This window comes from Melanerpes formicivorus, unplaced genomic scaffold (genome assembly GCF_026170545.1).
Source record: "Melanerpes formicivorus ecotype bairdi unplaced genomic scaffold, bMelFor1.0.p_v2 SCAF_16, whole genome shotgun sequence".
Lineage (NCBI taxonomy): Eukaryota > Metazoa > Chordata > Aves > Piciformes > Picidae > Melanerpes > Melanerpes formicivorus.
This window is the reverse complement of record NW_027142368.1, coordinates 14,753,832-14,875,727: the sequence shown is the minus strand read 5'-3', so window position 1 is coordinate 14,875,727 and position 121,896 is coordinate 14,753,832. Positions and strand designations below refer to the sequence as shown.

The following is a 121,896-nucleotide window of genomic DNA, read 5'->3' as shown; positions in this document are numbered from 1 at the left end:
ACATCCTTTGAGCCTCTGATCCTATGTCCACTGTCAGAGACCAGGAGAAGCTACCACCCTAAACCACCATGCCGTGCCCATGGCAGGGAGGTTGGAACTCCTCTAAGCCTGGAGAGGAGGAGTCTCAGGGGAGACCTTCTTGCTCTCTCCAACTCCCTGAAGGGAGGTGGTAGCCAGGTGGGGGTTGGTCTCTTCTCCCAGGCAACCAGCACCAGAACAAGAGGACACAGTCTCAAGCTGTGCCAGGGGAAGTGTAGGCTGGAGGTGAGGAGAAAGTTCTTCCCAGCAAGAGAGATTGGCCATTGGGATGTGCTGCCCAGGGAGGTGGTGGAGTCCCCATCCCTGGAGGTGTTTAGGAAGAGCCTGGATAAGGCACTTGGTGCCATGGTTTGGTTGGTTAGATGGTGCTGGGTGATAGGTTGGACTTTATGATCTCGAAAGTCTTTTCTAACCTGGTTAATTCTGTATTCTGTATTCTCTGTATTCTGGATGAGCCTTGAGGTCCCTTCCAACCCTGACAACCCTGCGATATTCGCAAGCGGCGGAGGCGAATCGGGGCCAGCAGCTTGGCTGCTCTCCGCCTGTCCGCGCCGCGCTCCTCCGCTCCAGCAGAGGGCGACAGCTGCTGCCACCCCGCGGCCGCGCGCCGCTCTGGCGCCGCTTCCGGGCCGGAGCCATGGCGGGGCGCGCGGGGAGAGTCGTGTGAGCGGGCAGGGCCGGGCCGGGGCGTTGGGGTGCCGGGGCGTTGGGGGGCCGGTCGGTCAGTCAGTCATCCAGCGGTGTCGTCTTGCCCACAGGTACCCGCTGTACCAGCTGGGCGGCCCGCAGTTGCGGATCTTCCGGCCCAACTTCTACATGCTGGCGGTGCGGCCCGGCGTGCCGCAGCCCGAGGACACCGTCCAGTTCCGCGTCTCCATGCAGTGAGTGCCTGCCGGCCTGTCTGCCTGCCTGCCTGCCTGCCGGCCTGCCTGCCTGCCTGCCTGTCTGCCTGCCTGCCTGCCTGCCTGCAAGGGGCACGGCCTGTCTGCCTGCCTGCCTGCCTGCCTGTCTGCCTGCCTGCAAGGGGCACGGCCTGTCTGCCTGCCTGCCTGCCTGCCTGCCTGCAAGGGGCACGGCCTGCCTGCCTTCCTGCAAGGGGCACGGCCTGCCTGCCTTCCTGCAAGGGGCACGGCCTGTCTGCCTTCCTGCAAGGGGCACGGCCTGTCTGCCTTCCTGCAAGGGGCACGGCCTGTCTGCCTTCCTGCAAGGGGCACGGCCTGTCGGCCTTCCTGCAAGGGGCACGGCCGGCCTGCCTGCCTGCCTGCAAGGGGCACGGCCTGCCTGCCTGCCTGCCGGCCTGCAAGGGGCACGGCCTGTCTGCCGGCCTGCAAGGGGCATGGCCTGCCCTACAGCCCCCTCTTGCCCACACAACCCCCGAAGCGGGATCTGCCCAGGCTCTGGGCCTTTTCTGCCCTGGGAGGGCCCCCCGCCGCTTCTAGAGCACATAGACCCCCCCTTAGCTTATTAGGGTTAGGGCTTCCAGGGCCTTGGAGTTAGAGCTGGGGGTTATTGGGGTTAGAGCTGGGGGTTAAGGTTTCCAGGGCCTTAGGGTTACAGCTGGGGTTTGGGATTGGGTTTATTAGGGTTAGGGTTTCCAGGGCCTTAGGGTTACAGCTGAGGTTTAGGATTGGGTTTATTAGGGTTGGGGTTTCCAGGGCCTTGGGCTCAGGGCCTGGGGTTCTTAGGGTTTCCAGGGCCTTAGGGTTATGTCTGGGAGTTAGGATTGGGTTTATTATGGTTAGGATTGGGTTTATTAGGGTTGGGGTTTCCAGGGCCTTATGGTTACAGCTGGAGTTTAGGACTGGGTTTATTAGGGTTAGGGTTTCCAGTGCTTTGGGCTTAGGGTTCTTAGGGTTTCCAGGGCCTTAGGGTTACATCTGGGGGTTAGGATTGGGTTTATTAGGGTTGGGGTTTCCAGGGCCTTGGGCTGAGGGCTTGGGGCTCTTAGTGTTTCCAGGGCCTTGGCGTTAGGGTTTGGTTATACTCTTGCCCACAGTTCCCTGCATACTTACTGACTCTTGTGGCAGTTTGTCTTCATAGCTGAGGGGTGGGATGGTGAAGTGTCAAGACAGTGCCTTTGGGGCTGGGGAAAGGAGCTTCTGCATCAGGGAGAGCTTTGAGAAGGCTGCAAGGACATTAATTTAAGTAGGAGCTTTGCTTTGAGTGTTAGTGAGGCTCAGCCTTCCCAGGAATAGGCTGAGGAGGAAGGAAGTGCTTGTGAAGGTGAGCCAGAGACAACAAGCTGATGTCCAGGTGTTTGCCAGCACTCTTTTCAGCCTGACCAGCCTGGTTGAAGACATTAAAGCCTGGGGAGGGTCTTGGAAAGATCAGAAACTGCAATTGATGCTATTAGAAAGGATGTTCAGCTTGGAGAGTGAGGAAACCAACCCATCCTGCTTGGATACAGAATATATCTGGGGCTTGCAGAGGATAAAATCTTTGCCATTGTTAACAGTTTATGGATAATGAATTGCTGCAGCAGTGTGGGATCTGTGTTGAGTTTATAGCTCTGTGTGGTAGAGTTACCTTGGTGAAAAGGAGAAGACATCTTTATTCCAGACTTTAACTGCTCAGGCTCTGCTTTGTTGGGTTGCAATGTTGATGCTTCTCTTTCTCTCTTTCCCCAAAACGTTCTTGTGCTGCCCAGAATGACAAAATTGGATGTCAAGAATTACCTTGAAAGAATATACAATGTGCCAGTAGCTGCTGTGAGGACCAGGATACAGTATGGTAAGTGGAGCTGCACAGGCCAAAGAGGTGGCTGCAGCACCCCTGCACAGCCAGAAGAGGCTTTTCCTATCAAAAGGTCCATTGGATTTCCCCAGACTGCCATTCCAGATGCTTAGTTGGTGACATCTGTCAGCTTAGCTGTTGGCTTGTCCCTTCAAATGAATATGCACCACTTACTGTTGAAATGCTTTGATCAGGGTATGATGTAAGTTCAGCTTTGAAAGGACAGGCCTGGACTTTGAAAAGCCTTACTGTCCTGACAGTTAACCCAGATTGTGCTCTGTCCTTTTGTAGTTGTTACTCTTTCTCCTTGAAGACCAGCACTTCAGAAGGAGCTGCTTGTACTGTGTCCAGTTCTGGGCCCCTCAATTCAAGAAGGACATTGAGAGAGTTGGATGTGCCCAGAGAAGGGCAACAAAGCTGGGGAGGGGTCTGGAGCACAGCCCTGTGAGGAGAGGCTGAGGGAGCTGGGGTTGCTTAGCCTGCAGAAGAGGAGGCTCAGGGGAGACCTTCTTGCTCTCTCCAACTCCCTGAAGGGAGGTTGTAGCCAGGTGGGGGTTGGTCTCTTGTCCCAGGCAACCAGCACCAGAACAGGAGGACACAGTCTCAAGCTGTGCCAGGGGAGGTTTAGTCTGGATGTTAGGAAGAAATTATTCATAGAGAGAGAGATTGGCCATTGGGATGTGCTGCCCAGGGAGGTGGTGGAGTCACCATCCCTGGAGGTGTTTAGGAGGAGACTGGATGGGGTGCTTGGTGCCATGGTTTAGTTGATCAGATGGTGCTGGGTAATAGGTTGGACTTGATGATCTCAAAGGTCTCTTCCAATCTGGTTCTGTTCTGTTCTATTCTACTCTACTCTATTCTACTCTACTCCATTCCATTCCAATTATATTCCTACTCTATTCCATTCTATTCCTATTCCTGTTCTATTCCTATTCCTATTCTATTCCTATTCCTATTCCTATTCTTACTCTACTCCTATTCCATCCCTACTCCTATTCCATTCCATCCCTACTCCTATTCCATCCTATTCCATCCTATTCCATCCTATTCCATCCTATTCCATCCTATTCTATTCGATTCTATTCGATTCTATTCGATTCTGTTCTGTTCTTCATGTATTCTAACAAAATGAATCATTAACCCAAAGCCAAAGCCCTTTAAAAACCCATATGTGAGTTGGGGTGGCCTGGCATGCACACTGAGGAGGTGTTGCCCTCTAACAGAAGGCAAAGCTTGCAGAGGAAAGCAAACTACTCTGTTAGATTGTCAGTTAAACACCTTGGCAGACTCTCAGGTTTCCTTCACCTGTCATTATCCCATCTCTGCTACAGCCTTCTGTGCTCCCATTGGTGGTGGTTGCCCCCTCTGCAACCCTGTAAAAACAAACAGCAACCCAAGATTAAAAAGTATGCCACAGAATCCCAGCATGGTGGTGGCTGGAAGGGACCTCTGGACATTCAGGGGCTGAAGCAGGGGCACCCACAGCAGGCTGCCCAGGCTCACAATGGCCAGGTGAGTTTGGAAGCTCTCCAGAGGAGGAGACTCCACAGCCTCTCTGGGCAGCCTGCTCCAGGGCTGCAGCACCCTTACAGCAAAGAAGTTTTCCCTCATGTTGTAGTTCTGTTCCTTACTTCAAGTAATGCAGGACTCTGACTCGGGGACCCATCTCAAACTGAAATAAGCCAAATGTATCTCCTGTCCCCTTTGCATTCATCAAGTGAAGAGTGACTTGCTAGCTGGGACACCTTTTGGTGCTGAGTTTTTCTTCCTCCATGCAGTGACTGTGGCAAAGGCATTGGTTGATGTGCCTGCAGCAGTTAAGGGTAGGGATCAGTTTTCAGAAGGGGTAGGAAGAATGAGCTGTGACAGGGACAAATGGAGAATGAAAGAAGCAGCTTCAAAAGGAGAACAGAGAGATCAGCTTTAATTTGCTTCTATGAGAACCAGACTTCATGAAGTCCTGAATGCCAAACACATGCAGCTCCAAACAGCCCTGCAAAACATGCATGCTTGTCCTGCAAATCATTTTGTGCCTCACTGCTAATGGCAGTGATGATGGTGTACACATTCAGGGATGAAAGGGGACAGGGGCTTACAAGGCCTAATTTGAGGGCTGTAATGCCTGCCTGACATGCAGGGAATAAAGTGAACTTCCCACTCAGCTGTGGCCAACATAGCTGCAGAAAGGCAAAGGGGTTTTGGGGGTGGGGAGGTGTAGTTTGCTGGTGTATAAACTAGATCCTCCAGCTCATCAGCTGTGAGGCAGAAGTGGACAAGCTTGAAACTATTTAGTGGCCACTTCCTTCTAGCTGTTGGGAGGACAGTTTATCACTCCTGGTCCCCTACTCAGGAGACTTCCCTCCTTGCTGCTTTGCACACTTTGTGTGGCTGTCAGCAGCCTGGTGCCTCATATCCCAGAATCCCACAATCAGCCAGGTTGGAAAAGACCTCAGAGATCATCAAGTCCAACCTGTTACCTAATACCTAACACTTCCTGACAACTAAACCATGGCTCCAATCCTTTTTTGAGCACCTCCAGGGATGGTGACTCCACCACTTCCCTGGGCAGCACATTCCAATGGCCAGTTACTCCTCCTGGGAAGAACTTTCCCCTCACCTCCAGCCTAAACCTCCTCTGGTGCAGCTTGAGACTGTGTCCTCTTGTTCTGGTGCTGGTTGCCTGGGAGAAGAGACCAAGCCCCACCTGGCTACAACCTCCTTTCAGGTAGTTGTAGAGAGCAAGGTGGTCTCCCCTGAGCCTCCTCTTCTCTGTGATCACACCTTTCCCTCTGAAGTGTTAGGTGGGACTTGTGTGAAGTCCTCTTCCTGCACAGCTGCTTGAGATCACATCCTGCTGGGTCTCTGTATCACAGAATCACTAAGGTTGGAAGAGACCTCAAAGATCATCGAGTCCAACCTGTCACCACAGACCTCATGACGAGACCTGTGCTGTGCTGTGCTAGTAGTAAAGTGAGTGTTAGCAAATCAGAGCTAGTGAAGCTCCCCCCTTGGTTTGGTGTTGCTTCAGGGAACTTGGGAGTCCTGGGCAGTAAAAGATGGGGCTCTCTTTTGTTTCTGCAGGTGCAAACAACAAGAGGAACCACAAGAATCAGAGAGTGAAGAAGCCAGACTACAAGGTCGCCTACGTCCAGCTGGTGAGTTACCGTGGGTGCTGCTGGGGAAGGAGGAAGGGTCCCACCGAGCTGGAAGTTGAGAGAATTGGCTGAATATTTCTCCCAGTCCTTTCATGGCAGTTTCATTTAATACATTCCAGAGTGCCTGAAGTGATTCAAATGACTTGGTCTGCAAACCCAGAGTCAACCAGCTGGGGTGTTTCCAAGTCCCGTGTTTGTCGGGGGCCTGCGAGTCAGGCTCTGATGTCACCCAGTGCTGCTGCTCTGCCAGTGGAGCTTCATGCAGACCCTGTACTCTCTGTGCTGGAATATGCACTGCTTGTGTGGCTGATTAATGAGATGTCCAGTAAGTGAAAGAATACATTGTGAGGGTAGAGAACTTCTTACTAAAGCTCTTTGGATTTCAGAGAAGACTTAAGGCATATTCCTTGGAGAGCTTTTAGTCATGACCAACAGGCGTGCTTTGTGGCCAGCCTGCCTTCCAAACTGTGTGTTGGTTGCCCAGTGGAAAAGGAGCTTCATGTTCCTATGGATCTCTTTCATAACAGGAGCATATTGTAACCTTCTCCTGGGCTTACCTGTCTCTGTGTTAAACAGAGCTGCTACCAGTGACAGAAAACCCCTTCACATACCAAAGTGACATGAAAGGAATGCTATTTCTGGTTGCAAAACCATAAGCTCAAAATTGCTGTTGGCAGCATGACCTTGGTGTTCCTCCATCCTGGCACAAGGGTTCAGTGTGGGGGGAACACTCTGTGATCTCAGAGACCACGTAAGGAGGCTTCCTGTGGCCTTGGGGTCGAACTGAAGAGGCACAGACAATGGGAAGTCTGATGGGGGTTTAATTTCTCCACCTTTAGAGAGGCTTGGAAGGTTTTCTCTAAGCCACTTCTGGGAAGAGGGGTGGAAAGAAAAGTGAGGAGTGTGTTTCTAGACAGCCCTTGCCTTGAAAAGAGCAGTGTGAAGTGCAAAGTTGATAGAAAGCAGCAGAGCTGGATTTTTGTGAGGGCTAACTTTGATTTGCTGTCCTGAAGTTAGAGACCACCTCACCTCTGTGAGGGTTTTGCATGATGGCTAAACCCCACTTTCCTTTTCCAGGGCAGAGTCTCTGCTTTGGTGGGCAGATCCTCCCTCCTGGAATGTCTGTGCTAGGTGTTTGTCTGAGATCTGGTGTGAAAGATGCCTGAAGAGCCCAGCTGAGGGACTGAATGGCAGGGGTGAGGTGTTTCTCCCGAGGCTGTGTTCCCCAGGTGGTGTTCCTTGGCCACTTTGCCATTGCCACAACCTCTTGCTGGTGTCTCCTTGGCTTTTAGAAGCTCCCTTCCTGGGATGGAGGCTGATGTGCATCTTCAGTGAGCTGTGACCACTTCTCCAGCTTCATTTTGCTGTGTTTAATGCAGTCTTGTTCTGCTGAGTTGAGGAGGAGGTGGTCTGCAATCCATAGATACTTGGGAGTAAGGAGTGGGAAGCAAAAAGCTGCTGCTCTGTGGAGCAAGCCACTCCTTCTAGGCAGTGCCTTTGGGCATTTCTGTCACATCAAGCCTCTGAACATGCTGTTATCTTAAGGGTAGTGGTGGAGTGAAGGATTGCTCAGGCTGGCTTGGTCCTGGAGACAGCCACACAGCAGCCCCTGGTCATCCCTCCAGCTGGGCAGCTCACAGAGCCTGAGGGTACTGTGGCTGAGGGCTGCTCTTGGTACATGAGACAGCAGATGTCCCTTTCTGCATCACCCTAATAGTGGCAGCCCAAGGCTTTGAAGAGTGCCAGGTTTTCTCTTTGTCCCATGAGGAGGACCAGGGACCACCTTCTGGTGCTGTTTCATCTCAAGTGAGGGAATCCTGCCCATTTCCTGAACTCAGTGACACTTGGGCTATGCATTTCCTCTCACCTCTTCCCTGCTCTCTATTTTTTCTCTTGTCATTAGAGTCTGTTAATGCCTTTAACATTTAGGTTTGTCTGTCCGTTCTTCCCCCCACATGTACCCTATCTCCTCCTCTCTTTCCTCTCTCCTCCTCTCCTTCCTCTCTCCTCCTCTCTTTCCTCTCTCCTCCTCTCCTTCCTCTCTCCTCCTCTCCTTCCTCTCTCCTCCTCTCCTTCCTCTCTCCTCCTCTCCTTCCTCTCTCCTCCTCTCCTTCATCTCTTTCCTCCCTCCTCTCTTTCCTCCCTCCTCTCTTTCCTCCCTCTTCTCTTTCCTCCCTCCTCTCTTTCCTCCCTCCTCTCTTTCCTCCCTCCTCTCTTTCCTCCCTCCTCTCTTTCCTCCCTCCTCTCTTTCCTCCCTCCTCTCTTTCCTCCCTCCTCTCTTTCCTCCCTCCTCTCTTTCCTCCCTCCTCTCTTTCCTCCCTCCTCTCTTTCCTCCCTCCTCTCTTTCCTCCCTCCTCTCTTTCCTCCCTCCTCTCTTTCCTCCCTCCTCTCTTTCCTCCCTCCTCTCTTTCCTCTCTCCTCTCTTTCCTCTCTCCTCTCTTTCCTCTCTTTCCTCTCTCCTTTCTCTCCTCTCTCTCCTCTCTCCTCTCTCCTCTCTTTCCTCTCTCCTCTCTTTCTTTTGTTCTTTGCTTTTCATCACCAGCTCTGATGCCTCAGACAATGAGCTCCACGTTGTGTGTTCACACCAGCTTTCAACAGTGGGTGAGGCCAGAAACCCGAAGTCATTTCTGAAGCTGAAGGGCTTTGCCTTGCTTCTCATTCGTGGTGTGGCTCAGGCCGTGAGGGGCCCCGTGCAGGCCATTGTTAGTAGCTGCCTAATTTAGGAAACTCTTTGGTCACCGCTGTAAAATGCTTATTTGCAGGAGAATTAGGCTGCATCTGCCGTGAGTCAGAGGAGCTGGGCTTTCCCACCAGTTCTACCAGCTGTGTTGTCTCTCATTAATCCACTTTCAAGTTAAAACTGCTTGTGACTGGAAACCCGAGGATGTGTTTTTGGAAGCTCCTGGCTCTGTCTTTCCCTTCCCCACTAGGTGGAAGTGTTGCTCTTCCCAGCGTGGCCTGGTGAGGCAGTGCTGCGGTTTACCTGAATGGAGTGGAGTGTATTCTCAGGGCCAGCCAGGCTTCCCTGCTTCCTGAGCCATCACCTTGTGTGTCCCGGCACGACACACGGCTCCATTAACTTCCCTGTGAGCGTCTCCGAGCTGGAAGGTGCATGAAGTCATCGTCAACATAGCCTTAGGTGTCAGACTAGTGCCCCAGCTGTTCCACATGTCAGACTTGTTGTCCTTTCTTTCCCAACTACTATTTCTTGGAGATTCAGAGCTGTTTACTTTATTCCCAGGCTGTAACTGGACAAATACATGATCTGTCCAAGCATAATATTTTCACACTAAAAAAATACCTCGAATCATAGAAGGCTGTGGATCAACAATATCTTCCCATTCCACAGCCTCCTTGCTTCCCCCCCCCCCCCACCTTGGAATGTGGTGAGAAAGGTTTGTGTTAGAGACTGGGTATCAGATGCTACTTTTTATTTCCCCCTGCACTGTTTTCTGTTTTCACCCCACAGCTCTCTATCTTTGCAGAGTAAATTAGAGGGATGCCATAAAGCAACCTCTTTCCTTACTCTGCTGTAGCTGCAATTATCCTGGTGGGATTTAAAATGAGGAGGAAGCCAATGGGAAACTTTGCAGTTGCATCAACACCAGGGAAATGAAAAGGCAACAACAACAACATCCCCTCCTCCTCCTCCTCCTGCTGCAGTGCTCTCACTGCTGTAGCTCGACAGGTGCTAGCCCCTGTGGGAGCACAACTGCAGGCAAGCCTCTGGAATCCAGACCTACTTTTTAATTAAACCTGGTTTTGAGACATGGAGTGGGGATGGCAGTAAAAAGGAGCCTGACCTTGTCAGCATTAGGACTAACAGCTCTTTAGCTGCCTGAGTGATGGCACTGGTGGGAGCATTTCTGCAGATGCTTTCCCCCCCTCCCCTCCCCGCCCCGCTGGCTCCGGAGCCCTTCACCCATTCGCACATCAGCCCTGGCAGCAGCTTCCTTTTGACACCTGGTGGCTGGCTGATGCTGCTTTCTCTGCTGTTCTGCCCTCAGATTGTTGCCCCTGCAGCAGGAGGAGATGTGTTCCAATGGCACTGGCTTGTTCAGCTGAGCTGCCTTTGCTGCTGCTGGCCCAAATCCCTGGCCGTTGGGAGTCCAACATTTTTTCAGTTAACGATACTATAAACATCACTTTTTGTTGCCCCCCCCCCCCCGCCCCGATTCTGGAGGACAGTAGTAAGTGCTTCAGTTACCTAAACAATCAGAAGAGCTCGCAGTTGTTTACAGGGTCAGCGTTTGCTGCGTCATTCCTGCACAATCACATCTGGGCTGACCTTCCAGGCCTAAACTTTTCAAGGGACAGAAAGGTCAGAGGAGTCCGAGGGAGTCTGTGCTGGGTAATCCTTCCAGCGATTTTCTGCCCTGAGGCTCAGCGGTGGGAAGGGGAACACTCGACTTCATAGACCTAATTACAGTCACTTAACCTCTCATTAAAATGAAAGGAGGCAATTTGTAGCACTCCTTGTGCTAACTCCTTCTGCAGGCTGAGGACAAGGTGTGGTTTCACCGTCTCTGACGACAGAGGCTTGAAATCTAAGGGGAAAAGGTTTGATGCTTAGGTCACTTTTTATTTTGGAAGGACTGGAGGGGTGATTGTCCTCTTGTAGTGCAGTGGTGAGGCCACACCACCGATACTGCCTTCAGGTTTGGGCCCCTCGCTGCAAGTGGTGAGGCCACACCTCGAGTCCTGTGTCCAGTTCTGGGCCCCTCAGTTTAGGAAGGAGGTTGACTTGCTGGAACGAGGACAACGAAGTTGGTGAGGGGTTTGGAACACAAACCCTATGAGGAGAGACTGAGGGAGCTGGGGCTGCTCAGCCTGGAGAGGAGGAGACTCAGGGGTGACCTTATCACTCTCTACAACTCCCTGAAGGGAGGTTGTAGCCAGGTGGGGGTTGGTCTCTTCTCCTAGGCAGCCAGCACCAGAACAAGAGGACACAGTCTCAGGCTGTGCCAGGGGAGGTTCAGGTTGGATGTTAGGAAGAAGTTCTATACAGAGAGAGTGATTGCCCATTGGAATGGGCTGCCCAAGGAGGTGGTGGAGTCACCATCACTGGAGGTGTTCAGGAGGAGACTTGCTGGGGTGCTTGGTGCCATGGGTTAGTTGTTTAGGTGGTGTTGGATTGGTTGATGGGTTGGCTGCGATGATCTTGAAGGTCTCTTCCAACCTGGTCTGGTTTATTCTAAATAAAGGTTTATTCTAAATAAAGAAGGACATTGAGGGGCTGGAGCAGGTCCAGAGAAGTGCAGTGAAGCTGGTGAAAGTTGGTCTCTTCTCCCAGGCAAGCAGCACCAGAACAAGAGGACACAGTCTCAAGCTGCGCCAGGGGAGGTTCAGACTCGAGGTGAGGAGAAAGTTCTTTACAGAGAAAGTTGTTAGCCATTGGAATGTGCTGCCCAGGGAGGTGGTGGAGTCCCCATCCCTGGAGGTGTTCAAGAGGAGATTGGATGTGGCACTTGGTGCCATGGTCTAGTCATGGGTCTGTGGTGACAGGTTGGACTCGATGATCCTTGAGGTCTCTTCCAACCTTAGTGATACTGTGAGACTGTGAGACTGTGATACTGTGAGCAGCTGAGGGAGCTGGGATTGTTCAGGCTGGAGAAAAGAAGGCTGAAGGGAGATCTTCTTGCTCTCTACAACCCACTGAGAGGAAGCCAGGCTGGGGATGGGCTCTTCCCCCAAGCAGAAAGTGACAAGACAAAAGGAAACAGCCTCAGGTTGTGCCAGGGGAGGTTTAGGTTGGACATGAGCAACAATTTCTTCCCCCAAAGGGTTGCCAAGGCCTGGAAGAGGCTGCCCAGGGCAGTGGTAGAGTCTCTGTCCCTGGAGGGATTGAAAAGTGGTGCCATTAGACTTCTGCTCCTGCACAGCTCTAATCCTTGCTTCAACACTGCTCCCATGTAGAACTGATTTATAGACATGGTCTTGTGATGATTGATGTGTTACATCATAGAACCATTAATGCTGGGAGAGGCCTTTAAAATCATCAAGTTCAACCAACAAGCCAGCACTGCCAAGTCACCACTAAGCCATCTCCCTCAGCACCACATCTCCATGGCTTTTAGATCTCTCCAGGGATGGGGCACTCCACTGCTTCTCTGGGCAGCCTGTTCTAGGGCTTGACAACCCTTTCAGGGAAGAAATTCTTCCTCACATCCAACCTAAACCTCTCCTGGTGCAACTTGAGGCCATTTCCTCTCACTCTGAGTTTTGTTCTTTGGGACACCAGCACCCACCTGGCTTCAGCCTCTTTTCAGGGAGTTGTAGAGAGCAAAATGATTATTATGGGTTGGTTTTTTTTTTTTGCCAGTGTCTCTTTCTTGCAGGGTTTTCTTTCAGCCCAGCTGTGCCAGGAAGGAGGATGCTCTCATTTTTCTCTCCCTTTCTCTGGGCTGTGTGCTAAGGTAGTGGTGCTGGCAGAACCTTCAAGGGAGGACCAAACCCTGACCTTTCTTAGAGCTGATTTCAGCTCCTGTGAGTTTTACTAGTTGTGCAGTTGGAAGGATGGCTGCTGAATGGCTTGCAAGAGCTAAACCAGTGAAGGAAAAATGCAAGTGAGTAAGACAAAGCCTAGCCTTTTGAGTAGGCCAACAGTTGGTGTCCTTAGCAGGCTGAAGGCAAGACAAAAGCCTGATGAGTGCGGTGGAAATTGAGTCGTTTGCTTTCTTTGTTAGGGATGTCATTCTGAGGGTGAAACCAGATCCTGGGTGCTGTGCAGAGGGGAGAACTTCCACAAAGGGGTTGAAGGGAAAGGGGCTGCCTAAAGGAGTGCCAAATCCTTTCCTTCCTCTGGTAGCCTCTTTCCTGAGAAGGTGGCATCTGAGCTGGACCCTCGGTAGCCTCTGGCTTGGGGTAGGAGGTGCTCTGAACGTATCACAGTCTCACAGTCTCACAGTATAACTAAGGTTGGAAAGGACCTCGAGGATCATCGAGTCCAACCTATCAACACAGACCCCATGACTAGACCATGGCACCAAGTGCCACGTCCAATCCCCTCTTGAACACCTCCAGGGATGGGGACTCCACCACCTCCCTGGGCAGCACATTCCAATGGTGAACTTCCTCCTCACCTCGAGTCTAAACCTCCCCTGGCACAGCTTGAGACTGTGTCCCCTTGTTCTGGTGCTGGTTGCCTGGGAGAAGAGACCAACCCCCGCCTGGCTACAACCACCTTTCAGGGAGTTGTAGAGGGCAATCAGGTCTCCCCTGAGCCTCCTCTTCTCCAGGCTAAGCAACCCCGGCTCCCTCAGCCTCTCCTCACAGGGCTGTGCTCAAGGCCTCTCCCCAGCCTTGTTGCCCTTCTCTGGACACCTTCAAGTGTTTCGATGTCCTTCTTAAACTGAGGGGCCCAGAACTGGACACAGGACTCAAGGTGCGGCCTAACCAAAGCAGAGTACAGGGGCACTATGACCTCCCTGCTCCTGCTGGCCACACTATTCCTAATGCAGGCCAGGATGCTATTGGCCCTCTTGGCCACCTGGGCACACTGCTGGCTCATATTCAGGCGGCTGTGGATCAGCACCCCCAGGTCCCTCTCTGTCTGGGAGCTCTCAGCCACTCTGCTCCCAGCCTGTAGCTCTGCATGGGATTGCCGTAGCCAAAGTGCAGCACTCGGCACTTGGACTTGTTAAATGCCATCCCACTGGATTCTGCTCTTTCCTTCACTAATGAGTTGAAGGGAAAGCAGCTGCCTAAAGGAGTGCCAATCCCTTCATTCCTCTGGTAGCCTCTTTTCTGAGAAGGTGGCATCTGAGCTGGCCCCTCAGTAGCCCTTGGCATGGGGTAGGAGATGCTCTGGCCAGCCCCGGAGCCCTTTCTGTAAGTCGATGCCTTTGGTATTTGTGGAGTTTTGAAATACCCAAGATGCAGGCTCCTTCTGAAAAGCAGCTACTGAGCATGCACAACAGCTATTTTTCATGCAGCTTTCATCACTCCAGAGGCTTGCAGCGTGGTATTACTGCACAGCATTGTTACTTCAGATTTATCAACCTTGGGTTCTCAGGGTGTCATGGCTTGGCTCTTGCCAATCGTGCCTGGCTGCTGGCCAGCAGCAGAATTGCTTCACAAAACAAGAGCTGGAAAGAGCCAACTTGTCTGTGCTGATTTTGATTTATGAGAAGACTCTAGATAGAGAGTGACATTTGCAGCTCAATATTTGACTTTCACCAGCCTGGAGCTGGGAGCTGGGAGCACTTTGATAAAGAGCTGAGAGAGGTTTGTCTGGTTTCGCCCCGGCCCCTGTGCGTATCTTCTTCTGAGGGGAGGGAGGGGGTTCTCTCTCCCCTCTTTTGACAATCAGAACTGTTTTGCAATGCTTGGTGAATTACCAGGGATGTTGTCAGTGTGCTTTAGGGACAGCTTTCCTTCATGCTTCAAGGAGGGAAGTGCTCTGCTCCTGGAAGCAGCCCAGAATGGAAGTGCTGCCTAACGAGAGCAGTCCTCTACTAGGCTGTTACCAGCAGAAATAGTTCTGGAGTTCTCAGTGTAGGTGGTGTGCCTGCATGTTAGCCTGCCTTGGTTTCTGACTTCTCCCACTAAAATGGCTTCCTCTCCAGGGCAGATGAGTCCTTTGAGTCATCTCTGTCTGTTCTGTAGGTACCACAGGGCTGAGTGACCTGCCCCCAGTGCAGTCAACACCAGTGGGGTTTTTGGTAATGCAAAGCCAGAAGCTTCCATGTGCTGAACTCATGGGCAGTGCTTGGCCTTGGGGGTGCTTCCTGCTGATGCTGCTGCAGGAGGATTTTCACAGAATGCCAGCTTGTAAGGGGCCTCTGGAGATCATCCAGTCCAGGGTACCCACAGCAGCTTGCCCAGGAGCACAATGCCCAGGTGGGGTTGGAATCTCTCCAGAGAGAGAGACTTCACAACCTCTCTGGGCAGCCTGCTCCAGGCCTCCAGCACCCTCACACCTAAGAATGTTCTCCTCATGTTCAGGTGGAACTTCCTGGGTTCCAGTTTGTGCCCATTGCCTCTTGTCCTGTCCCTGGGCACCACTGAAAAGAGTCTGGCCCCAGCCTCCTGCCCCTCACCCTTTAACTAGCTGAGCACTGCTCAGATCCCCTCTGGGGCTGCTCTTCTCTAGGCCCCAGGGCTCTCAGCCTTTCCTCTTCACAGTGATGCCTCAGGCCCCTCAGCATCTTTGTAGCCTCTGATGGACGCTCTCCCATAGTTCCATGTCTCTTTTCAAGTGGGGAGCCCAGAACTAGGCTACAGCTCAGGTATTGCTCAAGGACATCAACAGAGAGCCACTTTTTGTGCCTGAGAATGGAACTGTGCTCTGATTGTCACAGGACAGCTGCTCTAAGCATGTCTGTTGGTAATTTAAAGGCACAAAAGAGGTGGAAACCCCAGAGTGCACAGACTGGAAAGGAAAACCTTGATTTGTTCCAGTTGATCTTATCCAGGCTAGAATCAAGGCAAAGGCAATGTACACAGCAGCTCTCTTGTTGTTTTTGTAGTATGGTCAGGCTTTTAGGAAACCCCCAAGAAGTATGTGCTACAAAAACAACCAGAGCAGTGCTGGGCCTGAGTTGATGTTTCCTAGATTCTAGTCTGGATAAGCTCAACTGGGAGAAGTCTCCTCTTTTGCCTTTCCAGAGTGTGTATCCCTGAGGCTGAGATTCCTTCACACCTGTACATTACCAGGTGGAGTGTGTATGGCTAAAGGAAGCACTGCAGACATTCAGCTGGGTGAGGGGCAGGATGCTGGCTTTCCAGGCTTTCATTCTGGGCCCATTTCTGAGCACCCCCCCCAAATGTTGTGTGGTTAGCTGTGCTGTGGAAGGCTCTTTGGATCTCCTTTGTGGAAGTATTTCATAGCTGGGCCTCTTGTTTGGTTGTATTTGTGGGGCAAATGTGAGGAATGGCTGATCTGAGCAAGCTCAGCTCATTGTTTTCCTCTGAAGCAATTAAAGCATAGAATCATGGAATTGTTTAGGCTGGAAATGACCTTTGAGATCATTGAGTCCAACCATTAACTCAATACTACCAAGCCCACCACTAAATGATGGCTCTCAGCACCACAGCTACAGGGCTTTGAAACCCTTCCAGGAATGAGGACTCCCCCACTGCACTGGGCAGCCTGTTCCAGGCCTTGACAATATTTGGGGGGAAGAATTTGTTCCTCATGTCCAGTCTAAACCTCCCCTGGCACAATTTGAGGCTGTTTGCTTTTGTCTTGGGAGAAGAGACCAACCCCCACCTCGCTCCAGCCTCTTCTCAGGGGGCTGTGGAGAGTGACAAGGTCTCCCCTCAGCCTCCTTTTTGCCAGGCTGAACAAAATCAGTCCCCTCAAGCTGCTCCTCACCAGACAAGCTCTCCAGACCCTTCACCAGCTTTGTTGCCCTTCTCCAGCACCTCAGTGTCCTTGCAGTGAGGGCCCCCAAGGCACCACTGGTGACTGGCTGCCAACTGGATTCAACTCCGTTCCCCTCTGCTCTTCGGGCCCAGCCATCCAGCTAGGTTTTATTCAGCAGTGTGTCCACCCAAGCAAGCCAGGAGCAGCCAGTTTCTCTGGGAGGATGCTGTGGGAGCTTGTTTTTACTGTGGGAGGATGCTTTTGTTGTGATGTCTGCGTGCAATACTCTGCCAAAGAAGTTAACATATGGTAACGTTTGGGAGCGTCTTGGAGAGGACTTTCAGAGCTAGGAGCTATCAGTTGTGAGTTTCATTATGCAGAGTCCCACACAGCATGGAAGGGTGGATGCTGGGGAGTGTAATGAAGTTGTGCTCAGTGCAAGCCACTCAAAAGCAAGGAGGTGATGTGAATGGGATAGAAGGTTTCCCCAGCATAATGGTTTCCTGCTGCTGGATGGAAAGCAGAGCCCAAGCAAATGTTTCTTTTCCAAGTGGGAGACGTAGCTGTGCTGCTGATGCTGCTCTGCACTCAGCTGTCTGGTAGAGTGACTGATGCAGATGTAATCACTTTAATCTCATTAGTGATGGATTAGACAGATTGTTCCCACTGTAATTGTTTTATGCTATAGTCTTTATTCCTGCTGATAAGAGGCCTCTGATAGCTGTGGCTCTGGATTCCCACATTACACCCTCCAGGAACAGCTGCGAGCACTGCTGCCTCTTATCCTTCACTGAGATCTAAACAACTTCAACCACTGCTCATGGCCCCAGTGTTAACATCATGAATGCCTGCTCCATGGCTTTCCCCAGTGGTGTTGCTTTAATAAAATCCCTCCTTTTGCTCATCTGCCTTTTGCTGTGTGACTCAGCCAGCATCTCTGAGCTGCTTCAGAGTCGTTGAAGAAATGTCCATCCCTCTCCTGACCATTCGTAGAATCACTAAGGTTGGAAAAGACCTCAGAGATCATCAAGTCCAACCTGTCACCCAGCACCTCATGACTGCTGAACCATGGCTCCAAGTGCCACATCCAATCCCCTCTTGAACACCTCCAGGGATGGGGACTCCACCACCTCCCTGGGCAGCACTTTCCAATGGCTAACAACTCTCTCTGGGAAGAACTTTCTCCTCACCTTGAGCCTAAACTTCCCCTGGCACAGCTTGAGACTGTGTCCTCTTGTTCTGGTGCTGATTGCCTGGGAGAAGAGACCAAGCCCTTCCTGGCTACAAGCTCCCTTCAGCTAGTTGCAGAGAGCAGTAAGGTCTCCCCTGAGCCTCCTCTTCTCCAGGCTAAACAACCCCATTAACAAACTAGAAAGATGCCAGTGTCTGAATTAACACACTGAAAGGGGAAGCTGAAAGTCAGCCTCCTGGAGGGGGAGGGTTAGCTGTGTGCCTTGGGGAGAGGGGTGGAGAGAGATCTTGGGAGGTTGAGAGGTGCTGTTTTGCACTAGCTGGAAACCTGAGGGTGCTCTTCCCTCCTGAGCCTGTGCATCATGGCTGCTGCAGGGAGGCTGGAATGGCTCTCTGACCATTTGTTTTCTCTGTAGGGGCAAGGACAAACCTTTCAGTTCCCCAACCTCTTCCCAGAGAAAGAACAAGAGGAGACTCACTCTGTTGAGGACTACAAGAAATACCTGGAGAGAGAGAAGCAGAGGGAGAAAGGTGACCCCAGACGCGGCGGAGTCCCCGACTGGTTTGGACTCTGATGTCACGAGCCAGCTGCCTCCCTGCAGCCTCTGAGGGATTGTGATCAGCAGAGCTTGCACTCTGCCCTCCTTGTCCTGAGTGTTTATTGTTGAGCAGCCCTTGCTTGGGCCTGCTGGCTGGTTGGTTTTGGTTTGGTTCCTGCCTCTTTGTGCTGCAACAAGCTGGCCCTAAAGAAATAAAAAAGACAGGTAAAAAAAAATCAGGCTGCACCAGGCCTTTCCTGTGAGCTTATTGACTGCCTGAGAGGTGGAAGAGCTTCTTGTTCTCTCTGACTGGGAGACTGTCCTGTGCCTGCTTTCTTCCTGCTTCTGTGGGCTCTGAGTAGAAGCAGGAGGCAGTTTCCCAGGGTAAGTGTAGCTGGTATGGAATAAAAGGTCAAGATCAGTCAGGCAGAGGTGGGCATGAAGGTGTAGAGAGCTGTTGGGGGTGGACAAGAAGGTGGGGATAACTGGAGTGTAGGCTCAGGACCCAGGGTTTCCTTGTTGTCAGGTATTGTATCCTGTTACTCCATTGCAAAGTGACCTTTCCTTTCTTGGAGGTGTGTGTGCATGATCTGCTTGCACTCCTTGAAGGCTGGTGTGGCACTCAGAGACAGGGTTTACAGGCTGTGTGTTAACCCCCCCAGGAGCAGGAAGGAGCAGACAGAGGGTGTTCACAGTCCCTGCTTGCAGGGGGGCAGTGCAGGTAGTTCCTTCTGCAGCCAGCCTGCCCTAGGAACGCTCACTGGCAGGGCTGTGCTGGTATTGCTGCCCCTCTCCACAGCTACCTTGCAGTGCTGGCAAGAGTCCTGTGTGGCCACAGTTGTATTGGCCCAGAAATGCTCCTGCCAGTCTAGGCTGGTTTGTGCTCAAGACTAATAAATGGACTCTTTTTACTTTTCCTGGTGCTCCTCCCTCTGCTGACAGGTTGGTGATGGCAGGGCAGTGGTAGAACCTCTCTGGGCTTTCAGTGTTGCCACGTTCAGGCTTTTCATGTCCTGGCTCTGTGTCTGTTTCTCCTTGCTCTGAGGATGTATTTCCTCCTCGTGTTCTGCTGTTGTGGCAGAAGCTGCCAGGGAAGAAGGAGGAGGGCTAGGAAGGACTTCACCTCGGGCAGAGAAGGATGTTTCTGCAGGCCACTGGCTGTAGCTCCAGCACAGGCTGGGTTAAACGTGTGGCTGATGTCTCCCCGGCTTTTAACTGCTGCCACTTGGAGCAATTGGCAGGGTAGTGAATGAGCTCCTGCCTTGAATGCTTCTACCCGGGTGCTCTCCTTTATTGTTCTGTCTCTGAACTTCTTGTTTGGACAGCTAGCAAGATGTTTACAAGGAAACAGCTGCTCCCCAGAGAGGCAATCCAAGGAGGGTTTCAGGCACCCCCTCCTGTTCATTAGTCACCTCTTCCCCCTGCTACTTCCCTTCTGCACGACAGTCCCAATTCCTCTGCTGATTTGTGGCTTGCAAACCCAGGGCCTCTCCCACCCAACCCCCCTTTTTGTCCCCTTTCCAAGGGGGATCCTGCATGATTATCTGAATTAGCTGGTGCTTAGGGAGGGAGATGCTCTCAGAGAGGAGGAAGATAAGGGAGGATTTGCTTCTCCCAGCCTGCCAGCAGAGTTACCACAGGAGATGTGGAAAACTACTGACTTGACTGAAGGGAGTTCATGTGTTTGGCATCTCTGCAAAGCCAGCACTTGCAGGGCTTTGTAGTGACATCTGAAACTCCAGGTTAAGTCAGGAGCTGGCCTGCAGTTTGAAAGCAGGATGACTGGATTGGTCTGGACACAAGGGGCTCTCCTCTGCTGCTCATCCCTCCTTCTCCCCTTTCATAGGTGTTTTGTAAGGGGGCTGTTTCTCAGACTCTCTGTGGAGCTGATCCATGCTGGGGCTTTGTTCCTATCATTTCATGTTACAGAGTTTGCTCTTTTTCCAGAGAATCACAGGATGCTTTGTGTTGGGAGGGTCCTTTAAAGGTCATCTAGTTCAACCCTCCTGCAGTGAGCAGGGACATCTTCAACTAGATCAGGTTCCTCTTCACTTTGCCTTTGAGCTCACCTCTAGTACAGAATCATAGAATGTCTTAGGTTGGAAGGGACCTGAGAGATCATCTCCTCCAACCTCCCTGCCCCGGGCCTCTCATCTAGGCTTGGCTGCTCAAGGTCTCATCCAGCCTGGCCCAGGATGGAGGCATCTGCAACCTCTCTGGCCAACCTATGGCAGAGTCTCACCACCCTCCTGCTGCAGAACTTCTTCCTAAGCTCCAGTCTAACCCTGCTCTCTCTCAGCTCCAAAACATTCCTCCTTGTCCTGTCTGTAGACACCCTGATGAAAAGTCCCTCTGCAGCCTTCCTGTAGGATCATAGAATCATACAATCAGTCAGGGTTGGAAGGGACCACAAGGATCATCAAGTTCCAACCCCCCTGCCATGGGCAGGGACACCCCACACTAGATCAGGCTGGCCCGAGCCTCATCCAGCCTGGTCTTAAACACCTCCAGGGATGGGGCCCCAACCACCTCCCTGGACAACCCATTCCAGGGCTTCACCACTCTCATGGGGAAGATCCCCTTAGGTATTGGAAGGCAGCTCTAAGGTCCCCTCAGAGTACTCTCTTCTCTAGGCTGGGCAATCCCCTCTCCCTCAGCCTGTCCTCACAGCAGAGGTGCTCCAACCCTTGGATCATCTTTGAGGCCCTCCTCTGGGTTCACTCCAACAGCTCTGTGTCCTTCTTATAGTGGGGACACCAGACCTGGACACAGTATTTGAGGTGGGGTCTCACAAGAGCAGAGTGGAGGGGCAGAATCCCCTCTCTTGCCATGCTGGCCACACTCTTGATGCAGCCTAGGATAGGATTTACCCTAGAATCATAGAATGGTCTGGGTTGGAAGGAGACTCCAAAGGTCATCTAGTGCCAAGTTCTGGGCAATGCAGGCAAGTCCATCTTCTTCATCACAGTGAAGGTAACATGAAAATAACTCTAGTGCTGCCATGGATCTTTCTACCTGGTTGGTCAGCCTTGAGCAAGCAAAGAGTCAGGACTGGGGCAGGTCTGGAGGCCATACTCCATGTGTTAGGTGTAACAGGAAGAGGTACATTAACCATCAGCCTCTCTGCTTTCACTGTTACATCCTCAGGAGAGGTTGGAGTCACCACCTTCGCTGCTGGCATTGAGGACCCAAGCTGAGAGGAGTTTGATTTGCAGTCTCAGATAGGCTCTAGGTTGAGTGAGTATCAAAAGCCCCTGGGTAGCTCTAACCATGCTTTGCTGCTCTGTGGTTTCTTTTTCTGTGGGTGATTAATTTCTAGCTCATTTTCAAGACAGGTTTCTCTCTGGAGTGGCATAAAAAGGGAAGAAGTAGAGTGAGGACTGTGCCTGTATCTGTGTGAAGCTGCTGCAAGCAAGCTCTGGCAGATACACAAGCTGCTTAAGGGAGCAGTGCTACCAGCCAGCTGCCTCTAAAATTGTCCTCCTGTGAAATGAAGGTAAGATGAAAGATAGAAACTTCAAAGCCTAGAAAGGTTGGACCAGGTGACCCTTGGCCTCCCCTTCCACCCTGGCATTTTGTGCCAGCCCCTGACCCACCCTTGTTCTGTTGGAGAGCTCCTGATTGCCATGGGAGTGGCATCAAAAAGAGCTTGAGTTTTCCCAGCCCCTTCTTGGCCAGTGTTTCCAAGGAAGTGCCTGTGCTTCGTGTCTGGTGCTTCACTGCTTCCCAAATCCCACCCCCCAAAGTGCACAGGGCAGCTAGAGGATAAAGGAGGTCATAACTTGACTGTGAAGGCAGAGGCTGTATCCTCACAGAGTCACTGTGGTTGGAAGAGACCTTCAAGATGGCCCAGCCATAGATTCACAGAGTGGTTTGGGTTGGAAGGGATCTTCAAGATCATCTGGTTCCAACCCCCTGCCACGGGCAGGGACACCTCCTGCTAAAACAGGTTGCTCAAGGCCCTGTGGAACCTGGCAAGTCCAACCATTACCTAACTCTCCCATGGCAACTACTGTACCAGAGAGGAGGAGTACAGCAAGTGAGTGGTGAAACTGGGACAAAGACTCAGAGTTAGGTGAGTTTGTGCACTAAATTCTGCTCTTTTCAGCACATCCTGCTGTTTGCTTTGGGTGTTGCAGAGGCTCAGTGGATCTGGTGAGGTCAGAGGTGTCTCTCTACAACTCCCTGAAAGGAAGCTGGAGCCAGGTGGGGGTTGGTCTCTTCTCCCAAGTAACAAGCAATAACACAATGGGAAATGGCTTCAAGTTGTATCAGATGGGGTTTAGGTTGTTTAGGTTGGATATTAGAAGATACTCTCCCCCTCAGAGGGTTCTCAGAAACCCTGGAACAGGCTCCCCAGAGAGGTGGTCAAATCTTCATCCCAGAAAGTGTTTAAAAGAGGCAGAGATGTGGTGCTGAGGGATGTGGTTGAGCAGCAGACTTGACAGAATTAGCTAATGGTTGGACTTGATGATCTCAAAGTTCTCTTGCAACCAAAACCTTTCCATGATGCTGTGATTCTCTGGACTGGGACAAAGACTCAGAGTTTGGTGAGTTGTTTTGCTGAGCTGTGCTCTGTTCATAGAATCAGAGAACTGTCAGGGTTGGAAGGACCTCAAAGAGCAGCCAGTTCCAACCCCCCTGCCATGGCCAGGGACACCTCACACTACAGCAGGTTGCTCACAGCCACATCCAGCCTGGCCTTAAAGACCTCCAGGGATGAGGCTTCCACCACCTCCTTGGGCAACCTGTGCCAGTCTCTCACCACCCTCATGGGGAACAACTTCTTCCTCACAGCCAATCTCAATCCATTTCTATTTTTTCCCCATTCCCCCCCCCCAGTCCTATCACTCCCTGACACCCTCAAAAGTCCCTCCCCAGCTTTCTTGTAGGCCACTTTCAAACACTGGAAAGCCACAATGAGGTCTCCTGGGAGCCTTCTCTTCTCCAGACTGAACAGCCCCAACTCCCTCAGTCTGTCCTCAGAGCAGAGCAGCTCCAGCCCTCTGCTCATCCTTGTGGCTCTTCTCTGGACACCTTCCAGCACCTCCAGATCCTTCCTGTAACGGGCTCCAGCAAATCCTGCTGTGTGCTTTGGGTGTTGCAGAGGCTCAGTGGGTGTGGTGAGGTCAGCTGCAGCCCTGCTGTCCGAGGTGTGGAGCTGTCCTTGGCTGTGGAGCAGCCGCACCTGAGCGCCAGGGCTGTGCGCAGGCCTCGGAGCTGCCTTCCGCGCGGAGCGCAGCAGCGACTCGCGTGAGAGCCTGCCGCTCGGCGTGGAGCAGGGGAAGCCAGGTCCTGTGCTTGGCCTGCAGAGCCGTGCAGCTGCTGGCCCCTCTGACGCGCTCAGGAGAGCCTGGACGCAGATTCCCTTCCCCTCTCAACGTGTGTGACCCCCCCCGGCCCGCAGCGAGGCGCTGGACGCGGCCAGGGGTGCGCAAGCGATTGCGTCGGCCGCGCCGGCGGAGAACGGCGTCCAGCCCCGCCGAGCCCTGTCCCGGCAGCACCGGCACACTCCAGGGGCAGCACGCATTTGCTGCTGCCTTTGTTTGTTTGTTTGGTTTGCCTGTGTTTATGCATTCTTCAAACAAAGCCAGGATGGATTGCAGAGGCAGCAGAGAGGCTCTGGAAGCCTGGAAGTGAGTTTTGTGTTGCAGGTCGTGCTCGGCCTGCTGCGAGGGGCAGGCTGCTTGGTGACTCAGAGAGCTGTCAGGGTTGGAAGGGACCTCAAGGAGCAGCCAGTTCCAACCCCCCTGCCATGGCCAGGGACACCTCACACTACAGCAGGTTGCTCACAGCCATATCCAGCCTGGCCTTAAAGACCTCCATGGGTGAGGCTTCCACCACCTCCCTGGGCAACCTGTGCCAGGCTCTCACCACCCTCATGGGGAACAACTTCTTCCTATCTGTGGGGTGACTGCAGGGGGCACAGCTCCTGTGGCTTGTGACCATTTGTCACCTGAGCCTTGTTAGGTGACCTCAGAGTGTGCAAATGTTAGTCTTCACAGCTCCCTTGAAGTGGGAAGGCAAAAGTGCAGCTGAGCTGGTGAGTGGTTAGAAGCAAAGCTGTGGTAGCTGCTCCCACTGTGCTCAGCCTTGGTGAGGTCACACCTCAAATACTGAATTCAGTTTTGGGCCCCTCACTATGAGAATCACAGAATTAACCAGAGACCTCAGAGATCATCAAGTCCAACCTATTACCTAACACCTCCTGGCAACTAAACCATGCCTCCAAATGCCACATCCAAGCCTTTTTGAACACCTCCAGGGATGGGGACTCCACCACCTCCCTGGGCAGCACATTCCAATGGCCAATTACTCTTTCTAGGAAGAACTTTCTGCTCACCTCCAGCCTGAACCTCCCCTGGTGCAGCTTGAGACTGTGTCCTCTTGTTCTGGTGCTGGGTGCCTGGGAGAAGAGACCAACCCCCACCTGGCTACAACCTCCCTTCAGGGAGTTGTAGAGAGCAAGAAGGTCTCCGCTCAGCCTTCTCCAGGCTAAGCAACCCCAGCTCCCTCAGCCTCTCCTCCCAGGGCTGTGCTCCAGACCCCTCCCCAGCTTTGTTGCCCTTCTCTGGACACCTTCCAGCAAGTCAACATCTTTCCTAAACTTGAGAAGCCCAGAACTGGACACAGGACTCAAGGTGTGGCCTAACCAGTGCTGAGTACAGGGCAGGATGACCTCCCTGCTCCTGCTGGCCACACTGTTCCTGCTGCAAGCTGGTCCAACCTTTCCAGGTCACAGTAGTTGGGATGAGCTGGCTCAGCACCCTGTCCAGCTGAGTCTTCAAACTCTCCAGTGTAGGGGAATCCACTGCTTCCCCTGGGAGATGATTCCAATCTCCAGCCCTTCTCATGGGGGAAACGTTTCCTTCTGCAGCCCAGTGGCAATCTCCCCAGCAGTAACTTGTCCCTACCACCCCTGGGCTTTTCCATTCAACAGTTTGTTCCAGTTGTTAGCACTTCTGAAGGGCTGAAGTGGCAGGAGTAGGAAAATTTTGCTTCCTTTACTGTGGAAAAATGCCTTCATGGCCTGAGAATTCCCACTCTGTTCAGGTGATCCCAGTCACCCTGCAGTTGGGCTGGGGGCGTGGGGATTGGTTTTCAGGAAGCTTCTTTTGGTCTTCTGACTTCTCAGGCTGTGGGACAGACCCTGGCTTCTTCAAGCTCTGCTGTGTTTGTGGAACAGCTGCAGAGAGCAGTGAGGGCTGGAGAGGGGAGGTCTGGGGAGTGCAGGGGCTGGGGGTGAGGTGCACAAAGCCAGCTCTATTTTTGCTGGGAGGACTGGAAGCTGTAAAGCTGTTATCTTGACAATGCTGCTTTCTCCTCAAGGGCTGCTCAGGGTCCAATTTCAAACAGTTGTCTGAGAATGGCTTTCCAGGGTGGCTTCCATGCCAGGCCTGGTAGGTACCCCCAGCTAAAAAGGAACATTGTGATAATCCTTTCCTGACCTCCTGAGGAACAGGCACCATAAAATTCCAGGCCATTAGTTTCTGTGCCTAAGCCAGAAGCTTGTGGTTCAGCCTTACCTGGAATGGATTTCAAGGCTTGAACTTGACAAGCATGGCAGGGCACAGAGAATCACAGAATCAACCAGCCTGGGAAAGACCTCAGAGATCATCAAGTCCAACCTCTTGCCTAACACCTCCTGACAACTAAACCATGGCTCCAAGTGCCACATCCAATCCCCTCTTGAACACCTCCAGGGATGGTGACTGCACCACCTCCCTGGGCAGCACATTCCAATGGCAAATTACTCTCTCTGGCAAGAAATTTCTCCTCACCTTGAGCCTGAACCTCCTCTGGTACAGCTTGAGACTGTGTCCTCTTGTTCTGGTGCTGGTTGCCTGGGAGAAGAGACCAACCCCCACCTGGCTCCAACCTCCCTTCAGGGAGTTGCAATAAGGTCTCCCCTGAGCCTCCTCTTCTCCAGGCTAAGCAACCCCAGCTCCCTCAGCCTCTCCTCACAGGGCTGTGCTCCAGACCCCTCCCCAGCTTTGTTGCCCTTCTCTGGACACCTTCCAGCATCTCAACTTCTTTCCTAAACTGAGGAGCCCAGAACTGGACACAGGACTCAAGGTGTGGCCTAAGCAGTGCTGAGCACAGGGCACAATGACCTCCCTGCTCCTGCTGGCCACGCTGTTCCTGATCCAGGCCAGGATGCCCTTGGCCTTCTTGGCCACCTGGGCACACTGCTGGCTCATATTCAGCTGCTGTCAGTAGTCCCAGGTCCCTTTCTGCCTGGCTGCTCTGCAGCCACTCTGACCCCAGCCTGTAGCTCTGCATGGGGCTGTTGTGGCCAAAGTGCAGCACCTGGCACTTGGACTTGTTCAGTGCCAGCTTGTGGGACTCTGCCCTTCTGTCCAGCCTGGCAAGGTGCCTCTGCAGAGCTCTCCTACTCTCTAACAGGTTGACTCCTGCCCCGAGCTTGGTGTCATCCACAAATGATGGACTCAATCCCCTTGACCAGATCATCAATAAAGATACTGACTAGGACTGGGCCCAACACTGATCCCTGGGGGACACCACTTGTGCCTGGCTGCCAGCTGGATGTGGCACCATTCACCACCACTCTCTGGGCTCAGCCTCCAGCCAGAGGAAAGGTTCCTTGAGAAGGAAGCTGGGCCCAGCCAGAGTGCAGGGAAGTCAGCACCACCTTGTCATCTGCCCTGGGAATTTCTTGCAGTGGGTGTAATGGGGAAGAGGGAGCCTTGCTGTTTAGGAATGGTGTGTTTGGAGAGAGGTAATGCTTATAAATATTATTTTCTTCAAATGCAAAAGGTTTCAGGCTGCCTAGGATGACCTCCTGGCCGAGCCCTTTCTCTCTCACCCTGATGTATGGCTGTTTAGACAGGATTTGGCTCTCTGTGTACAGCAGGGCTTATCAGAGTGTGTGCTGCCGTGGTGCACACGCCTGGCTTGCAGAGTCACAGAGTAGCTTTGCCTGGGAGAGACCTTCAGGCTCATCTAGGCCAACCTTTGACCCAGCACTGCAGGGTCAACATTAAGCCACGTCCCAAAGGTCTCTCCAGAGCCTTCTCTTCTCCAGACTGAACAACCCCAGCTCTTTCAGCCTGTTCCCATAGGACAGGTCCTCCAGCTCTCTGGTCATCTCCAGTTCTTCAAATGGGAAGAGGAGGCTCAGGGGAGACCTTCTTGCTGTCTACAAATACCTGAAGGGAGGTTGTAGCTAGGTGGGGGTTGGTCTCTTCTCCCAGGCAGCCAGCAGCAGAACAAGAGGACACAGTCTCAAGCTGCACCAGGGGAGGTTTAGGCTGGGTGTTAGGAAGAAATTCTTCCCAGCAAGAGAGATTGGCCCTTGGGATGTGCTGCCCAGGGAGGTGGTGGAGTCACCATCCCTGGAGGTGTTCAGAATGAGACTGGCTGAGGATAGTTTAGCTGATTAGATGGTGCTGGATCATAGGCTGGACTCGATGATCTCGAAGGTCGTTTCCAGCCTGGTGAATTCTGTGATTCTGTGAACAGGAAAGGGAGTGGGCAGGTGATCCCCATGTAAGTGGGAGGAGGGAGAGAGGCCAAGGAGTTGCTCTGGATCATGTAGTGCGTTTCCTTTGGTTAGACGCTGCTGGGTGATAGGTTGGACTCGATGATCTCAAAGGTCTTTTCCAACCTGGTCTATTCTAGTTCTGTTCTATTCTATTCTATTCTAGTTCTATTCTATTCTATTCTATTCTATTCTATTCTATTCTATTCTATTCTATTCTATTCCTATTCCTATTCTGCTCTGCTCTATTTCAATTCAGTTATGTTCTATTCTACTCTACTCTACTTCTATTCTATTCTATTCTATTCTATTCTATTCTATTCTATTCTATTCTATTCTATTCTATTCTATTCTATTCTATTCTGCTCTATTTAAATTCAATTCAGTTCTGTTCTGTTCTACTCTATTCTACTCTAATTCTATTCTATTCTGTTCTGCTCTTCTCTGCTCTATTTCAATTCAATTCTGTTCTGTTCTACTCTATTCTATTTTACTCTACTCTTATTCCTATTCTATTCTATTCTATTCTATTCTATTCTATTCTATTCTATTCTATTCTATTCTATTCTATTCTATTCTATTCTATTCTATTCCTGTGAGCCTGTGTTGAAAACCTGGAGCTGGTGGAGGCCTCTTAGGTCACTCAGTCCACCTCCTCCCAGGGGGAGAGCCTGCTGCAGAGCGAGCTGTGCTGTGCCAGCGCTCGCACACATGGCGAGCCCCAGCGTGTGATGTGTCACAACAGCTGTCAAAGACTGGTCATCATACCCAGAGTCTTTAAACATCCTGTTTATCCTTGCAAGGAGGAACACTTGATTGAAAGATAAATACCAAAAAGAAAACCTCCCCCCCTCCCCCACCAAAAACCAAACCCCAAACAAAACCCCAAACCCAACCAAGCCAAACCCAAAGCCCGACCCAAACAACAACAACAACAACAGAGCCCAGCAGCAGCCAGCGCTGCAGGAGCAGCCTTGGCCCTGGGGCTAGCAGGCCCGAAGACAAAAGAAAAACAAACAAGAGGCTGGAGGCAAACACGTTGCCAGGCAGAGGGCAGATTTTTCAGAGGGAGTTAGGAGCTCAGCTTGTTTTGGCATGCTTGGAGGAGAGCAAACCAGCCGGGTGCCAGGAGGCTCGGGGCTGCCGCCTGCGCTCACGGGATGAGGGTGGGGAAGGAGGAGAGAGCTGTGGAGGGCTGAGGGGGGAATGGAGGACACTGGAGCCACCAGAAAGCTTTGTGCAGGGTCACCCTTAGGGCATAGTTTGCACATTGTTTTCCCTTTTTTTTTGCTGAGAAATTAAACATGCTAAGAAAAAGGGAGGGGGGGGAAGCCCTCTCCAAGTTGGCAGCAAAGTTTTGAGAGGCTTTATGTTTTTGGGGGATGTTCCCCCCCCCTTCCACCCCCCTCTTTCTGTTTGTTGTTCATTTGTTGCTGCAAGGGAGGTCTGTTTACTTTGCTCAAGAGAATGAGGGACCCAAGAGACAGTGCTCTGCATGCAAAGCTTTTGTGGAAGGGGCTAGGGGAAGAGGAGGGGAAGAGCTTCCAAGCCTTTTGAAAGAGCAGAGCTGAAAGAGTTTGGAGGCTGTTGCTGTAGCTGCTTTGCCCAATGCTTGGTGGGGCTGCTGCTGGTGTACACAGACATAGCTGGGCCATGGACTTCAAAGATGGGTCCTGCTGCTAAGGGCTGGGCAGGCAAATGTCTGCAGGGTGAGTGGGAGGGGGCCTGAGAAGCTCTAAGACTTGACTGGGTGCTGGGTATGAGCCAGCCTGTGTCTAGGTGGCCAAGAAGGCTACCAGCATCCTGGCCTGAATCAGAGCCAGTGTGTCCAGCAGGACTAGGAGAGGGATCAATCTCCTCCAGCTGGCACTGGTGAGGCCATGTCCTGAGTACTGGGTTCAGTTTTGGGCCCCTCACTACAAGAAGGGCATTGAGGTGCTGGAGCATGTCCAGAGGTGGGCAACAAAGCTGGTGAGGAGCAGTTGAGTGAACTAGAGTTGTTCAGCCTGAAGAAAAGGAGGCTGAGGGGAGCCCTTCTGACTCTACAACTCCCTGAAAGAAGGTTGGGGCCAGATGGGATTCAGTCTCTTCTGAATAGCAAGTGATGGAACAAGAGGAAACAGCCTTGGGTTGGGTGGGGAGGGGCTAGGTTGGATATTACAAAACCCTTTGTCCCCAAAGGGATGTCAAGCCCTGGAACGGGCTGCCCAGGGCAGAGCTGGAGTCCCCACCCCTGGAGGGATGTCCCTGTGGTGCTGAGGGACATGATGTAGTGATGGCCTGGCAGTGCTGGCTTAATGGTTGACCCTGATGATCTTGGAGGTGGTCTCCAACCTTAGTGATTCTGTGAGTCTCTGTCGAAGCTGTGAGTAGCTGACTCTCACCACAGTGGCCCCAACTCTGCCCACAGGCCCTCTGCTGGCCACTTGTTTTCAAACCAGAGGTGGTCCCACTCTCTCCTACCACCTCCCTGTTAACCTTCTCAATGAACTGGCCCTGAAGTTTGGGGTGAATTCACCCATTGCAGCTCTTCATTCCAGGGAGTCAGTGTTTTCCAGAGCTGTGTGCAGCCTGCTGCTGCTGGTGCTGCTCTTTGTTGGGTGAGATGACCCAAGAGTCAGCTTCTGAACGCTTCCATTTCTCCAGCTGAGCTTCATAGTGGTTGGGACCTGACTGGAGATCCAGCAGAAGGAAGGGGACTGGAGATCTGCATTACTTCTGCTTCCTGGCATCTCAGAGGATGAGGCCAGATCCTCCTCACGTCTGGAACAGCTGAGAAAGGGCAGTGGGAAGAAGACTAAGGATGCAAGGAGGGTCTTTAGGTTAAGAGATGGGCACAGGGTCAGCTTCTTCTTCTATCTCCATCAGGAAAGCTGCTCAGCCATCCCAGGACAGCTTCCTGTGCTGTAAAGGATCTCTTAAATCCTGGGACACACCATGTTGTTTTGACCACTCATCTCCAAGAGAAGGAGAGGAACTTCAGGAGCTGGCTCTGGCTGTGCAGGAAGCAGTTTGGCCACAGTGGTGTTAGGGCCAATGGTTGGACTCTGTGGTCTTAGAGATCTTTTCCACCTCCATCAAAGAGACCCAGACCCAACAAAACCCTCCTGTGAAAAGAGACTGCAAATATTCATCCTGGAGGAGGAAAAGGCAGCATGATCAGAGATGAGCTACCCAGAAGTACCTCTCCTGCTGCTGAATGTGAGTGGAGACTGTCAGTGGGACCCAGAAGAGGGCAAGACAGAATCTGACAGGGAAGTGTTTTCACTCTGCGTTGAGTTGGATTAGTGTTGTGCAATTCTTTGCCACAAAGTCTCAGGGCCAAGAGCTTTGTTGGACACAGACACACTCTGGCTGTGTCTGTGGATAACCAAGATATCAAAGATGTGAAAAGAACAAGAGGTTTTGGGAAGCTGTCAGATCCACATGCGTCAAGGCCCAGGCTGACTGCAGCAGATGGGGGTGGGGATAGGAAGAGACTGATTTCCTTAGGAAGCAGAAGTGCCTGCGAGCTGGCTCCTGCAGGGTTGCTTTTTCCTGACCTCTGGATCAGCCTCTCTCATGTTGCAGAATCCCAGCTGAGGTGGAGCTGAGGGAAGAGGGCAAGCCTGGCAGCTGTCTTGGCCGTGGCACTTCCAGCTGTGTGGCAGAGCACCTTCTGCGCAGAATGCAGCCTGGGGTTGGAAGGGACCTTGGAAGCTCATCCAGTCCAACTCCCCTGCAGTCAGCAAGGGACATCTGCCACTAGAGCAGGTTGCTCAGAGACCCAAACCTAACCTGGAATAGTTCCAGGAATGGGACATCTCTCAGCTCTCTGGGCAACCTGGGCCAGGGTCTCACCACCCTCATTGTCAAAAACATTTCATCTTTCTCTCCCTCTTTCAGTTCAAGCCCTCCCCCCTTTGTAATACACAGGTTGATGAATACACAGGAAGGGAAGGGAAGGGAAGGGAAGGGAAGGGAAGGGAAGGGAAGGGAAGGGAAGGGAAGGGAAGGGAAGGGAAGGGAAGGGAAGGGAAGGGAAGGGAAGGGAAGGGAAGGGAAGGGAAGGGAAGGGAAGGGAGGAGGGGAGGGGAGGGGAGGGGAGGGGAGGGGAGGGGAGAGGGGAGGGGAGGGGAGGGGAGAGGAGAGGAGAGGAGAGGAGAGAAGAGAAGAGAAGAGAAGAGAAGAGAAGAGAAGAGAAGAGAAGAGAAGAGAGAAGAGAATAAGAGTGGAATAGAATAGAGTAGGAGTAGAGTAGAATAGAATAGGAGTAGAATAGAATAGAATAGAATAGAATAGAATAGAATAGAATAGAATAGAATAGAATAGAATAGAATAGAATAGAATAGAATAGAATTAGAATAGAATAGGTCACAAGAGGCCCTGCTCCCAAGTCTGTCCCCAGCTTTCTGATCAGCTCCTTTAATCACTGCAAGGCCACCAGGTGGTCTCCCCAGAACCTTCTCTTCTCTAGGCTGAGCAATTCTCTCAGTGTCTCAGTTGTGAATGTCTGGATTCCCCCTCTGATAGAATGGTCAGTTCTGGAAGTCAGGAGAGCAAACTTTCACTTCCAGGCTGTGTTCAGCTGAACTTGGGTCAATCCCTTACACTTCTCTTTGTTTAGTGTCACTGAAATTATCTAGGGGTGATCAGTCTGCCCCCACTTGCCTTTGTGTCTCACATTTAGGGCTCCTTAGTGAGAAGTGCCCCCCTCCATTCCCTCTAGTGCTGAGTGAGACACAAAATATTGACACACTGAGACTGAAGGATGATTTCATCATTTGCTTTTTGTTTGGTTTTGGGGTGTTGGGGTTTTGTTTATTAACCACCCCTTTAACTGTCTGGAGAAAGTATTTTGGGAGCTTTGAGCACCTTAGAGCCATTTCTGTTCAACAACAACTCCTTAGCAATGAGAAAGAAAGAAGGAAAGAAAGAAACAAAAAAGCTGTTGATTTTCATTGTATTTTCTTTTCACTGCTTTTAATAGCTATAAACAACCTCTCTGTGGAGCCTGTCTTGAACCTTGTGACCAGCTGGGTGAGGGGGCCTTGGTATCAATTTCAAGCCTGTGGAGAGGAGAACATAACAGGTCCCTGACTGCTCCAGCCACTTCCTGCCTTGCCAAGGAATGCTGGAAACAGAGGTCATTATTGCACAAGTAATTAAAGGTTCATCAGCCCTACCTCTCTGATTGCTTAAGGCCATTGTAGTAAGGGACAAATACTCCTGCTTGCCCACTGTTATTTGTTTTCTGCTTGCTCTGTTTTTCTTGGCTTGAGGAGAGGAATTATGAAGACTCTTGAGTAGGATCTGGGAGTGCTGCAGGCTAATGCATTTGGCTGTGGCCCTCAGTGTGTTGTGGAGCACTCTAGTACTGAGGAGTGGAGTGTCTTCAGGACCCCTTCTCTCCCCCCCAAATCCAGACACCAGAGAGATGGAGCTCAAAACAGCAGGTCCAAGCTGCCCACACCCTGGTGCAGGGCTTGGAGATGTCTGGAAGGCTGGGCTGGAGTGGCTTTAGGAGACACAGACTAGTACTGAGGAGTGGAGTGTCTTCAGGCCCCCTTCTCTTCCTGCCTCTCTCCCCCAAATCCAGACACCAGAGAGATGGAGCTCAAAACAGCAGGTCCAAGCTGCCCACACCCTGGTGCAGGGCTTGGGGGTGTCTGGAAGGCTGGGCTGGAGTGCCTCCTGCTCTGGCTTTGGGAGACACAGGGGTTTTCCTACAGCTGAGCTGGGCTCCAAAGCCATGAGACTGGTTTCTAATGGGAGGGTTTCCCATGGGTTTTCTCAAAGGGCTTCTTTCCTCTTTCTGTGGCTTGGACTCTGAAGTTCACATTCTGGGCATGTTTCTTCTCCATCAGAGTATGCAAGAAGTGACTTTCTTTGTCTTTTGAACAGACACCGAGGCCCACATGTGGGCAGAGGCCTCTTAATGGGGGGAGGGGGGGGAGGGAAAGGCAAGTACCAAATATTGTGAGTCTGGCAGACTCAGAGGAGCAGGGCAGACTGAGCCACCCACCCTTTAACCATCTGTCCCTTGAGATCTGCAGAGTCTTTCATCTCTGGGGAGTACACCCACAGACATGGGAAGTCGTGTTGCTGTCCTCCAGCTTTCCTCTCTGTGGATGTTGATCATCACCACCGCCAGAGAGCCCAGGCCCCCTTGCACTGCCTCTCCTTGTGCTTCAGGAGCAGTGGAAGGAACACCTGACAAGGAAGGGAGGGTTGGCTTTCAGAGAATCCCCTAGGCTGGAGAAAACCTTGCCATCATCAAATCCAACTGCTGACCCAGCACTGCCAGGTCACCACTGAACCACAGCCCTCAGCACCACATCCACACAGCTTTGAAATGCCTCCAGGGATGGAGACTCCACCACTGCCCTGGGCAGCCTGACCCAGGACTTGATAATCTTTCAGGGGAAGAAATTGTTCCTAATGTCCAACCTAAACCTCCCCTGGCACAACTAGAGGCCAGTTCCTCCTGTACTGTCACTTCTGGGGAGAAGAGACCAAACCCTGCCCTGTCTCCAGCCTCCTTTCAGGGAGTTGTAGAGAGCCAGAAGGTCTTCCCTCAGCCTCCTTTTCTTCAGGTTGAACCATCCCAGTTCCCTCAGCTGCTCCTCACCAGCCCTGCTCTCCACACCCTTCAGCAGCTTTGTTGCCTTTCTCTGGACCTGCTCTAGCACCTCAGTGTCCTTCTTGGAGTGAGAGGCCCATCTGCCCAGTGACACCAGGGGTGAACCTCACAGTATGGCTGGTACAGGGTGAGCATCTCCCTCCCCTCCCCGGCAAGGTACCAGGGGACTGCCCTTGGGCCGTGCTTGCTGTCTGCACCCTGACAGCCACCTTGTTGCTGAAGATGGCTTGCCCCAGAGAGCCTGGCTGCTGGGGCTTGGCTGGAGCAGCTCAGGAACAGCTTGAAGGACACATGTTGAGTAGGCAGATGGAGCAAGTGATGGAGATGATCTGAAGAAGGAGAAGTGTGGGGTGAGGAGAGCAGGGAAAGGGCAGCTGTGTGGGTGACCCTGTGGGAGTGGGGAAGGGCAGTGACTGACCTCCAGAGGAGTGAGGAGCCAGCACTAGAGCGGCCTGAAATCAGCTGAGGCAGAGGAGGGCTGGTGGGCTGGTGAGGGCTGGCAGAGCTGAGGTTATGCTCTGTGTGTCTGGGGGGGAGGCCAATCACTCTGTGGTCAGGCTGCAGAGCCTCTCTAATCCACGGCCTCGGTGCCGGCCGCCGCCCGGGATGCTCCAGCGGAACTCCACCGCTGAGAGGGGTCCCAGGGCACTGCATCCTGACACGTGAGCACAGCCCCCAGGCCTGACAGCAGACACTGCCTGGTGGCCTGCTTTGGATTTGTGCTTCCCATATGGGATCACTTTTGCCCTGTGCTTTATTTTTTCTTAATAGCGTTTTTCCTAGTCATAATAATCAACATTTCCCTGCCCTCCCCCTCCGCTCCTCCCTTCATCTCTCACAGCTGGCTTTCATTGGGTTCAGCCCTGCAGATGCTCCTGCAGCCCAAGAAGCAGGGGGCAAAGGTTCTCTTCCTTTTCAGAGCCAGCAGACAGCCTCGCTGGAGGGCCGGGGGGGAGGCCGGCGTGCTCCCAGACCGGCCAGCTCTGCCCTGTGGCCTCCACCAGCCTCTTGTGCATCTGGTGAGGTTTGCCAAGCTGCCAGGTAATGTCTCTGCTGAAGGCCTTGTGGAGGAGCTCACAAGGTGGTGGTGGTGAGCGTGCCCCTTCTCGTGCGCTGCTCAAAGCCAACCCTTCTGCTTGCAGGCTGCGGGCAGGCAGGGCCAGGGCGCTTCTGGGATCTGCAGAGAGCTCTCCAAAGCTGCCTCATGTCTGTGTCTGTGCCATCAGGCTTGCTGCAGCCACAGCCACCTGTGTCTGACTGTGCAAGGTATGTGGTCCTCTGATACAGGACATGAGGAGCCCACACAACCCAAAGGAGCTGGCAAAAGCGCAAGCGGGATGGATTGGTGTGAGAGAAAAAGGACTGAGAGAAGAATGTGGACAGGCACCTGACAAAAATCATCCAAGGAGCTCTCCCACGAGGCCAGGCTGAGAGACTTGGACTCTTTCAGCCTGGAGAAGAGAAGGCTCTGGGGAGACCCCCTGGTAGCCTTTCAGTGCTCGAAGGAGCTGATCAGAAAGCTGGGGACAGACTTTGGAGCAGGCCTCTTGTGACAAGATAAGGGGTGAGGGTTTGAACTAAAAGAGGGAGAGAAGGAAGAAATGTTTGACATTGAGGGTGGTGAGACCCTGGCCCAGGTTGCCCAGAGAGCTGATAGATGTCCCATCCCTGGAAGCATTGCAGGCCAGGTTGTCTGGGGCTCTGAGCAACCTGCTGTAGTTGCATATGTCCCTTGCTGACTGCAGGGGGATTGGACTGGATGAGCTTCAAAGGTCCCTTCCGAGCCAAACCATTCTGTGAGTCTGTGATTTTTTAGGGCATGAGTCAAGCACAGATCACGTGGCAGAATGGAGAAGGGTCCCCTCAGAAACAACCTAATCCTCAGCTGCCTGATGTGGGGTTTCTAGCAGCTTCCTTCAGAGCAGCTTGTGCTGGTCAGCGGCGGAGCCGGGCGGCGGCAGTGGCCGTGCCGCTGCGTTACGGCTGTGCCTGCATTCCAGGCACCATCCAAGGGAATGAGCCACACAGCGTTGCACAAGAGCAAAGGAAAGTAAATGTTTACAGGCAGGACGCACATTTCAGCTTGTTACATGTTCCTGAGCAGTGAAAGAAATGAAACAATAATTAAAACAGGTCCCAAGTCTCAGTGTGGATCTTGGCTTGCGGCGCAGCCCTCTTGGAGCGCTGCCTCCCTCTGATCCCAGCCCGAGCACTACCACTGGGCCTGCTCATCCAGGTCAAGGTCTTTCCAGTTACACCAAGTACTTCATCTTTCTGAGAACTGCAGAAGCTTTTTGGTGAGGCTTTGTGGCTTCTGATGGGTTTGAGGGCTGGGACTTTCCCCCCATGCATGGCAGCAGTCCTGCAGGGATCTCCCCAGTTGACAAAGAGATCCTAGAATCACAGAATAGTCAGGGTTGGAAGGGACCTCAAGGATCAGCCAGCTCCAACCCCCTGCCATAGCCAGGGACACCTCACACTACAGCAGGTTGCTCACAGCCACATCCAGCCTGGCTGCAAACACCTCCAGGGATGAGGCTTCCACCACCTCCCTGGGCAACCTGTGCCAGGCTCTCACCACCCTCATGGGGAACAACTTCTTCCTCACATCCAATCTCAATCTACCCATTTCTAGTTTTGCTCCTTTCCCCCCAGTCCTATCACTCCCTGACACCCTCAAAATTCCCTCCCCAGCTTTCTTGGAGCCCCCTTCAGATACTGGAAGGCCACAGTTAGGTCTCCTGGGAACCTTCTCTTCTCCAGACTGAGCAGCCCCAGCTCCCTCAGTCTGTCCTCATAGGAGAGGAGATGCTTGCCTTGGGTCTCCAAAGTGTGACTGTGGGAGAAATTATAGATGGATTTATTCCCAAGAGGGGAGGGTAGAGAAAGTAGAAAAGCAGGAGAGAAGTGGACACTGAAATGCTTTCTTCCTTCAATTGTCCCCTTTTAAAGGTCTGGCTTGCCTTGGTGTGCATTCAGGGGAGCAGTCAGGGTGCAGTGAAGGAGATGTAGTGAAGGGCTCTGCTGGAACACCTGCCAGCTGTGCCAGGAAGCCAGCCTGAGGAGGCACCTCTGCATTCTGCTCTGACCACACCTGGAAGGCTGGGATGTCTCCCTGTGGTGAGCCAGGTGGGTGGAAGGGAGGAGAGGACTGCTGCTCTGGAGGGAAGTGGAGGGATGAGACGGAGGGGGAGTTGTTCTGTGTGAAAGGGGTGAAGCAGTGGAGCCTTTTTCCTTAAGGCAATGGGGAGAGAGTGGAGAGGTGACCGAAACGCCCTCCCTCGGAGGTGCTCTGTGGGTGACGACACCTCCTTCCAAGCTGTGGAGCATTGTCTGGGCCTTCACACCAAGAGCAGCACTTATGTCACCTGCAGGCTTGTCCTTGGCAAAGGAGAAAGGCCTCTTGAGTAATGCTCAGCCCACTCTGCACATGGCAGAGGCAGACAGAGCTCCCCGCACGCGTTGCGCCGCTCTCGGGCGCAAACTGCGCATCCACTGATGAGCCACAGGCCGGGCTGCTGACTCACTCCCATCACTTTCCTTGGTTGTCTCACTTAGAGCAGTGAGCTGGCCAGATATTATTCATTTGGACTTGAAATAATAGCTGGGATGGCTACAGGAGGTGTAAGTGGAACAGAGTGAAATCTAGAAGGCGTAAGGTGAACCCGAGCAGCGGGCTGGCTGAGAGCACACCTGCAGCACACTGCCCACACCTCGAGCAAGACAAAGGTCCTCAGCCACTGCTGAGTCTGCAGATAGGTTGGATTTGTTGTTCAGGTTGTAATATCATAGGATCAGGGGATGTTAGGGGTTGGAAGAGACCTTTGAAGATCATCAAGTCCAACCCCCCTGCCAGAGCAGGAGCATAGAATCCAGCACAGGTCACACAGGAACACATCCAGATGGGGCTGGAAAGGCTCCAGAGAAGGAGACTCCACAACCTCTCTGGGCAGCCTGTTCCAGGGCTCTATGACCCTCACAGTGAAGAAGTTTCTCCTCCTGTTGTGGTGGAACCTCCTGTGCTGGAGTTTCTATTCATTGTCCCTTGTCCTGTCCCAGGGAGCAAGTGAGCAGAGCCTGTCCCTGTCCCCTGCCTCCTGCCCCCCAGCCCTCAGAGATCTATGAACATTTATTCAATCCCCTCTCAGCCTTCTCCTCTCCAGACTAAGCAGCCCCAGGGCTCTCAGCCTCTCCTCACAGGGCACATGCTGCAGGCCCTCAGTCATCCTGGTGTTGGCTGCTGCTGTCCAGGGGAAAAAATTCACTCTTGGAGAACTTTTGTTTTGTTCAAACTTGTTGTTCTGAGCTGCCAAGCACAGATTTTCCTGCCAAGCCAAATGGTGCTGGTGGAAATGTTTCATAGTGGTAGCCACCAGTGTGCTTTGCTTGATGAGGCATTGGGGGGGTTGTTCTTTCTGCATGGAGGCAAAGCCAACCAGGAGCTGCAGTTGTGCATTAGGGAAGATTTATGGCAAAGAGAGTTATTCTCCAATCCTCTCCTTCCCCCCAGAGCTGCCCCTTTGCCTCCCCTCCCACCCCATTTCCCCCCTTTTGCCCTCAAACCCACAGCACCTGGGCTCTGCTGGAGTCTCCTCCCACCCCAGCTGTGGCCACTTGGCCCTCCCCACCCACTCCCCTATTTAATCCCCGCCAGGAAGGGCAGCAGCCCCCAGCTGAGCCCCTCGGGGCTGGAGGATCCTCCTCTGATCTCAGGTGAGTGCCCCTGGAGCACCCTGGGTGATGGTGGTGGTGACAACAAAGGCCGGGGGGCCTGGTGGCCCCCCGGTTGTTAGGACCAGCATTGCTGACTGCTCCAATCTCCCCCACGGGTGCTGGCTGGGGCTGAGCTCCTCTGGGTTGTGTCTTGGCCCTGGCTCTGGGATGGGTGCAGAAAAGGTGGTAGGGGAGCAGGAGCTGTTTAGGCAGGGTGGAGGATGGAGTAGAGGGAGCAGGAGCTGCTTTGGGAAGATGAAGGGGAGTGGTGGGGGGGGACAAGGACCTGGTGGCCCCTCAGTTAGGTAGAAGAGCTTAGTGACTGGGGAAAAGAAACATGGAGAGGCCACCTGCACTTAAAATGACTTTATCCAGCCAGAGGGCAAGTAGACCAAAAGCCAAGGATTTCACAACCTTGAGAGAGCTCACTAACAGTTTCTGAATTGAAACTTTTCCTGGGGGATGGAGATATCTTTATCTAGATAGAGATACTTCAGTCATTCTAATTAGATTATTGAAGTATCTTCCCTTCATGAGTCCAATAGGAAAATGTGAGGGGGGGGTGTGTGGAAAAAAGCCTACAAAACACTACAGGAGAAATGCAAACCACTTTTTGTACCTAGGGACTCTTAGAGTGATTTAATTTGGGGTTGTTGTGGAGTTAGTGCCTGTCTCCTACCAAAGAAAATGTCAAACAAACCTTGGGGGTGTTACACAAGGAGTACATTGAAGGGGTGGCAGCTCCATGGCCTCTTGGCAGCTTCATAGGATGATTTAGGTTGGGCCTTAGAGGTCATCTAGTCACAGCCAGGGGGCTTAAAGATTATGTAGGTCCAAACCCCCGGCCATGGGCAGGGGCACCTTCCACTAGCCCAGGTTGCTCAAGGCCTCATCCAGCCTGGCCTTGGACACCTCCAGGAAGGGGACATCCCCAGCCTGCCTGGGCAGCCTGTTCCAGTGCCTCACCACCCTCTCTGTGAAGAATTTCTTCCCAATCTCCAGCCTAAATCAGCCCTGGTGTGACAAAGCCACCTGAAGGCCTTGCTGTTAGGTTGGACTTGAAGGTCTCAAAGGCCTTTTCCAACCTGGTTTATTCTATTCTAGGGAGAAACACTGACTTTTCTAGCTGGCAAGTTGCTTCTGTGCAATGTTCTGTTAGATGTTTTCTCTGTCCTTGGGGCAAGCCAGGTCAGGGCTGAGAACTGCTGGACTGTTCTGAAAGCAAATGAGAAAAGCTTGAGTTAAGTCAAGGGGGGACAAAAACTGCCCCCTGGTTCTTGTCAGTCCCTAAGTTAGGAAGCTCCTGCTTACTGCAATGATGATGACCTTTGGGGGTCCCTTCCAGCCTGCACCAATCTATGGGTCTGTGACTGAAGAATTGTGTAGTTGTATTCTTCCTGCTCAGAAGCAGCTGAGCACCAGCTCTTCCAAGTCTCTGTGTGGCTACATCTCCATAATACCAGTGGCTTTTCGCAGCATCTTATTAAGCAGCTGGCCAAGAAGGCCAACAGCATCCTGGCTTAGGTCCAAAGCTGTGTAACAAGCAGGTCTGGGACAGGAATCATTCCCCAGTACTTGGCACTGGTGATGGCACACTGGTTTCAGGTTTGGGTCCCTCAGTGCAAGGACACTGAGGTGCTGGAGTGGGTTCAGAGAAGGGCAACCAAGCTGGGGAAGGGCCTGGAGAGTAGGGCTGGTGAAGAGCAGCTGAGGGATCTGGGGCTGTTCAGCCTGGAGTAAAGGAGGCTCTCAGTAACTCCCTGAAAGGAGGCTGGAGCCAGGTGTGTGTGTGTGTGGTCTCTTCTCCCAAGGAGTGAGTGGCAGGATGAGAGGAAGTGGCCTCAAGTTGTGCTAGGGGAGGTTTGAAAACTTTTTTCACAGGAGGAGTGGTAAGGCCCTGGAGCAGGCTGCCCAGGGGAGTGGTGGAGTCACCATTCCTGAAAGTGGTGTAAGAAGTGTGGATGCGGTGCTGAGAGCCATGGCTTAGTGGTGGGCTTGGCTGTGCTGGGCTAACAGTTGGATCTGCTCTTGGAGGTCATGTCCAGGCTTTATCATTCTTGGAGATCTCTTCCAACCTCTGTGACTCTACTGGTGAGGAAAACACACCAAGAGAAAACTTGATCACTACTATAAACACTTCTTGTTCTGGAGCATGTAGGGAGTTCAGCCTGGGCTTTAAGGTCCTAACCCTAGCCCTGTGGCTGCTGAGGTGAAGTTGTTGGGCTTTTTCCCTTCTCTCTTTCCCGTTGAAGTTTGTGTGGCTAGTAAAAGAGATGGGCCTGCTAACACCTGGAGAAGAGGAGGCTCAGGGGAGACCTCATTGCTCTCTACAACACCCTGAAGGGAGGTTGTAGCCAGGTGGGGGTTGGTCTCTTCTCCCAGGCAAGCAGCACCAGAACAAGAGGACACAGTCTCAAGCTGAAACTATCACACTGCTCCAGGGCAGGCTTAGGCTGGATGTTAGGAAGGAGCTCTTCCCAGCAAGAGAGATTGGCCATTGGGATGTGCTGCCCAGGGAGGTGGTGGAGTCACCATCACTGGAGGTGTTTAAGGAGAGCCTGGCTGAGGCACTCGGTGCCATGGTTTAGTTGATCAGATGGTGCTGGGTGATTGATTGGACTCCAGGATCTCGAAGGTCTTTTCCAACCTGGTTAGTTTTGCAGTCTGTACTCTATTCTCTATCTCTCTGCCTACCAAACCCTCCCTGTCCAGGTTGGTTGGTCTCGGTGGGGCAGTGCAGTTGGCCGCTGGCAGGGCGGCAGCGGCAGCTTGGCTGGGTCGGGTGGGTTGGGTTTGCTGCTTTGTTGACCAGAGTGCTCGACACAAAAGCTATCGTTCTGGGGAGGGGAGGGGGGTTGAGTTCCCTTGTGAAGTCCTTTCAGATGCTTGGACCTCATTTTCAGTGACAATAGGAACATTCCTTGCACAATGCTGATGTAATGAAGTACGTGCTGCTGGAGGTGAAGAGAGTTATTCAGCGACCCCTCCTTGTCGGCGTTCGGCGACGTGTCTTCAGCGGGGTTTGGGGGGGATTTTTTCCCCCTCCCGGTCCCTCCAACTGCCAGCTCCATCACATCGCACCACACAGGCTTGCCACATTAGTCACATTTTTGACAGTGGCTCACGCAAGAGGCAGCTCTCACAGGCAGCAATCGTAAAAAGCCTTCAAGGAGTTGCCGTGAGTCGCGAGCGAGCCCCCGAGCCTCGGCGGAGCAGATGGAGCCTGCCGAGCAGTGACTTAGGAGGTCTGCAGCACAGCTGTGTTGACACGGATTAGAGACAATCAAAACTGTATATAAAGTGCATGCCATCGCTGCAGTTTGAAGCATATTGCTAACATTTAATGAAGTATGTAACCTTATATGGTTCCTGGAGCCGGGCGCCGGAGCTGCGCGGAGGCCTCGGCTGAACCTTCCCCGCAGACCCCGCTGGGGTTTGCAGCGCAGGCACAGGGGGCGAGAGTGCCAGGAAAGCCTTTGCTTTGAGTCTTGATGAATGTAAATATGCTAAGCCTGTAGGTGCCATTGCCCAGCCTAAGGAGCTTCTTGCAGCTTTCAGCCGTGTCCACATCAGAGTTGGAGCTTCTTTGCTTCAGATAATTTCCAAAGACCCTACTGGAGAATGTTTGGCCTGGCTTGTGAAGGCTCAGGGTTAGAGACATTTCCTGAAGGCCCTGCCTGGCTTGTTTGCAACACCATCCCCATAAAATTTAAGCCCTCAGACACAAGCTTAGGAAAGGGAAGAAGCAAACAGCTTTCTGATATGTTTCACAACCTTACGCTCTGATCCCTGGAGAAAAATTGGGTAAGAAGTGCTGGGATCTTTCCTACATGTCTGTGTCTCCTCAAGCTTTCCAGTTAGCTCTCTTGTACCAGTCAGGTCTCCTGGGTGAGGTGGACAAGTTGCTCAAGTGTTTAAGTGTGTTGCTTTAACTAGTTGGTTCCTCATCTGAGCAAGCAGAGAGGGGATGTAGGAGCGCAGCGTGGAGCCGAGCAGCAAAGGGGATGTGTTTGGGGAGCAGGAGGGCATCACACAGGGGGATGTGTTTGGGGAGCAGGAGGGCATCACACAGGGGATTGTTTGGGGAGCAGGAGGGCATCACACAGGGGATTGTGTTTGGGGAGCAGGAGGGCATCACACAGGGGATTGTGTTTGGGGAGCAGGAGGGCATCACACAGGGGATGTGTGGCAGGGGGTTCCAGATGGGTGGGATGGACCAAAGTCTCCTCCTGACTAGCACCTGGCCAACAGAAAAGGCCCTGGGGGTGCTGGTGGACAGCTGTGTGAACGTGATCCAGCAGTGTGCTCAGCCAACAGCATCCTGGCCTGGATCAGTGATTGTGTGGCCAGCAGGAGCAGGGCAGTGATCCTGCCCCTGTAACTCAACACTTGTGAGGCTGCACCTCAAATACTGGGTTCAGTTTTGGGGCACTCACTAGAACAAGGACATTGAAGGGCTGAAGAGTGTCCAGAGAAGGGGCAATGAAGCTGATGAAGAGTCTGGAGAGCAGGCCTGGTGGGGAGTGGGTGAGACAAGTGGGGTTGTTCAGCCTGGAGAAGAGGAGGCTGGGGGGGGAGACCTCATTGCTCCCTACAACTCCCTGAAAGGAGCTTGCAGTGAGGGAGGTTTATTCTCATCTCTAGTATCAGGTAATAGAACAAGAGGAAATGGCCTGAAGCTGTGCCAGGGGAGATTTAATTTGGATATTAAGGGGGGGGGGGGGGGGGAAGTCTTTAGAGAAACAGAGGCCAGGCAGTGGAATAGGTTGGGATTGGTTGCCAAGGAGTCAGCATCCCTGAAGGTGTTCAAGAGACATTTGGACTTGGCACCTGGGGACATGGTTTACTGGCCATGGTGTTCCATCTGCCTTGTGTTCTCTGTGTCATTCCTTTCTTGCTTTCCATGGCTCTCTGTTCTCACTTTCCCCCCTCCCTGCCCCCTCTTCTGCAGCTATTCTTGCAAGAAAAAGTGCCCAGCTGTCAGGTGCTGCTGTAGGACTCCCTGTGCCTACCTCCCCAGCTCATGGCAAGTCTGATTGTTCTCTCCTCCTGCCTTGGCCAACTGCAAACTCTTTCATCAAAGAAGAAATCTTAAGTGCTAAAGAGGGATGCTGCCAGCCTTGAAAACATGCAGTGCCTTGATTTGTGGTTCCCATAAAATCCCTTGTCCTCAGCCAGAGTTAAGAGTTGAATGATTGCCTTCAGTGGCAGGAGGAGTGAGAGCTGGTGGAGCCTTGTCTCCCTCCAACGCGTGTGGTGGAGCTCACCGCCGATGTCAGACCTGGGGCCCTGGTCCTGTGGCCCCAGCTCTCTTATTTTTAGCAGAAATGCTGTTTCCTAATCTCACTGAAAGAATCAAAGAGTTGCTAGGGTTGGAAAGGGACCTCAAGGATCCCTGCCATGGGCAGGGACACCTCACACTGCAGCAGGTTGCTCACAGCCACGTCCGGCCTGGCTGCAAACACCTCCAGGGATGAGGCTTCCACCACCTCCCTGGGCAACCTGTGCCAGTGTCTCTGCATCCTCATGGGGAACAACTTCTTCCTAACATCCAATCTGAATCTACCCATTTCTAGTTTTGCTCCATCCCCCCCAGTCCTATCCCTCCCTGACACCCTCAAAAGTCCCTCCCCAGCTTTCTTGGAGCCCCCTTCAGCTACTGGAAGGCCACAATTAGGTCTCCTGGGAGCCTTCTCTTCTCCAGGCTGAATAGCCCCAACTCCCTCAGTCTGTCCTCCCAGCAGAGCAGCTCCAGCCCTCTGCTCACCCTTGTGGCTCCTCTCTGGACACCTTCCTGTCAGTGCATTGTGGTCTAATTGCTGTATCCTTCCCTTGGCTGCATTGCTGGGGGGGTGGTGTAGGAGGACCACCTTGGTTGTTCTGTACTCACTTGGTTGCACTCTGAGGGTTGCTCTGCTGCATCACCATGGAGAGCCAGCCTGTTGTGATGCCTGTGGAGGATGAGGGCTGCATATTTGTGTGCTGATGCTAATGAACCATCAGCCTTTGACTGTTGCTGACACTGCTCTGCTGCAGTTGGAAAGGTATCATAGTATCACAGGATTGTTTTGGTTGGGAGAGATCTTAAAGGTCATTGAGTCCAACCACTAACTCAGCACTGCCAGGTCACCACTAAACCATGACCCTCAGCACCACATCCACACAGCTTTTAAATCCCTTCAGGGATGGGGGCTCCACCATTGCCCTGGGCAGCCTGACCCAGGGCTTGACAACCCTTTGGGGGAACAGATTGCTCCTCATGTCCAACTTAAACCTCCTCTGAGGCAATTTGAGGCCATTTCCTCTTATGCTGTCACTCTGGGAGAAGAGACCAACCCTGGCTCCAGCCTCCTTTCAGGGAGTCAGAGAGCAATAAGCTCTCTCCTCAGCCTTCCTTTCCCCACTTCCCTTAGCTGCTCCTCACCACACCTGTCCTCCAGACCCTTCCCCAGCTTGTTTGCCCTTCTCTGGACCCACTCCAGCACCTTAATGTCCTTTTGGGGCCAAAACTGAAGCCAGTATTTGAGGTGTGGCCTCATCAGTCCTGGGTACAGGGGGACAATCACTTCCCTGCTCCTGCTGGTCACGCTCTTGCTGATCCTGGCCAGGATGCTCTTGGCCTTCTTGGTCACACTGCTGGCTCACCTTCAAACCAACTATCAACCCAACCCCCTCAGGTCTGCTCCTGCTTGGTCTAGCAGCCACCAGAGTCTGCTTAGCATGCCCCAGCTCCTCCCAGAGGTGTTCTCCATGGCACAGTGCAGGCCACACACAGTGCTGCTGTAGCCTTCCTGTGCAGCAGCAGCGTTGCAGCCTGTGCTCAGGGTCCTCAGGGAGCAGCCACCTCTGGAGCAGGTAGATGAGAAAGGCAGCACCCAGCTCAGCAGAGTGCTGGTGAACTGAATCCTCCTGCCTGTGATCTGCTCTCTGCCTGTTCTGCCCTGTTCAGCAGAACTGGAGAAGCTGAGCTGCTCTCCTCTGTGGCCTGTAAAATCAAAATAAGAGCTCCAGTGACGCCTCCCTAATTAAAGTTGAATTGAAGGTTTTTTTGCTTCCAGCATGACTTAAACATTTCTAATTGCTGAAAGATTAAACCCTCTCCTCCCCAGCATTCTTGCAGCACCAAATGATAGTTCTGTGAGGTGCTTCTTATGGGCTTTTTTTTTTCCTCCTGATGCTGCTTTTGCAAGGAGGAATGGGAAGGGGACCTTGCTCTGCCAGCCGTCCACACACTTGAATGGTTTGCCTGAAGCTTCTAAGAAACAGCACAGCAGGGTGAGGGTGGGGAGGGACCTCTGGGGATTATCAACCCCTCTGCTGAAAGCAGGGGCACCCTCAGCAGGGTACCCACAATCACAATGGCCAGAGGAGGAGACTCCACAACCTCTCTGGGCAGCTGCTCTGGGACTCCGCCACCCTCACATCAAAGAGTCTTCTCCTCCTGTTCAGATGGAACCTCCTGGGTTCCAGTTTGTGCTCACTGCCCCTTGCCCTGTTAGTGGGCACTGCTGAAAAGAGTCTGGCCCCAGCCTCTTGCCCTCCACCCTTTAACTCTTGCTGAGCATTGCTCAGATCCCTTCTGGGGCTGCTGTTCTGCAGGCTCAACAGCCCCAGGGCTCTCAGCCTTCCTTCCTCACATTGCTGCTCCAGGCCCCTCAGTGTCTTTGTGGCCTTCACTGGACTCTCTCCTGTAGTTCCTTGTCCCTCTTGAACTGGGGAGCACAGAGCTGGACCCAGTACTGCAGGTGTGTCCTCACAAAGTCTACAACCCCCTGCTGTCTACAGCTCCCTGAAGGGAGGTTGGAACCAGGAGGGGGTTGGTCTCTTCTGCCAGGCAGCCAGCACCAGAACAAGAGGACACAGTCTCAAGCTATGCCAGGGGAGGTTTAGGCTGGAGGTGAGGAGAAAGTTCTTTACAGAGAGAGTTGTTAGCCACTGGACTGTGCTGCCCAGGGAGGTGGTGGAGTCACCATCCCAGGAGGTGTTGAAGAGGGGATTGGATGTGGCACTTGGTGCCATGGTTTAGTTGTCAGGAGGTGTTGGGTGACAGGTTGGACTTGATGCTCTCTGAGGTCTCTTCCAACCTTATTGATTCTAAGTCACAGCAGAGGGGGAGAACATCCTTTGACCTGCTGGTGAGGTGGACCTGGATGCAGAGGCTTATTGAAATCATAGAGTCATAGAGTGGTCTGAGTTGGAAGGGACCTCTGAAGGTCATCTGCAGTCAGCAGGGACACCCTCAGGTCGGGCAGCCATGAATGGAGCATGGCTGAGGAAATGCAGGGTTAATTTCCAACCCTGAAGGGTGATTTCCTTCTGCTCTTCATCCTCACTCTGCTCTCCTTGCCTCTGCTGTCTGCTTTTCAGAGAATCCTGTGAATTCTTCTAGTGATCTGGGGAAATAGCTGCTTCTTGTGTGTGTGGTGTTGTTTTTCTTTCAAGAAAATGCTCTGTGGAGTAATCTCCTCTCCTAACAAACACAGTAAGAAAATTCCAGGGAAGGGAAAGCAAGGGGGGGGGGGGGGGGGGAGCATACTTGGCTCAGGCCCCTCTTGGCATTATCTGATACAGGGTATTATGTGATCCTTAGATGGTCTGTTGGTGTCTTCCTTGTCCTGAGCACATGCCAGAAACCATGTGTGTGCAAGCTGCTTAAGCTCTCTCATGATTACAAAGTCAACTTTAAAACAGCTCCATGGCAAAGGACCTTGGAGCCCTGGTGGGCAGTCAGCTGGGCAAGAGTGCCAAGGGGGTCCTTGGCTGCATGAGGAGGAGTGTGGCCAGCACATCATGGGTGGTTCTCCCCCTCTGCACTGCCCTAGGGAGGCCACAGCTGCAGTGCTGAGTCCAGCTCTGGGCTGCCCAGCTCCAGAGAGACAGGGGTCTGTGGTGACAGGTTGGACTTGATGGTCTTTGAGGTCTCTTCCAACCTTGGTGGTTCTGTGAGTGCAGCTGAGGGCTGTGAGGATAATGGAGGGAATAGCCATCTCTGTGAGGAGGGAAGGCTGAGAGTCCTGGGGCTGTTGAGCCTGGGGAAGAGCAGCCCCAGAGGGGATCTGCTCAGTATGTACCTGAGGGGTGTGTGTCAGGAAGATGGGCTCAATCTCTTGTTCTTGGTGTCCAGTGATAGGACAAAGGGCAATGGAGATGCACTGGAAGCCAGGAGGTTCCACCTGAACAGGAGGGAAAAACTTCTTTGCTGTGAAGGTGCCCTGGAGCATGCTGCCCAGAGAGGCCCTGTGTGATCTGGTGTAGGTGAGCCTGCTCTGGCAGGGGGGTTGGACTTAGATAATCTTCTGAGGTCCCTTCCAGGCCCTGAAATTCTGTGATGCTGTCATGGAATCTTCTCTGGGGACTTTCAAAACCTCTGTGGCCTGCCCCAGGTGATCCTGCTCTGGTAGGGGGGGTTTGACTTGATGATCTCCAGGGGTTCCTTCCAGCCCCCCCCAGGATTCTGTGATGTGGTCAGCAGGCTTGAGCCTGGGCACAGTGCCTGTGGCTGACCAGCTGTGTAACCAGCTCTGTGTAAACTTCTGCATCAAGAGACATTTCAACTGACAGCTCCACCACAACATGTGTGACCAAGTCTGAACCTGCCTGGAAAAGCAGTGGAGATAACCAAGTCCTGCAGGAAGGTTTTGAACCCGGTTGGGTTTGCGCTGTGGTCGTGCTGGGGCTCCAGAGTGGTTGGCTTGGCTGTGGAGGGAGGGAAGCTAAGCCACCTCCCTGTCTGCTGTGTGTGTGCTGGGGCTGTGAAGTTTAGTGCTCCCCAGGGATGGAGGCTGCCAAGAGCAGAGCTGCCCAGCTCAGTGAGGACAGAGGGGATCTGGGCAGGGGAGGTGGCCGCTCGTGGCACGCTGGGAATGTGAGGGAAGAGCCCTCTGTGGCACAGCTCCATCTGCTTCCACTTATTTCTCCCTTTCATGTTCCACAAGGTTTTGGTTGCTGCTTCTTGTTCTCCTGGCTGGACCTTTAGGCTTTCTAAGCACTGGAGACCCTCCCTTGGTGTTCCCTCCCCCGAGCTGGGAGCCTGGCCTGCTCCATTCGCTGCCCTGAGGATGGGAACCACCACCACCAGCATTCCATCCTTTGCCCAGGGAAGCAGCCACCTGGCCTCCACATTGAGGTGTGCCTGGGAAGGGGAGATCACTCCCATACCCTCAGAGCAAAGCAGCTTGGTCATGCTCTGCCTTCTGCACGATTCTGGTCCAGCACAAAGCCCTTCCCCTCGTGGGTCAGAGCTTTCTCCTTACTCTCCAATCTGACCAGTCACTTGTGGAAGCTGTGGGTTCCTCACCTTTCATCATCACTTTGGGGTCCTGTTCAGGTCCCACTGAAACCAGTGGAGCACTCCCCATCAGTGGAAGCCTTCTCCATGAGTCAGGCATGGGAGCAGCAGTGCCAGAGCCAGCGGAGGGAGAGCCGATGGGTGCTTCTGAAGAGTAAGATTGTCTGCATGCTTTGGTGAAGTGAGGAGGGAGCAAGGAGAGGGTGGGAACATTTTTGTAATGAGTACTAAAGGTCTTCCCCAGACACCAGCTCCCTCATCTGGGATGAGGAGACCATGTAGGAATGAGGAAGTTGTCAGACCCCGCCAGCAGCAGGGCTGCAGAGTGAGCAGCAGCCTGTTTCCAATCACAGGCTCACACGCACTCTGGCCTGGCTGCTCTTCCAACATGCAGAAACTGCTGCCTCCTCCTTTTGGGTGGGCTGTCAGAGGCAAAGGGGGTCAGGAGCTCCTGCTCTTTGTGAGCAGTGCCCCCAAATCCTGGTTTCCACCATGGTCTCCACAGGACCACCCTCAGCCACGCTTTCCTCCGGCGCCTGCTGCTTCCCTGCTGTGTGTTTCCTAGGTGGAAGGGGCCTGGTGCCCAGGCAGGTGAAAATCCCAGGAGTCTGAAGCCTCTTGCTGTGTCCTGCCTGCTGACAACTTCCCCTTTTATGATGGACAGCCCCCAGTTTGCTCACAGCTCTGCTTGTGGGTGAGGCTTGCTTAGGCCTTTGATGGTTCCCCTTGCTTTCCTCCAGACTCTTCCCAGCCGGCGCACATCTTTTCTGAAGCTTGCTGTCCAGGGACTAGCTGGGACAGCCAGGCTAAGGCCTTGCTGTGTTGACCAGAGCAGAAGGGTCACTCCACATGGCCTACAGGCTGGGGTCCTGTTTGTACAACCCAGGACAACATATGCCCTTTGTTTGTAGCCGTGGGACGTAGCTGACTCATGTTCGCTCAGCTGCAGTCCGCCTCGGCTCCCTCTCTCCTTTTCTGAGGAACTCTGCAGTTCCCCCCAATCCTTATCTCTGCTGAATGGCATCCAACTTCTTTTCAGATGTTTCCCCTGCTGCCAAGATCAGGATTCCAGGCTGTCTTCAGGCAGCCCTTCCCAGCTACATAGCAGCTGTGTAATTTACAAGCCCAGGTTGTTGGAGAAAGCTTTTGAAGCAGGCTGGCCTCACAACAAACACCACACAACTCTGCTGGGTTAATCCCTCCCTTTTGACAGTGACCCACTGATAGTTAGCATCCAAGGATCCTATTTCCAGGCTCTTGCTTTACTTGAGAGCATTTATTGGATGTCTTGGGAGGATGCTTTGTGTCTGAAGCTGTGCAAGTCAGGACATGGAACATCCGTGGCCTCCCTGCTCTCCATGCAGCCTGCCACAGAGGGAAGTTAGCTTGGTTGGCTGCAATTTCCTTCTGATTAAATCCATATTAGCCTAAGACTTTGTTATCTTCTGTGCTTGCAAAGGGTTTGTGGCATTTATTCACCCTTTCTTTAGGTTTCAGACTTGTTTTCTGGGAATCAGGGCTAACCTGACTCTTCCTGGAGCCCACAAACGTCTTCAGTTCAGGGCTTGACATTTGCTTTGTCCTCTCTGCTGTACACTTCAGCCATGCTGGGCAAGAGGGACCTAGGTGATTGCTAACTGTTTCAGCCAGCTCTTTAAATCCTATGACTTAAAGTTCATCAAGATGTGCTCCTGCCCCAGTTTAGCTTGAGGTTCTACCCCTCTGCCACTGCTGTTAGCCATGTATCACAGAATTGGCAGGGTTGGAAGGGACCTCAAGGCTCAGCCAGTTCCAACCCCCTGCTATGGGCAGGGACACAGAATCACCAAGGCTGGAAGAGACCTCGGAGATCATGTCCAACCTGTCACCCAGCACCTCATGACTTAAACCATGGCACCAAGTGCCACATCCAATCCCTTCTTGAACACCTCCAGGGATGGGGACTCCACCACCTCCCTGGGCAGCTCATCCCAATGGCTAACAACTCTCTCTGGGAAGAACTTTCTCCTCCAGCCTAAACTTCTCTTAGCACAGCTTGAGACTCTGTCCTCTTGTTCTGGTGCTGATTGTTTAAGAGAAGAGACCAACCCCCACCTGGCTCCAACCTCCCTTCAGGGAGTTGTAGAGAGCAAGAAGGTCTCCCCTGAGCCTCCTCTTCTCCAGGCTAAGCAACCCCAGCTCCCTCAGCCTCTCCTCACAGGGCTGTGCTCAAGACCTCTCCCAAGCTTTGTTGCCCTTCTCTGCACACATTCAAGAGTCTCAATGCCCTTCTTAAACTGAGGGACCCAGAGTTGGACACAGGACTCATCACCCTAGATCAGGTGGTTCAGAGCCACATCCAGCCTGGCCTTCAAAACCTCTAGGGATGAGGCTTCCACCACCTCCCTGGGCAACCTGTGCCAGGCTCTCACCACCCTCATGGGGAAGAACTTCCTAACATCCAACCTGAATCTGGTCAGTGATAACTGCTGCTGGAAGCCCACTCATCTTTCAGTGCCTCAGAGATGCAGCATGGGGAGCAAGTTGCATGAAGATGCAGCAGGGAGATGGTGCAGTGCAGCTCCTTGGCCCCATGTGGAAGTCTGGCAACCTGACCAGACTGAAAAGCCTCTCTTGGAGCAGAGTGTATGTAAACAGGGAGCAGCAGCCTCTTCTGCCAGGCTGGAACGCAGTCAGCAAACAACAGCAGAAGGTTGAAGGCAGAACCTGTCGTGGCTGAAGGCACTTACATGTGGCAATGACCTGGGAGGCACTGTAGGGCTCTTACTCCAGCCCAGAGAGGGAAGTTGGGGCCTGAGAGTCCAGACTGGGTGATGGACAAACAGAGGTGAGCTCAGCCTCTCTCGGGGTAAAGTGGTTCTGGTTTTGCTGAAGCTTTCCCTAGGGGAAAGGTTAGCTCCAGCTCTGCTCTGCATGGGCAGCTCTCTCCCTGCTGCAGTGGTTGGAGGGCCTGTCTAGGCTGAAGCTTTCCCTAGGGGAAAGGTTAGCTCCAGCTCTGCTCTGCATGGGCAGCTCTCTCCCTGCTGCAGTGGTTGGAGGGCCTGTCTAGGCTGAAGCTTTCCCTAAGGCAAGGGTTAGCTCCAGCTCTGCTCTGCATGGGCAGCTCTCTCCCTGCTGCAGTGGTTGGAGGGCCTGTCTAGGCTGAAGCTTTCCCTAAGGGAAGGGTTAGCTCCAGCTCTGCTCTGCATGGGCAGCTCTCTCCCTGCTGCAGTGACTGGAGGGCCTGTCTAGGCTGAAGCTTTCCCTAAGGGAAGGGTTAGCTCCAGCTCTGCTCTGCATGGGCAGCTCTCTCCCTGCTGCAGTGACTGGAGGGCCTGTCTAGGCTGAAGCTTTCCCTAAGGCAAGGGTTAGCTCCAGCTCTGCTCTGCATGGGCAGCTCTCTCCCTGCTGCAGTGGTTGGAGGGCCTGTCTAGGCTGAAGCTTTCCCTAAGGCAAGGGTTAGCTCCAGCTCTGCATGGGCAACTCTCTCCCTGCTGCAGTGGTTGGAGGGCCTGTCTAGGCTGAAGCTTTCCCTAAGGGAAAGGTTAGCTCCAGCTCTGCTCTGCATGGGCAGCTCTCTCCCTGCTGCAGTGACTGGAGGGCCTGTCTAGGCTGAAGCTTTCCCTAAGGGAAGGGTTAGCTCCAGCTCTGCGCTGCATGGGCAGCTCTCTCCCTGCTGCAGTGGTTGGAGGGCCTGTCTAGGCTGGAGGTCTCAGCTGGAGCCCGTAGCTGGAAGGAGTTGTTAACCCCTGGGGCAGAAAGCTCACCTTCAATCTTGCTGTCTGAATTGATCTGCAGCTCCCCACCTCCTTTGTTAGCCAGGTCATGGCAGCTGGAGCCAGATCTCTTATTCAACAGGGGAGATCTGCAAGGCCAAAAACCTGCTCTGGAGGAGATGAAAAGACATCCACAAGAGCCTCCAGCCCAAAAGGATGTCTGGGGGTTTGCACCACACCCACTTTTTGTAGGAGCTGGACTAATACATAGCCTGGCAGGCTGTAAATCTCAGCCCTGCAGAGGGACAGTCCTGCCATGTGCTCTCTGTAGCTGCAAGGGCTTTTGGCTTCTTTCTTACCTCCTTGCACTTCTCCTTCTCTTCCGTGCAGTTGGAGATTTATAGCTCTGCTCTTTTCCTCCTCTGCCACATTCCAAACCCATCACTGCCTTTGCTGTGGCCAAGCAGAGAGTGGTTCCAGCAGTGAGGTGTGGAGTGGCCTTTCTGGCTGAAGTCTCCTAAACCTTTCTTGTGAGCTTGAGACCCATCCCCAGGCCCAATTTCAGGTCTTTTGGCCCAGCTTCAAAGCCCATGGGGAGGAGCCAGCAGTGTAGCTGTTACAGAGCTCTGGGCCAGATAGGCCAAAGAGAGAGAACCATTTAGGGGGAAAAAATAAATAGAAAACAACCCAATCCCTTGATTAATTTTGCTCTGGGAATCCCCATAGTCTTAGGTTTCTAGGCCTGGCCTTGTTTCCACTTCATCCTCCCTCTCTGAAGAGCCTTTTTGTCCTTGATTGCAACTATAAATAAATCATTGTAGCCAGAAGTAGTAGTTTGTTTTTTTCAAGTCTACAACTCCAGTGTCCAAACCCTTCAGTTTCCAGGAATTCACTTCATCTTACCCAGAACTTGGGAGAAAGAAGTGAAAAGCACAGCAGCTCAGCCTGGAGAGGGCTGGCTCTGGGCTGCAGGAATTCTCATCCATGGGTTTCAACCTGACCTGCAAAAAAGGATGGAGGCAGAGGTGTCAGCACCCACCCAGCTGGCTCCCTAGCCCAGCAGCTCCCCAGCCTCTCCCACACAGCACTCTGAGTGTGTTCAGGTCTCTCTGGCCCTCAGTTTAAGGAGGACATTGAGACACTTGAATGTGTCCAGAGAAGGGCAATGAGGCTGGGGAGGGGTCTGGAGCACAGCCCTGTGAGGAGAGGCTGAGGGAGCTGAGGTTGAATAGAATCACAGAATCAATAAGGTTGGAAAAGACCTCAGAGATCATAAAGTTAGCCTGGAGAAGAGGGGGCTCAGGGGAGACCTTCTTGCTCTCTCCAACTCCCTGAAGGGAGGTTGTAGCCAGGTGGTGGTTGGTCTCTTCTCCCAGGCACCCAGCACCAGAACATGTGGACACAGTCTCAAGCTGTGCCAGGGGAGGTTTAGGCTGGAGGTGAGGAGAAAGTTCTTCCCAGAAAGAGTTGTTAGCCATTGGGATGTGCTGCCCAGGGAGGTGGTGGAGTCACCATCCCTGGAGGTGTTCAAGAAGGGATTAGATGTGGCACTTCCTCACATCCATCCTAAACTTCCCCTGGCACAGCTTGAGACAGTGTCCTCTTGTTCTGGTGCTGGTTGCTGGGAGAAGAGACCAACCTCCACCTGGCTACAACCTCCCTTCAGGGAGTTGTAGAGAGCAAGAAGGTCTCCCCCGAGCCTCCTCTTCTCCAGGCTAAGCAAGCCCAGCTCCCTCAGCCTCTCCTCACAGACCCCTCCCCAGCTTTGTTGCCCCTCTCTGGACATGCTGAAACATTTCAACATCATTCCTGAACTGAGGGGCCCTGCACTGACACCGCTCAGAAGTTTCCTGTGTGCTGCTTTCCTTTCTGCTGGGGAAATACTTCAGCTGGCTGTGTTCCTGTGGGAGCTGCCCTAGGTGATCCTGCTTTGGCAAGGAGGTTGGACTCCCTGATCTCTGGAGGTCCCTTCCAACCCCTAACTTTCTGTCCTCCTGTGATTCCCTGAGACATGAAGTTTGCCTGCTTGTGCAAGACTTCAAGTTGGGGGGGGGGAGAGCAAGCCGGGAGTGAAAAGTGCCTTGGAAGGCTGGTGTCTTTGTCTGAGCCTCCTTCCCTCATTGTCACAGGACCGTGTGTGATGGTGGTAGTCATCCGTGTGGATTGCCCTCTTGCTCTTCAGAGATGGTTAAGCACAATGACAGGAAGAGAGAGCTTTGTTTCTGAGCAGCACTCAGCTTTTATGTAAGTGTTCCACACTTTTCTCCCAAATGCTTTCCCAATTGTAGCTCTTTTCAACTGCTTGGTTGGCATGAACCTAGCCCAGCCCTGTTCTGCCTACCCATTCCCAGTTGTTTTCCTGGGAAGCCAGTGGCTGGGTCCTTGAGTCACCTTTCAATCACGTTCTCTCCACGCAGCTTCTGAGCTGCTTAGTCTCTCGGGGTGAAAATCCTCCCATCTTGGATAGGGATGGGAAATTCCTAGGGGCCTCTCTGAGGGCTGAATTTCTCCTCTCTAAATGGAGAGAGGCTCTGTATTAATGAAACCCATCTTCTTTCCCCAGCTCTGCTGCTGCTCCCCAAGCTGATCGTGGACAAGCAGTCGCTCCTCTGCAGACCTCAGCTGGTCCATGGGTGAAGAGGATTTGGGCCAGCCTGCCAAGGGGCTTCCAGAGCCTGTGTTCTGGGAAGGACAGGGCTTGGTGGCACAGGAAAAGGAAGAAAATGAAGGAGTTTCAGAGCCAGAGGCACACCTGGACTGGTCAGGTTGTGGATGAGCAGAGTCAGCACCAGCTGAAGGCTACCCCAGAGCACCTCAGCTACGAGGACAGGCTGAGGGAGCTGGCGTGGTTCAGCCTGGAGAAGAGGAGGATCCAGGAAGATCTAATAGCAGCCTTCCAGTACCTGAAGTGCACTACAAGAAGGATGGAGAGAGACTGTTTACAAAGGCCTGCAGTGACAGGACAAGAGGCAATGGCTTCACACTGGAGAAGAGCAGATTGAGACAGGATGTTAGGAACAAGCTCTGCACCATGAGGGCGGTGGAACACTGCAACAGGTTGCCCAGGAGGGTGGTTGAGGTCCCATCACTGGAGATACTCAAGGTGAGGCTCAACAGGACTTAGGGCAACCTGACCCACTTGAGGATGCCCCTGCTGCCTGCAGAGGAGGTTGGACTGGATGACCTCTGGAGGTGCCTTCCAGCCCAGGCCATTCTGTGACTTGGCCCTGCGGCTTACCGACGTCAAGGACCTGCTGCCTGAGTTTGTTTGTAAAGCCCCTTTTGCACCAAGGGCTTTTCAGTGCTGGAAGGGTGGTCCAACAACAGCCTCTGTGGCCTTTCAAAGCTAGCACAGCCCTGTGAAAAAATAATAGTGCAAAGGTATGAAAAAGCTGGTAAGGCCCAGAGAGAGCAGGCAGAGCTGGTTGGAAAGTATTTCCCATGATGGATTATAGATGAAAAGAAACCTGTTCCTGTGCTTTGAAATTTCTGCTGCCTTCTGGGTTTGTTTTTTTTCTTGGCCTTTCCCCCCCCCACTTCTCTTCAGAAATGCTAAAACCAAAGCAAAAAAGAGAAATGAAGTTTAAAAAGCAATAAATAAGCTCTAAAGCACCTTCTGCCTGCAGGAAATGAGCTCTTCCCTCTCCCTGTTCTATGGAAAGGTGGAGGTAGAAAATAAAACTGTTTTTCTGTTTGAAAATCAAACAAACTATCAAATATAAAAGGGCTTGAGCAGCTCTGGGGAAGTCTGCTTGCCTGTGCTGAAGGCACCGCTGTTTGGACCCGCAGCCCTGGGTTTAATTTCCACCCCTGCTACAAACTTTCTTCCTGCGTGACCTTGGGCTAATCCTTTAATCTCCCTTCGCCTCTGTTCCTCATCTGTCAGATGAGGCTATGACTTCCCCCACCTCGCAGGGGTGTTATGAGAGTAAACACCTCCTCGGTGCCCTGTGCCTCACCTTCCAGCCTGGGGCACGGGGAGGGGAGGGGCATGGTCCCTGCTTTGGGAGCCGCCGAGGTCGTTCCCTCCCTGGTGGCCATCGGATGGACTCCTGAAGACAAGGCTGAGCAGCACCCCCCAAAGGTCCGAAGTGTCTGGGGGAAGTGAGGAAGAAGGGAAGGGAAACACTGAGCACACACAGACAACAAATCCCTCCTTCCCGTGGTCCTTCTGTCTTGTCTTGGTGTTTTTCCTTCTGCTGCTTTACTTCTCCATCCCTCAGCCCAGCGCTCCCGAAGCAGCATCCCCAGCTCGCAAGCGGCGCAAGAAGTGGCCCCGGGGCGGGCTGGCTGCTTCCTGAACGACTCTCCATTTGCAGCAATTACCTTCTTTCCTTTCTGAGCAAATGTTTCTGCGAGCCTGAGCCCCAGCTCCACAATCTCTATTATTCCTCCCCCTCTGGTGGGTCAGCTCTGGTTGCTCCGGGCGCCCCTCCCTTCCATGGGGGAAATATAGAGATGCCATTCAGGCCCCCTCTAATCCTGCCTTCGCTGCTGCCCTCGTTAAAACATTCCTTTATTTGTTTTAATTTGATTCTCTCCTCCCCACCACCTTCTCTAAACAACCCCTTGTATTATGCTTGCTAATTGCCTTTAGATTTCCCTTGTGCCGCTGCTCCGCCGGCGTCCCAGCGCGGCCAGCCTGGCGCAGCCTCGCTGCGCTCCCTCTTGCCTCAGTGGCCTGCAGGGAGCCAGGCAAAAGAGCCTTGGGGATCACTGGGGACAAAAGGGTGGGAGGAGAGAGAGAGAACCGTAATGATGAGAGGGGGGGAAAGCCAGCGCTCTGCTGAGTGTCTGTGGAGCATCTTCCCTTTGGAGAACAGCTGGGAGCTGGGAAGCCAGGCTGCCCTGCTGGGGGGGAAGCAGAGATGTCTGCATCGTGGCTCTGTGAGCACCAGCCATAATATGGCCTTAGACAGGGATGACTTCATCTGTTTCCATAAGATTGCTTTCTCCCTCTCCCTTTCTTTGGCTGGTAATTGAGAAACACATGAGCTCACCTCCTAGGAGCGGGAAATGAGAACCGCAGGAGGAAACGAGCTGGAAAGTATACATAGGGCCGGGAAAACATATAGAGTAGGGGGGTGGGGGGGAAGCAGAGAGGGTAGGGAGAAGCAGAGGGATTCCTCTTGGCTGGGGCCACCACCATGCAGGGCTCCCAGCACCTTCCCCTGTGCTGCAAGCAAGGGCCGGGCTAGGGCAGCCCCCGCTGACGTTTGTGTCACCGTGCTTGAAGGCATCCCCCGGGCTCAAAGGGCCCAGAGCTGGGGTGGAAGGATGGTGTAACAGGGTGGTGGTGGTGGTGGCATCTCCCCTGCAGCTTCTCGCTGAAAACACAACCTGGCTCTTCTTAGGGGTGCTGCTTATCAGAGAATCAGAGACTGCTTAAGGTTGGAAGGGACCTTTAACGGTCATCCAGGCCACCACTCTGCGGTCAGCAGGGACACCTGCAGCTGGAGCAGGTTGCTCAGAGCCCCAAATCAGCCTCACCTGGAAAGGTTCCAGGGCTGGGACATCTACCACCTCTCTGGGTGACCTGGCTCAGTGTTTCCACCTTCAGTGTAAAAACTTTTCTTCCTTATATCTGGTCTAAATCTTGCCTCTTCTAGTTCAAGCCATCCCCCCTTGTCCTGTCACAACAGCCCCTGCTGAAGTCTGTCCCCAGCTTGCTTCTAGGCCCCCTTTAACTACTGAAGGGCTGCAAGAAGGTCTTAGGGGACCTGCTGGTGAGGGGTGGTGTAGCCCAGGTGCAAATGGGAACAAAAGATGAGCCTGCCCAGGTGGGGAGACTTTAGCAGATTAACTCCCCCCAAGCCCCTCTGAGGGAGGTCTCTCCTGGGCTGCTGGCTCTTGGGAGAGGCTTGCAGAGTGCCGGTGGCAGGAGGACTGCTCGGCTGGGCTCTCTGCTCTTGGACCCTCCTCACAGGCAGGTAAGCAGAGTCCATTGCTAGCCCTCCATTTCCTTGGGTTTTTTTTGTGTGTTCTGGTTCTACCTAAAGCAAATTTGAGGGTGAGGAGCAGGCCAGTGCCTCTGGAGGCCTCGGTCTGGCTTCCACCTGCTCTCTTGGCTTGTGTAATGGAGCTGTGTGGCAGGAGGTGGTTTAATAGAGATTGGTGAGGAGAGCCTTGCACCCACAGTGCCTGAAGGTTCTTCCCTGTGCCTGCTTTTCTCTTTGCCTTGTGTCCTCTACTTGTTTTCACTCCCTGCCTTAAGGGTATCTCCCCTCTCTTCTTTGCTGCTGCTTTTGAGGTGCAGCTGGGAGGAGTGCATCTGTCCCCTCAGCTGGGCTGAGCTTTTCACCCTGCAGGCCTTGTCCTTTAGCTGCTGACCGCTGCCACGATGTCAGCTCTCTGAAGAAGGCACCCCCTGGTTGGTTGGTTGTCACCCAAGGGAAATTCCTGCCACCCAGATGCAACAAGTGTCAAAGGAGGAGAAAGCTGGGCTGGTGGGAGTCCTGTGCACAGCCAGGTACAGCTGAGGGATGGAGAAAGCTGCTGAACCAGCTGCAGGATCCACGGAGCCTTTGCAGCATGCCCTGCTGATCCCCAGGCCTCAGTAGCTCCCCACTCTTGGTCTGCAGGACCTTGTCTTCAAAGCCCAGGTGAAGATGGAGCAGGGAGGTCATTCTGCCCCTGTACTCAGCACTGGTTAGGCCACACCTTGAGTCCTGTGTCCAGTTCTGGGCCCTTCAGTTTAGGAAAGATGTTGAGTTGCTGGAACATGTCCAGAGAAGGGTAACAAAGCTGGGGCACAGCCCTGTGAGCAGAGGCTGAGGGAGCTGGGGTTGCTTAGCCTGGAGAAGAGGAGGCTCAGTGCAGACCTTCTTGCTCTCTACAACTCCCTGAAGGAAGGTTGGAGCCAGGTGGGGGTTGGGCTCTTCTCCCAGGCAACCAGCACCAGAACAAGAGGACACAGTCTCAAGCTGTGCCAGGGGAGGTTTAGGCTGGAGGTGAGGAGAAAGTTCTTCCCAGAGAGAGTTGTTAGCCATTGGGATGTGCTGCCCAGGGAGGTGGTGGAGTCACCATCCCTGGAGGTGTTTAGGAGGAGACTTGATGGGGTGCTTGGTGCCATGGTTTAGTTGATCAGATAGTGCTGGGTGATAGGTTGGACTTGATGATCTTTGAGGTCTCTTCCAACCTGGTTAATTCCATTCTACTAAAGATGGAGAGCAAAGTAGCTCTCCACTCTTGATCTGCAGGACCTTGTCTCCGAAGCCCAGGTGAAGCTGGGTCAGAGATTAGGTCCTTAGCAGTGTGTGTCCATCTCTTTTGACCCCTTCCACCTCTATACAGCAATTCAGGAGGGCTCTTTACTCTCTCCTCTCATTTATTGAGGAGTATTTTAATGCTGAAGGGAAGCCTGTGCAATGTGTTAGGGCTTAGGAGGTCTCTGCTGGCACAAGTGGGTGCCCCATATACGTTATAAGCTATTTATGTTTCCACTGGATTCTTTCCCCCCCACACTTCTCTTCACCTTTCATTTTTTTTCCCCTCCTCTTTTTCTTCTTTTCACAGTTTTTCCTAAGTGAAACACTGATGCAGTAATGTTCAAACCCACAATGTTTGAATGGCCTCTAAATTAGGCAAAAACAAGCTTGCCCAACCCTAGCTGAACAGACTGGGCTCACTTTCTGCCTCATACACCCTCTGTTCATTTTGCCCTAATAAATACATTTCTGTCCTCAACTAGGAGCTCTTGGGGGGGGGACCTTGGAAAGTCTGATGTTAGCAGAAGAGAGGCAGGTGAGCAGGGCAGAAGAGGAGAGACTGGATTGATATCCATGATGCCACCTAGAGAGCAAAGGCCACAGATCCCAACTGTGTGCTGCATCTGGGGAAGCCCACGGTGGAGGTTCAGGAAGAAGCAAGTTCCTTAGGTGTCACTCTTGGGTTTTAAGGGCTTGTCCTTCACTGGAGTAACTCAGAAGGTACTGAAACTGCTGCTAATGAGCAACAGAGCTGTCTGCTGGGGCTTCTGAGAGCTCATCTTCAGTCACTGGAGCAGGCTCCCCAGGGAGGTGGGGTTGAATCCCCAATCCCTGAAGGTGTTGAGAAGAGGCAGAGATGTGGTGCTGAGGGCCATGGTTTAGCACCAGCCTTGGAAGAGGTAGAGAATGTTTGGGCTTGATCTTTAAAGGTCTAATCCAACCAAAATGATTGTGTGATCTACAGGTTCTGAGCATTGCTCAGATCCTCTCTGGGGCTGCTCTTCGCCAGGCTCAACAGCCCCAGGGCTCTCAGCCTTTCCTCCTCACAGAGCTGCCCCTCAGCATCATGGCAGTCTCTGTTGCACTCTGTCCAGCAGTTCCCTGTCCCTCTGCTGAAGCAAAGGGCTCAGTCTGCCTTGCCTTGGGAAGCCAGCACAGGTCAGTTCTTGCTGTACAGCTTTTGACCTGCTGGTAGCTCGCTTGCCAGGCTCTTTCTGGAGGCAGTAGGTTTGAGGTGTCCTCAATGCCACTCAAGGAAAGCCCTTTCTCTGGTGCCCTCCTGAGGAAGCAAACGCAGCTTTAGAGAGGGTTAGAGGTCTGTGGTGCTGTCACTGCTCGGTGTCCCCGGGTCTAGAGGGGGGATGAAGCTGTTTGCCACGGTCTGGGCTGCCGGTGGACACCCAGCCTTCCCCTCAAGCTCACCAAATGATAGCACGGCCCCAGGTAAATATTTGTTTCTGCCCTGGTGGCTGGTGCACCCTGCCTTTCTCCCCTCAGGCCCTGGGCTATGAATCAGAACCTGTTTGCCTGGCATTTGAAGTCTTTGCTTTTCTGACCAAGGTCTCAATGCCTTTGCTTTCTGCCCTGCTTTCTTCCCAGCCCAGCACGTCTCCTCCTCTCTGTTTTGTGTGTGTGTGCGTCAGGCCCTCTGCCTGGAAAAAGCGGGCTGTGCCTTCTCCCTTACACACCTGCCCTCATCTGCTTTGGCCACTCTGCTCTTTTAATTGCTGCTTCATTGGCCCACTGCAGGCCTGTTGATCAGCTTTGCGAGCTGAGGTCAAGGAATTTCCATGTCGTGCCGGGCGGGGAGAGGGTTTCCCCTTCGCAGCCTCCCGCCTGCCTCCAGCGCCGGCCCCTGCTCCGCCAGGCAGGAGCTTGGCTGCTGCTGCACACGGGCCTGGGTGCAATAATATTGTCTTTTTGAGGTCAGGGGGGGAAAAAAACCTCTCTCCCTTTTCATACAGTCATGCATACACTCTCAAAGAGAATTCCACAAAGCTTGGTCTGTTTCCCCCCTTCCCCTCTCCTCCCTCCCTCCCTACCTTTTTCCTAAAACAGTGGAGGATTCAGGCGGGGAGGCTGACGGCAGCGAGCATACAGCATGTACTGTGCCTCCTGAAGGGCTGGCTGCACATCAAAGCCCTGCTCAGCACTCCACTCTCTGCCTTTATGATGTTGTGTGCGTGCTGTGGAGCTGGGGGGGGGGGGGGGTTGGGGTTCCCCCGCTGGTGGACCTGGGGGCGCAGGGAAGAAGGGCAGGTGTGAGGAAGAAGAGCAACCTGGGCAAAACCAGCATCGCAGGGTGGTGGAGGCTGGAAGGGGACCTCTGAGGATCAGCTGGAGCAACCCTTCTGCTAAAGCAGGGGCACCCACAGCAGGGTGCCCACAGTCACAATGGCCAGGTGGGTCTGGAATCTCTCCAGACAAGGAGACTCCACAGCCTCTCTGGGCAGCCTGCTCTGGGATTCCAGCACTCTCACACCACAGAGTCTTCTCCTCCTGGTTTCCACTTTGTGCCCACTGCCCCTTGTCCTGTTAGTGGGCACCACTGGGAAGAATCTGGCCCCAGCTTCTTGCCCACCACCCTTTAGCTCTTGGTGAGCATTGATGAGAACCCCTCTGGGGCTGCTCTTCTGCACACTAAACACCCCCAGAGCTCTCAGCCTTTCCTCCTCACAGAGATGCTCCAGGTCCCCTCAGCATCTCTGTAGCCTCCACTGGTCACTCTGCAGTAGTCCTCTGTCTCTCTTGAACTGTGGAGCCAAGAACTGGACACAGTAGTGCAGATGTGGCCCCACTAGGGCAGAGTAGAGTGGGAGGAGAACCTCCCTTGGCCTGCTCTTCATGCACCTCAGGAGACCTTCTTGGCCATGAGGGTACTTTGGCTCATGGTGAACTTACCCACCAGAACTTCCAGATCCTTCTGCATGGAACTGCTTTCCAGTAGGTCAACCCCTCACCTGTACAGGTGCAGGAGGGATTCCTCCCCAGGGGCAGGACCCTACACTTGCCCTGATAGAGCTTCATGAGGGTCACCTGTGCCTAATGAGTGATACAGGACATGTGTTGCTGTCCTGGGCCATCTGCTTCCCGGGCTGCAGCAGGCAGCTTGAAGCTGGAGGTTGTGTGAGTAGCTGCAGAGTTGTCTGGGGGCTCTTGCAATGCTTCTGTTGGTTCTTCTGGTTGTGATGCTCTGTGCTTCCTTGGAGAAAGGGAGGTGAACGTGTTGGGGGGCAGGGGGGAACAAAGTCCTGCTGTCCCAGGACCACAGGGCAAGTTGTTACCCATCTGCTGTTTCCAAGGGGAAAGACTGACAAGAGCCACACCTTTGGGGCTGGATGATGTCATTCAAAGGCCAGGCAGGCTGCTCAGTGTGCAGGTGCTTGTAAATCCACTGCCACACATCTGTGTGCTGCCTGCCTGCTGTCACGCTCCCCGTCCAGGCCCGCGGTGCTGCACCTGGGTGGGCATCCGCGCCTCCCTGCACGGGGGAGCCCCAGATCCCACGGCCAGGCCTGTGTGAGCCCTGCTGGGGACATCCCCTGGGCACCCTGATGGACAGGCAGCTCTGTGCTGTGGGAGAGGTGTGGGCAGGGTGGCTGGAGCTGGGTGGTGTCGTGCTTTAATGCTTCCCGTGCGCTCGCAGTGTCGCCTCCACCGCGCTCGGTGCTGCAGCTGGGGAGGACCTGGGGAAATCCCTGAGTGTGAAGGGGAAAATTGTTCTCTTCTGGTGGCCTTACCAGGGCTGCTGCTGCCCTTGGTCGTTCTTGGAAAGGAAATCAGAGCCATGGGGGGGGGCTTGGGCTGACCCACGGGGCAAACACAGAGCCCTGACTGCTAGGATGGTGCAGGGAGCTGTGCAAGCTTTGCCCCGAGGGAGGTTATCTCTGGAGCTCCAGGCACCTGATGTTGCTGCCTGGTGGAGGGAAACCCCATCTGGACCTACCAAATAAACTGTTGGATGGTGGAGCTGGAGGATCTGTGAGTAACCCTCCCCTCCCCCCCAAAAAAAACCCACAAGTGTTGGGTTTTTGTTGCCACAAGCTGCTCAGAAGATGTGCTCCTGCTGCTGGCCAAGCCTCCTTTTCCTGGCCAAGGGCTGAGGCTGGTGTCTCTGTGTCAGCCTAAATCCAGCCATAGGCTAAAAATACTCAGGGCTGCCTGAAGTTTCCCCATCTGCAGGATATTCAGGTGCTGCCTGTTTATTTTGGAGGTCTGACTGGTGAAGTGGGATGTGGTGCCAGGGGATGGATGGGGCTGCTGGTGGTGTTTGGAGCGTGGCAGGGCAGCCTGGAGTGGGGCAGCCCCGTCATGGCTTGGCTGCTGCGTCCGCAGCCCAGCCAGCTGCGGTTGTAAACATCCACCTGTGGCCAGCTTCTGCTGCCTCTCCTTTTATCCAGAGGGCTGAGGCACATGCTCTGACACAGCCTAGCTGCATCTTCACTTCCCCCCTCTGACAGGAAACCCCACAAAGCACCTCCTTTATCTTTCCAGTTTGATGTCAGGTTTGCATCTCCCACTGTCCTCTTCCAGGTGCCCCTTCCTCCCTCAGCCTTGGGTTCCAACCTGGCTCAGTTGATTCATTGCCTTGGGTTCCTCTGTCTCTTGAGCCCCAGGAGTTCAGTGCCTGCCCAGGCACGTACAGATCATTTATATTGGATTTCTTCTTGTCTGGTGCAAGGTGGCAGATCCCTCTCTGGATGTTGGCTTAACTTGTGGCAGCAAGTTCCAACTGGGCAGCCTGCAGAAGATTGTTGAGCCTGATAGTTTTGGAGTGGTTTGGGGTGGCCAACTGTTTCCTCAGCATGAGAAAGGGTCAATGGGAACACCTTCCCTGCCTTGCTCATCATTTTATACACCTCTAGCACGAGCTCTGCTGAGCTATTTGGACTTCAACCTCCCCTCCTGAAGACCTTGGAAACCTTTCTGCGCCTCAAACAAAAATCCTTTTGGCATCCTTATCTGGCCTCTGCTCCTGCTCTCCCTGCTCTGAAACGGGGCAGGCAAACTTCAGCACGGGCCTCAAAGCCTTGAACATGTCACTGATTTATCTGGTGGCATTTAGAATGGTTTTGCTATTGGTCTTTATCCTATTTCTTCCCCCCCTTTCTTTTTTTCCCCTCCATCTCTTTTCCCCTTTCTTTTTTGTTTCCCCCTTCTCTTTTTCCCTTTCTTTTTGGTTTCCCCTTCTCTTTCCCCCCTTTCTCTCTATGGTTTCCCCTTCTCTTTTCCCCCCTTTCTCTCTATGGTTTCCCCTTCTCTTTTCCCCCCTTTCTCTCTATGGTTTCCCCTTCTCTTTTCCCCCCTTTCTCTCTTTTTGGTTTCCCCTTCTCTTTTCCCCCCCTTTCTCTTTTTGGTTTCCCCTTCTCTTTTTCCCCTCGTTTCTCCCCCCCCCCCCTTTTTTGGGTTCTTTTCCCCCCTTTTCCCCCCCCTTTCCTGTGTTTTTCTCATTTCCCCCCCTTCTTGGTGTTCTTCCCCCCTCTCTGTCCCTGCTGCTGTGTGTGCAGGGAGCAGATGTTTTCATTGAGCTGTCCGCAGTGACGCCTCGATCTTTTTCCTGAGTGGTTACAGTTAATTTAAAAGCCATCAGTGTATTACCTCAGCACTCCCTTGATGTCACTGGTTAGAAGATCCCAGCTGGCTGCTGCTCTTCATTCTCCTGCCTGTCTGTTTCCCATTACTTTTTATTGCTCTTGCGTTGCCTTGCAGGCTGCGCCAGCCTTTAAAGTGAGGTGGGCACAGGCACAGGCGCTTGCAAGTGGCTGAGGCAGCCTCTCACATTCTTCACTTCATGCACACAGAAGCAGTGCTTGGGCTTCTCCTGTAGCAGATGCTGCTGAGGAACACCAGTATGAGAAAACAAACACATGTGGAAGATGGAGCTGGGGCTCCTTAGCTTGGAGAAGAGGAGCCTGAGAGGTGACCTCATGCATGTTGATAAAGATGTGCAGGGGGAGCGCCCAGAGGCTGGAGCCAGGCTCTGCTGGGTGCTGCCCAGTGCCAGCACCAGGGGCACTGGTGGAAGCTGAGGCAGAGGAAGTGCCATGGAAACAGGAGGAAGAATTATTTCCCTGTGAGGGTGACAGAACACTGGACCAGGCTGCCCAGGGGGGGTTGTGGAATTTCCTCTCTGGAGATATTCAAAACCCACTTGGTTGTGTTCCTGTGTGACCTGCTCTAGGTGATCCTGCTCTGGCAGGGGGGGGTGGGCTGGATGAGCTCTGGAGGTCCCTTCCATCCCCTAACAATCTGTGATGTTTGCACATGCTGTCTTTGAAAACTCAGCTTCCTTGCTGCAGAGAAATGGGGATCCATGTGTGAGTCCTGCTTTGGGCTCCTCAGCTCAAGAGAGACAAGGAGCTAATGGAGAGAGTCCAGGTAGAAGGCTACAAAGATGCTAAAGGGCCTGGAGAAGCTCTGTGAGGAGGAAAGGCTGAGAGCCCTGGGGCTGTTGAGCCTGGAGATGAGCAGCCTCAGAGGGGATCTGGGCAATGCTCAGCAAGAGCTAAAGGAGCTGTGGGGGACAAGAGCATGGGGCTAGGCTCTTGTCAGTAGTGCCCAGAGACAGACACAAACTGGAACACAGGAATTTCCATCTAAACATGAGGAAATTCTGCTGTGAGGGCTCTGGAGCCCTGGAGCATGCTGCCCAGAGAAGTTTTGGTGTCTCCTTCTCTGGAGAGATTCCAAACCTGCCTGGACTGTGTGATCCTGTGCAGCCTCCTCTGGCTGCCCCTGCTTTAGCAGGGTCTTTTTTGACTAGCTGATCTCCAGAGCTCCCTTCCAACCCCCCCATGCTGGGATTCTGTGATGCAAGAGCAGGTTGTGCAGCGTGCCAACAACCAACCTGCTCTGGGCAGCCCGCAGCATTTGGCACTGGGCTCTCGGGTGTGGAATTGAAGGACTCAGTCACTGAATGGTTTGGGTTGGAAGGAATCTTTCCAGGTCACCTAACCCAGGGGGCAGGGACAACTTCACTAAAGCAGGTAGAGAAAGGGAGGGAGTCCTGGGTGCAAGGAGCAGGTTGAAAGCCATTGGCAGAGGCTTGGGCCACATCAACGCTGCCCTTTGAGCTCTCCACCTCGGGGTGGTTTGGTTGTTTATCTGCTGCCTGGTTTTGAAGGCCTTTCAAACCCTGCAGGCTGCTTTCTGATGTGTGAAAGAACCCAAACAAGAGGCAGCCCTGGGCTGCACCAGGGGGGTGCTGTGCTTGGCAGTGGTCTGTGCTGGACTCAGGTAGCCTGGGACAGGGCACACAGGGACATTGCACTGGCTTTGCATGAGGAAGCTCCAAGCTCCATCCTGGAAGGCAGTGGAAATTTCACTCTTGACTCCCAGCAGAGCAGTTGTAAACCAGTGTTAATGAGAGATACTGGGAGGGTGCAGGAGGGAGCCAAGTGCTGTAACTCTGCTTAATGACTGGAAACTTGGTGAAGTCCCCCTCTTGCTTTGAACAGCTTTGCAAACAACCTTTGGCAACAGCCATTTTATCTCCTGTTTTGGAAGCCATGTGCTGCTGAGGATGGAGTTGCAGGAAGAGGAGATGGCTTAAAGAGGAAAGCAGAAAGGCAGCTGCAGGATGGCCAATTTCCTACTGTGAGGGAGATGAAACCAGCCTCGTTTTGCTGAACTATGACTCAGTTCAGTCCAAAGATTCCAACACCATGTAGTCAATGTTAGAAGCTCCTTTGAGGGAGGGGAGAAAACAACCCCTCTGATTCAGAGGCACGGGGAGGAAGTGCCCAGCGAGAGAGAGAGATGGAGTTGCCAGGAATGATGGATGAGGAAAGCCCAGTAGGGTGCTGCTGAGCAGGGCCTGGGAGCAGGAGAGATGAATGGCCCTCGGTGAGCAGGCTCTGCTGCAGCCTGTGTGATGTGGGGGAGAACAAAAGGCAGCCCCACTCAGCTCGGTGTCCTGGGGAGGGGCTGGGGACACGCTGCTGCCGCGCTCCACAGAGCCCCCGGCTGGCTGAGGGACGGTGCTCTCCAAGGGCAGCTGATGCTGGGGTTCCTGAAAGCAAAACTCAGCTGCTGAAGGTGTTTTGCCTTCCCTGCAGGGGACAGGCAGCTTGGCTGGCTGCACCAATGCTTGTGAGCAGTGGGCTCTAACCATGGAGCTCGGTGGAGAATTGCTCCTCTTAAAAGTAGAGCAAGAGCAGCACATCTGCTAGGAGAGCCAGGGGGAGTGATGGGCTGGCTGCTCTGCTAGGAGAGCCAGGGGGAGTGATGGGCTGGCTGCTCTGCTAGGAGAGCCAGGGCAAGTGATGGGCTGGCTGCTGTGCTAGGAGAGCCAGGGCAAGTGATGGGCTGGCTGCTCTGCTAGGAGAGCCAGGGCAAGTGATGGGCTGGGTGCTCTGCTAGGAGAGCCAGGGCAAGTGATGGGCTGGCTGCTCTGCTAGGAGAGCCAGGGCAAGGGATGGGCTGGGTGCTCTGCTAGGAGAGCCAGGGCGAGTGATGGGCTGGCTGCTCTGCTAGGAGAGCCAGGGCAAGTGATGGGCTGGCTGCTCTGCTAGGAGAGCCAGGGCAAGTGATGGGCTGGCTGGGCCCATGAAAACCTCATGAGATTCAACAAGACCAAGTGCAAGGTCCTACAGCTGGGTCAGGGCAGTCCCAGGCACTGATAGAGGCTGGGCAGGGGCTGGCTTGAGAGCAGCCCTGAAGAAAAGGACCTGGGGGTGCTAGGGGATGAGAAGCTCAGCAGGAGCCAGCAGTGAGCACTTGCAGCCCAGAGAGCCAATCCCAGCCTGGGCTGCAGCAAGAGAAGCAGAGCCAGCAGGGGCAGGGAGGGGATTCTCCCCCTCTGCTCTGCTCTGGGGAGACCACAGCTGGAGCACTGTGTCCAGTTCTGGAGCCTCTATTACAGGAAGGATCTGGAGGTGCTGGAAGGTGTCCAGAGAAGGGCCATGAGGATGAGCAGAGGGCTGGAGCTTCTCTGCTATGAGGACAGATTGAGGCAGTTGGGGTTGTGCAGTCTGGAGAGGAGAAGGCTCCCAGGAGACCTAACTGTGGCCTTCCAGTATCTGAAGGGGGCTACAAGAAAGCTGAGGAGGGACTTTTGAGGGTGTCAGGGAGGGATAGGACTGGGGGGAATGGAGCAAAGCTAGGAATGGGGAGATTGAGATTGGCTGTGAGGAAGAAGTTGTTCCCCATGAGGGTGGTGAGAGCCTGGCACAGGCTGCCCAGGGAGGTGGTGGAAGCCTCCTGCCTGGAGGTGTTTGCAGCCAGGCTGGATTTGGCTGTGAGCAACCTGCTGCAGTGTGAGGTGTCCCTGGCCATGGCAGGGGGGTTGGAGCTGGCTGCTCCTTGAGGTCCCTTCCATCCCTGACAATTCTCTGTTTCTCTGACTGCTGACTTCCACAGGGCAGCCTGTGGAAGTGAAGAGCTGGCTGGCTGTCTGCTCACAACCCCAAGAGCTGCCATCTCAGAGCTGTGCCTTGAGCTGAGGTTTTGGATGTGATGGGGCTGAGCAGTCTGGGAACAGAATGTGGTTTTTTGCAACCTCTGCAGTCCATGGTGTGCTCCAGCACGTGTCTGGTGGTCATGGCAAGTTGTGCTGATTCATGACTGCAACCCAGAGGAGTGGGAAGTGCTTTCCTAGTGCAGTAACTGCTGGGAAAAGCTGACCAGCAGGCCTGTGGTGGATGCAGTGAGGACAGACAGAAGCCTGGTGCCTGAGCCAGGTCTCAGATGTCATAAAGCTGGAAATGGAAGTGGGGGAATGCTTTCTGCTACAAAGGCTATCAGGTTCCAAGGAGGGGGGAAAGGAGGTTGAGGTGTTCTGAAGCATTACTGGTGAGGCAGGAATGTCACTGAAGAGACAGAGCTTGGAAGACCTTTGCCTTCTGCAGTGAAGGAACAAGAGTGACTGTGTCTGGCAGGTAGAAGAGAATCAAAGAATCACAGCACTGATCCGGTTGGAAAAGCCCTCTAAGATCAGAGAGTCCAACTTAACACCATGGCCATGAAACCACATCCACAGCTGCCACATCTACCCTGTTTGTCAGTGCCTCCAGGGGTGGTGACTCCACCACCTCCCCAGGCAGCCTGTCCCCAAGCCTCCAGGGGTGGTGACTCCACCACCTCCCCAGGCAGCCTGTCCCCAAGCCTGGCAGCACACAGGCAGATGGAAGAGCTCAGGGATGATCAGGAGAAGCTGCTCTTTACAGTCTCCTTCCCCAGCTTTTCACTGCCCAAGGAAAACTGGGCTGAGGCTGCAGTGACCTGAGCCAACCAGGCTGTGCAAGAGGGATGGGGAGGAAGAGATAGGCGATGAGGCCAACCGTGTACGGGAAGATGAAAGGCAGAGCAGAGACTTGCAGGCAGTGCTGGCTTGCAGCTGCCCTGGAGGGAAGGAACTGGCTGCCTCCCTGCAAAAGAGACCCAGAGCAGACCAAGCAAACCTGCACAGGAGAGGTCACCCCAGCCCTGGCAATGATGAGGCTGAAGTAAGTGGACTCCAAAAGCAGCTGAGCCTCTCAGGCAGGCCTGGAGTGTGTGATGGGAAGCCCTCTGCTCACTTCCAGGCTGCAGCCTCTCTCCTGTTACTGGAATACACCAAGGGATCAGCTTCCCTTTTCCACAGCCCTCGCTGGGGCAGTAGTTTTGCAGATCTCACTTGGTTTCCAGCTCCCTCTCTTAGAAGGTGGAGTTGTTTCTGGGTGAATCAGCTTTTGCTGACTTCTTCCTAAGCTCCAGCAGAGCAGAATATTCCTAGCCCAGAGCAGGGCTCCTCACAGACTTTTCTGGTTGATGGCCAAAATCTGTGGCTCCTGCTTTCTGCAGCACCCAGCCTCTCTGCCACCATGGTGCTTACTGCTGTCTCCCTGCCGGGGAGCTGCTTGCTGGTCCATCCTGGGATGGTAGCACCTTGAAAGCTGTGTTCAGCTTCAGGCCCCTCGCTGCAAGCAAGACACCAAAATAGTGGGAGGGGGTCCAGAGAAGGGCAACAAAGCTGGGGAAGGGTTTAGAAAACAGGGGCTGGTGAGAGAACTGAGTTCTAGCCTGGAGAAAAGGAAGCTGAGGGGAGACCTCTTCACAATTCCCTGAAAGGAGGTATTGCAGTGAGGTGGGGATTGTCTCTTCTCCCTAGCATCAGGTGATAGGAGGAGAGGAAATGGCCTGGGATTGAGCCAGGGGAGCTTTAGGTTAGAATAGAATAGAATAAACCAGGTTGGAAGAGACCTTCAAGATCATCGTGTCCAACCTATCATCCAATCCAAGCCACCTAATCAACTAACCCATGGCACCAAGCACCCCATCAAGTCTCCTCCTGAACACCTCCAGTGACGGCTACTCCACCACCTCCTTGGGCAGCCCATTCCAATGGGCAATGACTCTCTCTGTGTAGAACTTCCTCCTGACCTCCAGCCTAAACCTCCCCTGGCACAGCCTGAGACCGTGTCCTCTTGTTCTGGTGCTGGCTGCCTGGGAGAAGAGACCAACCTCTGCCTGCCTACAAGCTCCCTTCAGGTAGTTGTAGAGAGTGATAAGGTCACCCTGAGTCTCCTCTTCTCCAGGCTGAGCAACCCCAGCTCCCTCAGCCTCTCCTCACAGGGCTGTGTTCCTAAACCCCTCACCAACTTCATTGCCCTTCTCTGGACTCGTTCCAGCAAGTCAACCTCCTTCCTAAACTGAGGGGCCCAGAACTGGACACAGGACTTGAGGTGCAGCCTAACCAGTGCAGTGTACAGGTTGGGTACCTGGAAAACTTCTTGGCTGCAAGAGCGGTCAGGGAGTGGCAGAGGCTGCCCAGGGAGTCCCCATCCCTGGAGCTGTTCATGAAACCTGTGGCCATGGCACTTTGGGGCATGGCTTCATGGCCATGGTGGTGGTGGGTTGGTGGTTGGACCTGATGATCTTAGAGGACTTTTCCAGCCTGAACAATGCTGCAGTTCTGTGACTTGCATCTCGCTCCCGAAAGCTAACACCACGCAGGGGTTGCCGCGCTGCTCTTTGGTGCAGTTTTGCTACCTTGGAGCCCAAACCCACAGGAACCTCTCTTCCTTCCACACCTTTGCCTGCCTGCTTGGTAAGAGCCCTCTGTGCCTGGGTGTGCTCAGCAAATGAGGACTTGCAGATGCAGCAGCAGAGGGAATGCTGTGGGCGGGGAAGGCGCTGGAGCCGGGAGGCATCGTAACCTAGAGCCCTGCTGAACAATGTGGAAGAAATGCTGTCAAACCCATGTCTGTGTGAGCTATTCTATCCCCAGCTACCCCCCTCCAAAAGTTTGCTCAGCATGCTGACTTTCCAGGAGCTTTCTTAGTGCTTGGAACAAGTTAGCTATCTCCTGCCAGAATCAAGAGAGGAACACGACTGGCTGACGAATACCATATGTTCCAGGCTGGCCAGAGGAAACCTAATTGTGTTTTGTTTAGCTTGCCTACTTAACTGGGTTTCTGTAACAGGACTGAGTTGGTTGGGTTTGGTTTCTTCCCTTCCCTTCTCTTCAGAGAGCTGGGGCCGAGCCCTTGTCCACAGGCTCCCTCCTGGGACGGCTCAGTGCTTCCCCCTCTTCCCTGGTGGAGGAGATGGAGGGAGAGCAGAGTGCAGGCAGAGGCAGCTGCCAACAGGAGTGATCAGAAACTGCAGTAATCCTCATTCTAGGCAAGGAACATCCAGTTCTGAGAATGCAACAAAAAATGTCTCTGCTGACCAAAAGATTCCCCCTCTCTCCTGCCTGGTAATTAGTGCAGCGGAATGGGGAGAGTCCGTGTGTGTGACCTGGGAGTGGGGGCACAGAGCTGCCTAATAGCCAGCTGTGGGCTTGCCCTGATTAAGGTGGCTTGAAATCAGAGTCTCATCAGGCTGCAGAAGCTAAAGGCTTGTTTCTGGTCCCCTAAAGAGCATGGACTGGAGCTTCCAGAACTCCAGATGGGACTGATGCTGAGCAAGGCTCAATTCCTAGAGCTACTGAGCCCTGGGTGGAGCTGGAAGAGAGCTTGTTCCCTCTTGGCCCCTCTCTTCCACTACAGTACATCATAGAATGCAGCAGGTTGGGAGTGACCCTTGGAGCTCAACTAGTCCAACCCCCCTGCAGTGAGATCTTTAACTAGATGAGGTTGCTCAGGGCCCCAACAAGTCTGACCTTGAGTGTCTCCAGGGATGGGGCCTCCACCACCTCTCTGGGCAACCTGTTCCAGTATTTCACTGCCCTCTTTTTGAAGAACTTAACATCACTTGGGGTTGGTGACTTCTCCCTGCTGTGCTTTCTTGCCTCTGACCAACCTGAATACTTTAGAGAGGAATCACCATCTGGCATCACATCATTGTGCATCACCTAACCTCCCTTTGGAGAGGTGGAGGGGAGATCACTGGAGCCCCTCTCCTATGAGGACAGGCTGAGGGAGTTGGGGCTGTTCGGTCTGGAGAAGAGAAGGCTCCAAGGAGACCTCATTGTGGCCTTCCAGTATCTGAAGGGGGCTCCAAGAAAGCTGGGGAGGGACTTTTGAGGGTGTCAGGGAGTGATAGGACTGGGGGGAATGGAACAAAACTAGAACCTTTGAGACTGAGATTGGATGTGAGGAAGAAGTTGTTCCCCATGAGGGTGGTGAGAGCCTGGCACAGGTTGCCCAGGGAGGTGGTGGAAGCCTCCTGCCTGGAGGTGTTTGCAGCCAGGCTGGAGGTGGCTGTGAGCAACCTGCTGCAGTGTGAGGTGTCCCTGGCCATGGCAGGAGGGTTGGAGCTGGCTGAGCCTTGAGCTCCCTTCCAACCCTAACAATTCTATGATTCCATGATCATCATGCTGCATCTAACAGCTGTGGCTTACCAAAGAGAGGAGCTAGCTGGGAGCCTTGTGGACTCCTCATAGCTGTTGGAGCATGCAGACCTATTCTGCTCATCTCCCTGGCCAGCTTCAGCAGCGGTGGTGTTAACAGGGGCACGCAGCAAGCTTTGCATCAGCTAGGAAAGAGTGGTGAGTGGTGTGTGCTGTCTTGGCAGGCGAGCAGAGAAGGGTGGGGGCCTTCACTTCTAGCTGAGCAGAAAAGGGGAAATGGAGCTAAAAGGCAACTGTCACTTTAAATAAATCTCTTTCCTCCCCATCTCTTATTTATCTCTTGCCTTCCTGTTTACAGTCTCATTTCCCACAGCTCTCATTCTGCTCAGTTAGAGCTCAGGTCAACCCAAGGTCTGCCCCGTTCCTCAGCACCCAATCCAAGTCTCTCTACCTGATGCCCCCCAGGAGGGTAGTGCCCATATCCCCACTCCCATCAGCTGCAGATGCAAAGCAGTGGGATGCCCCAGCTTGCATGGGCATGGCTGGCATGGTTCTTGACTTCCCCAAACAAGTCCTTGGCCTTGCTGTGTCCTTTCACTCCTGCCACGCTTGTTTACCCAGGGGCTGCCTGTGCCCTGTTGTTCTGCCATGTGCTTTGCTGCCCACACACCACACAGGCACACTCAGCTGTCTGCTCAGCGCCCCACCTATGAGACACTCATCCCTGCTGAGTCACCAGCCCTCCTTGTACACTCATAGCCATGCCTGCAGATGGACTCTCAGCCTCGTGAGCCAGCCTCTCCTTCAATCTGCCACTCCTGTGTCCCCCAGACAGGATGTTCTTCCCTCTTGGAGGAGACACAGACCAAGCTTGTAGGGAGTTTGCTCAACCACCTGTTTGCTCTCAGGGCCAGGAGGTGAAAGGGGGGTGGCTCCAGCTGTGTGCATCACAGGATGGTTAGGGGTGGGAAGGGACCTCAGGAGATCATTGAGGACCGTAGACTCCAGCAGAGAGAGGGTGAATGCTGGCACCTCGTTGCTCAAGCCTGCTGGTGTTCTGAGCTCAGCTCTTAGAGGGTGGCAGCGTGCTGAAGTGTGGTGCCTCCTTGGGGAGGGGTGAGGATCCATCTCATCACCACTTCTTGGCTAAGTTTCCAGGGTCCTTCCTTGACCTGCCCTCCCGGCCCGTCACCCTCAGGTCTGTGATGATCGCCCTGGGAGCTCCGCACACGGAGTCCTTGCTGGAAGCTGTGTGCCCCAGGCAGGTGCTTGGGATGGTGCATGGTCTCCCTGGTGCTGTGAGGTGTGTGTGCTGGGTAAGATGTTCCCTGGTCACAACCATCTCCCAAGCAAAGCAGCCCCTGGAGCGGGGGTCCCCTGCGCCTGCCCTGGCTGCCGCGCGGCTCGTTAGCTCCCTCCCCCGCCCCCGCTCCAATTCCTCTGCCCACGTTGGACCATTTAAGAATTAATGAAGGCCAGATGCATGTTCTGCAAAGGCAGGATCTTGGAGTAGACCCTGGCTGGGTGCCTCCTTGTCCTTCAAATCCTCAGTACAGCTAATAACAAGCAGAGGCTGAGGTAGAGCCCACCTCAGCGGTGACGTCCCTGCGACCGCAAAGGATTTCTCCGGGACCTGGAGGGGGACCAGCTTTTGGCTCGGAGCTCCAGGATCTGGTTTCATCTCTCACCAGCTCTGGTGGGATGAACTCGGTGTGACTGAGCTGTCCAACAGGGAGGTGGCAAGCCGAGCCAGCCCTGGGCTTCGGAGGGGAAGGGAAGGAATTCGGCGCCTTTTGGTGCGCGGAAAAATAAGGTCTGGATCGTCCTGGTGGGAGCTGTCCAGGCCTCCAGAGAGCTTCTGCACAGCTCCTGCAGCCTTGGATGCCTGGGGGTGGAGTGGCTGCAGAGCAGCCAGGCAGAAAGGGACCTGGGAGGACTGGCTGACAGCAGCTGAACAGGAGCCAGCAGTGTGCCCAGGTGGCCAAGAAGGCCAATGCCATCCTGGCCTGCAGCAGGAGCAGTGTGGCCAGCAGGAGCAGGGAGGTCATTCTGCCCTGTGCTCAGCACTGGTTAGGCCACACCTTGAGTCCTGTGTCCAGTTCTGGGCTCCTCAATTGAAGAAGGACATTGAGCTGCTGGAAGGTGTCCAGAGAAGGGCAGTGAGGCTGGGGAGGGTTCTGGAGCACAGCCCTGTGAGGAGAGGCTGAGGGAGCTGGGGTTGCTTAGCCTGGAGAAGAGGAGGCTCAGGGGAGACCTTCTTGCTGTCTACAACTCCCTGAAGGGAGGCTGTAGCCAGGTGGGGGTTGGTCTCTTCTCCCAGGCACCCAGCACCAGAACAAGAGGACACAGTCTCAAGCTGTGCCAAGGGAGGTTTAGTCTGGATGTGAGGAAGAAGTTCTTCATAGAAAGAGAGATTGGCCCTTGGGATGTGCTGCCCAGGGAGGTGGTGGAGTCACCATCCCTGGAGGTGTTTAGGAAGAGCCTGGCTGAGGCACTTGGTGCCATGGTTTAGTTGATTGGATGGTGTTGGGTGGTAGGTTGCACTGGATGGTCTCAAAGGTCTTTCCCATCCTGGTTAATGCTGTATTCTGTCTCTTGTGACCTGCAGACCTTCCAGGTGAGGATGGGTCAAGGCAAGATGAAGGGTTGTGTGGCAGGCTCTGCTGTGACCTGCTGAGATGCCAGTGCCACAGCACTCGTGCTGCCTTGCTGGTCACAAGCACAGCTTTTCCTCTTGTGGAGTGTCTCTCAGCCAGTGGATCCAGGAGGTGGTTGCAGGCCTGTTCTGTGGTCAGCTTCATGATGTATGCCCAGGGTTGTCTAGCTCCATGTGGATGTCTGTGCCAGTGTGTGAGGGGGTTAGAAAGAGAGGTGCTGCTGCAGGTTGCATATCTGCTGCTGTTGCTCCTCGGGGTGAGATGGCCTGCAGACCAAGTGTTCAGACCTGTAACTCTTTCTGGTTTGTTTGTGGAATAACCCAAGCTGGGCACTGAAGCTGGTGAATGGTCTAGAGAATGAGTGTTGTGAGGAGCACCTGAGAGAACTGGAGAGGAGGCTGGGGGGAGACCTTCTGGCTCTCTACAGCTCCCTGAAAGGAGGCTGGAGCCAGGTGGAGGTTGGTTTCTTCATAGTAATAAGTGACAAAACAAGAGCAAACAGCCTCAAGTTGCACCAGAGGAGGTTAGGTTGGACATGAGGAGCAATCTGTTCCCCCAAAGGGTTGTCAAGCCCTGGGTCAGGCTGCCCAGGGCAGTGGTGGAGTCCCCATCCCTGGAGGGGTTTAAAAGCTGTGTGGATGTGGTGCTTGGGGGCCATGGTTTAGTGGTGACCTGGCAGTGCTGGGTTAAGTGTTGGACTTGATGACCTCCCAGCTCCCTTCCAACCAAAACAATTCTGTGATTCTCTAAGGTTTTGCACAACTGTTTTAATCCAGAGTGCTGGAAGTTGGTGGACACTAAGATAACCTGCAGAGAGGGGAGGCACTGGGTGACTTGACTCATCCCAGCACTCATGACCATGACCTTGCTGTATGCTAATGACCCCAGCTTGGAGTTTGCAGTGATTTATGGCAGGGCCCCATGGCTGCTTGTGGCAGCTGCTGATGGATGTTTCCATCATAGAATTGTCAGGGTTGGAAGGGACCTCAAGGTTCAGCCAGTTCCAACCCCCCTGCCATGGCCAGGGACACCTCACACTACAGCAGGTTGCTCACAGCCACATCCAGCCTGGCTGCAAACACCTCCAGGCAGGAGGCTTCCACCACCTCCCTGGGCAACCTGTGCCAGGCTCTCACCACCCTCCTGGGGAACAACTTCTTCCTCACATCCAATCTCAATCTCCCCATTTCTGGTTTTGCTCCATCCCCCCCAGTCCTATCCCTCCCTGACACCCTCAAAAGTTCCTCCCCAGCTTTCTTGGAGCCCCCTTCAGATACTGGAAGGTCACAATGAGATCTCCTGGGAGCCTTCTCCTCTCCAGACTGCACAGCCCCAACTCCCTCAGTCTGTCCTCACAGCAGAGCAGCTCCAGCCCTCTGCTCATCCTCATGGCCCTTCTCTGGACACCTTCCAGCACCTCCAGATCCTTCCTGGAACAGGGGCTCCAGAGCTGGCTGCAGGATCCCCTCTCCACCAGTTGCTGTGTTCTGGGACTCGTGCAGCTCCTTGCTCCTGGGTGAGATTTCTGCAGGCGAAAGCAACAACAACAGCAGCAGCAGCAGCAAAAAAAACCCCAACCCCTCCAAACCCTCATCCCCAAACAAGCCCAAACCTCTCAGATATTGAGCACAGAACCTTCTCTCTTTCTCCCTTCTCTCCCCATCCCCTTCAAACATACCTGTGGGCAGAGGTAGTGTTATTGGAGCAGCCGATTTGACTGCTCTAATATTTTCCACTCGGATCCATTGACTTCTATTTCATGTTTTCCTTGGATCAACACCTTCTGAGAGCAGTTCAAGCTGCCTGTATTTGAATAGCTGGAGACAGCCTGACAGTCACCCTGCTATCTTTGCTGGGTTTCACCTCTAGAAGGCAGCCACGAGATGTCTATCGGCAGGCACCCAACCGGAATGTGTGGCGTTGTGTCCCTCTCCGTGGAGATCCTTAACCTCTGAGCCACCAAGTGTGCCCTGCAGCAATGAATTTGGTGTGGGTTTAGGGTCTAAGAGAGGTTGGAACCAGCATTTTTTCCCCTAAGGCCATTTCTCAGAGAGATGAATGTTGGCTGCTCTGCTGCCAGAAGCAAGGGGTAGTGTTTGCTCTAGGTGTGGGTTATTGGTGAGCTGGGTTTACCCTCCTAACCCAGGATAATCTGGGGAGGGGGATATAGGGCTTAAAACATCTTCTGTGCAGGGCTGACAACCCCTGCTAAACCTACTGTCTTGTTTTGAGCCCTCCAAGGTGGTAGCAAGCCTGAAGTTCCTCCATCCCAGGGTCTCTTCACTTCCTAGGGAACTGCTTTCCTGTCCCCTGTCCCTGCACCCACCAGCCCCTGGTTTAGATGTGAGCATCCTGGGGGCACACCAGAGCTGACTGAGCAGCACTGAACTAACAGAAGGAAGCAAGTCCAGGGAAAGACCATGGCAATGCTGGCAGGGCTGGAAGCCCTCTGCTGAGAGGCCAGGCAGAGAGGGTTGGGATTGTTCAGCCTGGAGCAGGGAAGGCTCCAGGGAGACCTTCTGGTGGCCTTTCAGGACTTACAGGAGCTGATTAGAGAGCTGGGGACAGGCTTTTGAGCACAACTTTTTGCTGTGACAGGACAAGGGGTGCTGGTTTGAACTAAAAGAGGGAGGTTCAGACTGGAGAGGGGGAAGAAATGTTTGACACTGGGGGTGGTGAGAGCCTGGCCCAGGTTGCCCAGAGAGGTGGGAGATGTCCCATGCCTGGAGCCATTGCTGTCCAGGTTGTTTGGGTCTCTGGGCAAGCTGCCCTAGCTGCAGATGTCCCTGCTGAGTGCAGGGGGATTGGACTGGATGACCACTGAAGGTCCCTTGCAAGCCAAAGCGGTCCATGATTCTATATTGAATCCAGGAACCTTCCTAGTGACTTCCCTGGTCCCATGATGCTGGGGAGGAGATGGCAAAGCTCTTTGTCTCTCCTATGGCCTTGCTGGCTTGAGTTGTGCTAGTGGCTAGGGGGCAGGGAAGAGGTGTGCAACCAAACTGCAAGTGCAGAGGAAATGCTGGGAGCTGAGTGTGGAGGAGAAGGTAGCAGAGGGAGCAGCTGGGCACAAGCCATTGCAGCTCAGGTTGTTTGGGTCTCTGAGCAACTTGCTCTAGATGCAGATGTCCTTGCTGCCTGCTGGAGGGTTGGATTAGATGACCTTAAAAGGTCCCTTCCAACCCAAACCAGGCTGTGGTACTATGAAATCACAGAATCAGTAAGGTTGGAAAACACCTCAGAGATCATCAAGTCCAACCTATCACCCAGCACCTCATGGCTACTAAACCATGGCACCAAGTGCCACGTCCAATCCCCTCTTGAACACCTCCAGGATGGTGACTCCACCACCTCCCTGGGCAGCACATTTCAGTGGCTAACAACTCTCTCTGGGAAGAACTTTCTCCTCACCTCCAGCCTAAACCTCCCCTGGCACAGCTTGAGACTGTGTCCTCTTGTTCTGGTGCTGGGTGCCTGGGAGAAGAGACCAACCCCCACCTGGCTCCAACCTCCCTTCAGGTAGTTGGAGAGAGCAAGAAGGTCTCCCCTGAGCCTCCTCTCCTCCAGGCTCAGCAACCCCAGCTCCCTCAGCCTCTCCTCACAGGGCTGTGCTGGTGTAGGATCCTCGATGCAGCTTTTCTCACTCAGACCCTTTCTCGATTTGCTTCTGTTTATTTTTCTTTCCTCCTTGATGCTCAACCCACTGATTCTCATGAAACCAGCACTGAAGGGTTTGAAAAGCACTTGACAGAGAGCTGAGATTGCACCCTGGGCTGTGAGGGAAGCAACTGCTTTGTTTGCCCAGGATTAGAGTCCCCATAGGAAGAGAAAAACAACCCCAGAGCCTGAGGTGAGAAGAAAGAAAACAGCAGCAGCTCCGGGGAGGGAGGTGGGAATTGCCATCCCCTGCTTCGGAAGGCTGGCAGCTCCTGCTGCATATCCCTGTGCAGCCCTCTGAGGTGTGTGGGTTTTGCTTGAGACTTGTGGGCTCGGTTCGAGCTCCTGGAATCAAGAGGCTGAATGAGATTCTCAGCTTTCTGTTTATTTGTAGGCGATTTCTTTTCATGTTATTTATTTTTGTGTTTTATTTCTTTTTCTTCCTTTATTTCCTTTTCCTTCCTTTTTTTTTTTTCTGCTTTTTTTCCTTCCTTTTTTTCTCTTTTCTTCCTTTTTTTCTTTTTATTCCTTTTTCTTCCTCTCTTTCCCTTTTTCTTCCTTTTTCTTTCTTCCTTTTTCTTTCTTCCTTTTTCTTTCTTCCTTTTTCTTTCTTCCTTTTTCTTTCTTCCTTTTTCTTTCTTCCTTTTTCTTTCTTCCTTTTTCTTTCTTCCTTTTTCTTTCTTCCTTTTTCTTTCTTCCTTTTTCTTTCTTCCTTTTTCTTTCTTCCTTTTTCTTCCTCTTTCTTCCTCTTTCTTCCTCTTTCTTCCTCTTTCTTCCTCTTTCTTCCTCTTTCTTCCTCTTTCTTCCTCTTTCTTCCTCTTTCTTCCTCTTTCTTCCTCTTTCTTCCTCTTTCTTCCTCTTTCTTCCTCTTTCTTCCTCTTTCTTCCTCTTTCTTCCTCTTTCTTCCTCTTTCTTCCTCTTTCTTCCTCTTTCTTCCTCTTTCTTCCTCTTTCTTCCTCTTTCTTCCTCTTTCTTCCTCTTTCTTCCTCTTTCTTCCTCTTTCTTCCTCTTTCTTCCTCTTTCTTCCTCTTTCTTCCTCTTTCTTCCTCTTTCTTCCTCTTTCTTCCTCTTTCTTCCTCTTTCTTCCTCTTTCTTCCTCTTTCTTCCTCTTTCTTCCTCTTTCTTCCTTTCTTCCTTTTTTCTTCCTTTTTTCTCTTTTTCTTCCTTTTTTCTCTTCCTGTTTTCTCTTTTTCTTCCTGTTTTTTCTTCCTGTTTTTTCTTTTTTCTTCCTTTTTTACTTTATTCCTCCTTTTTTCTTTTTTCTTCCTGTTTTCTTCTTTTTTCTTCCTGTTTTCGTCTTTTTTCTTCCTTTTTTCTTCTTTTTTCCTTTTTCTTTTTTCTTTTTTCTTCCTTTTTTCTTTTTTCTTCCTTTTTTCTCTTTTTCCTTCCTTTCTTTTCTTTTTACTTCCTTTTTTCTTTTTCTTCCTGTTTTTTCTTTATTCTTCCTTTTTTTTTTCTTTCTTCCTTCCCCCCCCTTTTTCTTCCTTTTTTTTTCTTCCTTTTTTTTTCTTTTTTCTTCCTTTTTTTTTCTTTTTTTCTACATTTTTTCTTTTTTCTTCCTCTTTCCCCCCTTTTTCTTCCTTTTTTTTCTTTTCTTTCCTTTTGTTATTATTTTCCAAGCCAGCATTTCCAGCTCTCTTGATCCTGGAAGAAAACAACTTCAGTTGAAAACATGAAGCCTCCAGGGTCCAAATGGGAAAACAGATGAAAAAAAAAAAAGAGAAAATACTCCAAATACTTTGGGGTTGGTTCAGTCCTCTTCTTTTGAAGCCTATCTAGCTCTGTTCCTAGGGCCACACACAACCTTTTCTGAAAGCTGGCAAGGCTCCTGCTTGCTACCCAAAGGTTCTTACAAAGTGTGTGAGTGTTGGGGGCTGTGGGGGTGATGCTGAGCTGTGCCTCACTGTCCTGTGGGCTTCTGGAAGCCCTCTGCTGTGAGGCCAGGCTGAGAGGGTTGGGATCATTCAGCCTGGAGCAGGGAAGGCTCCAGGGAGACCTTCTGGTGGCCTTTCAGGACTTGCAGGAGCTGATTAGAGAGCTGGGCACAGGCTTTTGAGCACAACTTTTTGCTGTGACAGGACAAGGGGTGCTGGTTTGAACTAAAAGAGGGAGGTTCAGACTGGAGAGGAGGAAGGAATGTTTGACCCTGGGGGTGGTGAGAGCCTGGCCCAGGTTGCCCAGAGAGGTGGGAGATGTCCCATGCCTGGAGCCATTGCTGTCCAGGTTGTTTGGGTCTCTGGGCAAGCTGCCCTAGCTGCAGATGTCCCTGCTGAGTGCAGGGGGATTGGACTGGATGACCACTGAAGGTCCCTTGCAAGCCAAAGCAGTCCATGATTCTATATTGAATCCAGGACTTCCCTGGTCCCATGATGCTGGGGAGGAGATGGCAAAGCTCTTTGTCTCTCCTATGGTCTTGCTGGCTTGAGTTGTGCCTAGTGCCTAGGAGGCCACCAGGCTAAGCAACCCCAGCTCCCTCAAGCCTCTCCTTGTAGGGCCTGCGTGGATCCAGTCTGCCACCATTCCATGCCCCACTGCCAGTTGTGGGCAGAGTGAGGAGACACTCCACAGCAGGGCAGTGGCTTCATCACACCCTGGGATGGGACCTGAGGACAGCTGTTGTGCAGGGCAGAGCCAGGGGGAGAGCAGCTCCTGCAAACAGGATGCCAGGGGCAGCGCAGCGCCAGTCGCAGCCTCCGCTCCTCGGCACCGTGCTTGCTGCTGTTGTTGTTTCTGCCTTTCAAACAATATGCAAGGGACCATCCAATATCCTCAGGCTTTTGTTTATCTGGATTTTTATGAGAGGGGAGAAAAAAAAAAGGAAGAAAAAGGGGGGTGGGGGTGGGGGGAAGGCAAATGGAGAGGGGAAACACAAGCATTCCTTCCAACCAGCAAGTCATGAGTTTTGATTCAGTCTAATTACACAAGTGATATTTTTATAACCTCTGTGAGGCCTCCTTGCTTGCTTGCTTGGTGTGTCTCCATTGTTTATGTGAGGCTGGCCAGGTAGCCAAGGCAAAGAAAGGTTGCAAGAAAAATTCCCCTGGCCTGGGAATAGGCTGCACTCTCTCTTTTGGCTTCACAAACAAGGCTGTTTGCCTGCTTTCAGAACCTCTCTTAGGTTCTTTTTGTTGCCTCTTCCTCTAAGCCAGAGTTACTCATGTTCTGCCCAGCCCTGGGCTGTGCTGGCAGCTCAGAGCATCCCTGAAATATGCACCAAGCAGCACAGAATGTGGCCAGATTGCCACAGAGTGAGATCCCTGCTGCTCTGCCCCTGGTCCCCTTCTGTTTGTGATGATGAAACACAGGCCAGGGGGGGTCCCTCTGCTGCTGGGAAGGGAAGCCCCTGCCCAGCCATGGTTTATCCCAGCTTGGGTGGCTATTTGAGAGGCTGCAGGGTGTGTGGGGGGGGAAGGTGTGAGGTGGGTGAAAGCCAAATGCTGTGTTCTGTGGTGGCATTGGCTGTCTGAGCAGCCAGGCTGTGTGAGTCCAGCTTCTCCTCTACCCACCCTAGGTGTGGATTGCTCACTCAGCTGAGCAAGCCTCAGAGATTGCTGCTGTGCTAGCAAACAGCCCAGCTGCACACCACTGCTGCTTCTGGAGGTCTGCTTTGGAGTCTTTGAAGGTTGAGGTTGCCCAAGGCAGTTGCCTGTGCTCGGAGTTAGTGTTGGGCATCTTCTTGAGGCTGATCAACAGCTAGAGCATGGGGGTCAGGAGGATGGGGGTCAGGCTCTTTTCAGTGGTGCCCAGGGACAGGCCAAGGGGCAGCAGGTACAAACTGGAACCCAGGGTGTTCCATCTGAACAGCAGAAACTTTGCTGTGAGGGTGGCAGAGCCCTGGAGCAGGCTGCCCAGAGAGGTTGTGGAGTCTCCTGCTCTGGAGAGATCCCAACCCCCGCTGGGCACTGTGATCCTGGGTAAGCTGCTGTGGGTGCCCTGCTCTAGCAGAGGGTTTGGTATTCAGTTAACATAACAGCACTAAACTGCAGATGCTGTTGTCTCAAGCTTGTTGCTTTTGAGATACTGCTTGTTGCATGGTTAGAAAGGACCTGGCTCAGAGATCCATCAGCCCTTGTTGAGTCTCTTCCTCAAGTATTTGAGCACCATGATCATTTTATGCTGCCTGGACCTCCCTGTGGCTGTAACTGGCATGCTGATGAGAAACTTAGAGAGCCCAGAGGTCACATGGACTGTTTCTGTGCATGGCTCTGCATGGCAACCAGCAGCAGAACAAGAGGGCACAGTTTCAAGTGGCGCAGGGGAAAGTTTAGGCTTGATCATAGAATCATAGAATTGTCAGGGATGGAAGGGACCTCAAGGCTCAGCCAGTTCCAACCCCCTGCCATGGGCAGGGACACCTCACACTGCAGCAGGTTGCTCACAGCCACATCCAGCCTGGCTGCAAAAGCCTCCAGGCAGGAGGCTTCCACCATCTCCCTGGGCAACCTGTGCCAGGCTCTCACCACCCTCATGGGGAACAACTTCTTCCTCACAGCCAATCTCAAAGGTTCTAGTTTTGTTCCATTCCCCCCAGTCCTATCCCTCCCTGACACCCTCAGAAGTCCCTCCCCAGCTTTCTTGGAGCCCCCTTCAGACACTGGAAGGCCACAATGAGGTCTCCTTGGAGCCTTCTCTCCAGACTGAACAACCCCAACTCCCTCAGTCTGTGCTCACAGCAGAGCAGCTCCAGCCCTCTGCTCATCCTCATGGCCCTTCTCTGGACACCTCCAGATCCTTCCTGTAATAGAGGCTCCAGCACTGGACACAGAGCTCCAGCTGTGGTCTCCCCAGAGCAGAGGGGGAGAATCCCCTCCCTTGAGGTGATTTCCTTCTTAGCAAGAAGTTTTTCCTAGAAGGAGAGGTTGCCCTTTGGAATGTGCTGCCCAGGGAGGTGGTGGGGTCGGTGTTCCTGGAGGTGTTTCAGAGGAGACTGGATGAGGCACTTAGTGCCATGGTCTGGTTGCTTAGATAGGGCTGGGTGATCAGTTGGACTTGAAGATAGGGTAGGGTAGAAATAGAATTAGAATTGGAATGGAATGGAGTGGAATGGAATAGACCAGGTTGGAAAAGACCTTTGAGATCATCAAGTCCAACCTATCACCCAGCACCATCTAATCTCTTCTGATCTGATTGATTCTGTGGTTGCTTTGCCAGCACCCTTTTGTAAGGCCAGGCTGGATGTGGCTGTGAGCAACCTGCTGTAGTGTGAGGTGTCCCTGGCCATGGCAGGGGGTTGGAACTGGCTGAGCCTTGAGCTCTCTTCCAACCCTGACAATTCTATGATTGGTAAAGCTTCAGAGATGGCCTTTGGGGTTCTGTGCTTGATGTGAGGATGTGTGTGAAGGCTGAGACACACTTAGAAAGATGGGAGAAGGAGGCTGCTCACCTGGGAGGGGGATTGCATATCTTGAAGAACCTATTAGTAAGAAGCTTTGAAGCAGGCCATGGTGGGAAGAGAGGGAAAGGTGGTATGAGCCAGGGGTGAGGAGAGCCAGGTTGAGCACTGCTTTTAAGCAGAGGAAACTCCACTGACATCTTACAGCTTCAGGCAAGTACCAGCAAAAACATCTGGGCTGGATCTTGAGCAGCATAAATCAGCTTGGGAGCCACCAGCTTCGGTGGTGCCGCATCCATTCGCGCACAGGGAAGCTTTTGCTCTCTGCTTGCTGTCCCCCCTGCTTTGGGGTCCTGGGAAGCTCTCAGGCTGCATTTTGGGGAGGGGGAAGAGAGAGGTTAGAATAGAATACAGAATTAACCAGGTTGGAAAAGACCTTTGAGATCACCAAGTCCAACCTATCACCCAACTAAACCATGGCACCAAGTGCCTCATCCAGGCTCTTCCTAAACTCCTCCAGTGATGGTGACTCCACCACCTCCCTGGGCAGCACATCCCAATGGCCAATCTCTCTTGCTGGGAAGAATTTCTTCCTAACACCCAGCCTGAACCTCTCCTGGCACAGCTTGAGACTGTGTCCTCTTGTTCTGGTGCTGGTTGCCTGGGAGAAGAGACCTGGCTCCAACCTGGCTCCAACCTCCCTTCAGGTAGTAGTAGAGAGCAAGAAGGTCTCCCCTGAGCCTCCTCTTCCCCAGGCTAAGCAACCCCAGCTCCCTCAGCCTCTCCTCACAGGGCTGTGCTCCAAACCCCTCACCAATTCTGTTGCCCTTCTCTGGACACCTTCCAGCAGCTCAATGTCCTTCTTCAATTGAGGAGCCCAGAACTGGACACAGGACTCAAGGTGTGACCTAACCAGTGCTGAGTACAGGGCAGGATGACCTCCCTGCTCCTGCTGGCCACACTCTTCCTGATCTTCAGCAGCACAAATCAGCTTGGGAGCCTCCAGCTTCGGTGGTGGCAAATCCATTTGCACACACGGAAGGTTTCGCTCTCTGCTTGCTCTCCCCCCTGCTTTGGGGCTCCTGTGAAGCTCTCAGGCTGCATTTTGGGGAAGGGGTGGGTGAGAAGAGAGAGGTTGATTCAGAGGGTTGCCTTGATAAATGAAGGGGGGGGTGGGAAAACCCACCCTTACACTGTCCTTGCATCCCACTTCTTCTGCCTGGGCTTTCTGACCGAGCGAGAGGCACTGACTAATTCCATCTGGCAGGCTGACCGCGCTTCAAAGCCTGAGACTTTTAACTCGCAAACAAAACCGTGCTTTAACAGAGAGGGGGGGAAAGAAAGCAAAAGAAAAGGAGAGAGAGAGAGGGGAGAAAAAAAGGAGGGGGGAATAAAAAAAAGGCAGCTGTCCCCGGGGAGAGCCTCTGTGAAATGCACACCGAGGTCTCCACGCCTGCCCTGGTGCCGCGGCTGCCGCCAGGGGTTTGTTTCCCCTCTGTCCCTTTTAAACCCCAGCTGGAGCGTTCCCGGCTCCGCCGGCCGACACCTCCGGCTCCCTTATTCCCCTCGGTGAGTGGGGCCAGGGAGGGGAGGGGAGGGGAGAAAGGAGGCTGGAAGGGAAAAGGCCGGCGCGGAGAGAGGAGGGAAGAAATGCCTGGTATTGATCCACCGAGGCTGGCCAGACGGCAAGAAATTCCGGGTTGTGAAAAATGCTGCGGTTGGAGAGCATTTGTTTTCCTTCCACACTGGGATGAAACCAAGACTTTCTGGAAGGTGGGGAGAGAGGGGGGAGAAGAAGAAGAAGAAGAAAAATGACCTTTTTTTTTCTTTCTCCCCCCCCTGGTTTTTGTTGCTTTTCCCTGGGTGGTTGTGGTTGTTGCTGAGGAGGAGGAGGATGCCCACACCGCAGGGCTGGGTGGTTGGTCCTCTCCCAACAGCCTCTCTCACTTGCAGCCTGAGCTCCTTTGGTAGGGTTGGGCAGGGATTGGGATGATGTCCCCCATGGGAATTAAGGGAGACCTCCTTCTGTCTCCAGCTCATCACACACTCCTGATGGAACAGAGCTGGGCTGCTGAATAGAATCGTATCCAGTTCTGAGCCCCCCAGCTTGAGAGAGCCAGGGAACCACTGCAGAGCTACAAAGATGCTGATGGGCCTGGAGCATCTCTGTGAGGAGGAAAGGCTGAGAGCCCTGGGGCTGTTGAGCCTGGAGAAGAGCAGCCTGAGAGGGGATCCTCTTCTCAGCACTGATGAATAGCAACAGGACAAGACACTGGTGCCAGACTCTTGCCACTGGTGCCCAGTGACAGGGCCAGGGGAAACAAGGTGCAAACCAGAAGCCATCTGAAGGTTCCATCTGAACAGGAGGAAAAATGTCTTTGCTGTGAGGGTGCCTGAGCCCTGGAGCAGCTGCCCAGAGTTGTCTGCTCTGAAAAGGTTCCAAACCCACCTGGATGTTGTGATCCTGTGCAAGCTGCTGTGGGTGACCCTCCTTTAGCAGTGGGACTGGGCTGGACGATCTCCAGAGGTCCCTTGCAACCCTGCTGGGATTCCATGAACAGATCCAAGGGGTGGACATCAGGACAGAGTCCTGCTCCAGTGACACTCATGATGGAAGCTGGCAGCAAAGCTCAGGGAAGCGTGCTACTCTTGGTGCCAGTCCTGCCCTGGCTCCAGTTTGTTCTCCTCACTGCGAAGTTTCCCCCCAGGTGGGTGTGAGGAGCCAGCTGCACAGCTCCTGGGAGGTGAAGAGGGTCCCCTGCCTCTCAGCAGTGTGAGCCAGAGAGGCCCTGGCAGAGTTCACACAAAGGGGAGGTTTGAGTGATCACCAAAAATAACCTCAAAAGCCCAGAGGCTCAGAGATGCTGCTGTTGCCTTTCCAAGGGAGCCTGTTGACTTTCCCCACTGCCCTCTGCTCCTGGGAGATGGCAATTCCTTGCAGGGAAGTGTAGGAGGAGATGAAAACCAGAGCAGAGCTGCAACTGGAAGGCTTGAAGGTGTCACAGCGCAGCACACAGCCACAGTATGCAGCTCCTGGGCCTTCCAGGCAGCTCCTGCAGCACAGGGAAGGGTCTCCTGTGCTGAACTGGAGGTGAGCAAGCAGGCTCTTTGAGCAAGGTGGTGGTCAGCTGGCCCTTTAGCCTCCCTCCCTCCCTTGCTGGCACCTGGGCCAGCAGAGCTGGGAAGGGGATGGGGCAGCGCTGCCCTGGGAGGGTGCCATGCAAGCTGTGCACTGAGGGCACACCAAGACCCTCTTGCTGTGCCTGCACAGTGTTGCTCAGCTCCCCAGTCCCACCATGTCCCTCACATAGCCTGCAAGAGCTCACCCCAAAGCCTGAGGGATCACTGGGGCATCCTGGTGTCTGATTTCCACCCTCTCCTCGCATCCAGTTGGGTGAGCTGACCTTTGAAGGTCCCTTCCAACCCCAACCACAGGATCTGCATTGCTCTGTGGCCTGCCCTAGGTGATTCTGCTTTAGCAGGAGATTGGACTCCACCTCCAGAGGTCCCTTCCAACCCCTACTATTCTATGATCTTATGAACCCCCCCAACACCTTCCTAGGCTGTATCACTGACTGACAAGGTGGGGATGACAAATCATCCTGTGCTGGGAGCTGGAAGCCCTTGGGAGCTGTCTTGTTGGGTTCCCATGAAGCAGAAGTCCTTTTCTGGATGGCAGCAAGCGAACTGCACAGGGGGAAGGAGAGGGAAGGGGAAAATAAGTGAGTCAGAGGGTTCCTCTGGGGGCTGTGGGCTTGTGGGGAGGTGTTGGAGTGTGGCTGCTATAAGCAGACCTATGTACCACCAAGCCACAGGTATGAGGGCCTGGAGCTCAGAGGCCCAGGAGCACAGTGAGACCTTCATCAGCTCTTTCCAAGGCAGGAGGGCTTGCAATAAAACCTGAAGTGTTTGGTATTTTGATTGTCAAAGGCCACATCTTCCAAGGTGAAGGCTTTGGAACAGCCACTGAGGGTAGGTGAAGGCTGCTGACAGAGCAGGTTTGTTCAGCCAGAAGGGATTTCTTGGGACTGAGTCCATCCAAAGATTCCCTTTGCTAGTTGTGAGTTGGTCTCCTGGATGGCTCCCCCTCTGCTTGCCAACCACTGCTTTCACCCAGCACAGCTCCTGGGACCTTCAGCCACACACCTGCTGCCCTTGCTGTGTTACTGGGAAGCAAAGGTGTCTCAAACCCAGCCATGAGCCAGCACCTGAGGCTTTCCCAGCACCTTCAGCTTCCCCTCTAATGGTGTGGGGAGTTCCTTCTTACAGAAGAAGGATTCCTGCTCGGCAAGACCACCTATGATTGATGCCATTGGGGGTGGCAGCTGAGTCTAGGCTGCCAGAGCAGTGTGTAGGTGACTGCTCTTGCAGGTCAGCGCTGGCTTGGCTTGGTGAGCCATGGGTAAAGCTGTCTGGTGGGGTCTGGGAGCATCCAGAAGTGCCCCAGATATTGCAGGCTTCCCAGGTTGTGTAGAAGTTGTTCTCTTCCATTCCCTGCTGGTAACAGGGAATGAATGATGAATGAGAGATGAATACTCAGGGAAGTCTTGGATGGGGACAGACTTGGAGCCCTCCAAGGTGGTAGCAAGCCTGAAGTTCCTCCATCCCAGGGTCTCTTCACTTCCTAGGGAACTGCTTTCCTGTCCCCTGTCCCTGCACCCATCAGCCCCTGGTTTAGATGTGAGCATCCTGGGGGCACACCAGAGCTGACTGAGCAGCACTGAACTAACAGAAGGAAGCAAGTCCAGGGAAAGACCATGGCAATGCTGGCAGGGCTGGAAGCCCTCTGCTGTGAGGCCAGGCTGAGAGGGTTGGGATCGTTCAGCCTGGAGCAGGGAAGGCTCCAGGGAGACCTTTCAGGACTTGCAGGAGCTGATTAGAGAGCTGAGCACAGACTTCTGAGCACAACTTTTTGCTGTGACAGGACAAGGGGTGCTGGTTTGAACTAAAAGAGGGAGGTTCAGACTGGAGAGGAGGAAGGAAAGTTTGACCCTGAGGGTGGTGAGAACCTGGCCCAGGTTGCCCAGAGAGGTGGGAGATGTCCCATGCCTGGAGCCATTGCTGGCCAGGTTGTTTGGGTCTCTGGGCAAGCTGCCCTAGCTGCAGATGTCCCTGCTGAGTGCAGGGGGATTGGACTGGATGCCTACTGAAGGTCCCTTGCAAGCCAAAGCAGTCCATGATTCTATATTGAATCCAGGAACCTTCCTAGTGACTTCCCTGGTCCCATGATGCTGGGGAGGAGATGGCAAAGCTCTTTGTCTCTCCTATGGCCTTGCTGGCTTGAGTTGTGCTAGTGGCTAGGGGGCAGGGAAGAGGTGTGCAACCAAACTGCAAGTGCAGAGGAAATGCTGGGAGCTGAGTGTGGAGGAGAAGGTAGCAAAGGGAGCAGCTGGGCACAGGAAGCCTGGCATGGGAGTGAGGACTTGCAGAAGGTCTGAGACTTGAAATGGTACTGAAGGCCAGCAGGGAGGAGGAGGCTGATGCCAGGGAAGGAACTGGAATGGTGAGAGGACAAAGTGAGACTGAGAGGTGGGGATGATAGACATGAGAAGGGCGAGCAGCAGGTGGTTGATGGGGCCAGCAGAGGCTCAGAACTCAAGAAACCCCAAGCCCAGGAGGACCAAGAAACTTAGTCGTGGAGGCAGCAGCACAGAAAGAGGCAGAACAAGGACAAGCTGTGGGAGACAGGCAGAAAAATTCAGGCTTGGCTGGGGACCAGGGAGGAATGATCTGGGATGTCCTGTGGAAAAAGCTGGCTGTGTCACAAGGACCATGCTCAGGGGCAGCAGTTACTGCTGCATGAATAACCTGGATCTTGGCACTTAGAGGGCTTCTAGCTCCTGGCATGGAACAGCCTCTGTGGGTCTGGTACTGTGGAGACTGAATGTAGGAGATTCTTTCTCACCAGGATTAATCTCTCTGCTCTATTTCTTGTGCTAACCTTTCCTGGGTGGTTTTTTTTTCTCCTCTCTTCTGCTTTTTTTTCCAGCCTTTCAGGTGCAGACCTTGGGCCCAAGAAGGTTGATGCTGAACTCTCAAAGACAGGCTGCTGGGGTGGTTTGAAATACTGAGTGAAGTGTCTTCATCCCTCACTAGCTGGAGGAAAGATCCATAAGAAAATGATTTCCAGGGGTGCAAAAAGGAAGCCCTGGGAAGCTGAGGAAGAGTCAGTCGGCTCCTTAGTAGCCAGAAGGGAATGACCCCGTCCTGTCAGCCCTGTGCTGGATACCCACATCGTGCCTGGAGCTCCTAAATGAGAGCCCAGCAAATGGTTAACACCAGGGAGGCTTCCTCAGCAGAAGATCAGGGCCAGATCTTCCAGCTCCAGGGCCCCGAGAGCAGCCTGTTACGAGATCTGAGGTACAGCTTGACTTTAACCACCTACTTAAGCCCTTTTGTACTTTTATTGCCTGGGGGTGGGCGGGGGGAAAAAAAAACAACTCGCTGGGATTCCTGGGTGGCAATCAGCAAGTCCAGGCTCTAGCGAGAAGGCTCAGCAGAAACCGACCTCCTGCCTCCGCTGACCTTGGAAGCCTGCAACCTGATGTTGGTCCCTGTCTGGCAGCAGTTTCTGCCAGCCCGGGGCTGGTCTTGCGTGGACACTGTGGCCTTTTTACGCACTTGCTGTTCCGTGACCCTCTGGCAGGATCTCTTGCCCCCATTATTCATCCTGACACGGCTCCTAACGCGCCGGGCTCCGGCAGCCGGCCGGCAGCCTTCCCTGAGGCTGCACAAGGGGGGAGGGTGGAAACCGAGGTGTAGGAGAGCCGAGCACATGTGCAGTCATACCTGTGCAGTCATACCTGTGCACACAGCCCAGGCTTGCCGGGGGGGGGCTTAAGAAAGTGCAGCATCCTCTGGCATGCCCCCAGTGCAGCTTTTGAGTGCTTGGTTTGTGTCCTACTCGATGAGGGGAGGGGGGGGCGGAAACCAGCCAGAATGGGAAGTGTGGGGATGGACAGAATGGAGCTTCCCAGGGTGCTTGAGTTGAAGCTGTGGCTTGCAGTGTGGGGAGAGGGAGGGATGAAGAGAGAGAAAGGGAGGGATGGAGGGAGAGAAAGGGAGGAATGGAGGGAGAGAAAGGGAGGGATGGAGGGAGAGAAAGGGAGGGATGGAGGGAGAGAAAGGGAGGGATGGAGGGAGAGAAAGGGAGGGATGGAGGGAGAGAAAGGGAGGGATGGAGGGAGAGAAAGGGAGGGATGGAGGGAGAGAAAGGGAGGGGAGAGGGAGGGATGAAGGGAGAGGGAAAGGAAGGGATGAAGGGAGAGAGAAAGGAAGGGGAGAGGGAGGGATGAAGAAAGAGAGAAAGGAAGGGATGAAGGGAGAGAGGAAGGGGAGAGGGAGAGATTAAGGGAGAGAAAAAGGGAGGGATGAAAAGAGAGAGAAAGGAAGGGGAGAGGGAGGGAAGAAGGGAGAGAGGAAGGGGAGAGGGAGGGATGAAGGGAGAGAGGAAGGAAGGGGCAAAGGAGGGAGAGGGAGGGATGAAGGGAGGGGAGAGGGAAAGGCACTGGAAGAGAAGAAGGTGCAGAGTGGAGAGAGAAGGGCAGGAGAGGGAGGAAGAAAGGGAAACAAAAAAGGAGGAAAAGAAGGGCAAAGGATAAAAAGGAGATCCCACTGCTGCCAGAGTTTGTATGCCTCACAGTCCAAGAGATCCAGAAGTTCTTGACCTCCATTCCTGGTTTCAGGAGCACAGCACAAGAAGCCCCCATGGTTGGTTTGGAGCATGGCAGCTGGACTGCAGCCTTGTGCTTCGCAGAAGGGTTTGGCACCAGCGCTGTTCCCCTCGGGCTGCCTCCCTCCCTCTGCCTTGTGCCCTGCTCAGCCTCTAAGCCACTCGCTGCTGGAAGGTTGGAGCAGGGCTCTTTGGATGGGGCTGGGCTTGAATTACAACTTGAAAAGGAAGGAGGGGGAAAAAAGAGTCCTCCAATCCTTTCGGGGCAGGATGCTGCTGCTTATAGTGAAGTGGGTTGATGGAGTGAGAGGTTTGACATCTGCCATGCAGCCTGGTGGAGGGCACAGAGGGTCACAGCATGTTAGGGGTTGGAAGAGACAGAGACTACAGAGTCATGCTGAAATAAGAGACTCCAAGGTGTTGGTTCTGTGAGCCCACAACCTCCAGAGGGATCCAGCTCCACCCAAACCCTGCAATGGAAGAGTCACAGGATCAGAGGAGGTTAGGGGTTGGAAGGGACCTCTGAACATCATCAATTCCAACTCCCCCAACCAGAGCAGGAGCATGGAATCTAGCACAGGTGGCACAGGAACACATCCAGATGGGGCTGGAAAGCCTCCAGAGCAGGAGACTGCACAACCTCTCTGGGCAGCCTGCTCCAGTGCTCTGTGACCCTCACAGTGCAGAAGTTCCTCCTCCTGTTGAGGTGGAGCCTCCTGTGCTGGAGTTTCTATCCATTGCCCCTTGTCCTATCAGAGTGCAACTGAGCAGAGCCTGTCCCCTGCCTCCTGCCCCCCAGCCCTCAGCTATTGATAAGCATTTATTAAACCCCCTCTCAGTCTTCTCTCCTCCAGAGCTCTCTCAGCCTCTCCTCACAGGACAGAGCTCCAGTCCCTTCATCAAGCTCACAGCCCTCCATTGGACCCCCTTGAGCAGATCCCTGTCCCTCTTGAGCTGGGACAAGCATCACATGGTGCTGAGACTCCTGCAGAGGGAGGTTGGAATTCTGCTGGAGAGTGTTTGGATGGTTTGGGTTTTTTCTTGGGTTTGCTTTGGGTTCCCCCTTCCCCCCCCCCCCCCCCCCCATTCCTCTCCTTTCCTTTTGCAGGGGCAGAGCCACGTGCTCCACTTGCAAGGTCTGCTGCACTAATGGAATAAACAGGGTTGTGGACATGCTGGCAAAGCCTGCATTTGACTTGGCTTTGCTGGCCTCCAAAGAGTGATTTTTATTGCTTATTTATGAGTATGCAGATGACCTTTGGGCAGGGGGGGGGGGGAAGTGTTTATGAATCTAAAAGGCTTCACAAACCTTAGCACAAAAGCTTGTTCTGTCCAGAAAAAAACACCTCAAAGTGAACTGTAAGTGACTTTATCATCATCTCAAGCAACTGGCTTGGGAGCAGCCCTGAAGAAAAAGACCTGGGGGTGCTGGGGGAGGAGAAGCTCAGCAGGAGCCAGCAGTGAGCACTTGCAGCCCAGAGAGCCAATCCCAGCCTGGGCTGCAGCAAGAGAAGCAGAGCCAGCAGGGGCAGGGAGGGGATTCTCCCCCTCTGCTCTGCTCTGGGGAGACCACAGCTGGAGCTCTGTGTCCAGTTCTGAAGCCTCTATTACAGGAAGGATCTGGAGGTGCTGGAAGGTGTCCAGAGAAGGGCCAGTGGCATACTGGCTAAGTCACCTGTGTGCCCTCTTAGTCTTCTCTCTTGCCTGTCCAGAGAGCAAATCCAGCTCTTGGTGGTGCTGGGTGGCTGGATGCAGCACAGAGCTTTGCTTTGGGCTTCTGTGTGGTGGTTCTTTAGTGCTGGCTCTACAGATGCTGAGGCTTTGGGTACCACCACAACACAGACATCCTCCCTGCCTTTCATCACATGAATGCAGAGATTCTTGACCAGAGATGTCTGAGAGGAGAGGGAGGGCACAGTTGGCCATGGAATCATAGAACTGTTTCAGCTGGAAAAGACCTCTGAGGTGCTTGAGTCCAACCATTCTCTAACTCTACAAGAAGTCAGCATGGATCTCAGACCTCAGTTTGTGCCCTGTGGTGCAGGATCAGTCACAGCCCAGTTAGTTACAATTGGCAGTCTGGAGAAGGGAAGGCTGAGAGGGGATTAATGCAAATATCTGAGGGCTGGGGGGCAGGAGGCAGGGGCCAGGCTCTGCTCACTGGCACCCTGGGATAGGACAAGGGGTAATGGATAGAAACTCCAGCACAGGAGGCTCCACCTCAGCATGAGGAGGAACTGCTGCACTGTGAGGGTCACAGAGCCCTGGAGCAGGCTGCCCAGAGAGGTTGTGGAGTCTCCTGCTCTGGAGCCTTTCCAGCCCCATCTGAATGTATTCTTGTGTGACCTGTGCTGGATTCTATGGTCCTGCTCTAGCAGGGGGTTGGACTCACTGATCTTTGGAGGTCCCTTCCAACCCCTACCATCCTGTGAACCTGTGACAAAAGTTCCTCTTCCTTGTAGTGTAGTTTCACCTCTGTCTGAGCTCTGTCCTGGCTCCTTTCTTCCACCCAGTCTCTCTTTGTGCTGAAGCTATGAGGGGGAGGTGCATGGACTTGGGGTAGCATGGAGCTGGCTGGAGCTGTGCAGCTCTGGAGGAGGCAGGGGAGCATCCTGGGCTGGATGGGGCAAGTCCATGTCTGTTCTTCTCGTTGTAGTCTTCCCTCCATTTCTGCTGCTGGTCCCCATGGAAGCTGAGTGTGGAAGCAGATGGAGCTTTGCTGTGAGCCAGGCATTGTTGCCATCCTGAAACACACCTCACTTGCTTTCCCAGAGCCTTGCCAGCCCTGCTGGTGTCCACACACGTGGTGTCCTCTCTAGCTGGGTGGCTGAGCTGGGCTGACCACCAATGTCTAGTCCAAGGAGACTTTGCAGGCACAACTTCCTTGCCCTGACTTTGCAAGTCCACACTGACCTCCCCAAGGGTGTGAGGAGGTTGTAGCCAGGTGGGGGTTGGTCTCTTCTCCCAGGCAACCTGTGACAGAAGGAGAGGACACAGTCTCAAGCTGTGCCAGGGGAGGTTTAGGCTGGGTGTTAGGAAGAAATTCTTCCCAGCAAGAGAGATTGGCCAATGGAATGTGCTGCCCAGGGAGGTGGTGGAGTCACCATCCCTGGAGGTGTTGAAGAGGGGAATGGATGGGGTGCTTGGTGCCATGGTTTAGTTGATTAGATGGTGTTGGGTGATAGGTTGGACTGGATGATCTCAAAGGTCTCTTCCAACCTGGTTAATTCCATTCCATTCCATTCCATTCCATTCCATTCCATTCCATTCCATTCCATTCCATTCCATTCCATTCCATTCCATTCCATTCCATTCCATTGCATTGCATTGCATTGCATTGCATTGCATTGCATTGCATTCCATTCCATTCCATTCCATTCCATTCCATTCCATGGTTTAGTTGATGAGATGGTGCTGGGAGATAGGTTGGTCTTGATGATCTCAAAGGCGTTTTCCAAGCTGGTTGATTGTGTATCCTGTTTGTGTGGGGCTGCCCAGCTGCCCAGGGAGGTGGTGGAGTCACCATCCCTGGAGGTGTTTAGGAAGAGCCTGGCTGAGGCACTTGGTGCCATGGTTGAGTTGGTTAGATGGTGCTGGGTGAGTGGTTGGACTGACTGATCTCTGAGGTCTTTTCCAACCTGGTTAATGGTGTATCCTGTTCGTGTGGGGCTGCCCAGCTGCCCAGGGACAGCGTGGGAGAGGACCACGTTGGGAAGGCAGTGCCATGACTACAAAGGGTTTGCTGCCCCCCTATGGATCTGACCGGCGCGGCTTGGCCCGGGGCACCGGGGTGGAGAAGGCGATGGCTGGCCGCCGGTGGAGCCAGCTCCACCATCCTGCTCCATCCTCCTGCTCCAGGCCTCTCCCTGTCCTCTTGTGCAACTGAAAGGTTGGAGCCTGGGCTCCCATTCAAGTGATTACATAAACGTAGCAGAACAACAAGGTTTCCCCAAAGCAGCTCCATCTGTGCAGGGCACTTGTTCCTCAGGACTCCCTGGGTCGTGCTGTGCTTCGCCGGCCTTGGTGCCAAGCTCAATACCCACAGTTTAAAAATAACATCTGGGGGTGACAGCTCCATTATTTACCTAGCAGCCAACACTGCCTGAGAGGCAGAGCCAACCAGCTGGAAGTCTGGAGCAAGACATTCTCTCCTTGCCTACCGCTGAGCTGTGTATGACCTCCTGCTGCCTCAGTTTCCCTGCTGGTGAGTCAGGGATCACAGAAATAAAACAGCTCATGAAAACTCCTGCAAGGCTTAGGTACTTTAAGGCTCTCAGCTAGGACTCACTTGAACACGTCCAGAGAAGGGCAAGGAGGCTGGGGAGGGGTCTGGAGCACAGCCCTGTGAGGAGAGGCTGAGGGAGCTGGGGTTGCTTAGCCTGGAGAAGAGGAGGCTCAGGGGAGACCTTCTTGCTGTCTGCTACTCCCTGAAGGGAGGTTGTAGCCAGGTTGGGGTTGGTCTCTTCTCCCAGGCAAGCAGCACCAGAACAAGAGGACACAGTCTCAAGCTGTGCCAGGGGAAGTTTAGGCTGGAGGTGAGGAGAAAGTTCTTCCCAGCAAGAGAGATTGGCCCTTGGGATGTGCTGGCCAGGGAGGTGGTAGAATCCCTGGAGGTGTTCAAGAAAGGCTTGGATGTGGCACTTGGAGCCATGGTTTAGTTTCAGGAGGTGTTGGGTGGCAGGTTGGGCTTGATGATCTCTGAAGTCTTTTCCATCCTGGTTGATTCTATGATGCTTCCAGCATCCATGAGTGGCAGAATGCTAAGGCAGACCCCAACCAGGCTTGGCAGAGTTGGCTGATGGTTGGACTCGGTGACCTTAAAGGTCTTTTCCAACCAAGATGTCCCTGCTGGGTGCAGGGGGCTTGGGCTGGATGAACTTTCAAGGTCCCTTCCAACCCAAACCAGCCTGGGATTCTCTGATTCATGGCTGTGCTGCTGGCTCTCCCTTTATCCCCAGAATAAAATCCCTGCACACTCTGTTCCCCTTCACTTCCACCCTGCTGGCTCTGTCTGTGCTTTTCACTTCAATGCCAGCTCAATGCCAGGCACCTTTTTCTTCCTGACTGTGCACTTGCTGATGTCTTACTCCATGCAAACAACTCCAACCCATGTGGAGAGGTCACCATGTGGAAGGGCAAACCTTAGGGATTTTCTTCAGTGTCTGAAAAATCCTCATTCAGATATTCCTGCCCATCATGGACAAATGTGGGCTGAGGAGGCCTGAAGGTTGTGGCAGCCTCCTCTGGGACAGCAGAAGCTTCAGGAGTCATGAGAAAGGTAGCATCCCAGTGCTTTGACCTCTGACTGGAACTGGAGGCAACACAGTGCAATGGAGCAACCAGGCTGGAGGACATGAGAGCAGCCCTGAAGAAAAGGACCTGGGGGTGCTGGGGGAGGAGAAGCTCAACAGGAGCCAGCAGTGAGCACTTGCAGCCCAGAGAGCCAATCCCAGCCTGGGCTGCAGCAAGAGAAGCAGAGCCAGCAGGGGCAGGGAGGGGATTCTCCCCCTCTGCTCTGCTCTGGTGAGACCACAGCTGGAGCTCTGTGTCCAGTGCTGGAGCCTCTGTTCCAGGCAGGATCTGGAGGGGCTGGAAGGTGTCCAGAGAAGGGCCATGAGGATGAGCAGAGGGCTGGAGCTGCTCTGCTGTGAGGACAGACTGAGGGAGTTGGGGCTGTGCAGTCTGGAGAAGAGAAGGCTCCCAGGAGACCTAACTGTGGCCTTCCAGTATCTGAAGTGGGCTCCAAGAAAGCTGGGGAGGGACTTCTGAGGGTGTCAGGAAGTGATAGGCCTGGGGGGGGATGGAGCAAAACTAGAAATGGGGAGATTGAGATTGGCTGTGAGGAAGAAGTTGTTCCCCATGAGGGTGGTGAGAGCCTGGCACAGGTTGCCCAGGGAGGTGGTGGCAGCCTTCTGCCTGGAGGTGTTTGCAGCCAGGCTGGATGTGGCTGTGAGCAACCTGCTGCAGTGTGAGGTGTCCCTGGCCATGGCAGAGGGGTTGGAACTGGCTGATGCTTGAGGTCCCTTCCAACCCTGACAATTCTATGAATCTATGATTCTCTCATGGCTCCTGGGAGTGTCTTCCCACAGGAAGCTGCAGGCACAAAGCTGTGGCATTGTAACACAAGTCAAGCTTTCTGTCAGCTCTCCATGCAACCCTGGAGTGCCCTGAATTCTTCTGAGGAAGGCTGGATTCTTGGGGGGTGTGAATCCATGTGGTTCCACTGACTGTCTTGCAGCTCAGCTCCATCTCTGCCAGCTGGGAAGCCATCCTAAAGAGCTTAAAGCAGCCTGCCTAGAGTGCACTCCATTCTTGTGATGACAGGTTTCCACTCCCATTTCCACTCTGCACATGGCCAACAACTTCTGGGCCAGACAAAACTGGAATTTCTAGGATGGCTCAGATCAGACCTTCCCTGGGAGCCAAACTCTACAGATGTTTGGGGCTTCAGTTTGGGCCAGCTGGTAACAGATCCACCTACCAACCCACCCTGGGGCAAGCAGCAGTAGTGGAAGGCACCTGAGGGCCATCTGGTAGGTGACAAGGATCACCTTGCCCTCATCTGTTGATTCTGGACATAGACAAAGGATTCTTGATGGAGTTTGGATGTTCTTTCTTTATTCTTCTTCCCTCCACCTCCCATCCTCCTGACCCTTTATTTGTCTTTTTTTTTATCCTGAGGCAGAGAGGAGGAAAAGAAATTCCAGAGTGAGCAGGAGGCTGGGAGTAAAATCAGCCAAGGAGAGCTTGGGGTTTGTTTAGTCTTTGTTTTGAACCTCCACTCTTTGCCCTCAGATCAAGCTCCAAAGAGAAGGGGCAGCCTGGAAGGAGGCTCCAGCTGTCTCTACAGCTCTGCAACACCCTGAGAGAAACCCCAGCAAAAGGCTGAGGCAGTGGGATGGAAGACACCCAACAAGAAGAGTTCTTGTTGAGGAAGCTGAACTTCTGATGGCTTGGGGTTTTTCTTTGCTGTGGTATCCTTGCCTCTGGAGAGTTTAAGGCTCCCTGTGGTGGTGAGAAAAGGGCAGTCACACGAGGAAGGGCCACCTCTCTTCACCTTCCCAGGATCTCCCAGTGATGGTTGTCCCCTTTAGGGCAGTCCACAGGCTTGTGACCTGTCTGTCTGTTGTATGAGAGGGTTCCTCCTTGTCCAGCAGGCATGGCAGAAGCAGAAGACACAGAGGGCAGGAGCTGCCTCTAAAATGCTGCCTGGACTATGTCTAAGCAAGGGACTGATAACTTTTGGCACACTCCTGATCCTTTGGGATCTGGCTGCAGGTATAAAGTTAAGCAGAAGCTGAACTGCTTCATTAGGGCTTTACTAGGGCTGAGTGAGGAATTCTCATCTCCTAAGGCATAAACCAGCTCTGAGAAGACTTGCTGGGGGTCAGGAGGGAAGGGACAGGCTCTGCTCAGCTGCACCCTGGGACAGGACAAGGGGCATTGGATGGAAACTCCAGCACAGGAGGTTCCAGCTCAACATGAGGAGGAACTTCTTGACTGTGAGGCTCACAGAGCCCTGGAGCAGGCTGCCCAGAGAGGTTGTGGAGTCTCCTTCTCTGGAGCCTTTCCAGCCCCATCTGGATGTGTTCCTGTGTGACCTGTGCTGGATTCTATGCTCCTGCTCTGGCAGGGGGGTTGGACTTGATCTTTGGAGGTCCCTTCCAACCCTTAACATCCTGTGAGCCTGTGAAGACCTAGCAATAAGCAGCCTGAGTGGGCAAAATTCCTTACTGACTGCCACAGCAGAGGGGTTTTTTTTGCATCCTTTTTGTTTACAGCCTGGTTAATTTCTGGTCCTGGCGACTGCTGAACCCAGGTTCCTCCTGTAGCTCAGTGCCTGGTTTGAAGCCATGTGGTTGTTCCAATGTTCCCTGTCCTGTAAACATCTCCTAGAACATGGCACACCGCTTCATCTGGCTCTGGTTAAGCAGAGAATGTGCTGATGATTGTGCAGGGGTTTGTCAAAGTGATTTGGTGCCTCCAGACTTCACCGAGGGTCAGGGTGGTTTCACCAAGGTGCTGTCTCCTCCTTGACAGCTGCCCTGGGGAGAGGTAGGGAAGGTTTAAATAAGGAAGGAAAGGAGGGGGAAAGAAAAAAGCTTCAATATACTGTACACAAGCAAAAAGTGCCAAAAAGCAGGCAGAGTGCATGTCAGGGAATTATTTACAGTGGCTGGAGTTTGAAATCTGTTGAGGCTGAAGTTAAAATATCAGCTGGGATCCCAGCCCAAGCTTGGTCACAAACGGAACGCATCAAAAAGTGCTCAGGAAATGAGCAGAGGCCCTGCTGAGCAGAGCCAGCTCTTCTGTGGCTGCTCAGAGCTCCAGCAGAGACAGAAAAGCCCTGCAAAGGGAAGGAGAGCAGCTGAAGGGAACAAGTGTCGCGGCAGCGCCCCTGTCCTCTGGGGAGCCAGGGAGCCGCCGGGCGAGTGCGGCGATGCCCTGGGGAGCTGAGGGACCTCGCAGCAGAGGAGGGGAGGAAGTCTGCGGCAGCCCTAATGTCATCTCGTAGTTATTGTGGGTAGTAACAGGGCCAGAAGGCCCTAAAACGTCAGGAGAGGTTTGCAGCTGGGGTGAGCTGGTGTTTCACCACTGATTCCAGCAGCCTCCTGGTTTGCATCAGGAGCAGTGCGGCCAGCGGGACCAAGGCACCGATCGCGCCCCGGTGCTCAGCGCTGCTGAGGCTGCACATCAAGTGCTGAGTTCAGCTGTGGGTCTCTCACTCCAAGCAGGACATTGAGGGGCTGGAGCAGGTCCAGAGAAGGGCAACAAAGCTGGGGAAGGGTCTGGAGAACAGGGCTGGGGAGGAGTACTTGGAGAAACTGGAATTGTTCAACCTGGAGAAAAGGAGGCTGAGGGGAGACCTTCTGGCTCTACATCTGCCTGAGAGAAGGTTGGAGCAAGGTGGGGATCAGTCTCTCCTCCTGTCACTTGTTAATTGGGAGAAGAGGAAATGGCTTCAAGCTGAGGTTTAGCTTGGACATGAGGAAAATTTCTTCCCCCCAAATGCCTGGAACAGGCTGCCCACAGCAGTAGTGGAGTCCCCATTCCTGGAGGGATTGAAAGACCACATAAGATCATAGAATCAATCATAGAATCAATCATAGAATCAATCATGTGGTGCTGAGGAACATGGTTCAGTAGAGACTCGTCAGTGCTGCCTGGACAAATGGCTTGGATGAACTTAAAGATCTCTTCCAGCCAAATAGATTCTGTAATTGTGATAGTTCCATGGAGATGCTGAGCTGCTGGAAGGTGTCCAGAGAAGGGCAACAAGGCTGGGGAGGGGTCTGGAGCACAGCCCTGTGAGGAGAGGCTGAGGGAGCTGGGGTTGCTTAGCCTGGAGAAGAGGAGGCTCAGGGGAGACCTTCTTGCTCTCTGCAACTCCCTGAAGGGAGGTTGTAGCCAGGTGGGGCTTGGTCTCTTCTGCCAGGCAAGCAGCACCAGAACAAGAGGACACAGTCTCAAGCTGCACCAGGGGAAGTTTAGTCTGGATGTGAGGAAGAAATTCTTCCCAGAGAGATTGGCCCTTGGGATGTGCTGCCCAGGGAGGTGGTGGAGTCACCATCACTGGAGGTGTTTAGGAAGAGACTGCATGGGGTGCTTGGTGCCATGGTTGAGTTGATTGGATGGTGTTGGGTGATAGGTTGGACTGGATGATCTCAAAGGTCTTTTCCATCCTGGTTAATGCTGTATTCTGTCTCTTGTGATCTGCAGACCCTCCAGGTGAGGATGGCTCAAGGCAAGACGAAGGGCTGTGTGTCAGGCTCTGCTCCATGATCTCTGAGGTCTTTTCCAACCTGGTTAATTCTGTGTTCTGTGAGAGGGATTGGATGAGGAGCTGCAGAGCAACTCAGACCTGGTGGGACCCTCTGAGCACAGGCAGTGTAAGAATGGGGCTGAGAAGGCTGTGCCCTCGTGGTGGCCATGACTTGGCCAGTGTGGGTGATGGGTGACCTGCCGAAGGAGCAGGCAGAAGGCAGCAGAGATACACTGCTGGTGCAGCTCTCCTGGCTGTCCTCACCAGCCTGGGGTAGGAGGTTCTGGAGCTGCTTCTTGGGTATGAGCATGAAGCAAAGGGGGTGTGAGAGGAGCAGCAGGCTCACACTGTGGGACACCTGCTTGTTGTTAAGCTCCCACAGCTTGAATTCCCACCAACACACACAGACTTGTTGCTCCTCTCAGGACAGGAGTGCTTCCTCTTCCATTTCTCAGCTCTTTGGTGTGTCTCCTGAGGCAGACAACAGCAGCACCATGTGTTTGTCATCTGCTCCTGCTGCCTGGGCTTCTGTTGCCATCCTCCCTCCTGCATGGCAGAGGTCTTCTTCCTTAGGAGAAAAGTGGAGATGGATACAGCCCATAGCCCAGCATTTGTTCCTTGTGGTGGAAAGAAGCAGAGAATCAACCAGGCTGGAAAAGACCTCAGAGATCATCAAGTCCAATCTATTGCCTAATACCCAACACCTCCTGACAACTAAACCATGGCTCCAAGTGCCACATCCAAGCCTTCTTGAACACCTCCAGGGACGGTGACTCCACCATCTCCCTGGGCAGCACATCCCAATGGCCATCAACTCTCTCCATGAAGAACTTTCTCCTCACCTCCAGCCTAAACTTCCCCTGGCACAGCTTGAGATTGTGTCCTCTTGTTCTGGTGCTGCTTGTCTGGGAGAAGAGACCAACCCCCACCTGGCTACAACCTCCCTTCAGGTAGTTGTAGAGAGCAATAAGGTCTCCCCTGAGCCTCCTTCTCCAGGCTAAGCAACCCCGGCTCCCTCAGCCTCTCCTCATAGGAAAGAGGAGTGGGTCTCTCCTCTCCTCTGTGATCACAGCACTCTCTGATCACACCTTTCCCTCTGAAGTGTTAGGTGAGACTTGTGTGAAGTCCTCTTCCTGCACAGCTGCTTGAGATCACATCCTGCTGGGTCTCAGTATCACAGTATCCCCAAGGTTGGAAGAGACCTCAAAGATCATCAAGTCCAACCTGTCACCACAGACCTCATGCTAAACCATGGCACCAAGTGCCACATCCAATCCCCTCTTGAACACCTCCAGGGATGGGGACTCCACCACCTCCCTGGGCAGCACATTCCAATGGCCAATTCCTCTCTCTGGGAAGAACTTTCTCCTCACCTCCAGCCTAAACTTCCCCTGGCGCAGCTTGAGACTGTGTCCTCTTGTTCTGGTGCTGGTAGGTTCCCTCAGGGTTAGCCATGGCCGAGGGAGGGACTCCAACCATTTGCTAGTCCACTGTTACCCAGCACCTCTGCATCACCTTTAACTGACCTGAACAGAAGGCAGGAGCTCATAAGTTCATCTCATGAACATGATGATGAATACTGATGCAAGTGATTGATTGATTACCAAAGTGTGTTGGTGTTTTATGGCATCTGTACCTGAGAGAGGACCTTCAGCTGGACCTGGCCTGCAATGAATGATTAGAAGGAAATTCCCAGAGCTGGCTGTCCTGCACTGAGGACTTCTTCTGGTTGCTGAGACACACTTCTGCTTTCCCATAGTCACAGCCAGAGAGAGCAAGGCAGCTCAAAGCTGGGGAAGCCTTGTTGAGCCTCCTTGACCTTGCTGCTCCCTCCTGTGCCACAGTGCACGTGAGGTGCACAGTTCCTTAACCCTGCTGCTGTGGAAGTCCCTGCAAGTGTTAGTGTGTTGGTCACCAGAGCCCTGAAGACCTCAGCTGTTCCCCTGTGCTGTGCACAATGCACTTGTTGCCTCCAGAAAGCTGTTTTCACACGCTGGTGGTGTGAGTGGCGAGTGGTGAGTGGCTCTTCTCTGTGCAAGGTTGTGGACTGCAGCTAGAGGGAGTGAGCAGGCAGAAGATAGGTTCAGCTAAAATTTCACATCTGGAACTTTTCATCTTGCTGCTCTCTTTCCTGCTTCCCCTGATCTCTGGCATCTGCTGTAGTTCCAGACATACCTGGCTCCAGGAGGCTTCCATGTGCATGTGCCTTCAGAGTGTTGAATCACAGAATGGTTTGGCTTGGAAGGGACCTTGCAAAGTCATCCAGTCCAACCCCCTGCAGTCAGCAGGGACATCTGCAGCTAGAGCAGGTTGCTCAGAGAGCCAACCAACCTGAGCTGCAATGGCTCCAGGGATGGAGCAGCTGCCACCTCTCTGGGCAACCGAGGGCAATGTCTCACCACCCTCAGTGTCAAACATTGCTTCCTTCTCTCCAGTCTGAAGCTCACTTTTACCTTCAAACCATCACCCCTGGTCCTGTCACACCAGGCCCTGCTCAAAAGTCTCTCCCCAGCTTTCTGATCAGCTCCTTTACTGTAGTATCAGTATCTCCAAGGTTGGAAGAGACCTCAAAGATCATTGAGTCCAAGCTGTCACCACAGACCTCACGACTAGAGTAGGGAGGACACTACTGCCCACTGCAGGCTTGAACTCATGACCTTCCCATTAAGGGGCTTATGCACTACCAGCTGAGCCCACACATTTAAGTCCTGAAAGGCCACCAGAAGGTCTCCTTGGAGCCTTCTCTTCTGCAGGCTGAACAACCCCAACTCTCTCAGCCTGTTCTCACAGCAGAGGGCTTCCAGCTCTCTCCTTGCTGTTATGGCCTCCTCTGGACCCACTCCAACAGGTCCACATCTCTCTTGTGCTCCAGAGCTGGCCCCTATGCATGCAGATACACATGCTCCATGTCTGTGTGTGGGTGTTACAGCAAGGGTGCCAGGGCCCTGGAGCAGGCTGCCCAGGAAGGTTGTGGAGTTTCCTTCTCTGGAGCCTTTCAACCCCCACCTGGCTGCATCGCTGTGCAGACTCCCCTGGGTGATGCTGCTCTGGCAGGGGGGCTTGGACTGGATGATCTCTGGAGGTCCCTTCCAACCTCTAACGCAGTGTGATGCTGTGGGGGGTGTGTGTTGCCTCAGCAGATCTGCTGAGTGCCATCAGTTGCTAATAGTTGTGGTGAGACAAGATGTGAGGTCTGCCCTGGCGGCCGCGGCTGGAGCGCGGGAGGCGCGGCGCACACGTCACGCCCAAGTGGCCCTCTCTCCAGAGCTCCTGCAGTCCAAGCTGGTGAGGAGGAGCACCAGATGGATCCCACAAGCAGACAGGCAGCGTGGGTGGGGGAGGAGCACGAAATACCACCGAGATAATTAAGATGAATGATTAATGGCTTGAATGGGTAAGAAGGGGCCAAAACACGCCAGCTGAGTGCTCGCTGGCGAGGCTTCGCTGGAGCCTCAGCAGAGGTGGACAGCAGCTCGAGGGTGTCTTGGGCTTGCTCCTCATCCAGGCTGCTGAGTCTGGTTCTCAGGCTGTGTCTGGAGCAGCTGAGCTCTAGCCTGACCCTGTGGCCACACCACAGGGATGGTGTCGCTGCAGTGTCTTCTGGCCGCAGTGCAAACCCAGCCACACCGAAGCACTCCTTGCAGCACTCCTTGCAGCACTCCTTGCAGCACTCCTTGCAGCACTCCTTGCAGCACTCCTCATCTCCTAGGAGCTGAGCCAGCACCCACTGGGTGTCAGTGAGCTCCTGACCCTTATGGGCTCTGGGACTGTCACAGAATCATAGAATCAACCAGGTTGCAAAAGACCTCAGAGATCATCAAGTCCAACCTCTTACCTAATACCTAACACCTCCTGGCAACTAAACCATGGCTCCACGTGCCTCATCCAAGCCTTTCTTGAACACCTCCAGGGATGGTGACTCCACCACCTCCCTGGGCAGCACATCCCAATGGCCAATCTCTCCTGCTGGGAAGAATTTCTTCCTCACATCCAGCCTAAACCTCCCCTGCCACAGCTTGAGACTGTGTCCTCTTGTTCTGGTGCTGCTTGCCTGGGAGAAGAGACCAACCCCCACCTGGCTACAACCTCCCTTCAGGTAGTGGTAGAGAGCAAGAAGGTCTCCCCTGAGCCTCCTCTTCTCCAGGCTAAGCAACCCCAGCTCCCTCAGCCTCTCCTCACAGGGCTGTGCTCCAGACCCCTCCCCAGCTTTATTGCCCTTCTCTGGACACCTTCCAGCATCTCAATGTCTTTCTTAAATTGAGGAGCCCAGAACTGGACACAGGACTCAAGGTGTAGCCTAACCTAGTCCTTGAAGAGTCAAGTGGGCTCCAAGCTGGGCAAAGCAATAAGGATGTGTCTTTGAAATGAGAAGAGCTCTGTGTGAGATGCATGTTGTAGATTTCTGTTTGCCTGTGTGCATTTTTCCTGGGTGAAATCAGCCTGGCTTTATATCTGCTGCATCTCTCCTCACATCTGGTGTAGGTTACAGCAGGCCAAGCAGTGACAGGAGTCAAATACGTGGGAAACAGATCTGTGGGCTGCTTGGCACCAGCAGCTCCATGGGCTTGAAGTGGTTTTCAACCCCAAGCTTTTGGGCCATGTTCTTGTTGTCATCTTTGATTTCCCCTGAGGGATTGTCTCATGGGCCTCCTCCGTCAGTTGGGTTTGTGTCACAAAGCTCCTTCCAGGCAAGCAGCACCAGAACAAGAGGACACAGTCTCAAGCTGTGCCAGGGGAGGTTTAGGCTGGAGGTGAGGAGAAAGTTCTTCCCAGAGAGAGTTGTTAGCCATTGGAATGTGCTGCCCAGGGAGGTGGTGGAGTCCCCATCCCTGGAGGTGTACAGAAAAGGCTTAGATGTAGCACTTGGAGCCATGGTTTAGTTGTCAGGAGGTGTTGGGTGACAGTTTGGACTTGATGATCCCTGAGGTCTTTCCCAACCTTACTGATTCTGTGAGTCTGTGATTGTTGGCTGGCTGGCCCCACAGGTCACTCAGCTTCCTCCCCACTCTGACAGCATCACAATCTTAGGGGTTGGAAGGGACCTCTGAGGATCACCCAGTCCAACCCCCTCTGCCAGAGCAGGATCACCTGAAGCAGATCACACAGGAACACATCCAGGTGGACCTTGGAAATCTCCAGAGATGGAGGCTCTACCACCTCTTTGGACAGCTTGCTCCAGTGCTCTACCACCCTCAAAGTAGAGAAATTCCTTCTCATGTTTAGGTGGAACTTCTTGTGTCCAGGTTTGTGCCATTGCCTCTTGTCCTGACCACTGAGAAGCGTGCCCAGGGTGGATGGCAGTAGATGAGGCTCTTCCCTTGGTGTGAGTGAACACAGGATGCCCATGCTGCTGAGCTGGCAGGCTCCCCCCACCACAGCCTTCACTTGGGAAGTCAATGCAGGGCAGGGGGAAGGATGCAGAAGGCACCAAGGAAAGGTTTTCCTTCCTCCCTCGCGCAGGGTTTGGTTGTGGCTCTGGTCTGCGTACCAGCTCTTGCAGATAGGTGGCCAGGTGGGATTTCAGCTCATTGGACTCCACTCTGGAGAGGGTTGTGCCTGCAGAACTCTGGATCCTTCCCCTGAGTGAGCTCAAATAATTACCAAGTCATTTCCAGTAATTCCCTACCTCGAAGGCCAGCGTTGCTCTGACAACCGCGCCGGGTGGATCGTCTGTGGGAGCTGAACCTGGAGCCTCTGGATCCAGCAGGACAAGCCTCTATTGTTAGGGCTGAGGAGCTGAAATCCTTTCCTATGACAGCAGCCTCATTCTGCACCCCTCTGCCAGGCAGAAGGATGAAAGCAGAAGGAGTTCCACTGCGACAGACGTCACAGGGACCTGGTCCAGCTCGCTGTCCACCAATGCTCTGCGTGTGTGTGCTCAGGGTTCAGGCTGCCAGCTGGATCCAGGGTGAGATGGCAGGGTGTAAGCAGGTAGATGCCTTCTCAAGGAGGTTCTGTGGACTCCCCTCAGGGCCCAGGTGCTGCTTGTGTCTCTAAACATGGCTTCTGTTTTCACCTGCCTGGGTGTCAGCAGAGCACAGATTTGGGAAGGGAAATGCTTGCACACACAGGAACAAACCTTGTGCTCCTCTTCAGGCAGAGCTGTGCAGACAGCCAGGCTCAGCATGAGGATTCAGAGAAGGATGCTGGCTCTGGTGCCAAACTTGTGGTTTCCTCTAACTCATTTTGCAGGGCCTCCTTTTGCTGGCTAGAAAAGCCTTCACTTGAAATGCAATTACCCAGATGTGGAGAAGGGAAGGGAACAGGCATAAGCCAGCCATGCTAGGAGAGAGGAGACTTCCTCAGCTTGCCCCTTCCCCATCAACAGTGCCACCCTCCCTGTGCTGCACAGATGAAGAAGGGAAGACCTGGGCTGGATCCCACAAAGTGACCTTGCAGAGCTCTGCCAGTAAACCTTAGGTCATAAGGAGGGGTAGGGAGATAGAGGGTCAGGGATCATCTCCTCAGCAGTGCCAATCAGCAGTGTTGTTGGGGGTCAGTGGATAGAGTACAGAGTTAACCAGGCTGGAAAAGACCTTTGAGATCATCCAGTCCAACCTCTCACCCAGCACCATCTGATCAACTAAACCATGGCACCAAGTGCCTCAGCCAGGCTCTTCTTAAACACCTCCAGGGATGGTGACTCCACCACCTCCCTGGGCAGCACATCCCAGTGGCCAATCTCTCTTGCTGGGAAGAATTTCTTTCTATGATCAAGCCTAAACTTCCCCAATCTCTCTTTCCCACAGTCAATATCCTCTACCTAACCCTGAGCTGCTGAATGCACCAGAACAAGAGGACACAGTCTCCAGCTGTGCCAGGGGAAGTTTGGGCTGGAGGTGAGGGGAAAGTTCTTCCCAGAGAGAGTTGTTAGCTGCTGGAATGTGCTGCCCAGGGAGGTGGTGGAGTCACCATCCTGGAGGTGTTCAAGAGGGGATTGGATGTGGCACTTGGAGCCATGGTTTAGTAGTCATGAGGTCTGTGGTGACAGGTTGGACCTGATGATCTTCGAGGTCTCTTCCAACCTTGGTGGTTCTGTGACTCTGTGTTCTCTGCTGGGAATCCATGTGCTGGGTGAGGGCTGGGGAAGGGTTTCCAGACTCAAATTAACAGCCAAGGACAAAAGGATGTGCTGGTTAGCTACAAGGAATGTTTCCCCAGGACAGAAGGGTGAGCTTGGGTTTCCTCAAGAGCCCAGAAGCCAGGTTCTGGGGTTGTTTGTGGACACCCAAAGTCAGTCTTTCAGTTTGCTCCTTTAAAATAAAACAACAAGAAGAGGGGGTGGGGTGGGTGGGTGGTAAGGATTTGATGGTAATTGGTTCACACAATAGGAGTGAGTGTAATGACCCAGGACCAATCTGCCTGTCTGTGGTCTGAAGAGGAAGAGATGTTTGCAAATAAGCAAGTTGTATGGTTAAGGATGGAGGCATTGTTCAAGCTGCTGCTTACAAGGGAGGGAGAGAGAAAAGCAGAGATGCAGCAATAGAAGTCTGGTGGGGAGGGGGGGCTCTGGCTCAGTGCTACATCCTGCAGTCATTCCCTGGCCCCAGGCACCAAAGCAGGCTCAGAAGTCTCTCTGGCCCTCAGCTTTGCCCTAGCTGTGCAGAAAAGTTGTCCTCAACCCCATGTGTGTGTTTGGGATGGGATGGGATGGGATGGGATGGGATGGGAAGGGATGGGATGGAATGGGATGGAATGGAATGGAGTAGAATAGAATAGAATAGAATAGAATAGAATAGAATAGAATAGAATAGAATAGACCAGACCAGACCAGACCAGACCAGGTTGGAAGAGACCTTTGAGATCATCGAGCCCAACCTATCACCTAACACCATCCAACCAACTCAACCATGGCACCAAGCACCCCATCCAGTCTCCTCCTAAACATCTCCAGTGATGGTGACTCCACCACCTCCCTGGGCAGCACATCCCAGTGGCCAATCTTTCTTTCTATGAAGAATTTCTTCCTAACACCCAGCCTAAATCTCCCCTGGCACAGCTTGAGACTGTGTCCTCTCCTACTGTCACTGTTGCCTGGGAGAAGAGACCAGCCCCTGCCTGTCTACAGGTAGTTGTAGAGAGCAAGAAGGTCTCTCCTGAGCCTTCTCTTCTCCAGGCTAAGCAACCCCAGCTCCCTCAGCCTCTCCTCACAGGGCTGTGCTCCAGACCCCTCCCCAGCTTTGTTGCCCCTTGCTGCATGACTTGGTAGCCCACAGCTGCAATGGCCACAGCTGTTTGAAGTCAGTCTGTTGGCTGTAGGAAGGTGAAGGCATTTCTTGCAGAGAGCATTTTGTCTCCACTCAGCTCACCACAAGGGGACTTTCCCTCTGGGAGAGGGTCTAGGGGAGTAGTTCACCATGGCCTCCTGTGAGGTGTGGGTGCTGAGGTCTCTCCCATGTATCACTGGGAAGTGGCATCTTACCACGGAATCACAGACTGCTTTGGGTGGGAAGGGACCCCTGAAGGTCCAGTCCAACCCCTCTGCAGTCAGCAGGGACATCCCCAACTAGAGCAGGCTGCTCTGAGACACAACCAACCTGAGCTGCAATGGTTCCAGGGATGGGACATCTCCCACCTCCCTGGGCAACCTGGGCCAGTGCCTCAACACCCTCAGTGGCAAACATTTCTCCCTTCTCTCTGCTCTGAATCCACCACTCAGTTTCAAACCATCACCCCTTGTCCTGTCCCACCAGGCCCTGCTCCAAAGCCTGTCCCCAGCTGTCTTCTAGGTTCTGGGTTTTGTTGGGGAGGGTCTTCACTACACCACGATGGGAGGAGGCAGGATGCTAGAGGGAGCCATTAGCCAGTGGCTGGTTTTGTGGTCCCTGCTGCTGTCTATCCTTGTATCTGCTTGGGTGAAGAAAGATCTAGCTCTTGTGGGGGCAGCATGTGCCAGGGGAGGAGCAGAAGGCTGCTGTGGATTTGTGCTGTGTTGGCATTTCAACTTCTTGCACTGATCTTCCCTAAGAGGTTTCTGTTCATCTCCCTGCTCTGGCTCCTCGAGGAACTGCTTTAATGAAGTCCATGACCCAGAGTCAGTCCTACATGGAGTGACTCTGGCTGCTCCTCATGAAGATCTTCATTCCTCACGAGCTGTTAGCGGGGGAGTGTGACAAAGACATCTGCCAGAGTGGACTTGGTCTGCTTTTGGCAGCTGTGGCTGGTGGCTGCCATGGCTTGGATCATGTGCTGGTTCCTCTGACTTGTGCATCCATGTCTGTTGTGTGTCTCCTGCCTTCTCTTCTCCAGACTGAACAGCCCCAACTCCTCAGCCTGTCCTCACAGCAGAGCAGAGCCCTCTGCTCATCATAGAATCAACAAGGTTGGAAAAGACCTCAAAAGGTCATCAGGTCCAACCTGTCACCCAAGACCTCATGACTGCTAGACCATGGTTTGAGACTTGAGACAGCTTGAGACTGTGTCCTCTTGTTCTGGTGCTGGTTGCCTGGGAGAAGAGACCAACCCCCACCTGGCTACAACCTCCCTGCAGGGAGTTGGAGAGAGCAAGAAGGTCTCCCCTAAGCCTCCTCTTTTCCAGGCTAAACAATCCCAGCTCCTTCAGCCCTGGTGGCCCTTCTCTGGGCACCTTCCAGCACCTCCAGATCCAGTCTAAATCCATCCTCCTGCAGCTTCAATCCATTTCTCTTGTCCTGTCACAACAAGCCCTTGCCAAAAGTCACTCCCCAAGCAAACCTTTCTGCTCTGTGGTGGACACCACTGAAAGAGTTAAGCACCTCGGAGGGCTTTCCAGGATCCCAATTCTAGGTCGTTCTAAGTCGGGGGTTTGGAGCCGTTAACAATGGCAATTGTTCTGAACGATCTGATAATGCTCTCCTGGGCTGGGGTGCTTTGTTTGAGGGTGTTGTCACTTCATATCTGTCTGGAAGTGAGGTAGTGGGAGGAGTTCTGGGCTAATTCAAAGCTTTTCCTATGCTCTTTATCCGGCCATGCTCTTTGGCGGGGGTGGGTATGTGCCGGGCTGCCCAGCCCTGCGCGGCTCCGAGGGCAATTCCCTCCCCAAGGAGCTCAGCCATCTAAAGCTGGGGCTTCACAGTGCCACAGTGCATTAGAGGTTGGAAGGGACCTCCAGAGATCATCCACTCTGGCTCAGAGATCATCTCCCCCCTGCCAGAGCAGCATCACCCAGGGGAGTCTGCACAGGAATGCATCCGGGTGGGGTTGGAAAGGCTCCAGAGAAGGAGGCTCCACAGCCTCCCTGGGCAGCCTGCTCCAGGGCTCTGGCACCCTCACTGGAAAGGAGCTTCTCCTCATGGTGAGGTGAAATCTTCTATGATCAAGCTTGAACCCATTGTTCCTTGTTTTATTGCTGTGCACCACTGAAAAGAGCTTGGCCCCCTCCACTTGACAGCCACCGCTCAGATATTGATAGACATTGATCAGGTCCTTCTCAGCCTTCTCTTCTCCAGACTAAACAGCCCCAGGGCTCTCAGGGGAGATGCTCAAGACCCCTAATCATCAGGGAGGTGGTGGAAGCCTCAGCCCTGGAGGTGTTTGCAGCCAGGCTGGATGTGGCTGTGAGCAACCTGCTGCAGTGTGAGATGTCCCTGCCCATGGCAGTGGGGTTGGAGCTGGCTGAGCCTTGGGGTCCCTTCCAACCCTGACAATTCTATGATCCTCATGGCTCTCCAGCAGGTCTCTGCCCCTCTTGAGCTGGGGAGCCCAAAACTGGGGTTAGGCTTTCATGGACCTTTCTTTTTCTGTGCACACACCTGGCCTGTCAGAGCAGGCTGAGCAGCGGGGCAGGACGATGCTCTGAGCACCAGGGAAGCATCCTCTCTGGGAAGGAACAGAAAGCATGTGGGGAGTGCCACAAAGATCCAGGAGATCAGAGAGCCTGTGTGGCATTCCCCTAGGAGACACTGCTCAAAAGCATGTGCCTTTGTTACTTGGAGCCATCTGCTACCTCCTCTGAGCCTATGGCTGTCTGAAGCTTTCAAAGCTCTCCTTTCCCACCTGTATGGGAGGGAGGGGAATTCATTAACTCCTCTTGTTTTTTGCTTTGTGCATGGCTGAAGCACAGTCAAAACATTTCTTCTGTAGCCTCTCTGAAACCCCTGGCTCCACCAGATGCCTCCCAAGTCTTCTGTTTGTTTCCATTTCCTGTGCCTGTGGGGCCTGGTGGCTTCACGGTGGGCAAAGGGTTTGGAGTTCAAAAGGCAGACCTGTGCCCAGGAAACAAACCTGGCAGCTGGAGGCCAAAGCTTCCCTTGCCTTGGATCACTTTTGCACCATGGAGTCACACCAGAGGGCTGGATCAGGGGGAAGCTCTTGGTCATTGCACTCAAATTGCTGTTCTTTTGCAGCCCTTCGTGGGGTGCTTGTAGGATGCATGAGGAGCTTTGGGTGTTCTGCTCTGCACAGTTAAGGTTGCCCCAGGAAAAGCCCTAGGAAGGGGAAATATGAGAAGAGCAATCTGGCCCTGTGAGGAGAGGCTGAGGGAGCTGGGGGTGTTTAGCCTGGAGAAGAGGAGGCTCAGGGGAGACCTTCTTGCTGTCTACAACTCCCTGAAGGGAGGTTGTAGCCAGGTAGGGGTTGGACTCAATGATCTTAAGGTCATTTCCAGCCAGGCAATTCTATTCTCCCAGGCAAGCAGCACCAGAACAAGAGGACACAGTCTCAAGCTGTACCAGGGGAGGTTTAGGCTGGAGGTGAGGAGAAAGTTCTTCCCAGAGAGAATTGTTAGCCATTGGGATGTGCTGCCCAGGGAGGTGGTGGAGTCACCATCCCAGGAGGTGTTCAAGAGGGGATTGGATGTGGCACTTGGTGCCATGGTTTAGTAGACATGAGGTGCTGGGTGATAGGTTGGACTTGCTGATCCCTGAGGTCTTCTCCATCTTCCCCATAGATTCTGTGATTCTATGACTTACAGGTGGTCTAACTTCTTCTGGATGTGCAGTGGGAGTGCATTGGAGTTACTGCATCTGAGTGTGTAATGGATTGCCAGCTGGGCAAAAGCAGCCCTGTTGTGACAAGGCTACAGAGCCACACAACTGTTGCAGCTGGGAAAGACCAAGTCCAGCTGGCCAACCTAACAGCACCAGGGCCATTAAACCCTGTCCCAGGTGCTATGTGCACACCTTCCTGGAACACCTTCAGGCATGGTGACTCCACCACCTCCCTGGGCAGCCTGTTCCAATGCCTGACCACTCTTTCAGGACAGAAATTTTTCCTGATATCCAACCTAAACCTCCCCTGGTGCTGGCTGAGGCCATCACTTGATGCTGGGGAGAAGCATCCTTCCCAGTTCAGGGAGTTGTAGAGAGCAATGAGGTCTCCCCTCAGCCTTCTTTTCTCCAGGCTAAGCAATCTCTGTTCCTTTAGCTGCTCCTCACCAGACCTGCTCTCCAGACCCTCCACCAGCTTTGTTGTCCTTTTCTGGACCCACTCCAGCACTAGGTATTAGCTCAGCTCTCACCCAAGCCCCTTTCCCCATAGTCCTCTTTAGGTTTGTGTGAGGAGCTTTCAATATTTACTGGTGTGCCTTCCCTCCTCTGCTTTGTGGGGCTTAAGAGCAAGTCCTGTCCTGGCTGGGAGCTTGCTGCAAGACTCAGTTTTGAGTAGAATAGAATAGAATAGAATAGAATAGAATAGAATAGAATAGAATAGACCAGACCAGGTTGGAAGAGACCTTCAAGATCATCGCATCCAACCTATTACTCAACACCACCTAATCAACTAACCCATGGCACCAAGCACCCCATCAAGTCTCCTCCTGAACACCTCCAATGATGGTGACTCCACCACCTCCCTGGGCAGCACATTCCAATGGCCAATCTCTCTTTCTATGAAGAACTTCTTCCTAACCTCCAGCCTAAACCTCCCCTGGCACAGCTCGAGACTGTGGCCTCTTGTTCTGGTGCTGCTTGCCTAGGAGAAGAGACCAACCCCCACCTGGCTACAACCTCCCTTGAGGGAGTTCTAGAGAGCAAGAAGGCCACCCCTGAGTCTCCTTTTCTCCAGGCTAGCTTTGCTAGCAGGGAGCAAAGGCAGTCTCCAACCTGCCAAGAGATGCTGTGAAGCATCTTCAGGTTCTGCCTGCGTTTCTCCTGGCTGAGGAAAACATCCAGGATGGGGAGACAAGGGGGGGACATGCCTCTCATAAAATACATCTCCCCTTTGGCTTGGATTAGAATAACAAAATGTCTGAGTCACCACATGGTACAACTGATATGAAGCAACTGCCTGCAGGAAAACCAAAGCCATGCTTCTTCTTTTTCCTGGAAGTCAAGGAGGGGGTGGAAAAGGAGAAGGAGAAGGGGGGAGGGGGGGAACCAACCCCCCCAAAAAAAGCTAGAAGAAAACACCACATTTGTTTTCATTCTTTTGGCCAGCCCTAATTTTCTTCTAGTTCTCATTAACCTTTAGAAAATAAAGCTAGCTTTCCTGAGGGGGAAACAGCCCTTCTCTGCCTCACCCCACTGGAGCTGCCCTTCAGCAGCCAGACGCAGTTAAAGGCATGCGGTGGTTTCTTGGCCCCACTGAGCGGAGTTTTACTTCTGGTCTGCAGGGGACCTGCCCTTCAGCCTCACAGAAGCTACTGCTGAGACTATGGAAAATCATCCCTGGCTGGCTTGGGCCGGATGCAAAGTCCCCTGGAGGCCACTGCAGCCCCTGGGAGCACTGAGCAGCTTCATCCTGAGGGCTCTTCGGATCCCCAGCCCGGCGAGGGACCGCGGCGCTCCCACAGCTCAAAGGAAGGAGCTCTCTGTGACCTCCCCCTTTGGCTTCACTCTTTGAAGAAAGAGAAAGGGCTGAGCATCCCCAAAGGTGAGTTTGCCTCACACTGATCTGAAGTCACAGAATCACCAAGGCTGGAAGAGACCTCAAAGGTCATCGAGTCCAACCTGGCACCACAGCCCTCACGACTATGGCCAACAGAGATTCCTTCTGCAGGGCTTCATGTCTCCAGAGGCTTTAACAGGAGCCTCCCTGACTGGCACAGACACATGTGTCACCTAGAGATAGCTATCATAGAATCAACCAGCCTGGAAAAGACCTCAGAGATCATCAACTCCAACCTATTACCTAATACCTAACACCTCCTGACAACTAAACCATGGCTCCAAGGGCCACATCCAAGCCTTTTTTGAGCACCTCCAGGGATGGTGACTCCATCACCTCCCTGGGCAGCACATCCCAATGGCCAATCTCTCTTGCTGGAAAGAACTTTCTCCTCACCTCCTGCCTAAACCTCCCCTGGCACAGCTTGAGACTCTGTCCTCTTGTTCTGGTGCTGGTTGCCTGGGAGAAGAGACCAACCCCCTCCTGGCTACAACCTCCCTTCAGGGAGTTGTAGAGAGCAAGAAGGTCTCCCCTGAGCCTCCTCTTCTCCTCACCTCCAGCCTAAACCTCCCCTGGCACAGCTTGAGACTGTGTCTCTTGTTCTGGTGCTGGGTTGCTGGGTGCCTCTTACAGAAAGAGTAATTGGCCATTGGGATGTGCTGCCCAGGGAGGTGGTGGAGTCCCCATCCCTGGAGGTGCTCAAAAAAGGCTTGGATGTGGCACTTGGAGCCATGGTTTAGTTGTCAGGAGGTGCTAGGTGTTAGGTTGGAGTTGATGATCTCTGAGGTCTTTTCCAGCCTGGTTGATTCTGTGCTCTGGCCTCATCTGGTGGCATTCAGTGCCCCACTGCAGTGCCTGACCCATTCACTGCTCTGTTGCATGGCTGTGAAGCAAATAGCCACATGTGGCATTTGTTCTGGGCCAGACAGACCATCCCCAAAAGCTCTGAGGAAGCACTTGGTCTGCCTCGTGTGCTGGAAGCATCCTGGTGGTGCTGGTGCAGTGCCTTGCCTGGGCCAGGCAGCACGTCAAAGAGGTGCCTGTAATGATGGCAGGGAGAACAGGGAGCAGAGCTCCTCAGGCCTGTTTGAGGGAAGCAAAGGTTTTGTCTATCCCTTGGGGAGTAGTTCAGGAATATTTTGACCTGAATGGTTTGCAGCTGAGGCAAAGGGAAAGGAGCTGGAATAGGCTATTCCATGGGCTGCTCACAGGCCAAGCTTGCCAGAGGCTTGATGATTATTGGTCTTCCAGGTTGTGGGACCTCATCAATAGGATTCATCTTACCTGCCTTCCTCCCCCATACAACAGGATGGGCTGCATCAACCCCTGCCTGCTCCTGACTCCTTACATTGACTGCTGCAGGGCTTTACACCAGACACCTAACTCCTGAGCATGAAACACGCCACAGCTCCCTCACCACCTGCCCACACCCTGTGTGGGGCAGGGGGAGAAAAGGGTGATGGGGAAGGGCTCAGCCTTTGGCTACAGCACTTTTCAGTGGGCCAGGCCCTTGCCCATCTCTGTGGCTGCACAGGTGCCTAACTTGCTGAGGAGCCCTGTGTGAGGTGCTGCAGCAGCAGCACCGTTGCTGGTGCTCAGCAGGCTTGTGCACCACTGATGGTACCTTCCCTGCAAGCCACTAGATGGTGATCTTTGTATTTGGTAGCCACGTGCCCAGGTAGGTGAAGATGCTGCTTATCTACCAAACCCTCCTGTCCCCTCCCCAAGAGACCTCAGCGCCCTTCCAGCAGGGAAAGTGAATGTGGACTCACTGGGGTGAAACCAAAGCACTTTGCTCTCAGAAATGGAGAGTGAGATTGCTCTTGGTCGAGCTTTAAATGGAGGCTGGTGATCTGCTCCGGATGTGTTGTCTTGCAAACCAGGCTCTGCCCCATCTGGGCTGAGAGGGCCACCTGAAGTGTGCTAGTGGGGGTCTGCTGGCTCCTCTGCTCTGCCCTAATGAGACCTCACCTGGAATACTGTGTCCAGTTCTGGGCTCCCCAGTTGGAGAGGGACAGGGATCTGCTGGAGAGAGTCCAGTGGAGGGCTGTGAGCGTGATGAAGGGACTGCAGCACTGCCTGGTGAGGAGAGGCTGAGAGCCCTGGGGCTGCTTAGTCTGGAGAGGAGAAGACTGAGAGGGAATTGATTAAATGTTCATAAATATCTGAGGGCTGGGGGTCAGGAGGCAGGGGACAGGCTCTGCTCACTTGCTCCCTGGGGTAGGACAAGGAGCAATGGATAGAAACTCCAGCACAGGAGGTTCCACCTCAACAGGAGGAGGAACTTCTTGACTGTGAGGGTCACAGAGCACTGGAACAGGCTGCCCAGAGAGGTTGTGGTGTCTCCTGCTCTGGAGCCTTCCCAGCCTCATCTGGATGTGCTCCTGTGTGACCTGAGCTGGATTCTATGCTCCTGCCCTGGCAGGGGAGTTGGACTTGAAGGATTTCCAGAGGTCCTTTCCAACCCCTGACCTCCTCTGATCCTGTGACTCTTCTGTTGCAGGGTTTGGGTGGAGCTGAATCCCTGTGGAGGTTGTGGGCTCACAGAATCCACACCTGGGAGTCTCTCATTTCAGCATGACTCTGTAGTTACCTGGTGCTGCTTCTCTGCTTCCCAAGGGTTTGTTTTAATCCAGAGGTAACCACAGCAATATTTGTATTGGAAAGCCCACAACAGGGGTGCCTCCATGCTGCTGTTTGTACTTGGCCATGAGGTACTCTGTGTGTCTTGGGCAGGTTCTGACATGGCCTCCTTGATCACAGACTAATAGAGATTGGAAAGGACCTCCAGAGATCATCTGGTTCAAGCTCTTGCAGAGCAGGACCACAGGCAGGTTGCTCAGGGCCTTGCCTAGGCCAATTTTGATCCTCTCTGAGGATGAAGAGCAACCTGTTCCAGGGTTTGTTTCACATGAAATGTGGATCTTTATCCCTAATGCCCAAATAGATTTTCTCCTGCTGCAACTTGCATCATTAAAGCACCAAACTGCCTGTGGGTACCCAATGCCTGGCTTACAGAGTGGTGGTGGAACCAAAACTAGGTCTCATTGCACAGTGCCATCAGCCACTTAGGTCTGCATGAAATGCTCAACTCTTGGCCATTCCCAGTGGGATGCTGCAGGATCTCATTACCAGCACCCTGTACCTCCAAGCATCATTTCATAGAATCACAGAATCAATAAGGTTGGAAAAGACCTCAGGGATCATCAAGTCCAACCTGTCACCCAACACCTGCTGACAACTAAACCATGGCTCCAAGTGCCACATCCAATCCCCTCTTGAGCACCTCCAGGCATGGTGACTCCACCACCTCCCTGGGCAGCACATTCCAATGGCCAACAACTCTCTCTGGGAAGAATTTCTTCCTATCATCCAGCCTAAACTTCCCCTGGCACAGCTTGAGACTGTGTCCTCTTGTTCTGGTGCTGGGTGCCTGGGAGAAGAGACCAACCTCCTCCTGGCTACAACCTCCCTTCAGGTAGTTGTAGAGAGCAAGAAGGTCTCCCCTGAGCCTCCTCTTCTCCAGGCTAAGCAACCCCAGCTCCCTCAGCCTCTCCTCCTAGGCTGAGGGTGTAGTAGTAGTAGCAGTTGAAGCTCTTTCAGGTAGCAGACTTTCAGTGCCAAGGAGGCAAGGGGGCAGTAAGCCCTTGGGGAAGCTGCCAGGTCAGTTGAATCCATACCAAATCTTCACAGAGACTTGAGGTGGGGGGAACTGAAGAATCCCTTGGAGGGGTGCAGTGCTTGTTTGCTGTATTTACCAGTGAGGTCTGGTTCTGGCCATGGCCAGATGCAGAAGCTGCAAAGCCTGCCACACTTGGGGCTCTGTTAGGATGCATCTTCTCTTCCCAAACTGGTGGCAGACAGCTCGTGGCTCTCAAGTGCCACCAAGGGCTCTAAAGCTCAGCCAGCAGTGCAGCTGTGTTGCTGCTCTCCCACATGAGGAGAGGACCAAGGAGCTTGCAGCTTCCAGCTGTGAAATTTGTGCAGTTTCTTGGAGGAGAGGGCTGTTGCTGGAGCACTTTAGAGGACACATCAACCTGCAGGAAGCCTGACTCCTCCTTGTGGGAGAGGTAGCAGAAAGCTGGATGGGCAGCCTGGAGAACAGGCTGGCCTGGTCCTTTTAAGGCACACTGTGTCTCCAGAGGCTTTCCAACTGCCCTTCTGCTGAGGTCCACATATAGACATCTCTAAAGGCAGGCTTGTAAGCCTTCCCCAGGCTGATGGATGTTCCAGCAGGGCCTGCCTCTCCCTGCCCCCACACGAAGATGACTAACCTCATTCCAGTGAGATCATGGTCAACATGACCAGAGAAGATCTAACACAGCCAAACCTATTCTGGAAGGTGATGATTGAACCCCAGCCAGCATCCAGGACCAGTCTGTGTGAGGAGGGCTTGTACAGGCTTGGCCCAAGCTGCATCGAGCTTGTGCCTTGTGTAGTAGTAAACACACAATTTGGAGCTGCAGAGCACCATCCAGCCCTGCCTCTGTGCTTTCTCTTGTCCTGTCAAACCAAACTGCTTGGGAAAGGCAGTAGCTTACCACGGACCTGCCTCCAGCCCAGCAGGAGCGTGATTCCCAGAGCCAGCTGCAAGAGGAACGTGGCCTGAGTCTGTCTGGTGCCAGCTGGGAGAGCATCACTCACCAGATCTCAGCCTGGACCTGCCTGCCCCTTTCTTCTCCTTTCTGGGTTTGAGGATGCCAGGAGGTGACAAGGCTCAGGCTGCTATTTCTAGACCCTGTGGTTTTCCTCCTCTCACTCTCGAGGTGCACAGCCCTGCTCTGCCAGCTTGCTTGGAAATGCTTGTGGACTTATCCACACTCTGCCCCCAAGACCTCCCCCCTGCAAGCCCTGCTGCTCCATGATGGACCTCCAGGGATGGCTCCCAAGACCTTGCCTTGCAACCTCATCCCTTCCTCTCCTTGCTCCTGCTTAGCTTTGCATGCTCACACACACACACAGAGTGTGTCTCCATACACACCCCTCTCTGTTTTTCTTTCCTTTTTGGCTTCCTCTCCCTGTATTGTTTTAAGTTGGTGGCTGGGCTGATGGCCAGTTTAAATTTCATCTGCCTCTCTTCTCCTCCTCCTCCTCCTCCTCTGCCCCCCTCCTCCTCCTCTCCCCCCCCTCCATCCCCAGAAGTGATACTGTTTACTTTCTCTGCTGCTTTCTCAATGTCTTTGTAGGCACTGCAAGGGATAGAATCACCAGCTGTGGAGAGCTTTCTGAAACCCCCAACTTATTCCTCTGTGCCCCAGGCTGAGAGACCTCCCCATCAAAGAAATATAAAAAAAGGGGGGGGGG

General features: G+C 53.4%; 1 protein-coding gene and 2 long non-coding RNA genes across 4 annotated transcripts; all 3 read left to right on the top strand.

Moving 5' to 3' along the window:
- The first annotated feature begins 648 nt into the window (after positions 1-648).
- MRPL23 (mitochondrial ribosomal protein L23) lies at positions 649-18,218 on the top strand. The gene is made up of 5 exons (XM_068148323.1): positions 649-702; positions 798-920; positions 2,687-2,769; positions 5,854-5,927; positions 17,844-18,218. The coding sequence occupies exons 1-5, from the start codon at positions 677-679 to the stop codon at positions 18,000-18,002; spliced, it is 465 nt and encodes a 154-aa protein (XP_068004424.1). The 5' UTR covers positions 649-676; the 3' UTR covers positions 18,003-18,218.
- A 1,674-nt stretch (positions 18,219-19,892) lies between these two features.
- Positions 19,893-35,126, top strand: LOC137446052 (uncharacterized). Its single transcript, XR_010988564.1, has 3 exons — positions 19,893-21,203; positions 21,302-21,462; positions 35,010-35,126. It is a non-coding gene; the product is annotated as an uncharacterized lncRNA (long non-coding RNA).
- A 122-nt stretch (positions 35,127-35,248) lies between these two features.
- On the top strand, positions 35,249-56,403 carry LOC137446051 (uncharacterized). Of its 2 annotated transcripts, XR_010988562.1 has the most exons (4): positions 35,249-35,356; positions 37,043-37,219; positions 54,916-55,030; positions 55,350-56,403. It is a non-coding gene; the product is annotated as an uncharacterized lncRNA (long non-coding RNA). The 2 variants fall into 2 exon arrangements; XR_010988563.1 differs by lacking the exons at positions 35,249-35,356; positions 37,043-37,219 and adding an exon at positions 48,158-49,245.
- The last annotated feature ends 65,493 nt before the right edge of the window (positions 56,404-121,896 follow it).

What these genes read in the sequence shown, in the direction of transcription:
- MRPL23 (XM_068148323.1), top strand. Translation starts at nt 677, where the DNA reads ATGGCGGGGCGCGCGGGGAGAGTCGT. An exon ending in CAGTTCCGCGTCTCCATGCA is followed by an intron (nt 921 to 2,686) that starts GTGAGTGCCTGC and finishes TGTGCTGCCCAG; the next exon opens with AATGACAAAATTGGATGTCA. An exon ending in GAGGACCAGGATACAGTATG is followed by an intron (nt 2,770 to 5,853) that starts GTAAGTGGAGCT and finishes TTGTTTCTGCAG; the next exon opens with GTGCAAACAACAAGAGGAAC.